General features: G+C 40.9%; 2 protein-coding genes across 7 annotated transcripts; both read right to left on the bottom strand.

Annotated features, from left to right (window-relative positions):
• Positions 1 to 43,997: 43,997 nt before the first annotated feature.
• On the bottom strand, positions 43,998 to 83,966 carry SLC12A4 (solute carrier family 12 member 4). 5 transcript variants are annotated; one of them, XR_015913718.1, is made up of 25 exons: positions 83,705 to 83,966; positions 68,550 to 68,644; positions 67,341 to 67,472; positions 64,268 to 64,414; positions 63,663 to 63,717; positions 63,217 to 63,347; positions 62,481 to 62,722; positions 61,099 to 61,313; positions 59,945 to 60,109; positions 59,772 to 59,870; positions 58,032 to 58,089; positions 56,697 to 56,871; positions 56,166 to 56,284; positions 55,591 to 55,689; positions 55,161 to 55,280; positions 54,295 to 54,399; positions 53,151 to 53,319; positions 51,940 to 52,135; positions 50,793 to 50,962; positions 50,480 to 50,611; positions 50,278 to 50,385; positions 49,283 to 49,467; positions 46,600 to 46,733; positions 44,966 to 45,136; positions 43,998 to 44,246 (listed from the first exon to the last, which is right to left on the bottom strand). XR_015913718.1 is itself a non-coding variant. In XM_088530895.1 (25 exons), the coding sequence occupies exons 1-24, from the start codon at positions 83,964 to 83,966 to the stop codon at positions 45,045 to 45,047; spliced, it is 3,405 nt and encodes a 1,134-aa protein (XP_088387021.1). In that variant the 3' UTR covers positions 43,998 to 44,246; positions 45,034 to 45,044. The 5 variants fall into 5 exon arrangements, 3 of the variants coding, with proteins under 3 accessions (XP_088387021.1, XP_088387020.1, XP_088387019.1); XR_015913717.1 differs by having other exon boundaries at positions 43,998 to 44,359; XM_088530895.1 differs by having other exon boundaries at positions 45,034 to 45,136.
• Positions 83,967 to 93,950: 9,984 nt separating this feature from the next.
• On the bottom strand, positions 93,951 to 101,866 carry LOC104574430 (dipeptidase 2). Of its 2 annotated transcripts, none has more exons than XM_088530898.1 (10): positions 101,713 to 101,866; positions 100,867 to 100,993; positions 100,390 to 100,519; positions 99,938 to 100,079; positions 99,032 to 99,101; positions 98,334 to 98,510; positions 98,044 to 98,131; positions 97,295 to 97,370; positions 95,799 to 95,934; positions 93,951 to 94,681 (listed from the first exon to the last, which is right to left on the bottom strand). In XM_088530898.1, exons 1-10 carry the CDS (start codon positions 101,841 to 101,843, stop codon positions 94,499 to 94,501), a joined length of 1,260 nt encoding a protein of 419 aa, XP_088387024.1. In that variant the 5' UTR covers positions 101,844 to 101,866; the 3' UTR covers positions 93,951 to 94,498. The 2 variants fall into 2 exon arrangements, with proteins under 2 accessions (XP_088387024.1, XP_088387025.1); XM_088530899.1 differs by having other exon boundaries at positions 100,390 to 100,556; positions 100,820 to 100,993.
• Between the last annotated feature and the right edge of the window lie 2,365 nt (positions 101,867 to 104,231).

The following is a 104,231-nucleotide window of genomic DNA, read 5'->3' on the forward strand; positions in this document are numbered from 1 at the left end:
TTTTAATGAGAAAAATGAGCTATGAGAAAAATATTTTATAAGGCCAACTTAAGTCCCAAGCAATTTTACTCCTTCTCACTTTACATTGATTTCTGTCCAAAATAACAGAAGGGAAATCTCTTCTTCCTTTATTCATACTTTTCCTCCAACAGAATCAATACTTCAGAATTAATCAGGTACTGCCACTTGCCTAAGAGCCTGTGTGACAAAGCAGACAAACCAGTAGTTTTGTTTAAATAGGGCTTTAAATCCAAAGGACCCTGCCTTCTGATCAAGTCATTTTCTGGCCCAGCTAATGGCCCATACCATTTAGAATTGAATTCATTTTAATAAGAGCATTTCAAACGTTGTTGTTAGTTTTACAAGGACATGACAGCGAAAAAGTTGAGTACTTCAAAGAACAAACCATCCTGCCCGACTCCTTATTTAATCCTTTTCTTTGCTATAAACCTGACTTTGCAGAAACACAGCTGTTTCAGTCATGGCTTGGCATGGCTCAAAATTCACAGCACAGATATAATGTTTGAAAGACTTGGGGGCTCTTTAACATGGAGTTTTAATGGCCTGTCCCATTTTACATTGATTTGCGTGTGATCATAAATGCTAACAGCCTGCAACACTCACTTGTGAAATCCAACCCATCTGTAGCCAAACCCACACATGGAAAGTCAAATTTCATCACCACTCTGCTCTAAAACCTGCGCAAAGCTGGTTTCAGCTCTACACAGCACATTGGGGTTTGACTATTTGTAATCCCATCTCCTAAAGCAGCTACCCATTACATATTTATTTCTATTGCTGTATAACTTACTATGTTTAGTACTTACAGCTCAGAACTCTGCTACTATACAGTCATTTGTTCTAAAATTTCATAGGAAAAAAACTTAATTGATACAGAAGACAACAGGCCAATCTAAAGAATAGCAAGAATCTTATTACCATGAATAGCCCTAATGAGAAAAACACTTCATAGAGATATACCAGGCTTTAAGCGCAAAGGTGTTGCCCAAGGGAAGTCTCTCAGAAGTAGCAGTGATAGTTTTCCTCCATTCCACAGATGGAAAGGAATGTCCTTAATTCTCCATGGCATAAGATGCTCAACTACCTCATGCCTGCTGGCTAAGTGATGCCATTAGACAAACTAATATCTGTTCAAAAAAAGAGAGCTTTGTGAAGACCAGGTTCTACCCTTTCCTCTACTCAGTGACATGGTAAAGACAGCACCCAGTTCTGGCACCCAGCTCCTGGTAGGCACCCGCTTTGAGCTTCCTAATGTACTTCTAATATGGAAAGGACCAAGTGTCCCAAAGATACCTCCTTTTCTCAGTCACTGTAGTTCAAGAGATCACCCAAACAGGTTCTCATCACCCACATCATTTCTTAACTGCACATCTTCCTCAAAGTCCCTCTTGATTCCAAGTCCCTCCGGCAAAGCAGCAACTGTTCCCCTCAGATAGGCCTGTCCAAGGGAGCAGACGGGGTCTGTGAACTTGTTCCCCAAAGTAACACCCAGAAGGGTGTCATTCATCTCAGCCCCATGCCCAGCCAGAGAAAAAGCTCAGGATTAGCAGAGCTTGAGGCCCCTGCCTTTGCCACTACTATCTCTTTTCCCATCCTCTGTCTTGGGGAGGTTTTAGCCCCTCTGCCCAAAATACTTCCTGCTTCTACATGAGATTTCTCTCGTAGAAGACTGACTTTGAGCTCAAACTTTGAATTTTCGGCCCCTCCTGGAATCCTGATATGTATATGCTGATGGAGCACGTACTCCACTTCCAGAGTGGGAAGTTTTGGTAACAAGCCTGTTTAAGATGGGGCATTATCTACTTGCTAGTTGGTAGGTTTAGTGACAAGCCAGTAGGAAGAACTGAGGGAGGCTCATTTGACAGCTCTAGAAAATATTGTCTTGAAAGATTTTTGCAAATCAGAAAAAGGAAAGGGCTTTCATACGTTAGCCTCTGTCTCCTGGCTGGTCCTACCACCTTGTCACTGAAATATGGACCTACCTGCAAGAGAAATGCCTTTTTTTTTTTTTTTTTTTTTTTTTTTTTTACTTTCTGCTGGCATCCAGCAGGATTATCTTCCAAATACTTGTCATGTTCTATAGCCACATTACTTATACTCTAGAAATTTAGACTTATAGGACTCTATTTTTCTATGCATAGCAGTCCAAAAAGCACTAGCACTGTTGAGGGTTTGGTTTGTGTTTGAACCGTGAAGTGTCTGTCTTGGGTTCTGTCATGTCCTGCACATACACACTGGCAGCACTTTAAAGATATCTCACCATACTAAGGACTTGGCAGGAAATTCAGGATCAAACACGGTATTTTAAATAGAGTATGGGAGGAGAAACGCTTGGCTGTCACTATATACACATTCCCCAACTGCACGTGCAATGTACGTTGTATGTGGCTTTCCCAGGGGAAGTTCCCTGTAATTGGCCATTCCTTCTCGGCAAGATAAAATACCCTTTCAATGGGATTATTAAAGCCCAAGCATTTTGTATATACATTTACTTCTTACTCTATTGTTTTGACATGAATTACGTTTATTTTGCCCTGCTAGGCTGTAGGAAGGGGACACGTAGAAAGCTATTTTATTTTTAAACATCTATTTCACATTTCTTCTGATTCCGAGTTGTTGCTTTGAGGGGAGTAGGTTGCTCTCATCTGGTACCCCAGGCTGATTCACTACATTTCTAAAGGCACTGACAGTCTCTTTTCCAAGAGCCAAATTACAAACCAGGAATTTCAAGAGATTACAGACTTCGAGTAATGCAAGCCGTACACTTTATTTAAAATATTTTAAAATGAGTCTGAAGGGTTCAAGACATAAGACAGTTATCACAACGCAACGCACATAATCTTCCTGTAGGAACAATGTGCATGCATGTCCTGAGTCTCTCAGCAGTAAAGTACATTTTTTATGCTGTATTTTCTCAGTACTAAGAATTTCTGTGGTCCACAGGTTAGCTGATAATGCAAGAACTCAGTATCTCCCTAAGTTCAAGGCCAAAGCAATGTTTCAGCCTGTCATGTCCTATAGTAGCACACAGAGGCCACACACTGGCTTCCTTAAGGAAAAAATTTTGCCAGCACAGCATATTGCAAAACAAAACTTTTAAGAAATTAATTTATAGAAGAGAAAGTCTTCAGCAAAACCCCATTACTTCCCTGCCTCTACATCACTTTTCCACAGAGGATAATATGCATAGTTTGATCTCAAATTCACTATTTGTGTTGTGGAAGCAACCCTGTCCTTTCATCTTTAGGCTCCTCTTTACGCTTCCTTGGGGACATTTCACTGAGCATTTGCCCCCTATAATCCATATTCTTCAAGGACAATTTCCACTGACAAACAGATTCCACTAGTCAATGAGCAAGTACACAACCTGTTCTTAAACTGGGATAAGTTCAATTCCTGTGTTTTTGTTGCTCCCTAAGCGAGCTTAGGCAGATGAAATGAGCACTGTGCACAGAGAAACTTTTCCAAGACAGAAATATTTCACATATTTTGTCCATTACTTCTATGAAAGGTATCAACTTAGGTCCAAGTTCTTCATCTTGTTATTGATTTGCCCAGCAGCACTACTCATCACTCGACACAATTTTGATGCACCTGTATGCATCAGATATTGTCTGCTAGAGAGGCAGATGTCAGACAGACATTTCAGCTAGAGAATGTTAATGGGGTTGCTTTTACTAACAGGATTTGATCTTTTTCCTCTTGCCATTAAGAATATATTTAGACCTACTTTTGTCACGGAGCAAACCAAACCACACTGAAAAATAAAAGATGGCCAGAAGAGTAGAAGCACCACAGACATTGTGACTGTTTCAATGAAATCATCCAACCTGGGAGAACATGCGGGACACCCACACGCGAGCGCACCTTGTTCGGGCAGGGGAACACCAGGTCAGGCTCAAATCTCAAACAAGCCAAAAAACGCTTTTACATTAACCTACCCTTAATGCCATCCTCTTGATGTTGAGATCCAAAGGAGAAGCCCCAAACTCTGCCTTTTAAAGATAACTTTGAATAGGTCAGATCAAGGTTTGCCTTACAAATAAGAGCTTTATAGGAAGCATTTACTTGATTTCCACCACTGTTTGAGTTCATTTTTAATGCCTTTTTTATAACAGTGACTAGACTCTACCTTAATGGTACCTCTGTATAGGAAATATTTTAATATTTTTTACCAGTTTTTTTATTTTTCATAGAATATAAGTGTATATTGTAAGGCGAGAAATTCAATTTTGATGCAACAAGGTTATCACACTGGACCTATTTCTCCGTTCTAAGATTTTGTAGTCAGCCAGGCTAGTTCTATAGTATGTTGGCCTTTGATTATAAATGTAAGCATGTCATAAAGGAGAATAAGACTTTATCGACAGGTAATGCACAATGTAGCACAATATTCTCCATTGCTGCCTTAATCTCATAAAAGGAAGTCATAGGATTTTAATTTATATTTATAAAAAGCCAAAAAGCAGAGTATCCTTTGACTGCAGTTTTGTGTTGTTAGAGGACTTAAACCAAATAAGCTGGTTTACTTCCAAAGCAAGAGATCACGGTGCAGTTTTCAGGAACAAATTCTTATAGGTGTTCAAAACTTGCCACTAGGAAAGAACATTCTCTAGAGCACCCCAGTGACCAAAAGTGTCCAAACAGCCACCGCATTTTCATGCCTAATTCCATTAATTGTGCATTTTGCAGGTCTCTCTCCTTTTTTTTTCCCCTGTTTTGTATGTCTTTGGTTATCTGGGAGAAATGGCATTTCAGTTTTCTGAAAGGGAGATACCTACATGCTCACGTGTGCAAATAGAAACCACTACATTTCCTATGAATATGGATGTGTGTGATGTGCGCTGGTCAACTATAATTAAAATGCTGATAGAGATGGTGAATGTAAAGTATTGTCCTCATTCCTCTGTCTTTGTGTGATCAGTGTAAATAAGAACTGTTTTAAGCTGTGCTTTAATGTAACATTATTCCAATATTGTGTATAAAGTTATTTAAATTAATAAAAATCTGACAAATATGCACACAAGAATATAAAGAATAAAGAATCTTATGTATCAAGAATGTAGTCACAGCAGTCTCAATTAAAAGCAGCAACAGACATTCTGCTGCATTATCAACACCAGACATTAACATAGAGACCAATTTGCTTTTTTGAAGAACACATCTCAATGTTTAAGGTAGTCATTTAAAATACAACTTAATTTTTAATTCTGAAAGTCTGAATAATGAAATTTTTGAATGTCAATGTTTAATAATACCAAATATTTAAAGCTACAGACTAGTGTTAAAATCAAAGCTGACTCATTTTAGACAGTGTTCCATGAGAATCCTCTAACCTATTTTGCTATTTAACAAAAGCCATTTCACAAAATTCTTGATTTTCACTTTTTCACTTCTCTTCATCCTCCCATTTTACTCCTTTCAGCTTCAGTCTCAGGGTAAGTTCCTCAATGAAGCATTAACATACTATTGGGAAAGTAAAAATCCAGTAATTTTGCCCTCCTGAAAATATTACAGAAACCAAGGATCTGGTTTGTTTTTGGCTAACCATATTGTCACTTCTGTTACTGCTCCTAACTTGCTCTAAAAGAGGGAGGCACTTTTAAGTTACAGCCTTTTTTTCAGCCCCCTCAAAAGAGGGAGATTAGTTACTGATGACACTTGCTGTAATGATAAAGACAACTGCCAGAAGGAGTGACATTACATTTTAACTTCCAAATTCTTCATACACACATGAAATTTCAATTTGGCCTCTTTTACCAGAGCTAATAATTACAACCCAAGTCACTTCTAAAGCACAAAAGCACTGCAAAACCTTAATAGCCTGGGGAGATAAAATTGAAGACAAATGTCAAAACAGTTTGGTTCTTTTCGTAACACAAATCAACAACACTGCCAAGAAGGCAGACCATTACACTCACGTAAAACTAAACAGGATAGAGAGAAAAACAGATGAGGTGTTTGAAATAATAACTACAAGTAACACTGTTGGCCTCCAAGTAGTTGAGAGCAGTTTGCCCCCAAGCTGCAAGCATAGTGCCATAACTGGCAGAAAACCAGAAATACTCCCTTGCATAATCCAAACCACCCCGTAACTCCAGCAATAAATCAGTGTAGTAATTGCTGAAGAATGGAAAGGGCCTCTTTCCCCAACTGTAAGCAGTGGTAATACAAGCATGTCTATGTTAAGTTTTTTGAGAACTTATGGCAGAGCAATGGCATTTGCCAACCAAATATTGCAATCCTTCACTCATACATAAGATAACAAAAAATCACAGACTACTGTATTTGAGTTTTTCATCTGTCTTTTACAACATGAAGCTTTTTGACACTCTTGGGAAGAGGCAGGGCATGCTACCCAGCCTGCCATTGTCAAACAACTGCTTAACACTTTTTCCATATAAACTGATGTGAACTCGAAAGATGAAGATTGAATTTGGCAAGGAGAATAGCAGAAAACAATACCACCCTGCTTTTCTTAGATACAACTTTCCCTGTCTTATTTTAGGTCTATTGCCTATGAGGTTCCCATAGACTCATTTTTCTAGCCTTGCTACCAGATTCCTTGGCAGGCTCTTGAATCATAAGCTGAGGCCCAGGCTTCAACTGCAGTCAAATATTGGAAGCTTTTCACTGAGAAGTGTTCTGGAATAATCAGACTGTTGTCCATTAGAATCCTGAAGCACCAGCATGTAATCAGCCTTCTAGTCTTATAAAAAGCTAAATAGATTTAATTGAACTCAGCAAATTTGGTCAACAACAAAACCTGTCAGCATGGACCTCATTAAAAGAGCAATGGCATTTACCTAAACATGCACAAAACGGTCACTGAAGGGAACAACCATCCTGTCTTCCACTTGCAGATTCAAAACTAACTAATGTCTTCCACAGTATATTGCTGATATAGCTGAAACCCTGACTTAAATTACATTGCTGGATTGATTATTTTCAAAAATCACATTTTCAAGGTAAGCTGCCCCTCATGGAAAAGTCATTTTCTTGACTGAAACACTGAGTTTACATGCTTAAACATAGAGAGTGTCCTATCTAGGCATATTTCTCAAGGCTTGAAATAAGTAAGAACTTCTCCAGTCTCTGGAACAGAACTGTATGTTTATACCACTGAACACCAGAGTACGTATAGAATACCAACATTCAAAAAACTTTCAATTGACAATTATCATTCAAAGAATGAAAATCAGAAAGCATCCAAGCTTGATTGCCTTGCATCAGGGAAATCAAGCAGAGCGTGAAAGCCAACTAGAACAGAAGAAAACCAAAATACCCAGCATTTGAGAACCAAAAGGGTTTTCCTTTTTTTTTGTCAGATTAAAACAGCTGAAAGCAAGATAAAAGAGCTGTAATGTCTACCCAGCATGCAAGTGTAGTTCACTCAATAGTGCTGCTATGCAAGTAACTATTTCATCCTTTGCAGAACTCTGCCTTCTCCAGGAATGAAATCATTGCAAAGAGCAAGTTTTTGGTTTTTTCCTCTCCAAAGAGAACAGGTTCCAAGCAGATTATTCTAGAGGGCCTACCCAAAATATGCCACTTGAGTGACAGCAGGTCCCAGAACGTGGGGAAAGTGGGAACTCCTTGAATGTCTTAGTGCACCAGAGCTCTTACCTACCATCCTCACCTGTGTTGGACATATCGGGTTGAACCTGAAGATTTGTCATGTGTCATAGCATAAGCATGTTAATTCCCAAGTAATGATTAATTTAAAAAAAAAATGATATATAAACATATCCTTTGAAAAGAAGAATTTAATGTAGGACAATGAAAAATAAAACTGCAGCTTGTGCAGTTTCTTTGGGGAATTTCTATCTCAGATCTTGCACACAGGAATTGTTTGGACTGTTCCATGTCTCCTGATGGAAGACATGAACCTTTGTTGCAAATCAAAATCAAACCTGAAGCACATTCCTGAAATGCAGAGGCTACCAAAAAGGAATATACTGATTTCAAGATATGCAATTTCTACACCAGAACTTTCTTCAGTTTTATGTTTCACTTACAGGTAGTTGGCATTTATTGCAGTCCTAAAGCCCAATGGATTTAAGGTCAAGGACAAGCTAATCCCTGTTGCCATGTTTAACACTAAAAATTTGAATCAATTACTACATACATGTAAAGTCTCTCATGCCGACTCAGATATAGATGCTATTACTCATTAAAAACAAGTTAAGATTTTTTCCGCTCTGCTTTTGAGTAAGTGGATGTATCCTCAAAATTTAATCTGTTACTCACAACAAACTCAAAAGCTAGAGCACCACTAAGTACTTCTCAGTTTCTCCTTTCACACATCCTAAGACCTAGAAGTTCATTTCTTACACTACAGAGAATTTCCTAATTTCCTTTTAGAAAGTTGATGTCCATTTCAGTAAAGATTTAATTCTCCGATTACAGAAGGAAACCAATATTGACCAAATATGATATTGAGAAGATTTTCAGAAGGGATCATTTTGTTTATAAGCTGCAGTCACTGAAGTTTTGGGAAAAAAAAACAGAACGATTTTAAATCACTACATTAACACTGAACATTTCAAAATGAAAATCCATTTTTGTGATTTCTTTGCTGCTAAAGCAAAAAATAATCAAGCAGGGTATACTGTTGGCCAATAATTCTTTAATTTCTGATCACAAATTGTCCACAAGTGATTTGTAAATCAATACTTGAAGTCCAGGGATCTTAACCAACTGACACACAATGCTACATCTGATAAATTCATGAGATTTATCCTCAGAATTAGGTTTTCAGCCTTATCCAAAAAACAGTTTCACTAATAGCGTGAAAGTTATTATTATTTCTGAAGCCATTTCTACAAGCGACTATTTGGTATAATACTAACAAGTGTAAACATGAAGGCCTGCAAACAGAGCACAAGAACCATCAACATTTTGGTGCAAGTGGTTATTCATGACCAACCTTGGGAAATACTTGCTCTGCTGTCCCCTTGCAATTCCCACAGCTCTGAGGGCAGCTCAGCTTCACAGTTGGGTTTTTGGCCTTCCCACTCACTTGCACTGCTCATGTTCAGATCTCTATGTGCTCCCTGCCTAGGGAGAATCTTCTATTCCCTTGGGAACTTCCCCACTGCAAGCATCACTACCTTCATAAGTCTTAACTGGGTGAACTAAAACAGAATAGAATTTTCCTAGTGACTAATATTACTGACATGACCATTTCTTTAAACATCTGACCCTTCACCATCTACAGAATATTCATCTGGTTAATGTGGGAATTTCACTTTAAAGAGGCCTTACACCCACTGATTACAACCTCCTTTTTCTCTAAATTGTTTGGCTGCAGTAAATTTGAGTCAAGAAAAATTAAGGCCACATTTGACTTGCTCAAGCAGGTTGTTTTCTTTTGGGTCTAGTGTAATTATTTCAGTAAAGAGAGAAAAAGATCTGAAAAGGAAGGAATATTCATAAGCCAAACACTTCATCTTAACAGCTCCAATCTAGTCGGCTTTAGTAAGATTTGTTCTTTAAGAAGGTTGATTTTCGTACAGAACTAAAATCTTGCAAAATAATCTGGCCAGCTACTTGTCCTTTAAATAAGGAATCCAAACCATGATTTGTTTATTGCATAAACTTGACAGAGAAAAGAAAGGAGTATTTCTTAAGGGTTCATCACAGCATACTCAGTGCTACTTTCAAAGTTTGATTGTTCACAGACTTGTGACCTACACAAATTATTTCCTTCTTAAAAGACACATGTGACCTCCACATTCACTACAACTGTCTGTACCACTGTTAAATAAATGTTACTCTGGACAATTTCTTGAACACAACAGCAATGCGCTTTTCATCAAGCTGCCTCTGAAGATGCAAAACCAGTTTAAAGGTCCCAGTAGATGTTAGCCACATGTGATAATCTGTCAGCGATGGATGGCTTCTAAAGCAAATCAGCATTGCACTCAGGGTTTAAGGAGATTTCTCCCCATTCTCAAAATCAATGTTTATTTCTTAGATGATTGTTTTTCTTCCTTTTCAAAACTCACAGACCATACATCTTCTAAGAGATAACTGAACTCATCAAAGAAGTTTGTCACAGTAAAAACAGTACCCACTGACTAGTGCAAGGATGCACATACACATATGTACACCTAAATGCACAAAAAGAACTGAAAGTCAGAAAATCTAAGATGAGAAGATCCAGATGTGTTATTCTATTTTGCACTTCCAAGTCAACTGTTAACTAAGGAGCTCAACTAAAAGCCTATCTTGGCTTTTAGAATGGAATGAGGACACATGGGCTAGCACAGATAAAGTTTCAAAAAAGTATTTCGATAGGGAAGATTAGTATTACAGCAGATGATTATAGCAAAGAACATGATAATTAAGCAGAAAGGCAGAAAATTGTTTTAGACTATTGATTGCCTTTAAACTATTTCAGAAGCTTAAGGTATTTCAGTATCTGAAATACTGACCTATGCTAATTACAGGCTCCAAACCCATAACTTTTACTGGAACTAAATGCCAAAAAGTCAAGCAGGAAAAGATCCTAGAGAGCTTCAAGGCTGTCCACGAAGAAAACCTCACAGAAGTTAAAGCAGTTTATTAAACACTGGGTCACAGACTGAATGGAAAGCAGCAGGCAGGTGAGGAGCAATCCTTTTAGTCTGTCCAGCAACACGATGGGTGTGCTCAATTTGACAGAGTTGTTCTTAGACCTGAGACTTACCTTAGCACAAGAGGTGACTAGAGGTAAAACAAGGCACAGAAGCAGATTTTCAAGCCATCAGCTGAGACGTGGCTGTTGAATATCACATCTAGTGACAGGCAGCAGACGCAAAGAGTTGTGAAGGACTCCCACAAAGAAGGAAATGCTGAAGGAACAAACCACCGCCTTGTGCAAAGGGAAGGCAGTACTCAACGGGTTTAAAGTTTCCCAAAGACCAAAGGAGAATAAGAACAGGTAAGGACAAGTATCAAGTATGATGATTAAGACCCTCAAATAAGGGGAAATTCAAAATAGCACTGCTGGTTATAAATAGTTTTAAGTATGTTTTAAGTTTTTGAAACCTGCACCTGCACCAATACTTGACAAATACATACATTAAAGAGAAGGAAGCTGCAAGCTCCATACCTTGCTTCCCACCCCCAATTACCACACAAAGAAAAGACAGCATGAGTGCATAAAGATTCAGAACAAAGCTTAAAACTTCTCATAAAACATCCCACAATCTAGGAAAACAGCATCCACATTTGCAGATGGCAAGTTTGAACCTTAGAAAGAGCAGGGGTTATTTTATCTGTTATGCCATTACCAATTTTGGCTTCAGGATTCGATTGAACTGAACTTTACCATTCCTAAAGGGATGGCAAGTTAAAGAACTGACTTTATAAGAACTTCCTGATTTTCTACTTCTGGAAAAAAATGGACTGTTTTCCAATTTCTAGTTGTTCTACCCCCAAGGTCAGGAAGAGACACTTACACACCCATTAGATGCAAGTACAGCTACCTAGACAGGCCAAAAGTCTATATCAACACTGCTCTAGCTTAAAATATATTTATAAGAAATCCAGAAATTGCCAACCATATCTTTAAATCACTGTGCTACCCTCTTGGTAATGCTTTGCTCTTTTCCTTTTTTTGCTAGATATGTTATAGAGCAAATAACTCAATGTACCTAGTACAATGACCCTGTATCCTTGAACTGTTTTGTTCTTTGTTTTTAAACCCATTTATTTTAAAACTAAACTTGAAATATTAATGTCCCTCCTAGGCACACAAAAGGAAGTACTCTTGGTTATCTAAGAACAGAATGAGCTGTTTTCTACTCATCTGATTTGATGTTTTTGTCCTTGCAATAGGCCAGTTCAATAGTTCACATTTTCCACTGACTTCTCAATGCTTTTTGAAGCTCAAACGATATTACCCTTTAAGTACACGACACTACTGTCATCAAGAAAGAGGTAGCACAGAAAAGTCACTGAATACAAAGCTAAATTACAATTAAGCAACTAAAAAGAATTGTGATCAACCAATTCTGCTCCCATTCACCCCTTCCGTGCAGAGCGCTGCAAGCAATGGGTCTGCTCCGACGCGGCTCCCGCACGGGTGAGGGCAGCAGGCAAGTTCAGGGCAGGAAGAGAGCGGTGCCGTTTTGTTTTCTTCCAGAAACGGCAATCCCACTTATCATAAGACCTCAAAAAAACTACCACCCTTTACACATGTTTTGCTTTAGGTAACATTCCTTGAAATATCTTCTCTAGGCATCATCTAAGGCCCATCCCACGGACTCTCAAGTTGTTTTGGTTTTATTACAAACATTTAATGTCGTGATCCACTTCATGCTGCATTTTCAAAAAAGTCCTTTTACATGTGCGTGCTAGATAGCTTGTGCTCACATACCTTAGAGGAAAATATTACAGAAAGTACCACTGATAGCATAAATTAAATGTTTTTATGGACTGGGTCCTGAGGTCCCTTAATTCATACTACGATGCTGTTTCTGGGCCCAAACCAGAATTATGACTTAAGAACTTCTATTTAATTGCACACACAAAACTATTCCTTACAGATTTTGATCGTGTACACACAAAAAGAATCAGCAAGAAGTTATTGTCATTACACTTGCCTGATTTATCTTCTACTTGTATAGGATATGAACTAGCTTTGCACTCACAGCTCAAATTTGCAAGTCTAACTTACTCCCTTAAAAATCCCTTATTTATTAAAAATCCAAAAGAAAAATAAGAACCCAAGACACTGGGAGACTTTCCCATAGATCTTTTCCTTCTATTTTCAGAAGATGTTATTTAACAGTCTTTGTATGCAAGTAGCCTAAACAGATATAACCCAGTTAAAATAAAGCATCAGCAGAGTATTAAAGTATTTTGAACAGTAATTATCACCCAATTTTTTTTTTCATGGCTGCATTTCCAACAGAACAATAACAAACCCATGATCTGAGCAATAAAAATGAGGAAAGCATCCCTTTGAATTACTTGAGATTTCAAAGATTTTCTACAGCTGATGTATAATCCCTTCAATAAGGGATTATTATACGCTTGAGAAAAATCCGATATTTCAGCATTTCGTTAGCTAGCTGATTCCCTTCCAAGCCATGCTGCTATCTGATGTTACTAAAGGTCACACGCTCAAAATTCCTTAATATTTATTTAAATAAAAGGCAGCAATCTGGCCACAAACCACAGTATAATTGCTGTGACTACGACAGCATAATCCAATTCAGGAGGAAAAAATATTGGTTAGCTGCCTGGTATCAAACTCATTCAGACAATTTCAATCCTAATCTAATGCACAAAACATTAATCTGTCTGGTTCCTGATCTAAAAGCTGCCTTTCTGAAAACCTTGTATTTGATCTTATTTGGATATATTCAAACTATATAAAAATGCCAAAACATGTTATCTAGCCAGAAAAAAAGTGTGTGAAAGCAGACTCGTATTCTAAGTCTCGAACAAGCTTCCATAAAATGTTTCCCTCGATTTACAAATATTAAAGTTACATATAGTCTAAAATTCAAAGTGGCAAAAAGTCTCCTCAAGTGTAATGTAATCCTGAAGCTAAGGTTGCTGTCATGTTTTATAGGTAAAACATTACTGTAGTCATGTTTTATAGGTAAAACATTACTGTACATTTGAAATAGCACAGAATAATCTGGTGTCAAGCAACACAATAGGCCAATTTATAACACACAAATGCAGGTTAAATGCAGGGCAGAGGAAAGAGGACACTTCCCACATGAGTACTCATTGGAATTTAGTCTGAAGTTTCAAACAGACATCTCTGCAAACAGCAGGGGCTTGCTCAAAAAACTCAGAGCACTGCCTGAAGGGGCTTCTAGCAATAGCACATATTGAACTGCTGCAGGATCATTTAGGGCCACCAAGCTCTGCAAAGAAGCACTTTAGCGAGCTTAGATAACCACATTACCTTCAGTTTGTCTCATGTTTTACTTTAAGGCCAGAGGAAAAGACAAATACTAAATACCATGCAGAAAACCAGTGCAAACCCAACCTTGGGCACTGGAGAAGGTGCCTTGAGTGCACGGGAGACTGTGTCCAGATTGCGCCATGCAAGCCCCAACACATACACCATGAATAGGAAACGTTTTAAAACACACAATCCTGATTTGAACTAAATACTCACATAAATACACATCTAGACTTCCTCTGTAGTCAGTGGAAAAAGACATCGGGAGACAGCAATTCACCTCTTTAACAGGCTGATTTGCTTTCTGAAAGCTTGGTCTTTGCTCTTCATCAAAAGGAGCCTATAGAGTTTGAATGCTTTAATTATACGCCTCAGTTGAGGCATAGTGTCTTCTGTTTAAGTGAAACAGCATCTTAACTCATCCCAACATTCTCCAACACTATCAAGGTCCAATGTTTAGTGAAGAGAAGCTGGATATGCAGCAAGACTCCTTCTCCAGACACTATCCCAGAGATGGGCAACCTGGGAATATAAACGCCGTTGAGTGATATGGGTAACTAAGGGCTCATTGGAATTCATCATTGACAAAGGATCCACAAAAGCAAATTTGCTGAAAACCATAATGGGAAAGAATTTCCAACAAAAAATGCATTCAAGGATTTTATGAGCTGTTCAAGAGAAGTTCCATATCAGAAATAACAGTGGGTGGAGGGCTGTCTTGTGAGTCACCAACAGCTGGCAGCTTGGTGGCTGCTTTGCAGCCCACTGTGAAGCAAGTGTGCAGTTTCCAACAGCTCATGAAGATACTACATTTCTATTAGGAGCTTTAGAGTTTGTTCTGTTCAATTTGATTGCTTAGTGTATGGCAAGTGGAGTTATGAAATGTGCATTTTACCAAGAGCCATTATTCAAGAATATAGTAAATGAATATTTCCTCCAGACTGTAATGATTCCTGTCATTTCAGGCTACACACCTATTCTGGCATTCAGTAATATTTTAAAAATAGAAAAATAGTCAAAATACACTTGTATAGTTCACTTGTCAATTGAGGTGGTGGAACAGTGTCTTTGGACAGTGTCTGTGGTTGACTCTGTTCTTCAGTCCACAGCAGTACAGGCCTTGGAAAAGGAATATGTGGAAGTTTTCCAAGCCTTTTCAGAACCATGCAGCATGTCTTGCCTTTCCTGAGGGAGATCTGACACTGTCCTTACTCTGGCAAAAAAGTAAGGATTTGTCTCTTGGGCCTTTCTTGAAGCAAAGAAACCATGTATATAGAAAAATGATTTCCTGGGACTATAGACATCAGGCTGTTAGTATTTAATTTCAGTACCAAGAACAACACTGAAAAGGAGGAGTTTTTCATCAGTTGTTGGGTTTTTATTTTTGTCTTTTAATCTGGAATGGCTGTATTAGAATTCTAAAAGGAAGCTTTCCTTTTTCCAGCTTAGTAACATTAGACTGCTTTCTGTACTAGATAAAACCTTAGCCATTTATAAAAAAACTACTGCGAACTGTGCAATACAATGCTATAAATAGGAAGCTTCCTATCAAACATCTATCAAAATACATGACAAGCTTTATTAATTGTCCCCAAGTCACTACATGAAAATGTTTAAACTGCTTAGAAGGGCAGGAAGAAGTCCCACTCCTGCTATACATGGGCAAAGAATGACAAACCTCTGTGACACAGCAGGCAAATGAAGCACAAAAATTCTACAACCTGTAAAGCAAAATCCCCACCCCTTTGAATACATAACTTGTACCTAGACATAAAGAAAGTCTAGTTAGCACAGGCTGTGCCCCACAGAGCAATTAAGTAGCAAGAAAGGTTTCACTGTCACAGGAAGGAGCATTAGCAGTAATCCTGTTTTCCAAGTCACTGTCACAAACTCTTGAGGGATATTAACTGCAGCCTCTGACCTGGGCTAGACTGCGATGAGCAGTAGTAACTTCAGCAGATCAGTTACTACAAGTCCAGTCCCACTCTCTGTACGTCAATTGCCTTATACTGATGTGCAGGCAGCACAAAGTTTGCAAGTTCTGGCTCAACACCCCACTTGAGACATGTCTTCAGGGCCAAACTGACGCATGCTGTGCAATTTTACACTCTCAACTCCTACCTCCTTTCCCTGGGTCTTGCTAATCAAAAGCAGGACATGCTGTGTGACATGCAGCAAAATAAAGTTTCAGTTCCACCAGAGTAAGGTTCCTCACTGGAAAAATAAAAATCATTGCTGGCGAAGCTGGTGCTTGTCCTAGGGACACAAAAAGCATGTATGTATTAGCTTAACATGACCATAAACTAAGCTTGCTCTATATGTTTTCTGGCACACTGACAAGTACCATGCAATTAAAGATGTCACATTAACTTGCTTAGCAACAGCTAATAGTTTTCACATCTTTGAAAACAAAGCGATTGTTGTCTGCTATAAAGTAAGGCTGACTCATTTTCAGGGTTTCATAGCATCATAGTGCTCCAGTCTTTCATGGCACCACCTAGCTTTCATAAAAAAAACAACACCAAAAAGTTTAGGAGTAATGTTAATAAATAAGCATTACATGATTTACTGAGTTTTGTTACCAAAGTGCTTCAATAACAAAATCTTGAGGCAGAGTCCTCCTCTGAAGGCCAAATTGTGGGGTTTTTTTTCTTCTCTCTCCTTTTTTTTTTTTTTTTTGCCTGGGGAAGTATTGGAGCAGTTAAATTCTTACCACATCTCACCCCAAGAAAATTTGGGGATGGAAAAGATGCTTCCAAGTCCCTAACACTACAGAGATATTTTTTCATACAAAATAGATGTTTAGGAATTTTAAATATACAGTTTATACTAAGAACACCTCACCAAGCTACATAATGTTGCCTGAAGCTACTCAGACACATGGCATAGATTTAGGTAACCTCACTATACCTTGTTCTTTCTGTATTAAATGAATGCTGTTATTTCATTCCCACACGGAAAGAAGCTTATTCATACAAGTTGCGTTAAATCCCCAAAGGAAAACCTATGAGTTGAATATAGTCATTCATCTTTTCTGATTAATGTTGTATACAGCAGCACTCCTGATACATTTCAATTGCAGCCTTTTATAGGGAAAGGAGCAAAGAATTACCTATTTCTTAGGTAAACCTGTTTTTTTTATGCAAATGATCCCAAGTGTAACAAATATCACATACTCAAAGTATCTTAAGCTACAATAAATTTATTAGGCTACCTTCTTCCCTGATGGAAGTCTACTTAAGCTCAATTCTATGCTCAGCTCAGCCTGGGAAAGTGTTAACTAGCCATAGCATGACACCTATAAATCCACATCAAAATTAGGCCTCATAAAGCAAGATCACTCAGAAGCTAAGGAATATATTAGGAAGTAGCTTTAACATAACTATGGCATTAATAAAGTAAATCAAATATTTTATACATATATATAATTCAGTTGGACAAGCATGGTTTTCAGTAGCAATGGGAAAAAATAATGACTAACTTTCTGAAAGCCAACAAGGCTCCAGAAATGCCACCTGCTATTGGTTCAGGTTGAGAATTGCCTCTCAGATTCCAAAGATTAAAAATAAGAGCAAAACCATCTGAAGCCTCTGGACTCAGAGGCTTTCAGCAAAGGATCGGTGTACAACACCCCATCAGAGCTAACACTGCTCGAGTGCCTCGCTGTCTTCTCCTGTGCACAGGTCTACATCGCGTCAGTATTTTCCTTGGTGAGTCTGCAACAGTTTAGAATTCTGTGTTTCAAAGATAAATCTACAGGCCTTGGTTCCAGTGATTCAGACATATCCCTTAAGTTATAGACGAGCTACAAAGTGTGCGCACATGTAGAAATCATTCTTTTATTGAAAGTTTCCAGAGCCACACAGTAGTCTTACTATTGACCAGAATGACAGCTCCTGTTGAAGTAAATAGCTGAGAAGACAAGAGGATAATAGACCCTGAGATATAAAAACTAAGTACCATTAATCTAACTCTTCAGTAAAACTCATTGCATTGGAAATTGGGTGCTGAATATTCCTATGGGCTATTGTAACTCACTGAGTTCAATGGAGTTGCCTCATTTAAAATTGCATTTTAAATGTCTCTTGCAAATCAACAGTTTATATATACACACGCATACAGAGTCTGATACTAGCTTTAACTCCTTCCAATTTCCATTCCTAGCTCTGTCCTCTTGCCTAGCTCTGCCAGTCATGTGCATATCTGTACATTCAAGTATTTCTATACTTTCCCAATTGGTTTCTGAAGGTTCAGAAGCCTTCTCCTGCCCAGCATTTCTGACATCCTCTCTAGGCTGGAAACAGCATCTTCAGGAAAGCCAGACTAGATCAGTATCATTCCAGTCGAGTCAACATTCAACTCCTCTAGTAATGCAAGTGAGGAGCAAAAGCCAAAGGCAACAGAAAACCATTTTACCCAACCGCTCGTAGTTTAAAAGCTTGATTCAGACCAGCTCCAGTTCTTCTGTTTAAGATAACTTGTGACCTACAAGCCAGCTCTGGCAAGCTTCATTTTCAGCACCTTTAGGGACTATTAGAGCAATAGGCAAACTTCAGCAGGTACCAAAGCAGTAGCTTCTTGTAGGCCTCTACATACAGAGGGTTACAGAAGCAACGTGTGACATTGCAACGAAGCCCTTTACCTCACCAGACAGGCCAAAACTTCACTGCTGGCTCACTCAGCTAGCAAGACGTCTTTGTATGACCATGAAGGCTGCCATGCTCTTCCATGCAGGTGAGGAACCAGCAGACAGGCCAAAGGGATGTGTGAGGATTAAACTGAACAGTTGCTATCAACCTCTCACCATCTCACTTGCTTTCTATACATTCAAGCCAGGCACATATTCCCCAGTGAATTTATGCTGGGACAGCAGAGGCTGGAAAGAAAAGGAGGTTCAAAGACCAGGTTGTAACTATCACTGCAAGTCCCTTTCTGATTCACCATCAGGGCAAATAGTCTTCAGACAAATATCAGAGAGCTATCGGCGAGCTGAAATCTGAGAAGAAAAACTTGGCACATTTCAGAGACATTGCTACATTTTTTCTCCTCCCCCTCAGAATTCTCATGTTTAAGTTTATCTGAAGCTAGAAGATTTGTAAATGAATAATTTACATATCAGAATTATTCATACTTTGCTGCCACCAGCAGAAGTTGTCGCTGCACTAGTCATGTAGATGCTTCAGTTTTGAAATTGGTTTTTTAGCAGTTATGTCCATGAAGGATGAAAAATGTGATGCCATAATATTTGCACAGACATTTATGCCATTTAAAACCAGGTAATCCACATCCTTCAAAATCTGTAATCTTCTAAACAAATAAAGCCTTATTTGTTTTTATATCCTAATTTTAATGGGAAAATAGCACTAATGCTGGAATCCAAGCAATGCAATGTGGCAGCTATAAAAACTCCCCCCGGACTAAAAATACCTTGATTCTTCAGATCAATTTTGTCGAAATACTTGAAAATAGCCAAAAAGATGTTTTAAACAAGTATGTTCTAAAATGAGAAAGACTTTTCAACATTAATTCCAAATCATGTTCAAATTTGCCTTTTTCTTCATGAGCAGTCTGCTACATACTACGTAGCTTGAACTGTAACAACTGGTAGAGCCACTTTCTGGAAAGAGAGCCATTTACAGGGTCATTTGTTCAACCACAGACTGTAAATAGTTCTCCCAGGGAAAGCCATTCTAGGACAGTTTAAAACACAGTAAGATTTGTGCTTAATTCTCCCAACCCCGCCTCCTTCCCATATAATCTCTAAGAAAACACAATGAGAGACTACAGATTTGTTTTGGAGTTCAATAGCTATGGCACCCAAAAATATATCCTTAATTTTCCAAGGGTTGTCCTCCTTAAGGGAGCCATTTAGGCATCATGAAAATCCCTATCTCCAAAGGAGACTGGAGGGGGAAGAGAAAACTGCAGGTTTTCCTGGTACACCATGGGTGCCTTTCAAAGGAAAAGCCACTTCCTTCATCAAGGATGAACTTGTCCACAAAGCAGGCATTTGACTGGATCAGCATTTCTGAAAACATGAATATGGCAAGTTGACAAGTGCTGTATTTGCTACTTTCTAGTCCAAAGGACAGGGCAGCACTGCCTCCCTCCTCCCCATCACTGCTAGGTCACCTCCCACCAGGAACTTGACTTTGCTCTCCTCCTAAAGACAAAAAGAACTAAATGGACCTGTGTGATCCATTGCAGCAGTAACAATAACCTTTCAGCCTCAGCTCCTTACTGAATTGTGTCTTACATCTAAGACATTGCCATAAAAGGCCATCTTTTTAGCCCTTACGCATTACTGAGAAGTCATGGTGCTATTTACAGGATCCCGCACAGGAAGATGAGCAAAAAAAAAAAAAAGCTGGAGAACAACCTTATCTACCAGTTCCAGAAGTCATCCCAGGGCATGCGAGGTCAGCTTCTACCCTCATGTCAGGCATCTCGCAGCATTAATCTTCCCATGACAGAAGACTAAAGCTGCTGGGAGCATCTTCAGGCACCACAACATCTACAGCAGCATCTGAAGACCTCCTGACACAGCACAAACAGTCTGTGTGGAAGTGTGTTTTGTACAAGTTACTTTTCTCCATCTATGTCCTTATTTGCTCCCTTTATTACTTGAGTTACAGCATAGCACTGCTGTGCAGGGTTCCAGACAGCTTGGGAGGGTGATGGATAGCAGTGTTGAGAGGAAAACAGATGCAGCAGAGATTTACCCCACAGATCTTTTGTGGAAGAAACGGGCCCTAGCGGCCTTCTTCCCACAACCATGTACACGCACCCTCGTTGCCCCTCGTCCACGAGCGTCTCGGCTAGCTCCTCTGCTACACCATCCTCCCCTCCTGCCCCCTACTCTTTGAGTAAGGGGGGCTATTTTGCTTGGCCAGAGACATTGCAAAGACACAGCTTTCATGTCACAGACCCCATGAGCAGGAATGTACAACTCCAAACAAAACTCAAAGAATTACTTGGCTCCAAAATGCTGAGAACTCTGCAGATTTTTAAGAGTACTTCAGATTCATAAGGCAAGGACCATGATGCTTCTTGCTGTCTAGAAGGGAAGGGAGATCACAAATCCAACTCTTCTTCTCTTCCAAAGCAACTGGAGAAAGTCTAACAAGAGTGTTTTCCCAGCAAAATTTGGATCATAAAGTCCAGGTAAGCAGTGAACTATATACATACCCTTCTTTTTTCACCCTTATCCAAGCCCTTTGCAGACACTCTACAGTAGGAAAACAAGTACTGCCATCTGCACAAAGAAATCACAGCCACAAGCCATAGCTCAGAGCAAGCTGCACATCTTCAAAAACCAGTGCTGAGATATTCTACATAGATTGACTCAATCTCACTTGAGATATTCTATGCAGACCGCACGAGACTGGAGAGCTGCTTTGCACTGAGCAAAATTTAGAGATCCTTCATTCCAGGCAGTTAGCTTGGTTTAGATATGCTTCTGTTGAACCCTAATAGGAAAACACTGTCTGCTGCTGGTTTCACTGCTTCCTACCACGTGTTAACATTCATGTGGGAAAACTGAAACACCACATTGACTTCCACCATTCACAAAACTTCTAATTCAAGTTTCTGGTGCCAAGCAATAAGATATGCAACAAAACAATATGCTGGAGAATATAAAACATTATAAATCCTTTAGTTCACTGATTTTGAAAAGGTTTATACAAGCCTTTTAGTAAATAATGTTCATACCAAAGAAAAAATATCCATTTTAATTTCATGGGAGATTGCCTTTCCCTTTTCCTCCAAGGCTGAAAAATAGGAAGATCCAATATAAACCATCAATTGAGCAGTTACAGAGCTTCAGGCTGCCCTTGCAGGCACAGAAGCCAGAGGATCCCTACCACACATTCTGCTTATGTGAAATAAATCAATCCATTTGGCAGTGTCACCAGCAGAAAGACTCCCACAGCCTCTGCAAGCGCTAAAAAAGTCTAAATTCTAAGAAAATAAATTATTCATGCTGCATTAAAAGTCACATTTAAGAAACAAAAACCCTAAAACATTACATGCAAAGTCAAGGATGTTTTTATAGCTTATTTCTGTGCTGCTGATCTTTAAGTAAAAATAGTAATTTACTGAACAGGAAGCTGACATTGCTATACAAGGTTTTTTAAAAAGCAAATCATACTTGGCATTATCTCAGCTTTCTTTCCACTGCAGTCTTCAGTTTTTGGATTAAAAACAGCAGGTAATCTCTTTCCAGTTTAGCTCTATGGTATTTGAGCACAAAGGAATTTTGCCAGTAGCAATAATAGCTTTTATGAATAAAGTCAAGAATAGATACAACCAAAATATGCATTTACTGGAATTCCTCATTCTAATTTTCATTGCAGAGCAGCAATTTAGCAGAATTTCACACAAAGTAAGCATACTTTGGCAAGCTACAATGTTGCTATCAATGGCAAGAAAATGTGCAGTTTTCATCAGCCAAAAGGCATTCACTTGAATTTTAGTTTAATTTCCCCATATGAAAACTGGAGATGGTAACTCCTTTCACCATGCACATGGTGGAGATATAAAACTTCAGGACATGGATTATTAACAGGAAGCATTTTATTTTGGGGGGCTCAAATGGGAACTCAGGTGTCCCTAAAATCTGAATATACTGTAGGAATTGAGGTAGACCTATATCAAGCAATGGTAAAACAAGCACTTAGCTGGAAGCAGCACTGAATAAATTTTCTTCAGCTGTGCTGATTTTCCCAGCAACTTCTGGCAGAAATGTTAGTCCAGTATCATTTATGTTCAAGACTATTTAATTTTTTCTTCTTTTAAGCTCTTTATTATTGGTCATAAAATACTGAGTAATTGAGCATAGATGAGTTCTCTATAGGAAAACCACAGCTGTCATCTAAAATAGTTTGCAAAGAATCTTCTATAGCCCCTACAAACACCATAAAAAACAGTTTCTTCAAAACACCCATAACATGCTTTTTAAAAAGGGATCACTACCACTCCATTTTTTCAATTCTGGAAATCAAAGCACTGGCAGGGAAGGGTTTCACAACAAGGCAAACTGGGAGGAAGGTGATCTCCCAAGCTCCAGCCTACTACCCTTGGCCACTAAAGAGAAATTTTAATACACGTTCTCAGGAAAAGCAAACAAAAACCTTTGCTGAGTTTTTCTTCTTTCCAAGACCAAAATGAAAAATCCAACAGTAGGAAATAAGCACCTATCTTTATATGGCTGACCTTATTTCACTCTATCCAAATTAAGATTTGATTCCCCAGTATTTGCAGCCCCAAAAGAGACTGCCACTTTTTGAAGATGACCAGACTGCCAATAATTCATTGAAGAATTCAAGTGGAGCATTTAAAACAAAAGCTCCAATATCACTATTAAAATGTCAGAAGCTACTGTAAATGTTGGAACTATTGACATTTTAAATAGCAACACTGCAGCAGAAGCCCTTTATCATTTTAAAGGCACCATCAGTTTAACTTGATATTGTGGGATTTGTTTAATTTTCATCAGATCATTTAAGACAGCATTTTATACAATGCATACAATGTATAAAAAGCAAGCCAAACACATCCTAAACCTAGATTATTTTTCCCTGCTGTAGTAGCCAGAAAGAATTAAGGCAACCCTTTTTGGTTCCATTTGTACATGTCTTCACTTACCTTCTTTCTCTAGAGAACATTTATAGTGCACAGAACTACAACTGTGCATTTCCAAGTCAGCCCCTCCTACCACCAACTCCACAGCACACTGCTCTTTCCAGAAGCACTCATCATAGACTCAGCCTTTGCTGTCTTTGTATTTATTTCGGTAGAAGAAATAGGACAATACTAACCAGGCTTGTAAACCTCCAAGTGAGGTTTGAGCTGAGTGGTCTAGGAAATGCCAACACACAGCTCTCAGTATATGAATTAATCCTTATCTTCATGGAGAATCCAGGCCTGCACCGTCCTGCACAAGCAGCCTTCCTCCTTTCAGGTATCTCCTTAAAGTAATAGACTCCAAAGAGCTTCTGTTCCACAGACTCCGGAGAATCACTGATCAAACTACCTGAAACATTAGGCAAAAGCAGGGATTTTGGCTTATCTTAAAAACAATTTTCTGGGTGAAGGAACTGAAATCTTCCAACAGAGGATTTTTTCCGTTTAACACTAATCTGGTACATCAGATTCTTATCTTCCCCTGTTCCTACACTGCAACTATTCACCCTGTAAGCAGCATTTCCAGGAATGTTTAATGTCAGATGACCAGCTTTAAGTCATTCTCAGCAGCAGTGCCTTGGTGTGAAGTTAGGTAATAGGTAAATATGATAAAACTCATTCCCTCTCTAGTAGTTTATATTCTTCCTCTATCAAATCACCAAGTGCTGATCAATTCCTGGCTCCTTTAGGAGTAATTTGAGTTCTCTAACAAAACAGGACAGCACCACAGCAAAACTATGTTAAAACTAAAAATACATAGTTTTAAGAGCTTGACTATTCAAGTATTTCAGCTTTTCTCAGTGAAGGGGGCATCTGCAGACAGAATGATGAACGCCCGTGTTCCTGGGTCCCCAGGAAGGGAGACTTGTTGGCTTTCAGCAGGGAGAAGTCAAAGGATCTGGTTATGCAAGTGCATACGGCAGCTTGGCACAGCTGGCAGGTCTGAACTCCCAGGCAACACAGGCAGAGATGGCCTATCCTTCTATAAAAACTGTTAGAAAATGTCCTGCAACTTGTTTGCTGCTAACTTATTCACCTTGAAAAGAAATGCACACGTCTGTGGTATTCTGATTATTTGGCATGTTCCTTTTGAGCAAATTTTACTTACACCACTAGAATCTCAATTACAACTTTTGGCTTCAGTCAGGCAAGTAGGTCTTCATTATTCAGGGAGCTGAATTACCCATTTGCAGGAGAATCAACTCAAACTAAATCACTTCCACCTCTGGTTATCACGAAAGGCTGTAGTTTCCAATGAAATACAACAAAAGAAGTGTCACATGAGACCAAATACACAGTTTGACCACCTTTGGTATCAGCCATACCAGGGTCTGAAGAAGGGTATATTCTCCAGCTTGATGTTAGACTGGCACCCAAGCTGGGAGCCAAGTTCAGACCTCATGTCATTGTCTCTGCTTGTGACCTTAAAATGACTATGAAAGGTCCCATTTCAAGGAGACTAAGCAAGGCTGATTTTCAAAACCCTTAAATATGATTGGGTGCTGGCCTCAAATCTTTGGTTGCTGATCTGCCTGCATAAAATATAAATATTTCATCTCCCGTCAGCTTTGTTTTGTCATGATGCTGCCTGCTGCAAACTTCAAAGACTGCGTTAGGCATTTTCAGCTTTGCACAGCACAATGGAATCAAGATTTATTACAGCCTCTAGCCACTACCCTCATACACAAAAAGCCAAGATCCTAAGAAAATGCCAGTACGCCCCCATGTCAAGTGGCTGCTTAACTTCACTCCCTGACAACACAACCCCAGGAGAGAACTAATAGACAAAGGAGAACAAACAAAAAAATATTTGTCTTTTTCAAAGCAGTAACCAATGTCCCACTGCTTTCATAATCTTTGCTGTGTCAAAGGCCACTTATGTTTAACTAATTAAAAATAAAGCCAAGAAGAACAAACCAGCACAGTGAAAGAAAATGGGGAAAAAAGATTTGGGAAATACAAACAAAGTGGAGCAAATGTGAAAGAGGAAAGGACTAACATGACTCAACAGCACAACTCCCAGAAGGTCTAAAGAAACATTTTTGGATAGAAACGTATGAATGAAATCACATTAAACAAACGTTACCCTTGACATTTGTCACTCGTCATTTTACACCTTTTCCTGGAATTTTCCATAGCAGCTACACTACTTCTGCAGCTAAAATCTATAAGCAATTTGAAACATAAACCTTTGATATCACTTTGATAAAACAGTAGTAAAATATAGTCTGGCTGAGATGAAATAATTATATAATTCATTGCTTTTAGTAATGTCATTTCTAAGCAACTGTCATTCCTTTAAGTCCAGCCATGAACTTGAAATCAACAATTAAAAGAAAGCTTCACAAAATTATTTAAAGTTTGGGAGAAGCTTAAACCCCCCCCTCCTTTAGTTGGATTATGATCAATTTTAGATTATCTGTTAAAGCACCAATAAGCAATATAGACCCTGTATGAAGAGAGGGCAGAACAGCTACAAGAAAGCACTTCATTCCAAACACAAAACAAGCTGCCTTCAAAGTGAAAAGCTGTCAGTGTCCAAAATGGTAAGGTAATAAACCAATAAATGTTGTCCAATTTAATTATTTTCCTTGAAAGATATAAACTATAGGTGATACCAGATAAGTCAGTGCAAAGGGAATGGTTTTATTTCAAACAACTGAAAACCAAGATGCAGTGAATCACAATACATCGTGTGACTATCAAAGCAACAAATTACATTTCTCCCAAACCACTGACCTGAAATAAACCTACATTTTCCATTGATAGAGAAAAAAAAACTTGTTTCAAGTTTATTTTGAAGTGTAGTTTTCCTTTTAGAACTTAGAGAAATTGCAGTTTCTGACTGTGAAATACCTATAATGCACTTTTAAATTTTAAATGAATCTCTATCAGAGTCATCTTTGTAAGATCGGAGTCCAGGGAAATAGCACTTATCTCACCCAGTTAGATAACCCTGAGTTGGATGAAGAGAAGAATGATTAACCAACCATGGTTTTCTTTAGCAAGTTCCCCCCACACAGTCAGAAAAGGCATGAATATAGCACCCAGTACACAGTAAAACAGAATATAGCAGAGAATAAGATTTAATGACTTCAAACATCCACTGATGCTATTAAAAAACTTCCAATGGCAAAGTTACTTCAGCTTTTTAAATTGTCAAGGTGAGCTTCACAGGTCTGGATCTGCCATATCATACAACCTTCAACCTTGGGCTGCTCGTCTGACTAGCAATCTCTGAAGAGCAGTGCAAAGCTCCTGAGAGTGCCTATCTCACAAGTTGGGACAGGGATGAGGAAAAAAGAGAGAAAATCTTCCCAGCATCCCTTAGTGTTTCAGAGCTATGGATTCTCAAATCTGGATACAATCCTGAGCACCAGAATGAAACATAGTAAAAGAAAAAAATAAATAGAGCATCTTCAAACTTTTAAGCTTTGTTTGATGAAGCCTGGCCAGAAAACAAGAATTCCACCAAACAAAAAGACACTGTGGTTTCAAAATTTTTGTTCTGCATCCAAACAAATTAGAACTTTCAAAGGAAACTTTATAACACAGCAGAATTATGAAAGAAGCCAAATCCAAATCTGCATCTACAGCCCAGCAGGAGGATATTCATTTTATAGATATTCCCCTTCCTTGTTCCAAATCTAAGAGCAGGCTTGAATGTCTCCCATGTCCACAATGAAAACTGTACTTCTGGATATTCTGGAATCATTTATTAAAAAGCTTTCTTTTGTCTCCCATTACATTCCTTGGCAATGCAATCACTATTAATTTCCACTATACTTCTGTAACTATGTATTTAATATAAACTCTTACAGAAATACTAACAGTCCAACCAACTTCAAACTTGCAATACTTTTACTGCTCTCCTTCCAGACTGGGTTTGTGCTCCCAAACTTCCTGATTTCCTGCAGCTTTCTCTCATTAAAAATTCTCTTTTTTCCCCCAGTCTTCTAAACGTTTCCTTTTTCTGTGCTCTTCCATAAACTAAGGTTTGACAAGGCCATCACTCAAGATCAACTCTGTCCCCACTCAGGGCACTCCCCATCTACAGTACCATCATCATTCTGGTCTACTTTTATTTACACATTATGTACACAGAAGGAGTTTTGAGTTTAAGTCAATCTTCTGCCGCTACTATTCTTAATTTTAATTTAGTTGTAATTTTCCTGGTACACAATGATATTTACTCTTCTCTTTTCCTGTATCTAGCTATGGGGCATTCTAATTGCACCTATTCCTAAAGAAATGCATGAAGTACCTAACTAGTAGTATGTCAAGGAAATTCACTTCCAAGCCATAATCATTACCAGATAAATATTATTTAACCAGGTCCATGACATTTTTCCTTCTGCATATGTCAGTAATTTGTTTTCAGAAAGTTTGCATAAGGTTTAACTTGAAAATTCCGATTGTACACAGATAGTTTAGCCTTTCCACAGCTGATACCACACATCAAAAAGCTGAAGGCAGCACCTAAATTTTCTAGGAGATTTCATTGCTAACTGAAAAGGAACTTACCTAAAACAAAGTGTTTTGCTTTGTTTTCCCATAATTACCTTTGTGGCCAGAGTGTATTTAATGGTCTATTCAGTTACATTCTTTAGATTTGACCAGCCAAAAAGTTACAGAAAGTCAGTGAAAGCTAACAAAAAGTTTTGGATACACAAGGATAACAAAAGCACCTTCAATCTTAAATCATATCAGTTAGGGAGAGCACAGAGGTCACAGATCTTTCTGCTTCATAGCACAACTTCAAGGAAGGTGAGGTCAGAAGTGACCAGTGTTTATATCTAGTTATGGAGTTTCCCCAGTGGACTGGGTGCCCCAACAGCCCACTTCATGTGACAGCTGTGTTTTGAATTCACATTTTCCAAGAAAACTAGTAAACACATTTACCAATACAAAATCTGTTGCATTTTCCTTCTAACCAATTTCATCTATTTCTTTCATATATTGCATTCTGTTTATTTTTTCAGTCCCTTAGCTAAAGGTTTAAAGCACTATCTGCTTTGATTTTTCTTGCTAAATAAAAAAGTATCTGAGACATACACATCAACATACTGCTAAACACATCAAAACTCAAGAAGTGAGCAGTGAAGAATTTAGCTTGCAGAATAAATAGCACAGAGGAATGGTTATACATCTTAACTCAAAGCATCTGATACGGGTAACTGTGGCAGGCCAACTTTAAACCACTCTACCAGATTTGGAATGGAAACTGATTCAAAACTGCCAAGTAAATACTGAGCATGAAACCAATTCTCAAGGCAGTAAACCCAGCATTTTCTTACACTGAAAGCATATAAAACTAGTGTCACACAACCAAGAGCACTGCTAAAATATAGCAAGAGGCTAATATCCTCTCCACAACATAGGCAAGTCTGCATCTCCACATTCCCAGAAAGACAATGCACCTGCTGCTCTTATTTAAGACCAGATGCTTGCCTTGGAACCAAAAACAATTACCTGTTGTGTTTGGCATAGCTCTGATGTTCTTAATGACAATATTTACCCTTACTAAAAGAAAAACATACATTGTTTTGTTACTTCCTGTACTTTTTACCCCCTTTAGATTTTGCAGTTAAGTGATATCCTTACAAGTGGCTTTTCTATAAACCATAATACCAGCAGAAATATGCATATACTTAAAACTTTTCACATCCAGACTAAAAAGTTAATCAAGAAAATAAGCCTTCACATTGTAATACAAGTGACTCCCTATATAATTTTCTCAAAGCAATAAAATACTTCAAAACCTATGTCAAGATGACTTAACAGCCAGAGACTTCATAGACAGCTAGCCAGGACTTCAGAAGAACTGCTGATACACTGGAAAAGCTCAAAGACAACAGGTTCAAAAATCTACCATTTTATAACAAGGGACATAACAGACCACCTACTGTTACTACACTAGTATAACAAGCGATTATCCCACAGCAGGGCATAAACACAGTGGCAGCAAAAAATGCTCAAAAAAATCAAATCCATGCCGCTATTAAGACTTTTTCTACAACCAAAGCCATAGATTTTTACTGGAATATGTGTTTAAACTTACTCTGATGATGTTCTCATCTTGGGAAGTTGCTCTTCCAATCAGGTGACATGTTGCTCCTTCAAGAGTCTGATCATTTACCTCAGGGTAATAGCAGCATGGCTGAGCGGTAAGACTAAAAGAAACATGAAAAGGCCATTAGGAATCTCATGTTTAGAGGACAGTTTCCCATACAAAAATCAGAACAATTTCTAATACAAGGTTAATTCATTTCCTCATTAATCAAAACCAAACATATGGGAGAAAAACTATCAACTCACTAAAAGAACACCTGCACAACAAAACACCCCATTCTAAGCTTTCTTGTTCCACTTTTATCAGCTGCAGTTAGAAAACTTTTGGAGGTATCCAGCACACAGTCTACCTGGAAGATGCTGGTAAAGCAATTCACCACAAAGCCTTGCACTTGCTGTTGAAGAGAGCTTCAGCTGAAGCAGGGAAAGCAAACGACTTCAGGAGGTCATGGGGTAGGCTTACTCTTTGTACCAGAAGAGAACTGCAGACAAGGGGGTTTGAGCAGAACTATCTCCAAGCAAACAGAAAAATCAGAAGGAGCTCCCAAAACTAAGCTTACACTTTATTTTGAATAGAAATCATAAATAGGGGTGTAAAATTAACATGATATTTGTCAGCCAGCATAGCACTTTGTAAAGAGGACTACATTGCCATAAAAATCAGATGCTGAAGATTGTTCTCCATCATGAGATTAGATGATAAATCACAGAAGGCTTAAGGTTGGAAGGGACCTCTAGAGATCATCTAGTCCAACCCCCTGCACACTCAGGGTCACCTAGAGCACGGGACACAGGACTGCGTCCAAGCAGGTTTTGAAGATCTCCAGGAAAGGAGACTCCACAATCTCTCTGGGTAGCCTGTTCCAGTGCTCTGTCATCCTCACTGTTAAGACGTTTTTTTCCTTAAGTAATGGTCACCAGAAAGTATTGTTTATGTTTCAATGCATTGTTATAAATTTGCATCTAGAGCTGAGAAACACACCATTGCCAGCACGATGCTATCTGCTTCTTTAGAGAGATCAGGCTTGGGAGAAGGCCACCATGGATATTTTGCTCCTGCACCAGTATTATTTGCTAAATAATACTGATTACAACTTACTGTTGTACCACCCATTAAGTAGAACAGAAAAAAAAATCTTGCTGTTTTTTCTCATGCTTCAAAATGCAACAGAATGATAAATTCTAACTAGATTCCACAACTGAGAACAGGGGTTCATGGGTTCTTGTCCTTTGGCGAGACTTCTTGTCTTTGGTGCAGACTGAAATGTGGTGTTTGGGACAGGACCATCTGCAACTAGAAGCAGGTGGACTGATCACAGTTTGCTAACCCAGGACTGTATCCCAATTTATCACTCCTATTAGGGGTGCCACAAACTATATATGATTTACTAATTTAAAAGAAATAACAGGCTTTTCCTACAGCTGAAAGTAGGATAAGAAAAAATGGGAGCTATTCAGTTTCTCAGAAATAAAAGACTCTTGGCTCATTGTAATGGAAAAAAAATGAAGGAGTCATAAAACATAACCCAAGTTTTCATACACTCGAAGAATTTTCCAGCTAAAATTGATGGATGATTGAGTTTATGCCCAGGCCAACTTTATGACCAAACATATTACAAAATACTTGCTCAGGGCTACACACAAGTTTGTATTTCCACAATGAGCCACCTCTCCACTTTCACAAAGTCCACAGTAGGGTAGGCCATGGTTTTGAATAGATTGTTTTTATCTTACAGTTCACCTTAGAGTTCCACCTGCCAGAAGTACTCCTGCACACCCACATCCAGTCTTCACCACAAAGAAAGAGAAACCCCTCCATTAACGCATAGAGCACAGGGCACCAAGGGCCTCAGGGACAGGGCGCCTCACGTTGCGCCTACCACCCTCACACCGTGCGGCTGCCAACAGCAGCCATGAGGCAGCCCCGTTCAGATGGGGACAGCACAGGACAACATGGGCCGCAGCTGAGGGAACAGCAGCAGCTCAGGCAGGTGGTTTTAGCCACAAGGCCACCAGGTTTGGAGGAGGCAGCCTGCCAGTATCTCAGCAAGGCTGCCCCTCAGCAACGTCCTGCACTGGCTCTAACAGCAGCCTGGCCGCCATGACACCCTTCCAAGCAGTAACGGCCTGTGGCTGGAGCAGCTCGTGCCATAACCCAAGCTCATGAGCTGGTGAGAACCTGCTGTTATATAGATTGGAATTTTGCCTCATGCCTTTCATTGAAAAGAATTATAACTGAGGTTAACCTTTGCACTTGCTACTTGCTTTGTGTCTAGTCTCAAAGAATATTTTTTGCTCGAATATCACAAAGCACAGTCTCAAAGAGTAAGCCCGACAAGGCAAAGCCAGTTATCTTGGTTACTGCACAAATACCTTCTAATATGGTTACTATTTAGACAAATTATAAGAAAAACAATTACAGCCACCAGAACTCAGTTACATGCAAGCCACTGGAGCTGACTGAACAACATCAGCTCATTCCCATTTAACATCCACATAGTATACATACAACCTTATTAAAGTCACAAGAGTATATCCTATGCCCAAACTGAAATTAAACAGAGTAAAGACTTATCTGAGTTCTCAATTTTGAAAGTTGCTTGCTGTTATGCTGTCAAAATATGAAACAGTCTTGATTCTGCCTAGCTCAATATGAAATGCTCAACACGAAAAAGTAGGGACTCAAAACAAGATGAGTATTCTAGGCATAGTCTACAGGCAAACACTAATTAGGCTGGGCAGCACTACAAAGCACCGAGTGAATTATTGTTAGGAATCTCAGGAAAGTCACTATTCCATTTATTGTTCATTTTCTTCATAAATGAATACAGACTATAAACTCTCCTCTACAGACCTTGCTTCTACCAGACAAAAAAAAAACAGCTGAATTAAAGCTGAACAATGGGACACTTGTTTTCTGTAAATACTATCAGAAATAAAAAACACTAGCAAGAGTGAAGATTGTATTTAAGCTAAAGGACAGTCACAAGAGAAACTGGCTATAAATTGAGAATAAATCTAGATTGGAAATTGGAAGGCTTGAGAAGAGCTTTTGAAATAGCCCTCAGATCTTAGTAGATGGAAAAATAGCTTTTTACAGGGTGGAGCTCAAATTTCAAGGAATGCATCCTGTTTTCCTACATTCATAGAACTCAATTTCATTCCCTCCTGTTGGCAGTTGCCAGAAGAAGAAAGCAGGAAGGAAAAAGAAGAAGAAAGCAGGAAGGAAAAAGCAGCAGAAAAAAGAGGAGGAAGCGGAAGAGGAGGAAGGATGAAAGGAGAAAAAGAAAGAGTAGGAAATGGAAAAGAGAGAAAAGGAAGGAGAGGAAGAAGGAGAGGAGGAAGGAGGAGGAAGATGTGGGGACACGTGTGGATGCTTGGGGATGCATGGGTACGCATGGGGATGTTTGGGGACACGTGGGGAACTGTTGGGACATGTGGCAATGTGTGGAGACATGTGAGGATGCATAGGGATGCATAGGGATGCGTGGGGATTTGTGGGGACCTGTGGGGGCATGTGAAGACGTGTGGGAACGCGTGAGGAGACATGGGGGTGTGCGAGGACATGTTGCAAAGCATGGAGACAGGGGGAAACATGTTGCAAAGGGTGGGGACATGCTGGGATATATGGGGATGTGTGGGGACATGTGAGGAATTGTTGGGACACACAGGGACATGTTGGGATGTGTGGGTTCATGTGGGCATGTGTGGGGACACATGGAAATGCGTGGGAATGTGGGGGGTCATGCAGGGATGCCAGAGGCACCTGGAGATGCATGAGGAATTGTGAGGATCCATGGGGACGTGTGGGAAAATATGGGGATGCGTGGGGATATGCAGGGGTATGTGGGGACACATGAGGACATGGGGGCACATGTGGGGACATTTTGGGACATGTGGGAAAGTATGGGACACAAGGGGATGCAGGGGGATGGGTGGGGACGCATGCAGATCTGGGGGGACATCTGTGGAAATGTGGGGACGCATAGGGGACAAGGGGGAATTGTGGGGACACAGGGGGGCATGTGGGGACACGTGGGGACTCTTTTTTTATATGCTCTTACATTTAATTCCTTTCATTTCAATCAAGTAAATTATATTCCTAATCCCTTTTTCAGCAGTTCAGATTGTCACCAGTACATTTTTTTCCAAACAAGAGTTACCACCAGCTCACTGGACATCTCTGCTGAACAAGATGGGTAGGAGTGGAGAAGGCAGAAAGCAACAATTTTTACAAACAACACTGTTGATATGGTAGTTTCTCCCTAGCTTAGACTGCTTCTCATCTGTATATTCATTTTGCAACTTTCATGGAAACTGTACAGGTTATCCTCACTTTCTTAATATGCAAATATCGTACAAAAATAAGTGTTTTTCTATTTCATTCAGGCCAGGGAGATTTTTTTTTAGAAACTAAAGGAGTTTTTTGCCCAAGATGGAAGCTGTCTCAGCCAGCTCTGATTATGGTTCTCATGCTACTAAATATATCACAAACATGTATTTTGGCAGGGGTAAAATTACCAGCCTTTCAGGTATAAGAAAGTGCAAACCCTGCTAGTTTGAACTGTACCATCCCTAGCTCCAATTCATGATTCTTTCCATTCAGCTAGATTTTTCTATTGCTTGATTTATAAAAAGTTTTCTTAAACCTATATTTTCATTCTGACAAGACTGTTTCACCAAAGTAATATTTACTCAAGTAATTTAGCTAAAGTAATACTACTTATTGAGCAATATTTATTGTCTACATCATTCTGACTGTTCCCTGAGCTAAGGCACAGCAGCTTCCCCATAGACAAGCACAGGTTTTTACCTAAAGCAGGAATTACAGTTGGGATTTCCAGTAACCTACAGCAGTAGGAAGTGGGGGGCAAGAAGGGGAAAGGGGAGTGTCACACAGACAGGGCAATCAGTACCACACAGCCAAAGTCAGATGGCATCCAGTGGGAGTATGGTAGTGGGGAAGTGAGGATAGGATATGATTCTTGAGGGTCCTCTATCACCCCTCCTGGGGAACCTGCAGGCTCAGTTACTTCCCTGAAACACCTTTACACCAAGGCACAAAGCATGGAGAATAAGCAGGACGAACTGGAGATCTGTGTGCGGTCCCAGCGTCATGATCTCATTGGAATCAGAGACATGATGGGATAGGTCACACAACTGGAGCACTGCCATGGAGGGCTATGTGCTCTTTAGGAAGGACAGGCTGGGAAGGCAAGGTAAGGTGGTGGAGTTGCTCTTTATGTGAGAGAGCAACAGGAATGCATGGAGCTCAACCTGGGGGTGGATGATGAGCGAGTTGAGAGCTTGTGGGTAAGGGTTAAAGGACAGGCTAACATGGAAGACGCTGTGGTGGGTGTCTGCTACAGGCCACCTGACCAGGATGAGGAGGTTAATGAGGCCTTCTTTAGTCAGCTGGATGTTGCCTCACAGTCACAGGCCCTGGTTCTCATGGGGGACTTCAGCTACAGCAACATCAACTGGAAGGACAGCACAGCCAGACACAAACAGTCATGGAGGTTCCTGCAGTGCATCGATGATATTTTGATGCAGGTTGTGGAGGAGCCAACAACAAGAGGTGGGCTACTGGACCTTGTGCTAACAAACAGAGAGGGACTTGGAGATGTGAAGGTGGGGGGTAGCCTTGGTTGCGATGACCATGAGTTGGTGGAGTTCAGGATTGAATGAGGAGGAGGCAGGGCTGTAAGTAGCCTTGCAACCATGGACTTCAGGAGGGCCAACTTTAGCCTCTTCAGAGATCTCCTCAGAAGAATCCCATGGGCTAGAGCTCTAGGAGAAAGGGGGGGCCCAAGAGAGCTGGTTAGTTTTCAAGCAGCACTTCCTCCATGACCAGCAACAGTGCATCCCTGTGTGTAAGAAGCCAGGCAGAGGGGCAAGAGACCTGCGTGGATGAGCCGGGAGCTTGTGGCAATGCTCAAGCAGAAGGCAGCAGTATACAGAGTGTGGAAAAAGGACAGGCCCTCTGGGAGAAATACAGGAACCTAGTCAGGGAATGCAGAGATGCAACAAGGAAAGCTAAGGCACATTTGGAACAATCTGGCAAGGGATGTTAAAAATAAAAAAACTTCAAATATATTAACAGCAAAAGGAAGATAGGGTGGGTCCGCTGGTGAACAGGGTAGGGACCCTGGTTGCAAATAACACAGAAAAAGCAGAGTTGCTGAATGCCTTCTTTGCTTTGGTGTTTACCAAGGGCAGCCCTTTAGAGTCCCAGGCCTGAGGGACAAGAGAAGAAGCCTGGAAAGAGGAAGACTCGCCCTGGGTAGAGGAAGGTTGGGTCAGAGAGCACCTAAGGAAACTCGATACCCATAAATCCATGGGCCCTGATGGGATGCACTGCAGAGTTGTAGATCATTTATTTGTAAGACCCTGTCTTTGGCTTTCTTCATTAGATTCTCTACTTTGGCCTGCCCCTCCAAGGAGGGAGCTCCTCAGTGGCTGTGGGAACACAAGTTTACCTAAGAAAATTCTTGTTTGTTCCAGAACCTACACAGACAAGTAGCAGCTCTACTCCTTGAAGTTACTACAGCAGCAGAAATCCTTAGTTTTCATATGAGAGAATTCTTAAGACTGCTTCCAAGTTAGAATGACACATTATAGAATCCCCTTACCTAAGCTATAGCCTCTATTTTTTGTAGAGAATATCCTCAAATATCCCCTACATTATTGATAAAATAAGGCTATAACAAGGCTCTCTAGTTTGTCTGTATAAGTGCTGCCCATAAAAAAAAAATCACTGAGAAACAATGTCTTAAGCTGGTCAAGAGCTCAAGCAAGTCAAATTTCTGCTGTTAACTTGGCCCTGTCGCAAGCCCTGAATTGGTTTTCTTTAGATTCAGAGCACTGTGAAAGCCTCCCAGCTGTGCCAGCACTTACCCTCTTTTGGCTTATAGCAACCAACAAACCAGATCCTTCATAGCAGCTGTGTTGCTGGTTATAGCATTCACCTAACAGAGCTCTTGGAGAAGTTACACCTATCCTTTTCTGAAGGCAACACTCCCAACAGCTGGCCAGCTCTGCAGGAGCTATCAACAGTAATGCAAGTACACACATGGGCAAGGAAAATGAGCAAGGCAATTGGTTCACCTGGTAAACAAACACCTTGTAGGAACATCCTTAGCCACAGGCTCCACACATATTACATAAAAGGCCTTTCAGATTTGTTAAACATGAGCTGCAGTCTTGCAGAATTCCCATGCAGACAGAGCTCTGAATCACAAATAGCTTAAAATTCTTAATAACAAACATTTACAGAAGAGCACAGGGACTGCTGAGCATCCGAGAGCAACTAATGAAAATCCCAGATAGCCCTAGTTGTGAACGCACCAAGCATCAGAGAGGCTAAGACCATGAGAACCAGATGGCCTCTTCACAGGCCTCTCACCACAGTCAGCAATTCCAAAGAAACAAAGCAAGGGAAGATCAGCAATCTCAGACAGACACAGCCAAGTTCACTCTGCTGCTGCCATAAACCTATTAGAGTAGACACTCTGGCAGATACAAGATCCCCTTTTACTCAAATAAAAATATCCTACCTATAGTGAGACACCACACAGAAGCTCCAAAAACAGAGTTACATTCTAAAGAGAAGAGCAGCTTCTTGCACAGCTGCTATTAATACTCATTAGCAAAGCTGCAGGCTTGAGTGGCAGGCAGTACTGGCCAATAGGAAGCCCAGGGAGCTAATGACCGTTAAAGGTGTGAACACACCCACAGGTGGGCACGTGGCCCAGGAATGCTCGTCAGTGGCCAGGGAGGCCTGTGGACGTTCTTCAGGTCACTTCCTTGTTTCTTTGTCAGTGCTGGTGAAAGAAATCTCAGATTATAACACCTCTTTCATCAACTGAGAGGTCAATAAAAAAATGAGGCTACCATAGCTCAGAGCACATAGCTTGTTTGTTGCATCAGGGTACTTTTTCAGCAGCTGTTCCCCAGGCCTTGGGAATCCTGTGTTACAAGTGATACACACAGGTTTTCCTGCTGACTGAACTAGAAGCTGGGTTTCCATATTGCTGCTGTCTGTTTTGTTTAGACAGTAAAATGAATGATATGAAGAAGGAGTTTGTGCTGTTAAAGCAGAGTTTAAATGTAGTTCTGAAGAAGGGGAGCAGAAAAGCTCTTGTTTCTTCCTTTAACTTACCAGAGGTGTAAGGCCCTGTTTCACATTTCTTATTTCACTTGTGATACATGAATAACTTGTGAAGGTGTCATCAGCCAGAAATATTTGCATCCAAATTCCAAATTAATCTAGTGACTCAGACTCAGTATCTCAAATTTAGAGCAGTTTCTGATTTCTCATGTGAGGTGATCATTTTAAAACCCCAAATCAAACTGAACAGTAGGCCCAGACTAGTGCAGTGACATTTATCTCTTGCTTCCTTAGAGCTTCAGCAGCTGCTGTGAGCTCTGCTAATTTCCAGGAATTTATGGATGTTGCAGGTCAGACACGCCAGTGCGACTGGTTCAGGGTTGCCACAGATTTTGCCAAAACTTTCTTTGATAATGCCGATAACTAAGACTACTTGGATATCTAGGGTCGAGGCAAGTCTAATTCTTAATTTACAAATCTGAGATCTGTTTCTTGGCTAATTTTTGTATCTGAGATACACCTTATATTAAAAAAAAAAAAAAAAAAAAAAAAAAGGCCAGCATCAAGAAAAGGACAGCATTTCAAAATTATGAAGACTTCTTCCTCCAAACCCTTTATCCATTGGATTATTGATTTTAAAAACTTTGTTTTCTAAGTTGCTTTCCCTGCTCCTTAGAAAATTTGCCTTTTTTTTTTTCAATTTAAAAGCATTACTAAGTTTTCCTAAAAATACTGTCAAGCAAGTTGTAGTACCCAGGATTTGATTGTCGAAACATGGTTAGTAATGAGATTCTAATTAGATTGTGATAGTTAAGCCCGGTGTGAAAAGGGTCAGTCTCTTAATCCTGTTAGCCTTTGACGAGATACAGAGTGACTTTTTCCTCCTTACAGACCCTGCACTGAGCCACTTCTCTTTAACTAGATTGCAACATTAAATGTAACTCGATAAAATGTTGGCACTTTGTGCTGTATTAAGTATAGAATCACACACAAAATTTATTCATTTTGTAACCCCAACAACACTGGCTTGCAGTATGAAAAAGGGCATCCCACATGTACATCTCCTAGAATAAACTCTTGGCATCATCACAGATGTCCAATTAAACAAGCACTGTGAATTCTAACAAGATTTTATTCTCTCTCTAGACTTCAACTGCAGAGGCAAATTTGCACAAAAACAAAACAAAACAAAAACAAAAAAAACCCAAAACCTACCTCTAACTTCTGACTCCCAATGAGTTTACTCTGACTTGCTGCTTTTCTGTAGGCCAGAAATAACAGGTAAAGAGCATTTCTTTCTCACTTGTACTATAATTGCTACTCTAACCTCATGCAAAGTGAAGCCGGCAGGAAAATGAGCAATACTCCTGGTGTTAGGGAAAAGCAAAGGGAAAGAGGGAGTTTGGGGATAAAAATATGTAGCCTAGAGGATGTGTGGGCTAAAGCTTAAAAATTGCTATTCTTCTTTCACATTTCTCTGCTTTCCCTGATCCCAAATACTAACCTCTCAGTCATGGTTTTCAACCATTTTTCATGTTTATTCATGGACATCAAAAAGCTGGTATGTTCTTTAGAACAAAGGTTAGAACATAAATTAATCTCTCTGATTTTGCATAGAAGTTTATATCCATGGGGTCAAGGAGTCTTCAAAGTGAAAAGAGCTCTCTAAACATTAAAGAAAGAATAACCTACTTTCTGCAAAGTTGCTATTCTGTGCTGCGAAGCACCCAGTGTAGGCTGGCTAGGAAGGCCAAGGAATGGAAGGCATGAACTGGCAGAAGATGCAAATACCAGATTCAGATTTAGCTGTAGCGGAATGTTTCACTTTCAAGAAAACAGTGCATATTTTCAGCATGTGTTCTTAATGTGTATGACCTGGTTTTGCGGGTGCTGTGCTCCCCCAATACTGTTTATCCAATTATGTGTGTTTTATGGCGGTTTGCATTCGTCATTGAAATAACAGCTTCCAGAAAGAAAAAAGCTGGATGGCGTGTTCTGTCCTCAAAAACAAGAAGTGAAAGATGCCTGTTTAAATCTGAAAGGAATGGGAAATAAGCTGAGCCTACATAAGAGACAGAGTGGAGGCAGGAGGAAACATAAACTCTCCACTCTCCAACTTTTTCTTTTCAGCGGTGTCTGTTTCAGTGGGTCTCTCCAGTAAGCCCTTCTGAAGTGAGAAATATCTCCATAAACGCAGGCAAGTTGTTGAAAATTGTAATGAATGGAGCACAGCTAAGCACAGTAACGAAAAAGAGAGCTGAAGCCATTCCAACAAGACTAGAGTTGTGCTAGCTTCAAGTCCCTAAACAATAAACAGGGCCGTGCTTCACCCCAGCACAGCTGGCCTCTGAGGAAGCTAATTGTGCTTGTCCTTGAAAGAGAAAAGAGCAGATAAGCCACAAAGAGTTGTGTTGTGGGAACAGCTTGTATGGACTCTGGTGAAGGACATGGACATGAAAGGAGTCAACTAAAAATACATTTAATACTGAGCTTAGCCAGCTTATTTTGATGAGGACTATTTACATATTCCACTTAGATCTTTAATGCTTCTGTGGTGAATTTCTTTTGTTTTTTTTTTTTTTAAGTCTCAACAATTATTTCTTTATGACTGCTGTTTTTTATCTAATAGAAACCAATTCAAGGTACTTAATCATAGTTGTAGATTTAAAAGCAGAAACCAGATTCATTGTTATACTTAGGAAATTGTTTCGGATGAAATGTGTAACAACAAAATCCTATGTGTTCAGCTACATAAAGAGGACAACAGTTTTTGCAAAGTACTTGATTCATATGGCTTCCTACATATATTGTCTTGAATTTAGAATTTGTGCCTCTCAGTTTTGAGCTGTAATTCTTAAAATCCTTACTGTTGTTTACTAGTCTGCACAATAGAAATATTCTTGCACTAAGTATGAAAAACAGCACTTGGTAAAAGGTGTTCAGTCAGCTTTTGTGTTTTTGTTTGCTAAGGAGGAGAGCTTTCTTAAAGCATCTTTTTTCTGAAATGTAAGCACTTGGGTCAGGTTGGAAGAAGAAATTATCTCCACTAGGGTTCACTGCCCAGTGCCTCCTGCAGCAAGGACAGGTCAACTCCGACTTGCAGAAGTCTGGAGAAGGTTCTCCTCAAGCTCCTGCTGAGCGCGCAGCATGTTCCCCACACCATGAAAGCTATGGTTCAAGTTGCTGCACGCGTTGTATTTGAACCTTGGAGATTGCCTTATATCCTTATATCTGGAGGTAGGGACAGTATGGTGTCTTCCTGGTGGGTTTTTTTTTTTTTTTTTTTTGGTGAGGGAAGAGGGTGTGGAAGGAGAGCACCTCCTGGGCTGCAGCTGACAGGCAAAGTACAACGTGAATTGTGTATTTTGGGCCAACCTGTAAGTGCATCTTGCATCCGATGCAGAAGCTTAATCAGCATAATATGGCACTGCTGCCAAAAGGCATGGTCCCTTCACCCCCAACAACCGTTTGCACTGCCGCCACCTTGCAGGCATTAGTCTGGTCTTAATAAAACTAACTCGGCTTCTGAAAATGCTTGGTCATCTGCTCTGAATCGCTGCATGGCCGCACAAGTGCCTGTGCCAGCACAAAGCAGCAGCAGGAGGACACCTGAGACAAGAGGAGACAGAAGTGAGCAGGCAGGACTGCCTTTCAGGGGCAGCGAGAAGTTATGTGATTGAAAACTGCTAACGAAATTCCCTGGATCTGTGAGAAGAGCCCTGGGCAAGACAAATGGCTGCCTCTCTGGCACTAGAAACATAGACTCCTCCGGGGTTAGGTGAAAGGAAACAGGTCTAAACCCTGGATTACCAATGCTGATGTACAGATACTACATTACTGATGCTGCCAGTGAACACCAGGCTGTCACTAGTGGGGTGGCCACAGACCTTGTCCCTACGTGGTGTCAAGTACTGGCCGTTGTCCTCGGCAACACACGAGATGGCACAGGAACTAAAGGGACAACCTTGGCCAAAGCCCTGGGCAGCAGCTGAGCCAGGGCGTCTCCTCTTGCCACTCAGCCTTTTACCTCACAGTGTCCTCCTTGATGATCCTTTTGCTCATCTCTCCCTCAGATGTGCCCACCTAAGTGTCCTGCGGCTCCAGCAGCAGCACAGGCTGCCTCAGGAGCTGGGGAAGCCACGCAGGCTGCGGGAGCCAGCCAGGCCGCAGCGCCTGCGTGGGCGGCCACATGGCGCTCGGCGGCGAGAGCCCGGCCTTGCTTCCAGGCTGTAGGGACAGTTATTTTGGTCAGATGTTGCCAACCCCAGGATCGTTCAGTCTGTAGGCCAGTGGCAGGGGGCATTGCGTCCAAGTTGCCTGCAGTAGGGAATGTGACTGTTAGGGAGAAATTTCTTCAAAAACTACGTCACTGCCTAGACCATGCTGTGGTTCTTACTGCTGTCTGATGTGGCAAACACAGAGTGACGTGGCACGTCTCACCAGGGAAAAACAGCACTTGGTGTTGGCAGGATCTGCCTCCCACCTGGGCCAGCGGCTCCTCCGGTCTGGAAAGGGAACTTTTGACCCCAGGACACAGCACGAGGCATTTCCTTCTTTCCCGAGGGAACTACTGAAGAAGCCAACATCACTGTGGCTGACGCAGGGGAGAAAATGAGACAGGAGATGAGGAGAAAGATGTATTGTTTAAATGGAAATTTTTTCATTTACCACATTTCACTTGCTATCAGTGCATCTACAATGCAAAGAAATATGGTTTATAGAGTAGCATCAAAAATTACCACTCAACATTAATTTACAAATAACCTGGGAAACTGCCGTGGTATTTCCTCAATCTAAGGAACCACCAAATGAGGCATCTTAGTGCCCTCTGGTGGACTTTAGGCTCCAAAGCAAAACATATTCCACAGAACATTTTAACACTGTGAGCGCTAAACTAAAATAGGAGAGTAACATACTGCTCCCTATACAAACGTCTTACATTGGAGCCTATTTAATCCTATATGTCACACAGTATGCTTAATTATTCATCTACGTTGCACTGAGTTACCTCTGAAAACCCAGTCTAATAGAAGGATGTTCTAACGCTGATGTTGAAAACCTAATAAAGGCCCCAGAAGATTATTTAGTCAGGCAGTAGGTGGCACTGAAATCCTGCTAAGAGGTGGAATTGTCACCAAAATGCATCACGTTTCATGAGGAGTAAGTGTATGTATTTGTCAGAGTGCTCATATTAGACATGTACATGTGGTAAAGGGAATACACTCTCATAGTTGGACCTGCAGAAGACTGAGAAATAAGATTTAATAAACAATACTATTCTTATAAAAATATTTAGGAGTGTTAACTGTCATGATTGTTCTAGACTTGCACACCACTGCTCAGTCCTTGGTGTTAATAAAAATAAGCACAATTCTTTACAAATAGTGTACTATTTATAAATAAAAAAAGCTGTATTTTTTCCCTTTCTTTTAAATGGTCAATGAAGTGCATTGTGCTTTTCAAAGTTTATCCATTACGCAACATTCAACATGTCTTCTGCAGGTGAGACAAGGAAGAGGGGAAAAAGGTGGAGTTGTCAACAGCATTTATTTATTATTATTTTGTTCTTACACAAGATGAAAGATCTGGCCAGTTTTTCAGATTCCTGCCTTACAGCACTGTTATCATTAATGAGGAATATTATCACAACAGGCAAGACTGTATATGTCAAGTATATGTCTGTGAAGTCAACTGCTTGAGAGCAAGCTTGTTGTCCGTTAAGTTAGATGGGGAAAAAACACCTGCAGTGCCAGCCTCTGTGTTCCAAATACACCAAATAGTAAGAACACATGCATCAGAAAATGCCTCAGTCCCATCTTGCTTCCCACACTTCTAATCGACCCCAGAGAGGGGAGCTCGGAATTATCTGTTACAGGGGACTACTGCTTTCCCCTGCAGCGCTGGAAAGCAGGAGAGGATGACAATTTCATACAAATACGTACAGGTGAGGCAGCTCTTGCTAAACAGGGTGGTAGCTCCAGAGCCCGGAGATTCACCTCACCCAGGTCCAACGTGGGGCTGCGCTCAGGCTGGCACCGGCACCTCCGCAGGGCAGAAGTGGGGCCGCGAGGGGGAGCGGGGCAGCCCTGCCCGCGCTGCCGTCCGGCGCTCAGGTCACAGCAGCTCTGCACAGCGACCGCCACAGCCTCTATTCCCGCGTAATCCACCACAGCACACAGAGCGGAGAATAGGTTCAGACTGTATGCAACCTTTTATTGAAAAAATACGAATGTTCTGTACATAAAGTACAACTCAATGGGCTTGATAAAATCTCCGGAGACTTATTGGTTAATAAAAGGTCTTCTGTTCTTCTTTTTCCTCTACGGACATAAAGCATACAATGAAGCAGCAGGTCCCCCGTATTGTGCACGTGCAGTCCCATCGCTGTGTGCAGCTCTACACACTGGACTCCAGCATGCTCAATGTACTTGGATGGATGGTCTGCAAGAAATTTAAAGCATGGAAGAACTGCACAGGCCTGGTCCTTCAATCCACTGATGATTCAAAATTTATTATGAAATCTCTGTAGTTCTGCATCTGCGTATCCAATATTTCTGACAAATAAATACAAAAATAAATAGGGATCTGGCCTCACAGAACCTCAAGTCTCAGAAGCAACAGAGTTTGTAGCAAGCTACATACATAATTTCAACTATATCAACATAATTTATTTAAATCTCTATCAATAAAGGTATTAAAAGTATAAATTCTTAATCCAATACTGAGAGTTTAGTTCTGGAAATAAACCCAGAAAAACAAAAGCTTTTCAGCCCTCTCTTACAATTTAGTGTGCTTTTTTAGAAAATGCTTTATAGCTGAACTTCAGCAGAAACTAGCTGCTATATAATGTAATTCTATCCCCCAAACCTAATATAAAAAGCTTTTAAAATCTTTTTACAGTAACTGACTTTCATGTCCTAACTTTACATACAGTTACTAAAAATACTGCACATAGCAGTGTTGTCTAAAAAGAGGTTTAGTGTTAAAACTACATGCACAAATGCCAGAGTACCAAAGCAGAAACTAAATAACATGGCAGATTCACAATTAACTTGTGTTGCTAATTGGATGGTGTAGCAATACTGCAGTCTCAAAGATATGTATGTTGCAGATGGAAAGACAATGAATAGGACTGGATGAGGAGAAAGTTAGGCAAAAACCTTTTTTTCTTCTCCATTTAAAACTGGAATGTCCTTTATCACCAAGAAGAAGTGTTAGGAGCTCGTACAATCATCACAATCAGGAGTAAATCGTGATAACTTCTCGGCCGCCTCCTCTAACAAGCAAGACTCTCTCCAAGCCCTCAGTCAAGACTTCAAGGAACTCCATGTCTGTGTCAGTAAAGTTAAGGACAAAGGTAAAGATAACACCAAATACATAACCCCTGCCTTTTTTTTTTCTCCAGCTACTAGGATAAACTATTTGTAGTTAAAACATTTAAAAATATTTATGTTGCAAAATAGATGAGTTTAAAATGTACTGCTTGACTAAATTTGAAACATCTGATATCCATCTTTGTAAACAGATATAAATATGAATTTAACAGGTAGTGATGGTATAGGACTGCTGAGAGGAGTTTTTAAGTGTATCAAACTTCTCACTGTATTCAGAAATGTTATACTACTAAATTTATTTTAATACACTTAAAATTGCTATGTGACTCAAAGTTTTTACCATTTTATATAAAATATTAAACCTCTGATTGACTATTTAAAAGAGAAATTGCTCACTTCTGAGCAGCTTCTCAGGTGTGGGGAGGGAGAGGCAGGAATGGAATCACATGGCAAGTCAGCCTGGGTCCCACACGCTTCCTCTCTTCCACGTGAAGACAGTTCCATGGGAACAGGCGGCCACACAGCTAAACGCTCCCAGCTGCCCTTCACAAATGTCTGGGTTTTGGTCACGGTAGCCCAGGATACAGCATCCCCACCCAAAGCCACCCCTAGCCTTGGGAAGCTCCCTGGCCTGTAGCAGTTGTGGCCCCCTCTGCCCCCAGTGTTGAGGCCCCTTCGGCCAGTCGGCTGCTGGGTCACAGCCGTTAACTGCTACCACCTCCTGCCAGACTTGGGAGGGAACAGCCATCCCTTGGGCTGTGATTTAAGGCCAGTGACTTGTGTAATGTTTTTGGCACAGCTTAATGCAAGGTCTGACAGTTTAACAGCACAACCCAAGGCTGAAAAGCAGCTGTGGACAGAACTGCCACACCAGCACACTCACCAGATCACAACCCTCAGCTCTGGCTTTGCTTGCACCCTGTGTCTACATGCCTAAATACTGTAGGTCGCACCGTTAGTCTTGGAGCAAAGCTCCCCGTTTCTGCTACGCGAGCCCACCCTTCAGGGCCTGCTGCTCACAGTGAGGCAGTCCCCAGCCCAGCATGCTGGCTGCAGTGAACACTTTCTCACCGGTCTCCTACACCCACTGCTGAGAGTTGCCAAAATCAGCATTGTGAACCTCCTCTGCTGCAAGCAGGTGACCAACCTCTCCACGATGCTGTATTAGTGCAGCAATGTCTATGTTCCTTTCAGAACCAGCCTTCACTCCTGCCTTCAAAGCTGTTAAACAATTTGACAGGCTTTAACATTTCCTGTAATGGCAAAATACTTGCAAGTGAATTGTGTCATTGTCACCAAAGCCCTAGACTTACCCAGGACCTGGATAAATTAAATTGGAATCAGTAGGAATTTAGACAATGTTGTTTTACAATTTTTGCAAGATTTCCAGTACAATAAATCCAAATACATAGATTAAAGAAAGATCTTATATGTGAACCAGGCCTTCCTCAAAAGGATACAGTTTTCATCACCATCAGTATTCTTTGGAGGACCAGGCATGTTGAGGAGAACAAGTCTGGCATCATGGGACTTATTTACAATAACTTCATTGAGCTTCACCGCTGTGTGCATCCTTCGGACGTTAGACTGGTTCCTGTGGAAGAATCACATTCAGATTTCCTGTTCAGAAAAATATGCCTGCAGCCTCTGAAAACTAAATGATTAAAAAGTCATTAACAGCAAATCTTAAATCTCCCAATCCTCTATTCAATGTCAATTCAACATACAATAACACAGCAAAGACACAAGAGATATCTTGTACAGCTCTTGGGCTAAGGCTAGTCCATCCTGGAGTCAGGTCTTCAGATTTCCAAGTTAAAATACCCTTCAAGGGGGGCATTTTATACAGATCATGCGGTCTTGCACAAGAAGTGAGAACCCATCTGCACACTGACAAGGGACACCTGTGGCTGCAGAGCCTTCACTCCACCGACCACCCACTGCTCAGGACTGGTCCCACTAAACTCCCAGAGACGTCGCAGCACCGAGCAGGAAGCTGGGAGCGTTAGGCTGCACCCACACTTTTCACAAGGGCACTTGTCCTTTCACGCCAAACAGCAGCTGACAGCTCCAGAGAAAGCTCAGTTTTTGTGGATGGGCAGGTTGGGGCGCAGCTCCGAAGGGTGGGAAGGGTGCCTGCTTGGGTCTTTTCTGGGATTTTACCCTTCAGTTGGGCACTAACCAGCCTCTTTGGCTGCCTGACACTTTGCAAGAGAAAACATGCATGATCTGAGCATCTTTGGAACCTCAGTCACGCTTTCAGATCTGAGCAGCCACTTGGTTCAGAAGTTATGGGAGAGAAGGGAATAGACGCAGCATGAACTCAGATGCCTCCCTTCCTTAGAAAACCAGGCTAAAAGAGGTACAGGATTATTCATTCAGATGCTATCATCACAAACGAACATCAATTCATGCAGGAACAGAACTGGAAAGTATCCTGGAGGGATTTTGAGATGGGGAATGTTCCCTTGGTACAGGAAAAAAAAAAATCAGTCATTATTTTGGTAGCTTAATTGGAAAAGCAAAATAGAAGTAGACTTAAAAGAAGAATAAATTCAATACATTAAAAACAGGTATCAAGTAGAACTGAGTTGAGCCTGAATCTGTAGTTTTGTTGAATCAATTATGAGTTAAAGCTGTTAATAACTTGACTTCTTTTCTGAATGTAGGTTTCTGATATTAGGTTTGCAAAGAAATAGTCTATCCATGCATAAAACAGAAGATGCAACAGTACGATTAATACTCCTAACACCACAGGTCATCCACTTTGATAAACTCTCTGTTATTTCATATTATGTTATCCAGAGCAAGGACATCTCCTGTCTTTACCACGTCAGCATCAAAAAGTCAGGGACAACACAGAGGTCACATTATTTTTACAGGAAGCAAGTAAGAAAACTGCACCAGAAACAACATACTGTTATAAACCATGTATAGTTTGGAAAAAGTAATTGAAAACTAGAGCTCTGGCATTCTCCAAAGTGACCTTTCAAACTGGCATCTCCCCAGTTATCTCAAGATGTCGGCTACAAGAAAGGATTTGCTTGGTGTCCAGAAATGGCCAGAAATAACAGTGTTGCAGAATTTGAGTTTCTCTAAATGAGTAAAGCTTCTAAACTTTATGCCCTGTTTTGCTTGAGAAAATAAGCTCAAATCTGTAATTCTGTTCTTTCCTGAACAAATTTTCCTGATTTGGTTCTTGCAACACAACTAGAAGAGTTATCCTGAGATGTTATTTATAATAACGTTTAGCTTTAGTGGCTAATCCTACTCCCTTCAAAAACATTGCTAAGATTTTGTTGAACTCTGACTCCTTTTCTATTCTTCCAGGGTTACATACAATTTTGCAGCTTTTAGTGGAGAAAATGAAATCTTCCCTCTTAGCCATCTTAATGAACTTCTAAGTTAAATAACAAACTTACAAGTTTTCCCACTCTCTGAAAGCATGGAAGAGGAAAAAGTAGAGGTAGTTAACACCAAATTCAGCAGAATTTCTACAGTATATAAACTATGTCTGATTCATCCTAGAAGAGACTGGAACTCACTGGTTTATAAGTAATAAGCCACCTGGAACTTTGCCAGGTATGCAAAGCTGACTGTGAGGGGGCTCTTGATGCAAGATCAAAGATGTCACGGGAGATTTGTGGAAACAGAACCACATACAGTGCTTCACTTGCAGCTATTTGAGGGACACACACATGGTACTACTAAGGTTGCTGTTAGATGTCAGGGCTCCTACAACAGTGAGTCTGTCTTGGATAATTTTCTCACACACATGTATCCCATCCCCAGTCATTCACCATCTCCACTTCTAACAGATGCCACCAGCCTTTTCTTGCTGCATTAGACATCTGCACTTCACTGCCTTTTCAAACACGTGTTTTGTTGAGGTTCTGGGGAGAGGGAGGGTTATAATACAATTTAACAGCTCCAGTTTAGAACTTGACTATACTAAGTATTGAGGCATTTGTGTTGCATGTAAAGGAGGTTGGTAAGTCCTCGGGAGGCTAACGCTGCCCTTTCAGTAGTCAGGTCTCAGGCACAGTGTGCAACCCTAAAGCACAGATCAGGGAGGAAAAAATTAAGAGCGCAGCACAGTGAGACTTTCAGGAGGCGCAAGGTGTTGACTCTGACAAGACTCACGGCTTAATGCTGATCAGGTCTCTGAAGCTCCCCACAGCACTGCCTCGGTTCCGCTTCTCAGAGTCACATTTTTCCTTCGTCCAGGTCATCTGGATGTTCTCAGGAACTGGCTCCGTCTCATCTTCTTCATCCGAGTACAAGCTCTCCAGACGTGCTATGGAGTGTCTGTCCTTGACCAGCTGGGCCTAAAGAGCATATGCATGACAATGTGTACTTGGACATTTATTTAACCACCTGTAGTTCCTTTTAGGCAATGGAAGGCTTTTTGTTCCGTTGTATCCTTTATTTTTACCATCATTTTAGCACGTAGGGCAGCTCAGATACCAAACATCTGGCCTAGACAGCAACTTTAGCTACAAAGCCGAGTTCAAACCATTTTGATGGGTGTGAGCCATGTCGAATTTGGACTAACAGAGGCTGAGTCTATACTAGGAGAAAGAGACTGTGCGTCTCTCATCAGGAGACAGCCTGCAACAAAACACAAGTCTAACCCAAAACTGATGACAAAAAAAAGTTTGACACGTACAAAAATAAGCCACAGCCTGGACCTGTCATAGCTAAGTGTCCTAGCAGTCTAAGCTTGAATGAAACTTGCAGAAGATAAACAGGATATACTATAATTGAAACAAAACACCGGATATCCCACATAAAACCAAAACAAGGTCAAAAAAGGGTTGAGACTTGTATTCTGACGTCTCTGAGCATCATCCACACTGCAAAGGGAAGGCACAGATCATTCCCACAGCTTACATACTGCTGTTATTTCCCCTCAAACGCGTATGGCTTCGCAAGTATAGCCAGGCTTTCCAGTGACTATACACAGCTTTTGGACACGACAACTGAAAAAAAATAAATGAAAGCTACAAAAAAGACATTTCTTACAGCTCTAGAACAGAGGAGTTAAATTCAAGAAGCAGCTATATAAAACACTACCAGGAAGGCATTTTGTTTCTCCTCCCTCAGCAATGCACAGCAACCAACCACAAATGACATACCTCCCTTTCCCTCTCTGTTTTTGTCAGCCTCATTTGCCTCAGCATCTGAGATCTCTGCTCCATCATAAGAGTTCGCTCATAGGTATATGCTGAGATATCACTATTGTGCTGTAGAAATAAGGAAGATATTACTCTCATAATCAAGTGATAAGCAAATACTGCCATTTGCCCCATAAAGTAAAAAACAGGTTCAGTCTCTTACCATTTCTACCACTTCTACCTCTGCCTCTATTCGGAGTTGATAGAGGAAAGTAGCCAAGTCCTTTTTCATCTGTATGCTGTTGTCATCCATCTGGGCTACAGTAAAAATTCTCATTTTGCATTTTCTCCAAACCTAGTGAGGAAACACAAGCTCTTCAGACACTTGGGCAATAACTTTTTGCTCTACAAAAGGGAACCTTTCCAATAAAACCCACGATTGTTTATCAACATAGGCTCCACCACTGGGATATATTTCTTCACAGTGACATACATAGGGGAAGGTAACAACAAATATGCTTTTTCTATCTCCTTACTTTGTGCTGTTTGAGTAGAAAAGGAAGCAACATCAACATGCCTCCATCATGCACAATCCACCACACATCAATGTTGCCTTCATTGTAACGCTCATGATTGCTAGGGTAGAAAGACACGTTTTTGGGAACCAATAAGGCCAAATGAGCTGCAGTTGTGCAACGAACAGTACCTGCCAAAAAGAACAACAAACAGTTACCTCCAATGCTGCAAGAAGGATCTACAGTAGAAGAGGTACTCATTGAGCAAACACCAAAGAACCACAAAAGCTGTTGCTTATACAAAGAAAAGTGAGTACAGCAAGGCTTGCAGAGACTGCTCTGACCTAATGACACAGGATAAAAAAGACTTTCAGGAATACAAGCCCTGCTTCAGGTCTGAAATAAAAGCAGTGATCTTCCAAGTCACATACAAGGAGAAAGCATCTGATCAGTTCTAATTTGACTGCATTATAGCTGCAGTGTATTTAATCGAAATAGTTGGACCATCTGAGACTTTGCAGGAAGGAGGGAATGCAAGGAGAGTGTTAGCTCCAACAATAGAGAGGGATAATTTAACACCTGTGAAAAGACAGGGGTTATCTGGGAAAGAAGTTATAGTTTGTCAAAAAACAGTATGTCCCAAGTCCATTACTTTTAAGTACGTATGATAGAGAGAAGAATTTTATCTGCTAGCTTAATCTTTAGAAATAAGAGTCTTTCATAGGTCTCCTTATTCAAGAAAAGTGATATTTCAAACAGAATTTTGTGAGAAATCATTTACTGCTGAGAGGATTTGCTGGTTGCTTTGCCTGAAAGCACAGCTATATTTCTCTCCTCTGTTTTCAACCATATCCGCTGGAATCATGAGAGATATTTTCTTTCCTCTATGAAACTTGCTTCAACTCCTGCATTTACTCCCTTTGCAATATAGGTATAATGCCCCTAGATTTCTACATCTGTTAAAAAACACTAGCAATGGCACAAATTGATCAGGTTGCATATATTTTCTAAGGCTTAACTTTTCTAACTAGAGCATAAGTTCATGAACAAGAGAGGAATGTACAAGCAGTATAAAACAAAAAATATTTCGCAGAGATTCTGTTAAAATCCCACCGTGTGTACTGTACGTAGTGAAGACATTTGATCACACAAAGCACTCTGAACTAACCTATAAATGTTTTCCATGACCTTGGATCTTCACTTTGCCTCCAGCCATACGGCCATCCCAAAACCACGGTGTTGTGTTTCATGCCACCTAGTCCACAGGACTGAATCAAGTGGGCAATTCCTTCTCGAACTTTATTGGCCACAACTACTTGACAAAATCCTTTCACCTTCTCAATGTCCATCATATTCTTAATAGTCTGGAAGATAGACAAGGTAAAAATTCACAATCAAGCTTTTCTACATCATTTGACTACAGTGTAAAACCCTGATTCACAAGTGAAAAGCATTTTAAGGCAGAGTTCTCCTCCCTTATTTTCTTTAAAAAAAAAAAAGAAAAAGAAAAAAGAAGCGACGATGCTCATAATTGTATATCGCATTTGTTTAAAATATACATAGCTCCTTTCCATGCATAATTATTTATTTTAAAAAATTAGGATTAAGAATTTTTACTTGTTTGTGCTACAATCCCTTATTTTTAACAACAGCAGTTGTTAGGAAGATCAATAATTGCTTTATTTTCTCATCCTAGAACCACTTTTTTAAATCTGAGGTTAGTTATTTTCGCTTGGATTCCTTTTATCAGATTCCCACGTACAACTTGCAGTCTTATTATATTCATTTTACATATATAAGCACCAAAACCCCACATCTATCAATAACACCATGCTTTGTTTAAAAACAAACAAACTCCACCCATAGGCCTATGAAATAGTTTTCCATTTGTAGTGATGCTTCTCTTCAAAAAGCCTCTGGGGGAAAAAAGCAATCACATGGTGTAACTAAACAGATGTAAACAGGGCTAAAATGGCATGTTTACACAGCAGGGAAGATTAAATAACATATTAACAAATTTAAAGAGTGTCCCTTCATTCTTTTTTGTGATAAATTTATCATTACACCAAAAGAACAAAACAAATTTCCTCAATTCATTTCAAGAAGCAATTCTTAGCCTTAGAAAGCTGAACAGTCCTCTTTCCTCCATTAATCACCATACATAAATTCAGAGTGACTCTTTTTTTCTATAAACCAAGATGGTTTATGCAGTAAGGCTTTTAAAACAAGCTGAAAACACTGGTCTTACAATCCTGAAGCCACAAACGGAAAAATGAAACATGTTTGCCAACTCTTCTGCCACATATGATTATGAAAAATTTTAGGTCTCTCTTCACCCACTCCTATTTTTCTTTAGGGGTTTATGTTTAAAGCACCAACCTGTTCAGCAGCCTGGGCTTCTCCATAAGTCTCCAAGAAATTCCCTTGGATCACTGAACCTATGATAGTCAAACCTTTGCCAGCTTTCAGCTGGGATGCAAATGTCAACAGTCTAGGGTATTTTACATGTAAATCTTCATCAAGCTTCAGAAGCACCAGTAGCTGAGGTCTACAGAAAGTAAAATGGGAACATAATCTTTAAACAAAATTTTTTAAAGCATTAATAAACTGTTGTTATGCCAGTTGTGCTTAAATACGAACACCAGCAACAAAGCAGTATGGCCTTTCTGTAACTCACACATTAAATGGGTTCTAATTAATACTAACTTTACTCCTCTTGTCTCAAGGCAGATTTGAAACAGCAAGGGAGTTCTTCTGCTGTAGCATCTGGCAGTAATAATGCCTTTTCATGCACTTAGGCTAAGAGGCTTGCATTAGAGTCTTATTTATGTGCTTCATTTCCAAGGCTCAGTTAGGTGTAACTAGGGCACACACGGTGTTCGTGCAATAAGCTGCCCCCCTACATCTTTATGGACATTTGTACCAAACACTAGGAAAAATACGAATATTTTATTTAAACATACAGATCCCACCTGCCTTCTGTCCCTTCAAGTACCACTACAAATCAGTTAGGTATTTTCTCTCTTATCTTATGAATAAGCAAATAAAAAAATATAGAGAATTCATTTAAGGCAGACTTTTAGTATTCCTTTTCAGAGCCTAATAGAGCAGCTTAGCCCTCTTATAATAAAGTCCTTAATAAAGAGCCCTTAATAAAGAAGAGGGCTTTTTGTCCAAATAATCTGTCTTCAAGGCACAAGGTGAGAGGGAGAAATGTTGGCTACTGTTCCTGTTCTTAAAGCTAGAATGATAGCAGGGACTTCTTCACACACCCCAGGCAAGTTGCAGAGCTCTCTGAGCCTCTGTATCCACAGCTCTCCATAGCTTCCTCTGATTAAAGACCCAAAGCGTAAGAAAGTTCTGCCCATATACAGGGCCCACACACTAGGGCCAGGCTGGCATCAGGACAGCTTGTACAGGCTTGTTGTATTATATTCCGGGTATTTTAATTCATTCACACAGACCAAAAAAATCCCCTTTATGGTTGAGCTCCTTAGAGCCGAGCAGACTGCTCCCACGTTACCTCCAGTTCTTGGTGTGCGGGGGGCCCTCCTCCAGGCGCAGCAGCGCGTACCTCGCGGCGCTGAGCGAGAGGCCCCGGATGCCATCACCCCACTCCTTCTCCGCACTGTGGAGGACACACAGTTCAGCCAACACACAGCTGCATTTCACTGCACGCTTACAGTATGCTAGGGAAATCATTACTTTATAATTAACAACATGAAACACATCGTTGATCAGATGTATACGTGTGCGTGGCGTGAATGTATAAGCATACATCACCCCAAGAGCAACTGCAAGTATCTGGTGTATGACACCACCATCTTTCTGTGTTTCATTTGTAAACAACACTCCACTACAGATGAGGTTTCGCAAGCCTAAACCAACACCACGCCTTTTCATACATGATTTAATAAGTTATACAGCCACCCGCCCAGACTAACCCCATAAGATATTATCTATTTTAGGCAGTATAAGCAAGGATTCAGCTTCATGTTTGCTGTTTGGTGGTGTTTGGTTGTTTTTGCCTTCCCAATGACTGTCCTTTTTGAAGGACAAACCTTTGCACCAGATAAACTGGATTAAAAGGTGGCTGCCTTCAGGTGATCTGCAGCTACAGTGCACAATACACAGCAGAAACACACTCCCCAGGTATAGTTGTTTTCTTGTGATGCAGGAATTTAACAGACCACTTCACATTTCAGGCTTCTGACGTCTGCATGGACAAAACAAAATAATGAAGGAAAAAAGCCACTAACAAGGGCAAGTCTCTCCAATTCATGTCTCCAGACACTGCCCGTTTCCTCTCCAAACATGAAAGCTAGAGACAAGTTATAAAAAAATAGATCCAGTCTCCATCCTGTCCTCTTCTATGTGCTAAATACCTACCCTTGATATTCAATGTACTTGTATATCATGCCCGCAATAAGCATGGCTACCAGAGCATAGTACCACGAGGAAATGAACATCAACGCCAGGCAAATACTCATGCCCAAAAATGACAGGGCCCTGAAACAAGAAAAACAGAGGTATTAGTGAGTAACAGAGGAGAAAAAGCAAAGAACAAGTCAATTATTCCTTGCTTTTTTTTCAATGGAAGTCAAGCTTCCAGCGCACAACCCTGCCCCACAGTTCTAATATGCTGCTGTGGCAGGGAAGCTCTCATCCCATTAAGCATCTGGGTTCTGGTTGGTGATCACTATTACCATTGTAGCCCCCATGTCTAGGGCAAACATTCAAAACACAGAGCATGCCCCTAACCCCCCTGGATTCCTCGCGGGTTGCAGACGAGGCGCAGGCGCGGTGGCCGTGTGCTCACCAGTGATAGTACTTGAATCGGGGCCGCCAGTTTGGAGTTCTAAGAAGTGTTTGCACTGCACATGCTAGATTAACGAAGAGGTAACACATCAGGAAAAACCTAGAGATGAGGGAGAAGAGAAAAAACAACATTTAGCACATCCCTTTATTCACTTTTGGCACATACTGTAATCACATATGTGATTGTCAGCTAAAATTCATCTGCCTTGTCATGTGCCTACCCCCTAATTTTTATTAGCCCGAACTATCAGTGTAAAGTACTTAGAGAAGTATTTTAACTGGACCTAGATAGATCTCTCTGCAGCACTACCCTCATCTTTCACAATGATCTATGTTAAAAAAGAACATTTTCCAACAAAAATAATAATCCAGCCATAGCAAAAATGTATTTCTTCACAGTATACTCCAGAGCAGAAACAAGCTGATTTGTGTGCAAAGCCAGATGTCAGAGAAATAAAAGTGGAATTTGGTTCCAGAAATATGCTTTACTGGTTTAACATATGGTTCTGAAAAGCAATCAGATTAATAAAACTTAAAAGCATATCACATTTATTTTATAGCAACTGTCCTTCTTACATGGAGAGAATTGGAGCCACCATGTCCAGGGAAGCAATAAGGATTCCCAGCTCAGCAATTAACGCTGTTAACAGAAGAGCCCATGTTGGTTCACCATTTGCTTTGCCGTGTCCAAAAACCTGAACGAACAAAAGCATTTTCAACTTTACTCATTAAACATAAAATATGCTTGCCAAGTGTTTCATGAGGTTAGAATAATAACAATAAAATTATGTTCAAAAAACAGCAGTAATTTACCTACATACTTTTTTTCTCTAGGCAAGGAGCTAAATAATTCTAATGGCTTTCTCTGCTTCACTGAATTAGATGTTAGATTTCTTCATAAAATTACCACATATGTCTATTCTTTAAAAATACTCCTAGTTTTTAACAAAAGAAAACACAGCGTTAAAATAAATATATATAAATATATATTCATCTTCACTTAAATGTTATGCGAACTGGGAAAAATGAATCTAATTTCTAAGAATAGAAAGATAAATAGCTGATGAGTTACTGTGTACAGAAGGGCACTCTGGCACATGTACAGACCCAGAGGAAAGGGATGATGTTGTCCTTGGCTATGGCCTGCAGCAGCCGCGGGGCCCCGGTGAGGCTCTGCAAACCTGCCCCGCAAGTGGAGAAGAAGGAGCCTATGACGATGACCCAGGGCGAGGGCCAGGACAGGGTGCCCACCACCAAGTTCTTGTTCACTGCGTCTCCGTACCTGTGGGAAGGACAGCAACATGTTTGTGTCAGACAGTCCTGCAGAAGACTGGGGGATTTTGCTTTTCTTTCCCCCTCCCACCTACCCAAATAGAGATTATTCACAAACGCTTCCCTGCTTGTCCACTGAGAACATCAACATGAGGGGACATTAGAGAAAAAGCACTTATAAAATCTAGTGCTAGACAGGCTGTTATTAGAGTCACAGACTGAAGTGTTTGAGAACTAATAATCTGAGGACAGAGAAACCCAAATACCAATTTGATGCCGATATGGATCTCTTGTTGGGTTTATCCTTTGATTTGCATGGAAAGGATTACAAGTGTTGAGGAAATAAATCCTCCCAACACAGACAGACCGATGTGCAGGATATCCACCAAACCTTTGAGATTTTTTTTTTTTGGACAAAGGTCAGCGAATATACATTATACTGGCCCTTGGCTTTGGTACCATGGTCAACACATTTGGAAAAAGAGAAAAGAAAAAGACAAGAAAGGCAGCCTAACGCAAGCTAACTTTCCACAGGTTGAAACTACTGAATCTATTTAAACTATTTGGCAGAATATCATTCATATCATTGACACTTTATAGACACACACACACACACACAAAAAATACACAGTCATAGTTTCTCAGTTGGTGATGAATCCAGAAAGATTTGTTAAACTCACTTTGTAAAAAAAGATAAAGAAAGAAAAAAAGTTTCTAGATAGTAATTTTGCCAAAACCCTGTAATTAAGAAAAAAAAATAGCAGGAAAACTCAAGAGGATTTTTATCTGTTTCATCTGTATTATCTGTTTTGTCTATCAAAAAAAAAAAAAAGGTAACACATAGTTTATTTGGGGGGATCTTGTTTTGGAGATCTGATCTTTAAACAGAATATCCCTGGCAAAATAGGCAACAAGGTCAAGTAAGTTAAAAAATATATTTTAAGACACAGGATTTATAACTGGGCAGAAGCTACAAGATATTAAATCAAATACATGGAGATTCCCAAAACATTCTTTCCAAAAGACACCCACTACTAAAAGCCAAAGGGAAAAGAAAAAAAAAGAAAAGAAAGAAAAGAAAAGAAAAGAAGAAAAATAAGCGCAGAAGAACATACCCTCCCTGCAAAAGGAAAGGAACATGATAAAGAGTAAAACTTAATAGTTACTTACTTATCTCTTAGGACTACACCTTCTATACAAGCTCCAAACAATAATACACAACTGAAGTCTTGAGTACAGAATGTGTTAAGGAAGTAGGAATTATTTAAATTGGACAGATGTAAATGACTACAGAAAATTCTGCAAAAAGTTCACTGCCTGCCTTTGCCATATAACATTTGCACAGCAGCATCTCTATAAATACTTGATAAAGTCGCCGAGTAAATTAAAAGCTCAGTGCTCATGCTTACCTTTTAAACAGGACAGGATGCTATTTTTTAAAAACTCATTTTAAGAAGTAGGATACAAGAACTAGCATTCAAGGAAATAATATTACATGTAAACACTGATTTTATCTGTTACTAAAATAAAACAAAAAAATATATTGAAATATCTGTCCCCTTCTCTATATCTGAAGATGTTTTGGATGGAGAGCAAACCATCAGCATACACTTTCTCATTGCCTGGTCTCCGATGTACCCGGGATCATCCGTAGGTCTTGGAATACTGGTTTGGTTATGAAGCTGCACTGCTTCCACTTTGGGCAATACAAAATATTTCAGATCTTTTAGTCTGTCATTCCTTTTTGGCCTTGTTTTAACCTTATGATTTCAGGATGCATCAATCCTAAACTCTTCCCTCTCGTTCTAAAATGTAATAGTAAAATACAAAGAGTAATAAAAGGGGCAATAATCGATGGCTTCTAAAAATTATGGCGTGAGCTTTCCACTGGGTGGCGTGTTAATATCTGGGTATAAATTTATCCACCACGAAAAAAACATAATCTTAAATTGTTAGCAACAGTAGAGCTGGGAATGATGTCTAAAACTGTTTTGATATCTGCAACATTCATAGGAAACACAGAATATTTGGTACAGAGCCAGTTTCAGAAGTAGCATCTGTAAAGAGTCCTGCTCCTAAGAAGCTGGGCCAAGCAACCTGAGAATCTGAGTTATGGGTTCTTGCCTTCACTCATTACTGCCCCCTCCCCCCTTCTTTTTTAAACTCTGACCTCAATAAATTGTCATTTAGGGCATCAAGGGCTCAGTGAAGCCCAAAGACCAAAGCAGGAGAGATGAGAGACAAAGTGCAGTGTTTCCTGAGCAAAGCTCCCATGGACTCCAGCCCTCAGGAGCTGGATCACACGTGAAACTTAACAACTCCACATGGGACAGGGGTTGTTGCTGCCAGCACACACTTGGCACCTACAAACCAGGGGTCAGTAACACCCCTCAGTCTCCAGACTCAGTGCTCCAGCCTCAGGACAAACAGGCTGGGAGCACCTAGCGAACATCCAGATATACTAAATTAGTCCAACTCTGCTTTCTCTTACTTTAAAATGTTCAAGACAGCATATGCTCCTTGGTGGCATTCAACTAAAAGACCTATTTGTTTAAGAAACTGAAATTTATGATCTCTGAATTTCAGACATTCCTTCATCTTAATGGTCTACTACATAAAAGCTAACACACACACACACACACACAACCTACTTGTACTCAACCACTCTGAGAAGCCACAGAGCACTGTATAGGAAAGAAAAAAAAAACACTGAATGCAAAAGAACAAAACAAGGGATGGAAAACAACAAGATAAATCAGATGCTTTCAGCTCAATGACTGTCTCTGTTTTCATGGACTGCTTGCATTCACCCTGACAATTTCGTGAACTGAAAGCAGTTGCATGAATCAACCGCAGAGCGGCTCGGTGGAGACGCAACGTGCTCAACCCCTGCTGATTTTAAAAGGATACAGACTAGTGAGGTGGTGACAATGGCAAGAATTGTTCCAACGGGAATGGATTTCTGTGCATCTTTGAGATCCCCTGATCTGTTTGAACCAGCCATGATGCCTGAAAATGCATTTTGGACATGAGGAGGGGAGAGAGCCCAGAGACCAAGTGCCCCCTTCTCCCAATGTTCTCACCGGTCACAGAAGGGAAGAAGATGCCAACCAGCACCATGAATGAAGTAGCTATATCTGAAAGCACATACAAATGAAGATTGTTCTTCTGACTTGCTGCTTCAACAGACGGGTGATGTGCTTTCTCCAGGATCTCTCCTTTCTCCAAATAATTGCTCCATAAGTTGTCTTGAGGTTATTAAAACACCACAGAAAAGAAAAGCATGTTTCAGTTCAAAGCTGTTCTCATAATGGGTCTAGGACTAAAGACTACAAATGCAATTCATGCAATTCAGCGATCAATACAAACGAGACATAAAAGTTACATGAAAGAAAATTTAAAAAAAAATGTTTTTAAGAGAATCTGTAACAAAAAGAGTGAACTTGTATGAAAAGCCCACAGAAATTAAAGCACATTTACATTTTATGCCTCAGTATTACCTCCAGCAGTATTAACGATTAATATTCTTTCAATTCCACACTTATTTTAGCTCCAAGAAATACACTAAGATTTCTAATGAACCACTATATCTATATATAGTGATTTGGAGAACCCAAAGTAGTTTTTGACCAGGTTTGTGGATTAAAACTAATTTGTTTTTAGACAGTCAAAAAATTGGAGAATTCTACTGTTGACATACGAATGTATTCTTTGAAATTTCACAAGCAAATGCTGAGCCCATTTTAGGAGCTAGATTAGAAGGGTGCTGTGAAAATGGGAACTCTGAACACCTAGCAGCTGTACACAGAACCGACAAGGAGCACATCTAGGTGTGTCTATACTCAGGAACACACAAAGGAGACATTTTTATACCTATGCTGTTATCCTGCAGGACATAAGTCTAAGACTCTCTAGTTTAAATGTGTTAATGGAACTTTGAAAAATGTTATCAACTATATCACACAAGTATTGCTCAATTATAATTAATTTTCTACTGAAATTACAACATATACAGGGTGAATTTGGTCAATTTTATAACACACGTGTACTGTATCAGGAGATAAATGCCATCTGCTCTTTTAAGGATTATAACACTTGCTTTTCTTCACTGAAGAGAGTTTAGTCATCATTTAGTCAATCATTTAGTCCCTCTTTATCAATCAGCATGGTACAGCGCAACTCATTTCAACTAATCTGCATGTCTCCTCTCTTAAGGTAGGAAAATTTTCTACCACACCTTTTAAAATGCCACTAGCTGCTCCTGGAATCCCCGCTATCTCCGTCACATTGTTGAGCAGGAAATACTCATCACAGTTCTCAGTGGTTAAGTTTGTATTGTGGCAGAAGAGCTCCCAAAGTTTAGAGCCCACAGTAATGTTATCCTTAACGATGGTTTTGGCACAAACATCAAACTGATCTCTTGACAAAGTCCTGTTGCCCAGCATGCAAATCCTGGAAGGGAAATAAAGAGCACCCAAAGACTTACTATTATTATCTGGCACCTGGAAAGGAAATTCTCCCTTCCCCATCATCCTCCCTTCATATCATCTCAGCCTGCCCCAACATTTCTCAGCTTCAAGCAGGTGCTAGCAAGAGAACAAGGACTATAACTCTTTCCTCTAACACTCAGAGGTATAAAAGTCACTTCTCCAACCATTTGGGGAGAGGTATAAAATAGCAAAATCAGTACAGTTTAACGAGTATCAGTGAAAAAATAACTTCAAACAACGAAAGGGAGAGATCTGCTACATTTTTGTTCTCGTATAAACAGAACTATTAGAACAGAGGAAAATCAAATATTATTAACATCCTAATAACTAAAAAGTGTTTAAAGTCTCTTTCAGTATATTTAGAATAGTGCTACCTCAGCTCCGGAATAGCGGCAGTTAAACCTGACTTTCTCCCTTCAGAATTAGAAGCAACCAAAACAAACCAGAAGACAGAGTGCATCATTGCTAAGTCTGTCTGTAGCTTTATAATCAGGTAAAATCCCACACTGCCTGTTGAGCATCATCAAAGCAATCACAAATACCGCTGGGTTATGGTTCCCCAAAATGCTGAGACACAAAATAACTGCTCACTATCACTAAGGGATTCATTCACCCTCTCCATCCTGAATCCTCTCCATTCCTCCGTGCCAGCCCTGGCACTTGGAGCCAGATATAACTTAAAGAATCAGAAAAGTCCTCCAGAAAAAAAAAAAGTGGTACAGGTCTCATTAAGCATTAAAGCTCAGAAAATGGAAGGAACAGGACTCTTCTTACGGGATTCAGACCTGTAAACTGTAACTTCAGACTAGCCTTCTCCTCCAGAATTAAAGATAAGTACTATATCTGCTTTCTGCAGGAGAAGAAAAAGGAATACAGCCTGAAGAAAGATAGGGAGAAACATTCAGAAAATAACCTAGGAGACGGCAAGGGAGGAACAGTTTCACTGCTGTAAATCTGCTACTGCTGTAATTGTTGGACCCTAATTATCAAAGTAAGCACTTGAGGTGATGACTGCTCAGTTACTGCTACAGTGTTCTGAGCTGCGAGTAACCACACAAGCTCAGCCAGCCCATTTCTACCCATCTCCCATCAGCAAATGCACATTCCCCCACGATGAAAAATTACTCACGGAAATTCAGGTGGATCAAAGATGGATTTGATAGCTCCAGCATAAATGGACAGTATGGATATTACTACACAGGCCAAGAAGAGGGAAGCAAATTTGTTAACATATTTGACGCCTACAAAGACCACGACTGCCATTAGGAGGAGGAACACAGTTCCATACACCCTCATATTGTTTAGCATTGCACTGGATGCATCATGGGCACCGGAGGAATGAAAAATTGCTGCTTGTGGCACAATATATGTCTGAAACAAGAAGAAAACAAGCTGAAGGAATACAACAACACAACTCTGTCAACATTACTGTAATCTTTACCTATACCAAACATGTAAACCACTTCCCAATATGCAAAATGCCCTTTTCCAGGAATAGGAAAAAAAGTCTGGGATAAAAGAATCGCGTAACAGTGAGGGTCGGAAGGGAACTCTGGAGGTATCTGGTCCAACCCCAAGGGGCCATTCAATTTCAATGGCACAGCTGAGCTGACTTTATCACTATTGAGCATGTTTCTTTGATCAAGTCATGCTTCTGTACAGGTTTTCAAGCAAGCTTTCATTCTGGATAGCCACAGGGTGTGCAACTTGTAAACAGCAGCACTTGTGATGCAAAAATTGGGAACCAAGAATGTATAAATGTGGTATCTACGTTTTTTTCCCTCATATTCATATATGTATTCAAACCAGCAGTACTTTTCACATATCAATCCTCTTAAAAGCGGTACTAGCACAGTACTACTCACCAATAAAATCTCAATGGCACCGAGGATATACATCGCTCCTGCAAATGTTGTTCCCAAATAAAAACAGAGCCCTACAGCTCCACCAAACTCTGGGCCTAATGACCTGGATATCATGAAATAGGAGCCACCAGCTACAAAAAAAGGAGAGTGGAAGTAAAATAGTCATTTCTTAACTGTCACAGATGTTAAAATACTCATAGGAAGTATACAACAAAATTATACATTGCGCATGTGCTTTTTTAGGGCATCGGTTAAAATAACTTTGTTAGCAGAGTAGTAACTAAAAGCCAAATAAATCTTTAGCCTAACTGATATAAACCACAGATATAAGATAGGAATTCAGGCTTTGTATCCTGGCTTAAGCAAATTTCCAAGGAAAAAAGACATGTTAATAGCTTAAAGCAACTATTTTTTCCACAAATGATAAATTGGTTAATTACATTTACCTGGAACAACACCATTCGTTGCAATAGCACTCATTGATATGGTTGTCAGCATAGTCTGGGGTAAACAAGGAAAAGGAAGTTATTGTGTCAACAAATTTTCTTTAAATGCAACCTATTTCTTGTTAGGGCAAAACTGCCAGTATTGCTACTTATTCTGCCCTGACAGGTCAATTTCTGGAAAGAAAATAACGGGAATGTAATCATTAAGCTGCGGAAACTTTTGCCTGAGAGATGATTGCTGCTCTATCAGCTCAAATAATAGGTCTCTGCAGAGACAGCGGGATACAGAGCGCAGGCATCACTTTGTGCAGAGCTGAAACTCCAGCAAAAGGCATCCCAGCAGGCAGTGATGACTGGGACCAAACCCCCAAAACAGCGTTTTGATGAGCATACCATTTTTAAGACTATAGTTTACCAGTTTCAAATTACTACCATTAAAAACAAAACAAAACAACAACAAATAAAGCTTATGCTTATAGGCATAGCAGAAGCATTTGGCATAAATCTGAGTTTTTGTTATAAGCGCACGTAAAGAGCAGCCTCTCCCAGTTTCTTGATAGCCCCACAAAGGTTACAACCCAGGCATGTTTTGACCATGTACTCACACAACAGCAGCATAATAAGACAATCAGGAAGGACTGCAGAACTCCTGCCATTCCCACCATCCAGGTCAGCCGAAGGAAGAGAATAACCCCAAAAATATTCTGCATGCATGGTAAATACACCCCCATCAGGGTGCCCATGCTGGGTGACTGGAAAAAAAAATACAGCAGCATTAACTGGATTTATTCAAAACAGTAACCTAGAATTCTCCCTTGCTCAAAAAGTTGTTGTCAGATCCCAAATGTCGATATGAGGGCACTGCAGTAAGGCTTTCATGGGGAGGAATGCAGCAGCCTTCCCTGTATTGGCACACTCAGCAATAGCAGCAATTCAGAGTGACAAATTTACCTGGTTTCCTGCCAAGTATTTCACAGCATCTCTTGTCTGAGGTTTTCTTTTGCATTTAAAATTATATAGAAGGCTGAAACACAGGGGGAAAACAGGCAGACCGTGTGTTTTTTTCAAAGGCTCATTCCTTTTCACACCTCTTTCCATAAAGAGGTGTGACTAACACACGTTGCAGGCAGACAGCATTCAAGGAAGCCCCTCATTTGAGCAGCAAGGTCATTTAAGGCAGGGGGGAGGTAACAAGACTTACACTAAGATTCAATTCCAGATAGCATTAGCTAAAAGCAAAATTAAAGAGGCAACACACAATATTAGACTAATTAGTCATCAAATCAAAAGCAGTGATATTTTAAGACAAGCCTATTACTCTTAAACTGATGAAATGGCTGATAAAATATGGTTCTCGCCTTGTCTTCACTAAGGATAACGACAGAGGAGCCAAGGGAAGCTTTTCTGCACAAGGATTCATCATAGCTTAGTTCTTGCTTATCTTTTGCTCTCCTCTGCAACTCTGCTCTGGGGTTCATCTGCTCCTCTTCCTCTCTCTCAAGCAGCTCTTGGGTGCACTAAGTTACCAGCTGACTTTGGCCACGGAGGAAGGGAAATTGTGCATTAATTGTGTAGTTAGGAGACTACTGCAGGGCACAGTGGCCTAGGAGAGGCCCAAGCGTCTGCTAGTGGACACAACCCAAGCCACAGTATTGCTAAGGGCACCGCAGGCATTAAAGTTTGCTCTGCATTTTCTTACCCTGTGGAATAAAAAATACTGCCAATAAAGAAATGATGCAGCAATACTGCTTGTGCCAGCTTGTTCACAGAAATATTTAATACCAGCGATTTGCAACAACTTGACCAGCATCTTGTAAGCATCTTGTAATTAGCAGATTCCAGTAAGCGATGCTAACCCAGTGCTCTAGGCTCAAAAGAGCAGAATCTGAAATAAAGGAGGTTCAATGTCCAGTCTCACCAGCCACGGAGTGGAAAAAAAATTAAACATTCCATGCTGCACGAAGGAAATAAAAACACAAAGATCAACATTGCTGTAGATCAACTGACAAGGGACAGAAAATCTCTACAACAGCCTCAATTTTAATGATGCAGATCATGTTTCCGCATGTGTGGCACTTGCTTTGATCAGCTGCAGCCGCATAATTGATACAAATATTGATTGGAGTCTGAAGGACACACTTTCCTTTGTGCCAGTGCGATGGGTTATCAAAGCACTTGGCTGCAGGGCGCAGGGAAATGGATTGGTAGTGACAGCTCATGGGCTGGGCTGCAGCCCGAGGACAGACTGCAACACAGACATCAAGTGCCTTATTAAAGATACACAAACTAAAACAGTTAATCTAATTTCCATCATGAGGTGGGGATATTATTATAGCACCGTGACTATTACTTGCTGTAATAGAAGACAGTATTTGCAAAACATAGAAAGCAATCTAAATCCCTGCCCTATACAGAGTAGGATTAATTTTATCTGATGCATATCTAACACAGCATGCTATTAGCAAAAATATTTAATAGGAATGTTGAAAAAGGGCAATATACACTTATACTGAGCTGTTTTGCACTGGAATTTTCTTGATCTTTATTTTAACGTTCCACAGACCTTGCAGAAGTTATTTTAAGAGACAGGGAGAGGAATAGTCATATAATGTTTTTTCTAAAGCTTGCAAAAGTTTCCAAGTCTCTTTTGGCCTTGTGAATTTAAAACCACATGTAAGAAATGACAATCTCTACCAGCTAAAATAGATCATTCTTTACTAAGTAAACCCTAAAATTTGGGAAATCTCATTTCCCGCCCCCACCCCCACTCCCATCACTGCCCCTCACATATTTGAGCACTTCATATACACACAACCGCCTCTTTTTTTTTTTTTTTGTAAATAAATACCATCTTTTTAAGATCTAGGTCTTACAGGGGAATTCACCAGAATACCTGTGTTCCCTCCTCGGATCTAGGATTGCACATTCACTCACTGCAAGGATTGTTCTCTACCATTAATTTTGGATATCAAGTCTAGAGTCAGCTCACCCTTTCTTACTCCAATTCTTGGCTAAAAAATGCCAGGTTAAGGAACTGGGCAGCTTACTTTTTGCTACACTACCTGGGTATATTTGCTGAGTGTACCTGGTATCGCACTCAACAATGAGTCTGGCAGCAGTGTTGGCAATTAAAACCAGAATGTGACATTGTGTAAGGGACAGACCCTCACCTTGTCACTAGTTATTACAAGGTTGCCTTGCCCCAGATGGCCAAACCACCTAAATGCAGATTCTTCAGGGTAGAATTCAGTTGCCTACGTGCCTAATAGCAGAGGGACATTTTAGCAGCACCAGGGTGACCCATCTGAGCCCCGTCACCAAGCCAGACGAGTGCCGTCTCCTGCAGATCCCGTGTCATTTCTACCAGGCTTGCAGAGATGTCTCAAATACTATTGGGCATCCAAAACCACACTAGGAAAAATATTTATTTATTATCTTTTATTTATTTATTTATTATCTTTTTATTTTTTAATTCACAGCTAAAAGCCTAATCTGCTTATCTAAATTCCAAGTCTATGCAAGTGCACCTGAGCCAGCAGTGCTTAATCACTACTTCGGCCCCACTTTTTTGACAGAATCAGATCATTCACCATTGACCAATTTCTTTGGCATTTCTCTAGCTCTCCAGAATCACATACACAATCCCCCATTCGTTAGCTGGTCAGAGACACTACTTACTTTTGATACTTTCTTCTTTGAACCTTCAGAGCTTTCTGCTTCTTCATGTTCCTTAACACCTTGAGTAAGATTCGTGTAGTTGACCAGCTTGCCAAGCAGAGATGACACTTTGGGTCGTATATCCAGTTCTTCCTGTGAAGACAGACACCTAGTCAGCCTGTGGAAGTTACAGTGGCCAGGGGCATGAATTCCTTGATGTGACTCATGGCCATGGCTAGGAAGCACACAAGAAAAAACAGCGCTGGAAGAAGCGTTTTGTTGGGCCTGCACCTCTGATCAGAAGATGACAGCAAGCCTGGGAGCGCTCTTCTCCTGTGCGTGTGCAGGCCTTACAAGACCAATCTTTACTTTCTTCCCATGCAAACTCTGCTTCTGAAGGTAATTTCAGAGACAAATCTATGGCTTCCTCTTGCAAATAAGTATAAAAAAATAGGGAGAGAAAGAGCTAATCTGCAAAGGAGTAAAATCAGGACAAACTCTCCCTTCTCTATGAAATTAAAATGTCTCAAAAGTCAAAGTGGACAGTAATAATACCTGGCAAAAACAACCAACTACGCAGGGAATTAAAACTGATTAAGAAGGATTTCACTGTCTGGAGTTTGAGTATATATCTCCATATATCATTAACAACTGTTTCTGGGAGGACCAGTAGGATTATGTGCCATTGTACAAAATGCAGAAGTGACCCCAAATGCACGAGCTGGGGAACAGCAGTAGTGGGCAGCTGTTGTTAAACAAGAACAAGGTCAGCACAAACTGCTGCTGTCATTCCAGAAAATCCCTTGGCCTAGAGGCATTTACACGTTGCTCCTTCTCCCACTCTTTCCTCAGATCTCATGTATGAAACCTGCCATTCCCATGTTTAGAGCTCCGATTCTGATATATTCCCAAAAGGGAAGGAATGTGTGCTGCAGGCTGCTCCTTCTCCACTGCGCAGGGCTCTTGCTGCCTATGGAAAACGGCAGCCACTAGTGCCACAACGTGGCCAACTGGCCATTACCTGCAAGTGAGTTTACCCTGGTCCCAAATGTGTCACGTCTTGACAGGAAGAGACAGCAGAGCTGGCAACGTGCTGGGAGGTGACCCACCACCTGGACCTTTGCAATACTCCCTCTTGCACCGAAATGATACACACTGCACACTCCCACCTCCCACCTTTGAAGATCAAGGACATTCACATCAGAAGTCTGAAAAACAATCAGAAATTACCTCAAACAAGGCCAGATTTTTGTCATAGTAATCCCCTCCCTTGCCAGCCTCCAGATTGTTGAGGAAAGGACTGTTTTCTTTATGGTTGCCATGACCTGCAAAGAAAACAGAAGTAGGTTTCAATGAACGTAGGCAGACCAAAACCCCAAGAAAATCTTGACAAAGAAAGGAAAAAGGAGAACACTTGTTTATTCAATTGAAACTGGTTCTTTTCAGCATGTAAAGTTATGCGAGAGTATCAGTTTCAGAATGATAACACATTCAATCTCTGCTGCTACTGTCAGTATAGACCTATCACTATCTCTGTTCCTCCGTTTTCACCAAAATAAAACAGTAAGTCGCCTCAAACTACAATTTACAAGTAGGTCATAGCTGTGATGCTATCAGGGCCTTTATTCTCTCAAGTTGCCTCTTACAACTATTGCTTGTATGGAACTGTGGCAAGTCCAGAGACAGCTCTTCTGCACTCGGAAATCATTACTAGCTTTAAATGCAACTTTTGGGTAACCTTCCCAAAAGATAAGGTAGCTCTAGCAAGACCACGTAAATCAAAGGCTAGATTCTTTGAAGTTACAGCATTTATAAGTATTACCCAAAAAGTGGTTTTCTTTTACTACATTCGCTGTGTTCTTCTAGACATCAAAATATGCATCCTTACGATGCCTTTTCATTGAGACTTACCAGGTACAGTAGCAGTGCAAAGCACAATGAAAATTAAAAAGAAAGCACACAGAGGATAACATAGCAGATCAATAGAGCTTTTTACAGTTAAGCAGTAAGATTAAAAAATGTTTAAGGACACTGAAGTACAAAACGGTCTCTGCAAAAAAGAGAATAAATAGATGCCAGTGTTGGGGTCCCTGACCTGTAACTCCCGATAAAGTCAATGATGGACAAAACCCCTTTTCTTTGGCCTCGCAGCCCTCCCTGCTCGCTCAGCCCTAAGGAACTGAGCAGGTTTCCAAGAGCACCTCCTAAAATGAGCATCAATCCAAGGAACACTCTTATTTCTATTTACAGAAGAGGTATCTGTTACAGAGACTGAAAATGAAAGGAAAAGTTTGCTCAAAGGAAAATTCTGCAAGTTAAGGAAATACTGAACACAAAAGAAAATGCAAGTGATTGAAGAGCTGGATTTGGGGGCGTATATTTTCAAAGATTAATCAACATTATGCCAAATTATTTTTTACATCATTTAAGTGAAGTAGGTCTGCATTTTTAAAGCTGAATTAACATACAAAATGAACGTAATAGGGAAATAGCAGATGACTCCTCCACACACCCAGAACATCACGTACTGGGCTGCTACAAACATCATTGCTATAAACAAAAACCACACCAAAGCGCAGTGCTAGCCTTACTGATGGGAGGGGGGCATGTAAAGAAGCACTATTTACTGCAAACTGCTCATATTTGCTTTGAGCAAAACTGTTGGAAGAGACGGTCACAAACAATAACGGTGTTTTTAGGCTTCGGGCAATAAATGCTTAACAGACCAAAAGTATTTCTAGATATGCAGGAGCTGTGTTTGTCTTTTACACTTCTGGGAACTCGACCACGCTGCACAGAAGCACGACATTGCCAATAAGCAATTGCCCTAAACTTCCCCTGCCCAGAAAGTCCAAACAAAGTGGAACCATAGTGGGAGATCAGCAGGAGGTGTGCTGGGGCTCAGAGCACCTTCTCTGATTGTGAGGGCATGTTTTTATCTACAGAAAGAGAGAAGATGGCAGGGGAACATAGTTGGCTTTTCTCCACATCCCTAGCACTATCATCCTGAAAGCACTCAGCGACGATGAATTACTGTGCGCAATGCAAAACATGTATGAGCTTTCAAGCTACACAATTCTACCGATGCAGCAGCTTGGCACATTTAACCTTCTAACACTGCACGCTTTCAGCAGCGAGCAAAGAGGTTTATATTCAAGTTTGTTACCAGGATATCCTACTTCAGTTTCACCTATGTGTGAATCCTAGAGCTGCAGACAGGGTGTTTGAGTACTACAGTGCTAACTTAAATGCATCTAATTCCATGATAGCCAAAATCCCCTTCCCCACAGCTGCAGGTTGTCATCTACAGTCTTCAGACATGGCCAAAACCACAACAAGGCACCCATCATCTCTACTTGCACCTGTTTCCGATCTCACAAGTAAAATCTGTGCAAAAATGACTCCTTTTCCTCCACAAAACAAGAATCAAGAGCGTACCTTGACCCTTTTCCAAGGCAGAATACCATTTACTGTAGCACAGAATCCAATAGGACCTGAAATAAAATTAGTCTAGCACAGTCCTCCTGACAATGAGCAAGACAAATCAGCCTTCAAAGGAGACTTACGTGCACGTGAAGAGCTGGTTCTCTCCATTAGTTTGGGAACAGAGTAGAGGTAAGCTAGAAAAGCTACCGAAGCACCTCTTGCTCCAGTTTCACTTGAGGACCATTCACACGAAATCTCAGTCAGGCATCGGCATGGCACATGCTTAGTTATCAAGTCTTCAGTCTTGCACAGTAACTATGTGATGGTAGTTTTCATGATGCAAGACTGTTTTGCAAGGAACATTTCTTAGAGAAAGCTATAGATTCTGCAACAGAGAATAATTCATTTGCCTTTGTCCCTAACTAGTCTTGATTTTTGAGGCAGAAAAACTATATTCCAAGTAGGTTATGTTTCCTCTTCACTTGTTTCACTGCTTCTCAGTCAGTATCTTTCAGATGCAAAATGCCTTAATTACTGAGCGCTGCCAGTTCCCTCCCAAAGCAAATATGTCCGTTTGTGGCCACCACTGCAACTACGCAGCTCACCCAGACATCTCCATCACCGTTTACAGAGCTTCCTAGAGCTCCCCCTACTCAGGTAGGTCTCCAAAATGAGATTTTTCACCCTGCGCATCACTTGCATTCTATAACAGAAAGATACAACCCTGCAACAAAATTGTACCAGAGAGTCTGCCGATTTTTTCCGTTCTTTTCCAAAAAGTTTGTATTTTATCTACATACATACACACACATATAGTATATATATAGAATTCACTACTGTTTTATTACTGGAACAGAATTAGGCTCGAGCCAGTTGCTAGAGCCCTCCACACAAGTTTTCTGTACTAGCTGCTGCATTTTCCTTAGCTAGCAAGTGATAAACCCAGAAATTTATAAAGGGGTACAGACAAAATATACGCATCGAAGTAACTCTAACACAATGAGCGATTAGGGACTACGAGATGAGCACAAAGACAGACAGCGAAGCTTCCCAGAGACAAGGGCTATTCCACAGGCTCAGAAAGGAGGAATCACCCACTGCAAGGAGCTGGCAGGTGGCCCAGGCTGCATGACTTAACCTGTCAGCGTTGTCTTCTCTGCTGTTTTCAATTTCTGAACTTCCTTAGAAAAAAACACCACTCCCCTGCTTCATCACACTCAGTTAAACAAGTAGCAATTGGTACATCTTAAAACACCTTCAGATCTTTCAATTTGGACATGACTAACCCCAAGACACTCACCTGGCTCTTACAGAGGCTCTGTCTCCCCGACAGGCCCAGGCAGGCTGGAGGCACAGATGGACACACTCCAACTAGCTGTAGTCGGGGCTGCACAGATAACGTGAGCACTGAAGAAGTGGCAATGCTAATCAAGCTGCGGTAAGATTCAATCGAGATCCAAACAACAAAAATTCCCAGGAGGGCTGTACTTGGATTACCCACCTGCATCCCCCACCCTCACTGGCCCAGATCTGTGCTAATTAACTGGAAATAAAGGCACATATATCGTGCTCCCATCATATCCTCCTCTGCAGTATCTCAAGGGAAACACGCCACAATTTCCCCTGTGTGAAGGGTCCAGAGCTGCCTCTCAGCTGAGCATCTGCAAAGAACACTAGGGCAAATCAAGAGCTCAACCGCAAAGCGGAGCTCAAAAAAGAAAGAAACCCAGTGCTTTGCTTGCATTCTTATGACTGCAAAAAATGCAGTGACTTCCTAGAAGAAACTCAGGGGAGAGCCCAGTACTCTTCCCTTCAACATAATTTAATTTTTGAAGTAGTAAAAGAACCAATAACTTTAATTACATTGTACACATACAAATTCCTTTTCACACATCACAGTGAAAACAGTTTTGTAGTGAAACAGACTGCCTAGCACCTAATACCACTTCATTCTGTCCTTCAGCCACTGCCTATTTTAGAGGCATCGCCAGTCACAAAGCCTGTAGTATCTACGGAGATACACTGAGATATTTCCATGCACAGAGAACATCTCAGACTTCTTTTAATTAAGAAAAAAAAAATCCATGGTTCATGTTTTCAATATTCCTCCTATAAATAAAACTTGATTTTTGGTAAGTTGCCAAAATCAACTTGATTTTTTGCTCAGGAGACATAATAAATGTGCTAGACTTACTGTCCCTCTGCTCATAAGACCTGGAAGTTAAAGCATGGATTGAAGAGAGATATTCTACAGAAGTAAAAGTTACAGAGCAATGGGATTGCTGCATACAGATCCAGTAGAAATATTTTACAGTTTTTTTTTCTTGCCTAAATAAATTTATTGGCCACTTATTGCCTTTTGTGAAGACATTTGTTAACAGGCCTGAAGTCCTAATTGTAAAAGTTGCCTGTGTCCATTTAATGACACTTTTTTTTTTTCTTTTAAATAAATTGTCTTAACATGGTTCTTCACAAATAATTTCCCAATATAATCAGTCTCCCAATACATAAATAAACTTTCTTTCCCCCAAAAAAACTGTGCTATGTTCAGGTGCCTTTTCTCATCTTCCAACAACAGTAAAGCTGCCTGAAGAACAACGTATCACTGAAGAGGCTAAAACCCTAAGCAACTTTCTTGCCTTTTTCCTAGTAGTTCAAGAATCCAACATCCCTGCTGGTGGTGGGATAACTAACAGAAAAGGGTTGGCTTCAGTGCATCCCACACCTTGGACTCACATCCATTTCACTGAACGAGAAAATACAGGGGAAGAAAGAATGAGCCATATATGCCAGGCTGACCCCACGTTTTATGAAAATAAGAGGACAGTGCTGTGCCAGATAACAACTTGCCCCGCAGCCAGGCGGGGAGAGGGGAGCAGAGCAGGACGAAGGGCAGAGTTGTGCTCTCTACCTGGGCTGCTCTGAGGCAGCCAAGAGCTGCTCTGTGCTCTGAACACAGGCTCGAGGGCCGGCGGTGACGCTGAGGACACCCAGCTCTCACGTGCCCCATGTGGACACACGCTTCCGTCAGCCACTGCAGCTCCAGGCCAAACCTATTGACTTCCACGGGTATTTTAGGAATATAATGTGCTCATTCACATTTTTAAGACTATAACATTATTTACTTCACTGCCCAACACCAATGCCATTAAAATTCTGTGTTAATGGACTTTACCAAGCAAGTAAAGGTGGACTGCTTATAATTCATTACACCACAGGTAACATATATGTATTTATAACCATAAACTGCTTTGGCATCTACTAAGCACTTACCAAGCATAGTTTTACAAAAAGAGTATGAAAGCATGCTATTCATTCCTCTGAAACAGCTCAGAATTGAAGTTGTTTGTTCTTTACAGGAAAGAAAAGGCGAAAACTGTCCCAGACAACAACCAATGCAGCAACTAGGCAGTACCAGAGCATGGAATGAAGGGTACAATTAAGGCACGGATCTTTTGCTTCCCTCTCCATAAAAAGTTATGAAGTCACAGAGTTTTACTGTAAAATCAGACTACAGGAAAGCTTTACCAAATGACTTGATCAATACCACCAAACCCAAAAGACTTAACAATTTAATAACTCTGTGTCTCAGAAAGTCCCAGGATTTTCCTCTTCACCTAAGACATATAGATGCCTTCAGAACACTTGAAACCTTAGCGGTTATTAATACCCACATGAAGCACTTGCCCTTTAGCAACATTTTTTTGCCAGTTCCAGTAATTTTGTTTACCATTACTCTTCCTTCTGCTCTTAGCACATGCTTTCATGAATGCCTCCTCTGTGAAGTTCTGAGGATCAGACAAGTTCAATAACACTGTGCTCCCCAGAGAATTTTTTCTGCTGCCTCCAACAAACTGGCTGCAGTGCTGAATGGGAGTCTCTCTCAGGAGGCAAAACAGTCTGTTCCAGCTAGGCAGACACTGATAGACTCCTGACACCATAATCCTTTCAAGAGCAATAAAGCACATGCGTATCAGGATCTTCCCAACAAGGCTACTTGTGAAATCCAAGCCCAGCCACCACCAAGGGACAGTGTGAGTTGCTTCCACACCTATTGGGAAGGGCTTGTGCACAAACCTGCCGCTTGCAAGCAGGAATCAGCTGCGTTTTCCACTCATTAATGGCCCATGACACGGACCCTCCGGGCACCCCAGCTTGGAAGGAAAAACAGGGATGCAGTTCTTTCCATCGTCAATAATTTCTACTACCATTACCTACTAATGGATGAATCATATGAAAAAAAAAATCACAAAAAGCACCAGTATGATGAAATGAAGGGTTATACAAGATAAAGAACTTAAGGATTTTAAGTAGGTCATAATTACCAGAACACTCTCCACTCTGCTCATTCATAACAAGGGGCTCCGGACAGCTCAAGCAACAGGCTGAGAGCACCTACTCTATACAGGCAGTGTGATTTGAAAAGCCAAGTAATTTTTGAGAAACTGGATTTAGGAACTCACAGTGCTTAAGAGCTTTCACAAAATTGCTCATCACTGTCAGCTAAAAAAACAGACTACAAAAACAACCTTTGTGTTTCACTGCAACCCTTCAGAGGTTCCCTCATGTGGAATGACTCAAAGTCATTCCTCATGACCATCTTCCCCGAAACTCAGTCCCCTCACACGCATGAGGGCATCAGATACAGCACGCCCTGTGTCACAGTATAGGGAGAAGCATTTTAACGCTTTCCCTGTCTTGGGTAAGACCTCTTAACTTGCAGAAAAAGGCCCAAGAGTCCTTGAAACAACATGCACCTTGAGACAGCATACAGCATTGTAGATGATATTAATTTGCTTTTCTCTCCAATATTGATTTCGGGAAAACGTTTTCAGACTCATATCACTGACCATAGCTGAGCAGTGAGAATGACGAGGGAATAAAACAAAAATAACTGTTTTTCGGGCAGATCTGTCCAGCTCACCGTGCAGCCAGAGGAGCTGCTGCGTGAGCACAAGGCACATTGCTCTTATCATGGCTCCACGAGAAGCTCAGCACACATGGATCATCCGACCACGAGAGCATCGCCTCGGCACAGAGACATCACCCATGCAGCAGTGGGCAACGTTAGATCCCCTGTCATCCACCAGGCAGAAATTAAATCAAACACATGCAACAGAATGCACGTCCTTGGAAACTCCAGGACATAGAAGTGAGCTTGTGGTACAATATGTGGATACACCACCTTTGGAAAGGTCACAGGCAAAGCATGGCAGTTAGATTATTCTCTGGGTGGAATTGAGGTACGGCTTTCAAGCTCCCTGAATGTACACTGAAGAAGGGCATTTTAAAATAAGGTAGATAATCATCACACTGTCTGGTTGCACGGCATCGGATGTAACAAGTATAGATCAGCTATACATCTGCATCAGGTCTGGCTCTGATTTCCCGCAAATTAACCCATGATGTTGCCACTGCATCCTCTGGAACATAAGGCAACATCCAAAGTGGACAGTTTGTTTCCATTTGGGCAAAGCAGCCTTGATATAAGTCGTATCTGTGCAAGAAGGGGATTTGGATGAGGATGACAAGGGCTGGCTTGTGATGCCTACGAACACTGCCCTGGAGAACGTGTCACAGTACTGGGATGGGGAGCACAACTTAGGAATCAAGGGAAGGAAGGGAAGGGATCCAGGTGGGGGATACTTTAGCGAGCACTGCTGCTCAGCCTTGCAAAAAATCACAGATCGCTCATCATTGAATAACCACCTTTGCAGGAGAAAAAAAGAACAAAATAAAAAGCTGCAAATGTTTGGGAGGAGCAAGTTCTTAAATCAGAGCTAAAAAGCTCAGTGGAGAACCTCTACCTTTGTCATCTCCCTCAAGCCCGGATACAAAGTAGAGAGGGGAGCAAAAGAAATGCAAGTCATATCAGTTACTGCATTTACAAGGGGATCAGGGAGGTCGAGCTCCTGAACACAAGAGGAAGGAAGAGCTGAAATGGAAACGCGCTGCCTTCCATCATAGAGATGGCAACAGCTCCGCCACCTCCTGGATTTGCTCCTAGGCCTGACTTGGCTACGACCCGGCACCCGGCAATCCAGACGTGGACTTTGCACATGTTAACTGAGCACAGTGCAGATGGGGTTACAACACAAAGCAGAGCTGCTACAGATAACTTTGTGAAAATCAATTATACTCCAGGGCATAAAAATTGTGTTTTGCTGCAGCAATCCGCAATTTAAAGTATGCAAGAGCAAGTCTCAGCAAGCCTGCCCTCCTCGGCAGCTACCCGTACTCGGCAAACGGCAGCTTCATACGGATCTTCTTTCCCTTCAAAATGGAAGATCTGGATGGTCTAACATGTTTCATGAGAGGGAAATTTCTGTAACGACTGAATGATGCCCTAAGTAACTCCTCACGAAACATCTGTATGAAAAAAATAGTATCTCTAAGAGATCAAAATGAAGGATGGTGGTTAAATTGCACAGAAAACTCACACCGCTGTTCAGCCACATGAACCTGCAGCAGACATGACGCGGAGGGAGCAGAACACACCTCTGCCGTAAACACTTCACCTTGCGCCACCTCTCCTCTTCCAGGATCTGGTTACACAACCTCTGTTACAGCTCCCTTCGAGCCAGCTCCAACATCAGCACGTGGATTTGATCCTAATTTCTGAAGTGATCGATGGATTGCATCCCAGTTACGTGGCAGAGCACATGTCAATCAATGGGACACTTGGCATCTAGGACATTGCAGGTCAGGAGAATTAGGTCTTCTAGGGGATGGACCTAGTGGAATAAACTGCCAGGTGAGGTTGGGCAAATTTGGCAGCTAAGTAATATTAGAAATCCCACTAAGCTATCCCCAGCAAACAAAACAGCTTTCCAATCTGCTCAGAGAGCTGCGACCACCACTGAAGGTAGTGGTGGGACACGATGGTTGGTGGGATCCCACAGCAATAGCAGTCATCTCTCGCCATCCACCACCCCAAGCCAGCACAAACCTCCAGCTTTCCTCTTCTCTGCAAAATAAATGCCATTTCACTTACACTGCCGACAAGTCTGAGGCTGTCCCGGTGAGCAAGGCGAGCTAACCTGGCACTTCTGCCGAGCCATCAACCCTCCCTATTCATCCATGAGCTAACTGAGTCAAAGCTCTTTTGGGCAATTACCTTTTATTCTGCACATCGAACCCCACCTCTCTGTCCTACAGAGAATGAAGATCAAAAGACAATTAAAGAAAATTCCAAGTATTTTTAATAACATCATTTCTTTTTCTTAAAAAAAAAGGGCTTCCAGCACTGTCCAAACCTATACCTCTGTTGCTCAGACATGACTTAGACTGCTGGAGAGAAAACAGTCATCTTCTCCAGGCCAAACCTAAGATGTACTATGAAAACTCAACCCCATCACGCAACCTATGAGCAAGAATGCTACATCCTTAACTCCAGCAACCTTTCTATTGGTACGGAAGTGACAGTCTGAGACTCTGGAAGCAATATTTAATATTAGAGCACACTCAGGGCAGATAAGCAATACAGAGAATACAAAATAAGCCCCAACAGGCACTCGGAGGAGAGGGGAAGGAAGCATCATGTAACAGCTTAAAAGAAACATCATATCCAAAAATCTTAAGAGAAACTTCCACAGATACATCATAAAAATCCATATTATCATGTAGACTTTTTTTAAAAAAAACTTAAGTCCTATTGAATATATCATCAAGTATTTGACTTTGCAAAAAGATGCATAGACTCTAGTCTATGTCATCTAGCAAAGTATTTCACAACCTCGAACGAATGAGTTAAAGAAAGAAAGACCCTTCATCAAATAATCTTGATCCCACAGACTGGCCATGATGGCCGTCTTTCTATAACATAAATCAATCTCCATATTAAATTTTGTTACACCACTGTCAAAAATAAGTAAAAACTTTTAACTTTTTCTTGGAGGGGAAGGGAAAACTTACCAAATTCAGCTTTTCTCTCTGTTTGGCACTGGGTGTCCCCCATGCTGTAACATGCACTTAAGAAAAAAGCAACAATCACCAACTACAATTTTCTTCAAGTGTTTTGTTCTTCTTTAGCTAGTGGCATTTATCACGTTTGGCTTCATTTTCTAACCAATGAAGCTGCAGAGTATCTTAATCCCCATTTTACGTGGAACTTCATAGCACATGCCAAGTTTGAGCTTCATATTGAAGAGCATGCAACCATGTTTTAAAAATATATATTTTATAGCAGCAGGAGGAAGAAAAGAAGCATCACACTAGTTGCATTAAGGAAGCAAAACACTAAAGAAACTTGCAAGGGGAAATGGGATAAAACAAACACAAATCGATTTTATATACAACAGAGAAAGATGTACCACAAACAGAAGAGAAGATACCTAATAATTGATTTGAATTCCTTTAGAAAAGTGCAGAAATGGAATAAGCGATAGTTTGAGAGCATTAAAAAAAAACAAATCTTACTGGGGACTCAAGTTGGAAAGAGGTGCTCAGCGGATCAAAAGCAGCATGCATTTGCAGGTATAATTAGATAGAAAATCAATGTCTTCTCATGTGTAATTGCCTCGCCTTCTAATACAGGTGCCCTCCTAAACACACACACACAAAAAAAATAAAAAACCTGCACAGCAGCTACACAAGGCTGGCACCACAGGGTTTTTTTGTGTGCGCATATATGTATTTTTAGCAGGTTTTTGCAGCACACAGCCTTACCCACACACACTTAACGGGAGGTGCCTTTAATTCACTTTGACATATCAGAAAGATGCTTCCCAGAGCTTCACCAAATAACTGAAATACCAGAGAACCCACAAAAGGCCCATGTTTTCCTATATTTAGCCAAGTCGTTTTCGGTTGCCCAGCTGCTGGCAGCGAGATCCCTGCGGTGCCGCAGAGCTGCCACCTCAGCCCTTCGTCTGCAGCTCTGCGCACGCTAGGAGACACAGCAGGGAGGTGCTTAGCGAAGAAACGGTTATGCAGAAACATGAACTCTTTTACCAAAGCAAGCATTTTTAAAGATGAATTTAACCTGACACAACAGAAGAAAAAAAAAATCTAGAAGTTTGAGGCATTCATGAAACTCACTAAAATAAAGTTCTTGCTCTCCGGGTCAGGGAAATTCTTGCTTTCGTTTTGTGTGAACCTTCCAAACGAAGCACATACCATCACCCACGTATGTGTCCTATGCAACCAGGCAAGTCACAAAGCACTTCTCCACTCTCATTTTTCACATACCACACTCCTATCTTCCCTTATCTGCAGCAAGGGTTCACTTATCTATCCACTTGTATTGTAGGAAGAGGTTATTCTGGAGGTTAGAGCAGCACTATCAGTGCTTAACTAATCACCAGTTACACAAACAGAGGAGAAAAAGACGCCCATGATGTTAAGATCCCTTTCAAGATCTGCACTTCCAATTATATCCATTTCTGTGCACCTTAGATATATTAATAGCAGAGGGAAGAACTCAGATCAAGGTACCTTAAAATTTTGTCTATGAAATAAATATTGATATAATTAGCACTCTGGAGACACCTCTAAAACCACCAAAGTTACACAGTAAACACTACAGAGAGCAAAAGCTGAGCTGACAAGCTTGATGAAATACAACACCCTGCTCAGCTAAACAAATGAAGTGAAGATGTGGCATCTGTACTATTTTCAACAAGTCAGTAGTACACAAAGCAGCAGGAGTTTCTACTTGAATTTTCAGTAACCTAAAATATATTTGGACATGCATTTGTCACTTTTTAGCGGCAGTATCTAATTCATGATATGACTAATCCTATCTCATCTCTGAACTTTGCCAAAACACCTACATATAAGAATTGTTTTATAAAGGGATTTTTTGAATGATTCATGCATCTTCATTAAAAGTATTTTCAGAAATACTTGGTGAGCTTTATTTCTCATCTTATGAGCAAATTAAAGCTTTTTCTACTAAGTCACCCAGCATTAAAAAAACAGGGAGGGAAGAAGATTAAAAGCAGAAATATGCTGCTATCACACCTAAACTTCCATTACCAGCCTCCTCCAGTTTGAAAATAGCTTATTGCAACTCACCAGCATAAGCTACTGCTCCCCAAGGACACTGTAGGTACTAATAGAGTCTGAATCATGAAAGAAGGGTCTCAAGTTTAGTAACAAAACTGTGGGCTGAAGGAAAGCCATGTGATAACAGGAACATAAGCAGAGCAATTCATTGGCAAAAACCAAGGGTGGCAGCTGACCAAAGTCAGTCAGCAACACCAAGCTGATTAGCGTCTCATTTCCACAAACAAAACTCACAGGAAGATAAATAACTTCCCACAGGACAGAGTTGCACTTCACTTACCAGAGTCCAAGATCACTGTGAACCAAGATCCTTAGAAAAACAGAAAAGCTTTGCTTGGTAAGTGCTATTCAGACCCCACTTTCCTTCTGCTTACCCTGTGTACCCAACCTAACACGCAGGCATTATTTCAAAGCCAGAAAAGATGCCAAATGCACATTTCTCATCCCTGCTGATCCATAAAGCAGAGCTCGCCTGTTTATGATAGGATCACACAATAATTCTTTGTGCTTCTTTTTATAAATGGAAGATGTCATAACCTATTAAAACTGGTTGCAGTAGGTAAAAGTAGTGCCAGTAGTGCCTGGCAAAAAAAAATGCTGATTTTATTCACAAACAAGCACTGAAGCTATCTGGGAAGCCTGGATTATTACACATCAACCAATGTATTCTCATGCAAATAGCTGGTAAAATCTAGTGCAGAACAGCCTCATTTCCGCAGTGTTTAGATAACACCTCATTAATTGATAACCCAAATAAAGCAGAAGACAAGAAAGCATTCAAAAACAAGACCATTTTGTGACAAATACAGGTCTGTATTTGCCAAACTACTCCACCCACTGCTACAGACCCGCTGTGCACAGTTACATTACTGTGATAAACCATGCGGTTGAAGGACCAGGTCATTATTCAGGCACTTTAACTTCTCTGCTCAAACAGAGCAATCCAAGGAAAGAGTCTTTAAATGAGGTTCTTATTAACCATCTGCTAAAATAAAATCATTCCTGGAGAAGATTCAGAAGCATAACTCCAAACGCCCATACACACTGTGGTGGCACTGTGGTCATGCAGAGATTGGATGATGAGCACGTACAGTTGAGACGCCCTATATGCACCAGCACGAGTAAACATGTACTTTGATAGGGCCACTAAAACCATGTACTCAAGTCAAACGCCATCTACCTTAACTGAAACCAGGGTCCCACCACTAACAAACCTCTCTGCAAGCCCCAAAACCAACCTCAAGAGGCTCCAGATATCTTTTCCCCTCCAGCCCATAGGCTCCAGGCCTTGCTAAGCAGCTGCAACACTCGAACCTGAGCAGCAGCTTCCCATCACCAGCACATCATACCACTAACGCTGCCAGAGTGGGTGACCCGCCTGGGCACCGCACACAATGTGTAGGAGGCACCAAGGAGCAAAGGAGTAACCCCAGGGACATCAGCTTCCCCATGGGCCATGAAATCCAGCAGGAGAGAGCCAAGGCCAGCGGGGCAGAGCATGCTTGTCAGCACAGGGAGCCAACACAGTGTATCTTTATACATGTCCTGAGGATATGAAACAACACTAAATTACTGCAAAAGTAAATTAAAAAATAGAAGGCAGTCACATTTTAAATAGAAATAGTGATTAACAACCATGTGTTAATAGAGATATTGTCAGATATTTATCAGTCTTAAAAAAAGGACCCGGTTAACTTCCAGCAGCACAGCTCTCGTGCAGCAGTCGGAATATCAGCACTGCCAAGATCAGCTCCTAACGCACGGGGATGGGGAGCTGAATATCCTGATGTGTCTTGTTTGCACACATCATACAGGCACTCCGATATCCAAGTGACAGTTTGAGTTGGCCTTCCTTTAGTCACTATGGCAATAGCTTTTACCAGTCTCATTTACTAACCCACAGCCAAAGCCAGCTAACGGAGAACATCTTCTGCCAGGTCTCTGCTTCAAACTGCTGAGATGGGTGGAACCATATTTGCAAACCCTATTTGCATTACTGCCTTATATATTAGCTGTACGCTAGGAAACCTGAGGTTAAAACACAGCTTTTTACCTAACGAAGCCAAGGCCTTGTGCACAGCCTTTAGGGCTAGAGCCTCGAATCAATGCTGTGATAACAGACATGTTGGGAAAACAAAATACGTCTCATTGCTCCAAAATGGCTACATGAGAACTTGAAAGAACTGATGTAATGGACATAGGCCTGCGCAAGAAGCCACTTAGTGACAGAAAATGCAATCCAAGTGTCCTTTAAATGAAAAAGCAGTAAAAAAATCTATTGGAAACCGAGAAGAGAGAGAACTGGACAGTGGTACTGAGACAGCCCAGTACTGCAGCGGGCACAGCTGTCCCTCGCGTCCCAGGAGGCCCCGCGGGGCCGGGAGCTGGGGCACTCGCCCGCTTCCCTTCTCATGCCGGAATCACCCTGATCCAAGAGGGTGAGAGAGTCACCCGCACGAGGCTGCTCTGTTCCCAGGGGTTGGTTACAGCACCCAACACGAGCAGGCAGAAGGGAACAGACGGCAGCCCTGTCGAAACACGCCGCCTGCCAACGAGCCATCCTCCCCGCCGCCACCGTCACCGCAGGCTCCGCTGCGCCCAGATCGATCCAGGGCGAGGAGCCGCAGCGGAGCAGCGCGACAGGCCGAGCACCAGCGCCCGCTGCCCAATTAAGACAGCGAGAGGGAAATTATGCGGACGGAAGCGTTTTTTTAAGACTATATTACTGGGGAGTAACAACACAAAGAGCCACCTGCGAGCGGGTGGTTCCCGGCCGCCCATCACCGGTACCGGCCGCCTCGGGAAGCGGCGCGGGGGCGACAGCGCCGCTCCCGGGGCAGCAACAGGCGGCCGGGGGCGATGCGCGAGGCTGTCGGCCGCCGCCGCGCACCCGCCTGCCCCGGGAGCCGCCGTTACCGCCGGGAGCCCCGCTGCCCGCGGCGCTCACTCACCGTCCGAGCTGACGGTGTCGTAGGGGTCGGTGGCGGCGGCGGCGGCGGGCGCGGCGGCGGGCTCGCGGTAGTCCACCCAGCTGAGCCCCTCCACGCTATCGTAGTCAGCGCGGGGCTTGTCCTCCACGGGCACCACGGTGAAGTGCGGCATGGCTGGCGGCGCCGCGGCGGGGCCGGCGGGATGCGGCGCGGGGCCGGCGGCGCATTCCTGCCCCGTGCGGTCACTTCCTCTCAGGAAACCGCGCTCCTCGGCTCCACCCATTCGCCTCCGCGGCGGGCGCGCGCGGCGGGCGGCGGCGCGGGGCGCTCATGGCGGCGGCGCGGCCCCCGCGCTGCCCTCCCGCCGTGGGGAGGACGTTTCCCGCGGCCGCCGAGAGGCAGCGGCGCGGACACGGGCGGCCCGGCCCCAGGGCGCCGCCCCGCCGCCATTTCCTGCCGCTCGCTGAGGGGAGGTTGGGGAACACGCAAACACGCTCCAAAAACACCCCCGAGAGGCGCCTGTTCTGGGAGCAGAGCGGAGGGGGCTGCCTGTGAACGCGGCCGGTGGGTGCCCCTGAAAGAGCCGAGCTGCCGTGACACCGAAGAGCCAAAGCGACCCAAGGCGGGCGCGAGCCCTGCGCCGCTTTGCTCCGAGTGAATCGTACACTTGTTTTTAGGTGAATTAAAGCGTAACGTCAAGCAGTGCAGCTGGCCTGGCTTCCTGTGCTCGCGCCGGCGCTGCTCTCCCACCATCTCAAACGCCCCAAGACAGCCCGGCCAAGCAAGACGCCGGAGCAAAACAGGAAACGCGGCCAACCGAGGAAGAGGCAGGGGCCAAAGGCTGAAAATCAGCTGGGGAAGAGGGGATTTCTAGCCCCAAGGAGGGCAGTCCACCATGGTGGGCTGGGGTGAATGCAGCTCATGACGGAGCCATCGGGCCATGCCAGGCCTCACGGCCGCCTCGGGTGTCATTACTGCCCTGTCCATAAACTAACCTTGAAGGTTCTTTTTAGTGTATTAAGTAATCATCAGGAGGAAAAACAAACAAAAAAGTCTGTTTTTTTACTATGGAGTATCAACTCCAGTGGGTTTTGTACATTTTTTGACTGAAAATAATAAATCTGTGTACAACTAGATGCAGCGCTGAGGCAAGATTTTTGCAGGAGTAAGGCAGTTTTCTAATATTGCGATTAGGCAGCGTTGAAATCCCAGGAGAGGCTATGGGAGAACATAAACCTCGGCGCAGAGGAAGAGGACAAAATACTATTTCGACATTTCCTGAGCTCAGAAAACCTTACTCTGAGCTTTCTGAATTTGTCCCTTTTTTTGGGCAAAGCAATGTACAGGTCACTGAGATAGAGAAATGAGTAACAAGCAAAAGAGACGCAGCCAGGAAGGGGAACTCTTTGTTCGCAAGAGCTGACTAATAAGTCCATTTTAAATTAGTTGGGTTCAGATGTAAGCAGAAAGGATCCATGCTGTGGAGCAACTGCAGCCCAGGGGGCTACAGGGCCCTCAGTTCACTTAAAACAAGCATGTCGATAGACCACCTCTGGGGAAAGCCAGAGCAATTGCACCGCTTAATACTGTTCAGACAGGTGGAAAGACTTCTAAGACTTCTCTGTTCTTACGTGATCTACATTCACTTAGGTCTTTTTGCTCCATTAAGGAGGACAACAGTGTTTCTTCATTTGGCTGTGGAAATCTCACAAGCTGCATTTTCCTCCTTTCAAAACTTGGAGTTTTGAAGACAAAGCGTTTTTTTGAGTTTTGTTTTTGTTGTTGGTGGTGGGGTTTTTTAGCTCTAAAACCAGCATTTCTGTAAATACTTTCCCAGCAAGACCTGTAGAGTTTTACCAGCAAATTCCATGGGCACATTAGCCCAATTCTCAGAATTTAGAAAGCATTTCTGATAATTTTAGAAGCATGGATCTTGGCAGATTGACAACATGTTAGTGCTCCCTTATTCCATAGTCTTATCTGCAGCACTGTTAGTTGCTCCAGAGGACAGTGGAACAGTTGGCCAAGAAGTAGCCAAATTTTGAGCCTCTGAGGTTTACTCATGTTTTGTTCTTAGTAAGTGTGGTATAATCAGCTGGACAGCAGCCACCAAGAACACAGAAGAGAGGTTTTTTTTTTTTTTTTTTTTTAGAAGAAGGACAGGATGAAAAATTGCTACTAAGCACATTAATTCGCATAATCTTTTGTCTTCTTTTGAGTGAAAGTATCTGATCTATGTAGGTGTCTTATAAACGGGCACAGGGATTACAACCACTATGTTAAGAGTTAGTATTTTTGGAGTCTTGCATGCTATGGAAGAAGAATTAAATTGGGCACTTCCTTCTCATCTGGCATTTCAAAGCAAGTCTGGCAAGGAGCTGTCCTTCTTTAGATACAAAAAAAAAATCAAGGTCGCTGCAAGGTGGTTTAGTATCATGAATTCAATGACTCTGAAATTCTACCCCCTTAGGGAAAAAAAAAAAAAAAACAACTTATGCACATAAACTAGCAGCTCCCTTATTTAGAATGGGCATGTCCAAGGAGATAATCTGGCTTTAGGAAACTGTTCAAGTTCCCTAAAACTGAAGCAAAAAAGACAGTGGTTCTTTACTAGTTTGTGGCCAGTCCATGGTTGGTGGTAAGAAGTTACTGCCCATATCAACCGTGTTATTTAGTTTAGTGTCATAAGAGAACCGAAATTTCAACGTGAATGATGTTTAACTATTTTTTTCCCCGATAATTATTATTACTTACAAATGATATGAGTGACCATCACAAGCTTAAGAGTTGTCTGACAAAAGACAGGAATAAGACCAGATGATCTAGAAGCCATTTACATCAAGACAATGTTGGCTGCTGCTCTCTCTCATTAAATAACAGGGATGGAAATTACCAGGCTGCAACCAAGCCTGGTGGAATTTCCACCGTTGAGTACAGACTGTTCACTGAAAATAAAAAGCTCAAAAGCACAGAGAATGTATTCATGTCCCCTTTTTTTTCTCTCCTCAATGGGATAGAAAATTTGATCTTGTCAGAAAGAAAGGCTAGTGGTTTCATGTTAAGGCCAGCTTAGCAGAATTAAGCTTTATTAATGAGGAAAGGCTCAAGTTTTGTTAATTTAGTATATATTAACAACGCCAGTGAAGTCAACATCTGAAGATCAGCAAATATGTGATTGTTTCTTCTCTGATACACCATCCAGAACTGCTTTTGAAGTTGTTTATTATCTGCAAAGCAAAGACCTGGTCCAATTGCTATGTAATAAGCCACTGTAAACTAAGCCATTTGTAAACTAACTTAAATAGGTTTAAGCTTCCAGTCAAATGTTTCTGTGATTAAAACTTACTCCGTTCAATTCAAAGCAAAGCAGGTTATATGAGAAACTCAGAGCCTTATGGAAGGGTAGTAAATAAACTGCTGGAAGTTCTAGTATAACTCCTTAGGACAGGCAAACAAGGTCAAGTTTGCACCTTTTATTACAGGTGATTAGACTCAAACAATAAAAAACAGCTTGGCTTTTACAGCTCTACGTGAGATAGAGGTTGCACACCCCAGAGGCTGCTACAGAGCAAAGTTGACTTACGAGGCGAGGCATCTTACCCAGTCGCTGGCAGACAGTAATTCATGGATCCTTGTATGCTGCCTTTATTATCATGCATTAATATCAGTATTAGTGATTGCTTTTAGGGGTATAGTAAAGGCATCAGTGTTCCAAGGGGATATAGACTATGTATTGTAAGGACCCTCTAAATAAGCTCTAGGAGGTTGTTTATGGCGAACTTAGCCTATGATTTTGCACTATCTAATGTTAACTTTAATCAAACACCAAAATCTCACTGTTTTATCTTTTAAATAAAATGATTTGTCATTTGTTTCGGGGTGTGAAGACCCAGCATCTGCAATTATGTTTGAGTACAGCATTTCACATCTTTCCTTTGTCCTGACTTTAATGGGAAGAAGCCTAAGTTTAAATTAAACCATTAAATTTTTCTAGCTAAGAAATCATGTGGTAAAAATATAATCTTTCTCTGAAATTTCTCTGAGTAAAGCCTTAAAATGCTTTCTTGGTCCTCTGACATGCCCAGTTCCTGCTGTCATTACCATTCTACTGCTGTGGCCCCAGGCCGAGCACTTAGAGGTACATGGATGGGATGCAGTGGTCTAGAAGCCCAAGAGAGAACATCCATAGCTCTGTTTATCCAAAATACATATCACTCCTTGAGTGGAGTACGTCCCTTCAGATGCTTTAGTCACATAGTATCTCTGATAATACAGACCTGTATAAAGCATTTTTTTCTTTAACAGTAGGACAAACTATGAAACTATAACGTAAACTGCTAGGACCAATGGAAAATTTCTAAATTACATTACATGAAAAGTGTTTCTTAGACAACTTAGATGACCAAGTCAGTAGTAAGGTAGTGACCTAGGCAAAAATATATTTTAATTGGAACAGAAATTGGGTTGAGGGTGAGAGTTTTCAGATTTGTAGACAACATATATCTAATGTAGCAGAAAACTTGGTAAGCTGTTGAGATGGCTGGTAAGCCAGTAACTTGGAGAACGGTTAAAAGTCTCCACTGGCCTTTGAGCAGCACTCAATTCCTCAGCTATTTGCAGAAGAAGGTCCCTTGTAACAGCATGGAGTGTATTTCATTGCTTTTTGGAGCCCTCTGCTTCTATCGCAGGCAGTTCATGAATGCAGAACTTTAGCTCCGGGTAGCTCCTCTACCCAGCTGTATAGTATAAATGCAAGCATTTAAATCTCACCAGTTCTCCACTGTGCTGCAAGCCTGCAGCACTCTGTGTCCTAAGTACCACAGTGCTCACACTGAAGAATCAGAGGGTTTTAGCAGCGGAGCCAGAGGCCTCATTGCAAGTGCAGCAACAGTACTGCTGGAATATGCAGAACAGTAGATCCATAGCTAGTTTGCTGGGGTTTTTTCCACTCAAATGGAACATGGGTCACAAATAGCCCTGAAGCAGCCATCAGAAAAACTAACAAAAGATGCCCCTGCCAGATCAGGACTTCTGTGGACATGCGGCTTGGCAGAACTCCTGCAGGTTCACAGCCAAGAGGTCACCACAGCCAACTCCCTCTTCAGCACATTCCTGCCTCCCTGCACCCGAGCATCCTGCCAGCATGATGAACAAAGCAGACAGGAGACCAGGCCATAAAGGTTTCTCGCTAGTGAATAGTCACCTCTGTTTCACTTGACAAGTTACAGTTGCTGAAGGAGGTGCCTCCAGGAGGACTGCAATTCCTGCATCCCTGTATAAAGAGTAATCAGGGCTCATGTGAGAGGCAACATGCAATCCTGCATGATCCAGCAATGAGGAAAACGAGGCAAAGAAAGTTCACAGTGCATTTGTACAGGAGCTGGTATGTTAACGGCCCTCAGAGATTTGGTTCATGTTCTAGAAAATGTTATCAGATCATAGACATTGAAAGACCACAAGAGGACACTGTAGGGCTGCTCATCTTCTAATTTTATTTACTTCAATTAACTTTTTTCCCTTACATTATGTTTGAAATATTCGTATTTTACAAAAGATAGCTTAATTTATTCTTTAGGCCTGGAAAAGTAACCAGGTCTTTAGAGTTTTGTTTTTGTTTTTTTGTTTGTTTGTTATGCTTTTAATTCACACTCTGATAAAATCTGCATCTAAGTTTTCTCCACAAAACTTGTTAAATATTGCAGCAATTTTAAAAGTAAAATTGAGATGCTGGAAAAATACACCTCATTGGGTTTTGTTCTTTTTTTTCTTTTAATGAACAATTTTCAGTTTGCTTTATATTTTATCATTGATAGATTTGTTATGATCCATTCACTTTTTTTTTGTTTGTTTTTTAAACAAAGGACTCAGAAGAAATTGAGTATAGGCATAGGTAGGTTCTTTAGATTTCAGAGTTTCTCTGCAGGAGGAAACCCTGGAAAATTAATCCAAAGGGACTTTTTCAAAGCTGTATTAAATACTTTGCAAACTCTTGACCTTTGTTTAGTTTGTTTGACAAAACTGGTATTACCTGCAGCTTTGATCTGAGCTGAAATGCTTCATGGAAATAACGAGACTACCTTATGAGAAAAGACTTCCAAGAAAAACATCTACCGATTAAGTAGGAAGGAAAATCTTTCCAGTGACGTTTACCAAGGCACTTGGAGAGAAACAACATAAACAGAGTGAAATCTAGGCACCCTCCCACGTAAATTTTGATAGTTAAGGCTCAAGTCTGAAGGAGAAGCAGCAGTTTTTCATTTCTGTGATATAAGCTAAATATAGTCCTTTATTTACTTAGCATCTTTAACAATTTGTTTGCTTCCCTGTACAAACTGTTTCATGAAAGAAGTAGCTGAATTAAGGCTGATACCTCTTCTGAGATTATGGTTTTAGAGAAATGGCACATGGAAGAGGAGCAGCTATTGATTTCTTTCCATAGAGAGAAAAAGAGAAAAAAAAAGAACATATACTTTCACAACTTGGAATAGTTTCTCAAATAGAAAAAGGATGGGGAAAGAGTTGGTATGACATGAAACACTCTGTGAACACTTCATGAAACAACTAATCCACTAATACAAGGGCAAGGGACTGAGAAATTCCAGCTTAGTAACTAGAAATCCTGGACATCCATTTCTATAGATCTTTACTTTTCTCTGGTATAGCTTATGCAATCATCTTAGCACCATCATGAATGTAAGGGGAAAAAACTTTTTGCAATTTCCTCTGTTAAAAAAGGACATTTATAGGAGCACCAAACACCCATCATGAAATGTTTTATGTAAAATTTAGGCTTGTAGGTAAGATATCAAGATACTAAGCGGGACTAGAGAAAATACTGCTTTCTTGAAGCATTGGTTCAAGCATTCCAAACTTCCCAAGGTGGATTAAGCAGCGTCACAGCTCATCATGAACAGAAGTCAAGGATCAGCTAGCATACTGCTCTAGGCCCTTGAACTAAATCCAACAAGTCTTAAGGACAAATGAAAGTCACTATTGGTGAGAAAATCCTTTCTTGTAATTCATGTCTAGTCATTTAGAGGATTATATCTATAGATATGGATCCAGAAGAGAATTGACAGAGGAGCTACTGCTTTCCCTAGGGGACACAGGGAGGGTCTGAGTCAGTTGGCACAGACTTGCCCCGCTTTCCTGCTCCTCTCCTGCACCACTGTGCATTTGCAGAGCGTGGTGAACCCAGACACTGAGCCAAAGCAGAAAACCAGTTACATGAGCAAGGAACAGAACTGATTTTCATCCTGACCACCTACCTGAACCAGCTCCACAAACAGTGGTACCATCATAGGGTTCAGGAAGATGACACACAGCCAAGGTGTCTGCCAGCACAAGCTGCTATGGGACTGCACCCTGCTCTTGAAGACAGCGATAAAGTGACATACAGCTTTTCAAAGCTGCTCCCAAGGTGCAGATGCCAACTAAATCTATATTTTCCATTGAACAAAAGTGAACAGCCTTATAATTATACAGGTGGTTAGACTTAAAACACAAAGTTTGGAGATGTTTAAACATAGAAGTACAAAGAGCCGCTCAATGAGACAGAGAATGCAAATGTTAGATAGCTGCACCCTTCAGTATTCCACATCCCAGGTTACAGCCCAAATAAATCACCCACTCAGCAGAACTTAGATACATGAACCAGAGACTTGACATAACTGATGAGTTGTATACCTACACAGAGCAGTAGGCTTTTTGGGACCGGCTTCTAGCATCCCCAATTAACAGATGAGACAACTGAGAAGTACAGTTCTTTCTGTAGACATGGCAGCCCAATATTTTCATAAGAGATAGCACTGGTGTCATTCTTTCACAGACCAATAGTTTGCATATAGTTTTGTTTGTAGTCTTTGCTGTGCACATCATGCATGTGAAAGCACAAGCTTTGGCTTTTTCAAGAAGCCTTGCACTTTGGCTCTTATCTACAAACCTCGCCTCACGTACTTCAAGGATACATCGATTTTGAATTTTACAGAGATAGTAATAGCTATTTCCTGAATGCACATTACCACAACCCATTATTTAGATGGAGTAAATAATGAGCTGTGTTTTTCCATTTGGCAACTAACAAAGCCCATTACAAAGATGCTATCTTAATAATATCTGATACCTCACTTGTAACAGCAGCTGTAATAGAATCTGTCAGTTTAGCTAGCATCTATTTCAAATTACAAGTGCAAATTGCTCTTATTAATTGGTGCATGGCAAAGGAATTAAATCCCTGGCTGAATCATGCTCTTCACCAGGGGATAAAAATTGGAGTGCAAGCATTTTCTGCTTGAGCTGTTAGAAATGCAGGGTTGGGACTACTACCACAACCGTCTGGTCAGGAGGGCTGTGACACTAGTACTTGCACCAAAAGGCCACTGCAGCTTTTGACAGCAGTCACAGCCAGCTTCCAACATTAGCTTACTTCTGCAATGCACTTCTAATGAGATGCCTTTCTATCCATGTTTCAAGTTAGAACCACACAGTTTTTGAGTATTAAAAAAAAAAATGCATGCAGGCACACACACAATCTTTTCAAGATGTACAGGATCTCATATTTTACTTGATGATATCACACCTTGATGTTAAACCCTCCTCTCTGCAATTCAGCTGGCTAGATTGAGTCATATGCAGTAGGAAGCACCATTCACATGGTCTCACTACAGTGACTTGGAGCCGTCGGCGTTGCCCTTCCCTAGGCGTGTGCTCACACTTCCATGAGGTTGGTCTGCAGCTGGGGAAGTCCAAGCCAGCTGCCAAGATCCAGGAGGCTCCACAGGGTAGAACCTACCTGACTTTTTCCTTCTTCACATGGCCAAGCTGTATTGCAGGGTGGAGCACCGTGCAGAATTGCATGGCACTTGGGAGGCTTTCGGCAGTTTTCGATATTAGTGTTTTACCAGTTTACACCAATATCTGAGTTTATTTATTTTTTTTTTTAATTTCATGTGTATATTTCACCATAGGGATACAAGTTACTCTTTGCAAAAAGTAGTCAAACAAATGCAATATATTACAGCTAGAAAAAAGTAAACTACATCCATAGAATGAGGGAATCAAAATAATTATAAAATTTATTATCTGTATCTTCAAGAATAGAAATATCTTTTTAACCCTTGCTGCTATATGGACAAAAGGTAGAAATTTGTGGGCAAGGAAGCAACAATGTGATAAAAGGGAAAAGCTGAACAGACAGAACAAGCATTTTACATTTCAAGTGGGCAAATAACTTATTATTGTAGTACTAGTTCTGTTCAAAAAGATGATGGAAGGCAATTTTCCAAAGATCTTACAAAATTATTAATGAGAAGTGTATATATTTTTCCTGCTGAATTCATCATCATTCTAGTATTATGTGCCTTAAAAACAAATTCTGATGCTAGTTAAGTAGTATCAAGGAAGACAAAACATCTAAGCCTGTGTAGTAATTACAACTTGTGTGAATATATATATATTATTTTTTGAGGAACTGTACTTAATATGTGGCTTGTATGTACTAAATTATTCAACATGACTTGCAAAGACTTCAGCAAGTGACTCCAGCATGTCCAGAATATTCTTATCAAAGAGACCACTGTATCAGGAGAGCTAATGAAGCATCATTTTGAAGCAATAAAAGGAGCCCTCTTCATTCAGCAACCCTAATTGTACATGGGCAACGACAGATGCTAAGAACAGTCCTAGGTGACTCCGTAGACTTGCTGTTTCTAATCTATTTGTGCTTACCATCATCTTTCATTTAGTAAATGCTTTGTGTGTTTACAAATATTGCTCAGAGCCCAATTAGAAGACTTTTCTTAATACTGTGCTAAAAGTTAATTGTGCAGATATATCAGTACATGACAAAAAAGCAAATATTATTATATAACAAACAAGGCAGTATTTATCAGCAACCACTGGGAAATAACTGCAAAGATTTAGGGATGCCATTTTCAGCAGGAATCTCATGTTGTTTTAATTAAAATCCCAGCTTTAAGGCCTACCAAGGATAGGCCTATCTCAATATATGATATATGCTTTTCTATTAAAAAGTAGCTTCTAGCCTCACATACACTGCAAATTTGAACAAAGCATGTTTCAAAAGCTGGAACAGCAGAGGATATATAATAAAAGAATATCAGGCTTTTTAAATCAGGCTCTGATCTTAGCCTGATGTAATATGGATAAAAATTGCTACTGATAAGTCCATTCCAGGAACATTACTCAAAATGTGAAGATTTTGGAAATGCTGAAGATCATTTTAATAAAATTTAAATTAAACACTCCTTTGCTGTTCCAAAAAAAAAAAAAATCAGTAAAAGAACAAGATCTCACCCTCTGAAAAAATCTAATTCCTGTTTTACTCTATGGACAACAAACAGCATCCTGCAAATTATAGAAGAGCATCTACAGCTCTGCCTAATTGCCCCTACCTGAATACATGACACCAACCTCCCTTCAGTTCCTCTCCAGCACCTTAATTGCTCTTATATCCTGGCCAGGGTTAAAAAGCAAGAGTTTAGTACTGCAGGATGGATCCCTACTGCTAGTGTTAGGCATGACATCTAATTCACGTATCCATATCGCACCAGAAGACTTATCCATCAAATGTGAGTGATTTTCATCTGTCGATCCAGGTTTTACCAAGAGGACAGAGAATTTATCATTTCAAATTCCAAATTCTTTTGCCACATTTAAAATATACATTATCTTGCAATTATGCAAGTAAATTTATAGAAGTTAAATCAAAATTTCAGCACAGCCTTACATTAACAACACCTCAAAAGACAGGCAGTTGCACTGCAGGTTACTCCATTTCTCTCAGCTCCATAGATCTTATGATGTATAACACAATATTACATATACTACAATTACAAGTGTTAGACTGAAAGATTGTGCCACAGAAGGAAATCCAAAGGATGCAAGTTGATAATTACTTAGGTCTAGGCGACAGGAATTTTGCACTTCTTTTGGGGGGATTTCTTTCTCACCCACATCCATTAGTGCTCTGTCCCGCACCTAGAACAAGTCAAAAGGATGGCTCTGAAAAAAAACATTAGACTAGCACAACAGCAGTAAGCTTTGTGCAGCTAGCAAATTCAGTGCTACTTCAAGTGAACCAGCTTGAACTGTATTGCAAAAATGCATTTGAATGTGAGGGAAGCATCATCATGCTGAGGTTTGCATTCATTACACATGTATTACATCAAGAGGCCCATGTGGCTGTCTTGACTCCTGGCACATGTAGATGTATTAACTGGAAAGCCTTAAATAAACTCATGAGCCTTCTTCTCTGAAGTCAGCTCACAGTCTTGAAACAGAGCCTCAAACATGTTTAATTTAAAAGAAAACTATTAGATCTTAGACAGATTAGCATGATGATTTTCAGTCTCTCATTACATCAGTCTGATGCACATACAACTCAGCATAAGCCAGCTGAACTGGAACATAAGACAACTCCCTGATTTAGGGTCATCTAATATATCCCAAAAAGGCAAATGGAAGAAGAAAAGATCACTGTGAAATATTGTCTATAAAGCTTTATGTATAGTATCTACTTATCCCTGTAAAGAGAAACAGAAAGAATTAAGCAGGTAGCAAGTTTGAAGTTGTTTTTTTTTTTAAAAAAAAAAAAAAGTAGTTATGTAGAGGTCTTCCTCCTGCCCTCATCTCTGCACAAGTTTCTAGCGATGAGGTCTCTAGCTGGTTGTGATCTAGCCTGTTAGCAATCCAGTCATGCCCTTGGATCCCAGCCGGGTCCCATGACAGCAATTCACTGGCCTTGCACGAGTCAGCATTGCTCCCTGGGCCTTGATGCAGCTCTGGCCACAGCCTCTCCACACTGTCAAGTGATTCCATTTGGAAGCCAACAACGTCAATTTAGCAGATTACCAGAGTTGGGAAAAAAAAAAAAAAAAAAAAAAAAAAAAGACACCCACAGAGGTCTGTCCACTCTCTACTCTCACTTTATTCTGCTAACACTCTTTCGCAATCTTGGTTGTTTTCCCAGTATTTAGATTTATTACACTCAGTGTTCATATTTCTTTCTAACTCATTGAGCAAAATGGCAAGGCAGTGACTGTACCTCTCTTCCCCCTTAACAGGGATTAGGATTCAGTTTAGGTTTTAATCTTACCTTTTCTGCTTCCCTAAAGACACGGAGGAAGTTCTCCCGTAAGACCCCTTTCAGTTCTGTTTCATTCCATCCTCTTCTAAGAAGTTCCCCAATCAAAGATGGGTATTTAGAAACATCTTCCAGTCCCTCAGGGAAACTGTTGGTGAAATTCACGCAAGCATATTCAACATAGATCACTGAAAAATGTAGAAAACTTTTTTAATTATTTCACAGAAAATCATATCAGGAATGAAGTCACTGGGGACTAGATTCTTTCTCCAAGAAATAAAATAAGTAAATAAATAAATAAGACTCCAGTGGATATAGCCAGAAATAGGACTGGGACACAATGTGAGGCTTTTTCCTTCATGGAGGATCCTAATTAGAAGTACTAGAAGTACCATTTCTGAAATGAAACAGCACTTACATGCAGCAGGACAACAGCCTAAAGGATATTAAAATAAAAATTGAAAAAAAAGAAATCTCATGTTGTAATTCCTCCCTAGATCTGTCTTTAGACTAAGAAGAAACAGGTGTGTTACAGATGGAGCTTCTTCATTCCATCCCTATAGCTGTGAGCAAAAGGGAACCTGCAAAAGCATCATGCAGTAAAGAACAGCTGGCAACTCTGAATTGTTAGTTACTTTTTTTTTTAATCCAAACAAAATAAAATTAGAGCAATAGTGTTGCTTTGAATTCAGTAACTTAGGCAATATAAGGCAAACTACTCAAAAACCTCTGCTGAAATTACAAGCAGCAAAACTGTTTGCATGCCTTATGCTAACACTTTTCAGAATAAAGGAAAACTGGAAGTAAGGAGCTGCCAAACCTGCATTTAACAGCAATGTCAAATTGAGTTTCCGTAAGTCTTCAACTTTGTTTTGAAACCACTATGTTATTCTTTTCTTTTGAGGTGGCTGCTGTCAAACATATCTCACTCAATCTCTGCCATTATTTTCTATGGTTTAGTTACAATTTCACCATCCATTAAACTCGCGCTCTTTGTGAAATTGCACAGAATTAAGTGTCTCCTTCTGATATGGTTTATTTGGAGATTATAATTTCAGAACTATGATTAGCTAAACCCATGGGAGAAAGTTATTTTGTGGTCATCCAACTTGACACATGTGAATCTCAATATGACTTTCACACCCAAAAGTGTCTGATCCCAGCAAAGAGATGAAACAGCTGGAGGTTCAACATTAAAAAAAAAAAAAAAAAAGAGTAAAGCTAGGGTTATCCTTGCAGAGGGCACCCAAGCTACAGTTATTTCCTGTTCTGCAGTGTATCGTGTTAACCCAGCTCACAGCATCCTCAAGGAGTGAGCAAATGAGGAACAAGTAGCATTGCGTTGCAGAGACCAGGCTGTTGGCCACATTCTGCTTCTCTTACAAAACTGTGTTTCAGTTGTCCTCACAGGATAACGTAGTACGTCTCTTTGAGAGACCCTCATAACTTAAACTCAAAACCTTCATAACTTAAGCAGCAAATATTAGTGCACATATGGTTTTACTTACTGTTCTACTCCATCATAGTCTCCACCAATTCCTATTGATTCAAAGCCTGCAATTTTCTTTATATGGTCAAAATGATCTAAAATAAAATATCAAAGAAGCCAAAACATAATCTAGGCATACACCAGGAAGAAACTGTTCTGTTCAGACACATCAGTAATAGGGTAGCATTCTCCCTAGTTGTGGATTCATAATCAAAAAATATCTAAAGACATCCCAATAAAACAAGTTAAAACATAATAATGCAGGTTTTTGTTTGCTTGTTTGTTTGTTTTTTTAAAAGATTTATTGGTGCTTAGCTGAATGTTAATTGTTGCTATGTACTCTAGATAACAGTCTTCAAAATAACAGCTACTTTGGGGAGATGTTAACAAGGAAAAAGATATGAACATCACAGCATATTAATTCCCAGTAAATATATTACATACACAAATAGATTGTATGCAACCCATTATACACCGAGATTTTCCACTCTTAGCTGCAAAGGTTTAGGGCATTTTCCAGAAAGTAATGACTATTTTGAGATTAATGATTCTTAGCTCCCTTTGGAAGCATCAGTTCCTCCAGCTATGTATTAATATCTTAAATCTCTTGCTATGTTGAAATGAACGTACAGTCTAAAAAGACCCAGAACTGGGATAAAGTAGGATAGGAAAAAAGCAAGCAGCACAATTCCCTCATTCTGAAACATGATTGATGCCAAAAAATTCATAGAAGCCACTCATAAGAATTGCAGTATATTAACTTCAAACCTGCCAGGGTAGAAACAGTAACAGCTTTTCTGCCACAGGCCAGTACATCTGCATTGAAAGTCACCATGATAATCCCCTTGTTGCTTTTCTGAAAGAGACAGACAGACAGTGAACAGCCACTCAGGCTTTTTGCAAACCTCACAAGCATCTTGTGTGGATTAGGCTCCAGTTCCATCTATGCACAGGTAAATATGACATCATGGATCAGGCAAAAAAGTGATTTTTTTTTCCTCCTCTTCCCCCCCCCCCCCCTTTTTTTTTTTTTTTTTCTTTTTTAAGACATCACTCACCAGTTGCTGAAGGATATCGTCGGGAACATTTCTTGAGTGGTTACAAACAGCAAAAGCTGAAGAATGGCTGAAAATTACTGGTGCTTTTGAGATGCGCAGTGCAGCTTTTGCTGTGGAATATGAAGTATGAGATAAATCTATCAGCATACCCAGGCGATTCATCTCCTTTACCACTTCCTAAAACAGATGTATAAGCAACAGTATCAGTATTACATTTCTTTAAAGGAAACCATTTAGCTAATGCATTAAATCAGATAAATAGATTCTGCAGCTGTCAGCTAGCTATAACCATGCTATGTCTGTATGTGTGTCTACTTGCCTATTTATTTAATAGGAGGATCTTCACTCACAATAAGCAGCACACCACCACATGCTCAAGATGCACAGAGCTCAGTCAAACTGCATTTTATCACAAGTACTCCAAACCTAATCCTTCAGATTTTTATTCAAATCCCACTATTTCCACAGACTAATTCATACATCTGATCACATCATCAAAACTGTTGTAATTAAATCTAATGCTACCATTACCCTTTGGAACATCACAAGGAATTTGTCTTTTTTGAGCTCTCACCTCCCTTCTAAGTAGTAAGAATTGCTAGTAATTAATTTTTACTGACTGGTTGCTTTCTGAAAAGGCCAGAAGCTGTTAATTGCATAAAAGCCTGGTTTGATTATCATTCAAAAGAAGTTCTTACTTGGCCAAACTCAGTGAGACCATCAACATTAGGATAAAACCTATGTATTCCCTTAGACGATGATTCAGACCTTAAGAAGGGGAGCAAGGGAGGAGAAACATAACGTCATTCTGGAGATCACAAAACCAGCAGCTGACAGTTCTTATGCCACACAATAGAAATCACTACCTTGGTGTCACAGCCAGAGTTAGGGAGAGCAAGCTGCAATATGCATCTTACTGGCACAGCGCATTTTATGTTCATAACTATACTCTAGAAGTTATTCCTTCAGGTTCAGGACCATTGCACGAACATAGTTTGCAAAGTAACACAACACAAGCAAGGAGAAGCTTGTCAGAAAGTTTCCCATTAAACAATCCCCTGTCAGAAAACATACACTGAAATCCATCCAAAATGGCAGTTTCCTGTCAGCTATGTGTGTGTCTGCACACACTTCCCTTTCCCCCAAGTCTGTATAAGAGAGGACACTGGCCAAGCAAGGAGTAGGTGCTCTCACTGTGAGACAGGAAGCATGGGCCTCTCTGGCAACTGTACAGACGAACAGCCTTGACTGTCAACTGCCAAACCTTCACATAGCACTTACCCTCAAATTTACATAATTTGCATTTTAAGTACCCTTTTTCTTCCTGCTTTGCCCTGGGCAACTTTTCTAGTAAAAGGAGGAGGACAGCAATTTCCCCATATTTCTGCATTAACAAAATTGTAAAGCTCCTGAATTGTCACAATAAGTCTCCAACTTGCCCCATATCCCAGAAAAAATAAAAACGCTCCCCCTCCACCCAACCCACTATGTTTACAGCAGTGGTTCAGACCAAGCAGGAGATCCCTCTGTCTGAATCCACTGTTGGCCCATCTGCGGAGCAGCACAGCTTTAGGCAGCTACACACACACAGGCACACTGGTTACCACGGCGTATTGCAGGAATGGGTTAAAGTCAGGTAGCGAGCGCCCAGCTCATAGTACATCCGCAGCGTGGCCAGGCTGCTGTCAATGGAGTGGCCACCTTCTATTCCTATCAAGCAGGCAATCTTCGTACTGTCCGAGATGCCTGGAAACATCAGAGGAAGAGAACTGCAAAGTAATTCCATGATAGATAAGAAGCCAGTTCTACTGAGTAATATTTGTTCTTGAAAATTGGAAGCAATAACACTGACATCTTTATGCAACAGCTCAGTGCAGTGCACACTTATACGGCAAATTATGTTCTGACTGCTGAGACTTTGCACAGACTCAGTTATTGATTGCTTATTCAGTGAAGCACACTCTCAAGACCAGGATAACTTGCCTGCTTGCAGCTCTCTTTTGCACATAATTCCTGCAATGCTATTAAAAAGTCTATTATGAAAAAAGAGCATAACCTTGGGAAGTCGTCACAAGCTCAAGTTCTTCATAGCTGTTGCACATCCTTTTGACAACATCAATTTGCTCTAAGGTCAGGCGTACAGCATCCTTGTTCTGAGCGCTGCAAAGAACATACACTGACCAAAACTGCAAGAGACATTGATTGACAAGTGAACTAGGCAACCTGGCCTCCAACTCAGAAACAGCTGATTGCTAGGAACAAGGTCATTTGTACAATAATGAAAAACACAGTTTCCTACAGTTCACCAGAGAGTTGTGACTACAGTTTTCCCTCCTCCCTCTCTCCCTCCCCTCAAAAAAAGGAAGAGTTACAACCCCAAGGTAAAACCCTCCCCCTCAATCAAGTATGACTAAGGTCTTTTGAAGTACTCAAATACTCCACAGCACACCTAAAACCCCTAGTACTTCTGTGACTGAGGGACAGGCAAGTGCAAAAATGCCTTCTCCAACCATCTCGCGGCAGCGGTACACACCTGAGCTCCCACAAAGCCCGCCTGGAGCTTCCTAAGGTTTGTGTGGGTCTGGTTGACTTCCCGTAAATTGACTTGACTGAGTCTATTTTGGTAAAATATTCTCAGCCGCAGCGCAAAGTCATTGTGGCTAGAATAACAAACAAAAAGGTCGTGTGAGACGAAGTCCTTCCTCTTCTAAGCCAATTTTACTTTAATGGCCACTTTCTTAACTTAGCCCCTTAAGCCAGTAATTGTCAGTAATACTTGCAGTAACATATGCTTAAAAGACTCCCTCCTTCCCGAGCAAGTTTTATTCCTTAAAATGCTCTATAATCAGAACAACGAAAATCTTCTGGGCCTTTCCCAGGTTTGTAGCTCTTATGTTTCTATACCTATTTTCCTCACCATCCATACTAAAGGAACAGCATTGCTGAAATCAGCAGCCATGCTCCTTGGAATCAAATACTTGTGGAGTGGCATCATGCACCAGGTCAAACTACACTCAGCACAACCATTTCTTTGAGCTGCAAGAGCACCCTTTTAAGTTCTGGTGCTTTACTCTCAGCTGAAGGCAAAAGTCATGGCTAATGAAAGATGCCATTAGATTACAGGAAGGAGATAAGGATATTGTGTAAAAGAAAAATAAATGGTGCTGGAATCCAATCAGAAAATTGCAAGCTCATTTAGAATATCCTGACCCTGGAGTAAGCACATTCTGAACTGAGATTCCTGGAGACATAAATCACTGCAATGACCGACTGCTGCCTGCAAGGCAGGCTCTGCTCATCCACAGACATTTTACTGTCTCCTCCTCACTTATCAAGGTTTCCTGAGAGGGCTTATTTGAACACAAGACATTTTCCATACCCATCAATTAAACGTGTATCTTGCATCAGCTGGATCGCTCTCTCTCTCAGTAACTTCTCATCGTTGAATGGCACAGCATCGGAGAGGAGCACCAGCAGCCACAGGAGCTGCTGAAGCAGATTGCTCCTCATTTCTGTACGCCTGTTTCCTAAAGCAAAAAGATGCCACAATTATTCACCAACGACTCTGACACAGCAACTTTTCCCTCTGCAGAGGTGGTGAGCTTTCTAATTTAGGCAAAATCAAAATGTCTTTCTTTCTGATAAGCCTCCGGTGAAATTCTGAAGAGAATAATGGATAGAAGGGGATGGTAGCAGATGAAATAATAAGACAGCTGCATTCTATGGGATTTTATATTATATTTATATTCATTTACTTATGTGTGTATCTATTTTAATATTTCTAGTTATTGTTGAACCCCATGTTGCAAGGTTTTGCACCTGCAGTCACCCAGCTGCCCCCAGGGCACCATCCAGGCCCCGCAGGCAGCAGCGTTGGCCGGGCAGCCCCTGTGCTCCCGCCGCCCCGAGCGGCTCCGTGCCCAGGTCACCGCGACTGGGACGCGCGCTCCGTCCACGCCACTTCAGCTGATTTGTTCCTGCTGTTGGGAAGGCTTCCACTGAACGGAGCACCGAAAGCACTCTGGGAAACTCTAGGATTCAGCTGCTGCTCCTTCCAAGGAAATCCCGTATTGCTAAAACACAGAGCACCTCGGAGCATTTCACAGAACTAAGATCTAACACTTTTTTCACATCATAGAAAGGAATTTGCAATTTTGAAAGGGTCATTTTACTCCCATGACAAAAAATCGGCATGACAGCAACTTTTTCAGGCTTCCTCCCACCTCTCCCATTAAGTGCCAGTTACAAAGCATTGCTAGAAGCAGTTTAGAAATACCTTCTGGTCTGTGCAAAGGAAATACAAAATCCACCAGGAACTAAAAGTGTATATTTCATACTCACAGTTCCTGGAAGAATGACTTATAAAACAGAGGTGTGGGCATCGCCTTGGTCCTTCTAGTGACATGCAAATATACAGGTAGGCACCCTTTGAATTCCTTTTTAATCATAATGGAAAAAGTCCAGAGAATAAGGTCCGTAATTTTAATATCAAACAGTCAACATTTTTTCTCCCAAAAGATTATAAAAAAGAAAAATAACATTGGTATTTCCTTCACTTTCCATTCTGAGGCAATAAAGTTATCTTCATAAACTTTCTGCCCTGGCAGTACATATTGTTCTCTTATCTTGAAAAGAAAGAAGTTCTTTTCATTAATTCCTTGTCTCCAGAGGTTAAAATAAAACAACTATCCAAGATACTACAAAAATATAAAGCAATAGAGATTCACTTTGCCTGCATGTTTCCCTTGCCTCTATGAGAGTATTCCAAAACAGCAGGAGGCAGGAATTCATTCCCAAGAAATGGATGCCTTTCTAAAGCTGCATATTCTTGAATTAAGCAGAGATATCTCAAGGGAGAATCACAGCCAACGGCAGTTTTGGAAGTGATTTCAAGTCACTTTGAGCTGATGGCATCCTATCAAAAACCCTTTTTTCCCCCTCTTACTAGAAAATTTCGGCTATCAAAAAATGTAAGCTGAAATAACATCACACCTGGAACCAGGATACTGAAAAACAGTGCACTGAAAGTCATATTCTTAATAAATGTATATTTCCAATCTCTGTATTATACTGTTTTCTTATTACCTACAAGATGCAGAGGGTAATCAGAAGCCCTGTCTTTTCTGTTTGAACATAAATGTTTTTAAAAGAATTATATTTTGTTACATTTTATTTTACTATTATATTTTAATAAGCCATTATAAGTTTAATTAGGCTGTGCAATTAAGACTTTTGAAATAAAATGCATTTTTCACATATTTTTTCTCAAAATAACATAAAGGCTTGCATCTTGGCTTTAGAAGCGTCCGAAGTGCCATTTTAACACAGTCTTTTACTTTGACAAAAATTGCTGAGGTGGCTCTTTTGAGAAGTTAGCTCCAGTTTCCTCCCTTCCACCAGACCTGGGAAAGCTTTACCTTGTGGAGCCAGCTGGCAGGAACTGACTTCCAAACAGCAGGGATATGCAAACTTATGCAAAATCAAGCATGGATGGAGACATAGGTTTAAAGTCAGTTCTCACATGGTCTCAAGGAGAGCTGAGCAAACGTGGCAGCACCCATGCACAAATGCAGCACATGAATCCTAATTTGACCTTGCATTTGATTTCCTTCTCTTATCTGCGTTCAGTGAAATCCATTTTGGCAGCAGGGTACTCTCCAGATACAAAAGACAAACCGAATTGTATCAAAGCCTCCTATGCATTTAAAACCACACTGGTTTGCTTACAAATGATTAATTTTAATTACGCTCGTGCAAAAAGTTGGGTATTACTTAATACTGCGGGTATAAAGTGGAGGGTCTCTCCCACTCCAAGACAGGTTCTGCAGCTGAAGTTCTGCAGATGTCCTCAAGAAATGGGACCACAAGCATAAGGAGAAGACTCTTCTGCCTTGTAGC

This window comes from Tinamus guttatus, unplaced genomic scaffold, assembly GCF_059628265.1.
Source record: "Tinamus guttatus ecotype Peru unplaced genomic scaffold, ASM5962826v1 Tinamus_guttatus_pri_ptg000389l, whole genome shotgun sequence".
NCBI classification, from domain to species: Eukaryota; Metazoa; Chordata; class Aves; order Tinamiformes; family Tinamidae; genus Tinamus; species Tinamus guttatus.

Excerpts from the sequence above, each read along its gene's own strand:
- SLC12A4 (XM_088530895.1), bottom strand. The coding sequence starts at position 83,966 with ATGGGTGGAGCCGAGGAGCGCGGTTTCCTGAGAGGAAGTGACCGCACG. Across the intron at positions 55,690-56,165 it reads GTGGCTCCAATTCTCTCCAT|GTTTTTCCTGATGTGTTACC; the intron begins GTAAGAAGGACA and ends CCTCATCTCTAG. Across the intron at positions 53,320-54,294 it reads CCGCACACCAAGAACTGGAG|ACCTCAGCTACTGGTGCTTC; the intron begins GTAACGTGGGAG and ends TACTTTCTGTAG.
- LOC104574430 (XM_088530899.1), bottom strand. The coding sequence starts at position 101,843 with ATGAGGAGCAATCTGCTTCAGCAGCTCCTGTGGCTGCTGGTGCTCCTC. Across the intron at positions 99,102-99,937 it reads CATTCCTGCAATACGCCGTG|GTCTGAATCATCGTCTAAGG; the intron begins GTAACCAGTGTG and ends CCCCTTCTTAAG. Across the intron at positions 98,132-98,333 it reads ACGATATCCTTCAGCAACTG|AAAAGCAACAAGGGGATTAT; the intron begins GTGAGTGATGTC and ends TGTCTCTTTCAG.